We start from the raw sequence: 144,179 nt of genomic DNA on the forward strand, positions 1-144,179 counted from the left end.
GAGTAAAAGCAGAAAAAGAAAAGAGCAAGAATGTTCTGTGGAATCAACATTAAAAGACTAAAATGTGCCGTCTACCCGCAACCTTTAAGTAAGTGCTCTTTTGTTTTCACGCTGGAGGAACTGCCGGTGAGCCGGCGCAGAAGTATTCTCTGTTTCCGCGCTTGATACCAGCAAGAGGAGGAGGAGGGGAGGGAGACATTTGCTGGGCTGTGATGTGGTGTTAATAAGGGGATCAGAGGGGTGAGATGGCAGGCATGAAATGGGACATGGTGCCGGCGAGCAGTGCGAATTGTCCAGGAGAAAGTGAGATTTCACAGGGATTACTGAGGCACAGCAGCTGGGGTGTGCTGTTCACCCGCCGGCTTCCAGGGAAGACCCACAAACCCCTTCTTATGTTCGTATCACGGGCAGATTAGCAGCCGGCTATGTGTGTGTGAAGAGAGAGGGGGGTCTGTGTCTGTTAGTGCAGCTCTCACTTTGGCCTGTCAACAGTAGCAGGGACGACAGGGGGGATCTGACTACTGCTACATGATTAATCATCAGGCTAATGTGAATTTAGTCATTGCTCAAACGACAGATTTTAAGTGTCATTAATTCTGACCTGTCCCCTGCCTCCCTTCTCGGCCGCATCCACTATTGTTAATACCACAACATTTCAGAGGCTACACCCATTCTTCGAAGACTCTACAGTCATCATAAGCAGGGATCAGTGTGTCATCAGTTGGGTATGTGCAATCATGTCCCAGTTCTGAGGTCACAGGGCCGAGCTCGCTGCATCTCAATAACAAGTGAAGGCTCAAGGATGTTAGTAGAAATGCAAAAGGAACTTTTAGCTTAGCTTTAAGCTGACTTTAAGGCTGATTAAGCTACCATTAATTTCACATCAAATGAGATCTTATCTGTAGGGGCAGTGGGTCACTTTAAGAAATGTGGAGGAAATAAATCGGAGGATTTAACTAAACGCTGAAGCAATTTCTCTTATCGCTCAGTCATTTCCTTTGGGGGAGAGGACGAAGGATTTGGAGAAGCTTGGAGAGTGAGATACATAAAATGTCCAGTACCCCAAAAACAAAACAAAAACATAAAAATACATCCTCCCATCACTTTAAAGTCCAGAAGAGTTGGCTTATTCATTTGGTAAAAGTTCCGCTCAGGTCTGGACCGAGAACCCTGAATCTTGTCCTTATGTGCTTTTTCTCTGTTTTTGTACACAGGTTTAGGGTCAGATTGCAACGCTTCCTTGCAACAGTTTCTCTTTGGATTTCACCATCATACAAAAATAAATAAAACAATTTCATTTTGGTGTTCAATTTTGTCACTTTGGCTCAACGGCTGTGATTGTTTGTTTGCATACACTGTACATAAATACTGCACGTCTTTGTGAGAGTGTCCCTTGGTCACAGAATGGCACAGCTCCTTTAGGAAGGAGGACTTTAAGACGCATTAGATGCATAGAAAGGCACTTACAGTCTACACATGGTGGTGTGCATAGGTAGACCAATTCATTTTGGCCTGAGTCTGAGGTGCAGAGGAGATATTGAGTTGAGGTGAATGGCTTTTGAATACTGCAAGTTGTGTGTGCACACAGACCTATTTGGTGATTGCCATTTAAACCAGTCATGTGGTCTTAGCTTGGGGAGTAGCGGTCAATGGTACGGGCTTCAGAGAGGGCCTGTGTTGGAGGGGGGAGGGGTTGGCCCAGGATGTCCATCTTGTCGTGGGAGAGGCCCAGGTGCTCCGAGGCCAGTTTGGACAGCGGGTAAAGGCTCTCCATGGCCTTTGCTTCGGCTAGTTGCTGGGCTTGGATGAGCTCATTAGCCTTCTCCAGCTTCAGCCCCAAATGCTCGGCTGCGTATTTAGTCAGAGGATAGATGCCCTCATTAAAGTCCAGCTTCATTTTTCCATCCGTTGTCAGGCCCCCTGCTGAGCCCCCGCTGCTGTGCATCTTCATGTGGCTGATGAGGTTGCGCTGCTGAGCAAACTTTCCCCCACACACCTGACATTCGTAGGGTTTCTCCCCGGAGTGGATGCGCATGTGCTCGGTGAGGCGATACTGGCGGGTGAAGCGCATGCCGCAGGAGTCGCAGGCAAAGGGTTTAAGGCCCAAGTGGCTCCGCATGTGGCGCGTCATGGTGCCGCGCTGCGTGAACTTCTTACCGCAGATGCTGCAGGGGTAAGGCCGGGTCAGCCAGTGGGTCTTCTCATGCTGCCTCAGAGTGGCGGGGTCTTTGTAGGACTTCTCGCAGGAGGAGCAGCGGTAGGGTCGGATCATCTCCACGATGCCACCTCCACTCAGACCCTGGCTGGACTTGGTCTCCAGGTGGGACAGACTGTTCAAACTGTTGCTGCTGTTCAGGCTCCCGTAACCGTTTGTGTTGCTGCTCAGGTTTTTGGTGCTGCTGTTATTGCTGTTTCCCATCTCCCCTCCAGAGTTGCCGTACAGCTCTTCCTCCGTGTGCGTCTCCACGTGTGCATTGAGCTGCTCCGAGCTCGGGAAACCTTTGTCACAGGGGATGCAGACGTACAGATTGTCTCCGAAGCTCTCCGGCTCATACGGCATGTGGAATCTCCCCATCGCTCCAGGAGGGGAGGGGCGGCCTTCGCTGCTGCCCGTCTCCTCTGTGCCGGACCCACTCTTGTCATCTGCTCCTTCACTGTCCTCCCCGGCCTTGTGGTGGTTGTGATGCTGGTCTCCATTTTCACCTCCCTCCTCCTCATCCTCTTCGTCCTCTTCATCTTCAGCTGGGTATGGCTCAGGTTTCACCCAGCGGTAGATGTTGCCCATGTCTCTGCCGGCCTCTGCACCTTCAGCTGGGTTGTCAGGGCTGGGAGGGCACAGGTAGCGATCTGTTCCCTGGGAGCCTGAGCGGTGCAGGTGGGGGAGGTGTGGGGCAAGAGGCTGGTTCAGATGGGGGAAAGGTGGAGGAGTGAGGGAGCTTGCCTGGTCAGTGGACTCCATTTTCTCTGAGGGGAAGGCCCTGCCATTCGTCCCGTGCATGGGACTGGTGCGTCCGCTCAGAGACCCGTCTCGCTCCTCATCGTTGTGGGTGTTTGCCAGATGAGAGGGTGTGTGCTGGGACTGGGAGTTGGGACTTTTCTTGGAGAGATCGAGGCCATAGTTGGGGGAGCAGTTCCTCTCTGGATGGGCTGTGCGGCTGAACTGGGCAGGCAGAGCCGGCTGCAGGGAGGGGAACACCTGAGAGCCCTGGTTGGAGGTGGGGGCATATAGCTCCCCAGCATGGATGGCTAGTCGATGGGGAACCAGCTCCTCTAGTGGTGGTGCCCTGGCTGCATGGCTGTGGCAGGACTGAATGACAGGAGTAGAAACCCTATACCTGCCCCCGCCTAAGCCCAAACTAGCGGGCCCCATCTTTGGGTAAGGCAGAAAAGCAGGATTTGGGCGGGGAGGGTACTTGCCATTTCTTTTCAGCTTCTTTTTACATAAAGCCACCAAGTCAAGCAGCTGCAGGTAGCTGGCTGCTGCCAACACGGCCCCCAGATTGGGTTCAGCGGGAGAGGTGGGGTCTCCGTCGCTAAGGCGGCCCGTGTAGATGTAGTCCAGAATGACCCTGAAGACCCCTGGACTCACCATTTCGTGGTCGAGGTTGATGAGATTGTCATGGACCACCAAAGATTTCAAGTAGAGGCTGCTGGCAGCCAGAATGTTCTTGTGAGCTCTGAAGAGGGCGTTCTGCACCACGATGATGACATCACACAGGAAGCCCTTGGTTCGCTGGCTGTTGAGCTGCAGGAGGAGATCCCTAGCATGACTTGGAACGTCCATGGCATCCAGCATCGTCTTCAGTCCGCCACCTGGAACAACAGACATCCATTAAATGTCATGCAGCAATTACAATATCTATACATAAGAAAACAATGAATCTGTTATTTCCTGTGCCAAAAGAATTATTATTTATGCATTTTATAAAGCTTTGAAAAGTTTTACACATAAGCCCATGTTAAAATATATTTCAAATGTTTCATTGCAAATAAGAAATTAAAAGAACCTTGTAGTATTAATATGTAGACAAAAAAATACTTTGCATACAGACACATTAATGTGGTTTAATTTAGATGATCTAAAAATACAAGATTTTATTTTGAAACAAAGCCCTTAATTAAATTGAATTTTAATGCAAACTTTTTAAATTGTGTTTCCATGTTTGTTAATTCATTTGAAAGTCAAGCTTTAAATATTTACATGATCATGTTAAAGTCATAGTTTCCACTTGTACAGGGTGCAGAACTACGTATGGAAAGTGCACGTGAAGGCCTCTCAGTTAAAGTTAACTTTTGCAAAAGTTTGCAATTATCATTCACATCATTATCGGAAATCCACACATTCACTTCCTTTTTCAGTGCGCAAAACAAAAAGAGAGCAGAATTCAGAGAAATTCAAGAAAGCGCTTATATATATTCTGTAGCTGCTGGCCTGCTGATAAAGTATTCCAGAGGTGGTGTGCAGAATATTAAACAAAGCAAGGGATGAATGTTTCACAAGCATGATGAACAGCAGGTATAAACCTGCAGGGAAAGGACACATCCAAAAAAAGGTAGCTGCATCGGCTCCTCTTTCTGCCCAGTCATATAAGGAACAGGGAGCGCACTGGATGTAAATCAGCACAAAAAACGTATGCACACACGCTCACACAATCATGCACACTCAAATATCAACACTAATTGTTCCATCAAGCCTAAAATAAACAGCTGCAAGCATGAAACATCATGTATTGTTCACGCAGTGGCATCTGAGGATAGTTTACTTACGAGATTAAACGTCTCAAGTCGTCCCTGAGGGCTTAGACGCACTGATGGGAAACAAGCAACTAAATAAATATCATGTCATCTGTGTGATCACGGTCTTCCTGACACCAGCTCATTCACTTCTTGTTTATTTCATTCAGTGTTCACAGCCCGCATAAGAAAGGGGAAGTGTGAATCTATATTTACAACAAGAAAAAACTTGAATAATGTTTAACTGAGGAATTCTGGATAATTATAAATAAAATATCACACGTCTATTTCTGTCTCTTACAACATACTGCCGCTTCAACTGTGTCTTCTCCAAAAGAAAGGTCACCCCTGAGTGCAATTTGAGCGTTTTAATTTGGTGAATGCATGTTCAGCATCAGGCTGGGAAGTAACATCAGAAGGGAAAGTCATCATGATGAAGTAGGAAATGAAAAGTCAGAAGAGGTATGACATTGAGCGTGTGATCGTGCAGATAGCAGTCATCAATATGAAAGAAAAAAAAGGTTAAAATTCCAAAAATTATCCCAAAAAGTAATAATTTTATTTCAAAAGGTGCTTTCCTAATATTTACTCATATTACTCGTACGCTTAAGGGAAAACTATAAATATAAAGAGTTGTGTGTGGCAGGTTTAGGATGGTTAACGCTCCGTCAGGTTTCCCGTTGTCATCTACTGTTTCCACTCCTGGTTTCCGTCTGGCTTTGATTACTCAAAGCTCATATTTTACTATAAAGTCTCAACGTCGGTCACATCAAATGTGTTTAGAAATGAGGGGTTATATGAGGAATAGGCCCAAGAACTTTCCACAACTTGCTGAGCCTTTGCGTGAGCGGGTGTTCGGTTCACTGTTACTGGTAACTGCGCGGAGCAGGGTGACAAGTTGTGTACTCGCACACACACACACACACACACACACACACACACACACACAAGCAATGTACATTCTCGTCTGTATGCGGTCTACAGCGCCCAATTGTGCAACACAGGTCAAATGCATTAGAAGTCAGAAAATTAGGCTTTTTAAATCCGGATTCAGACGACAGGTTTAAAAGAAGAGCGTTAAAGACATTGAAATCAGATTTGAAAGCACTTTTGCACATTTCTAAAAATCTTTCATGATACAGGAGAAAAAGTTGACGCGTAAAACAACAATTTTGTGCACCTGCAATGTTCTGTGCAGACAATTCTCTACAAAGTATTTTTGTCTTGTGGTGACAACAGTCAGAGTGGCTGTGGGTTTCCCATCAACACAAAAAGGATCTCTTTTCTCTCACAGTCTAAATCGGCTTTTCGAGAAGCTGCTGTACCTCTTAAAATATCTGCGCTCACTGTTTGATGTCGCCTACCGACAAAAAGTGAAAGGCCACAGTAAAACATGTTCTATAACACTCTCGATCTTGATGGCGTGTGTTAGCTCACTGCATCCTGTTAGGAAGCCATCGACGATTGCAAAGATATTAAGTCAGAAAACAGCCTGCTACATAATGTTCTTGTAAACACAGGCAAAGCTTGCACTACACTTTGTGTTCTTTCTTTCTTACGTTAAACAAGCAAAATACATCATTTTCTAGGTTGCTCATACAGCACAGTGGCCTGAGGGAAGGATAATCGAGTTCCCCTGGCTGTTTTCATCTGAAAGCTTTCTTTCTAATGGCCCGTCACCATGCGGAGGAAATGAAGATGTTACAGATGTAATCAGTGGTGACTGCGACAAGTTATTTGCATTAGATTAATATTCATCGCTCTTGTGTTTTCTCTGTTTTGTCACTTAGGTGGTTTGGGGGTGACGCACGAGACCAAACTCCCTACCTCTACATGCAGCCTCAGTCACATAAACACTCCACACATCTGCTCAAAATGTTGTGTAGACATTTTCTTTCATCTCAATTTGCTGCCCATGCTCAGGTCGCCCTGTATATTTTAGAGCCTGTTTCACTTTGTCAACGTATAGGCTATCTTTAAATTATGAGGAAACACTCCAATACAGTCAGAATACATTTCCACTGTTTTATATTCAACTAATTTATTTTTGCACACGTTTGTGACTTAAAAGAGGAAAATGCACACTCAAGACGCCTCACTTGCAATAAATAACAAACTGTGTTTCACAATAAGCTTAGAAAAAAGCGCATCCTGTGGTGCAGATGGAGTATAGCAAGAGGTGAAAAGTTGGGTTTTAGTCAGCAGACATCATGGGGAGTCAGAGTCAGTTTCCTGTTTGACTGCTGTAATTGCGTATCTTGAAAAAAAAGATCACACACCTAGAAAATACTGCAGAGTAACAGCTTCTTAATCTTCAGTGAACTTGAACAGGATATCAGATAAAATAACATAATTATGATATAGTATTAATCAGCACTTACATTTATGTTTCAACAGTTTAAGTTGTCAATGTTTGGATCCCAATCATTTAATACTGTGCAGGATTTCCTGCAAATCATTTGTATTATTTTATTTGCATAACTTATTTACATTTTTGATGATTGATGGGCAATGCTTTTATTTGAAAATGTAATAAAAATATACTGCATTTAAGTCGTATTTGCATCTATCAGGGTTCAGCAAGGAGCAAGACTTTAAATGAATTGCTCATTTAACGTCACTTTCTTGTATCTGACTACTTAACGTCGCGTTTTGCATGCAAACATTAAACAGTCTGCTGACTTGGTGTTTCTCCTCTCTGTCTGTTTCTCTAATCTAGTTTTACTCTGCAGCTCTCCACAGATCGTACAGTAAACCGAATCACATCTATTTGAGCTGCAGCGCCTCATCCTTAAAAGTTTCACATCATCTCCGCAGCCCTAAATCACCCCCAGAAACACGCAGATTTCTACTTATTGTACATGAATGTGTATGAGACAGCTGTTTCTTCTTCTGGCCGGTCAACAGCACCGAGAAGCAGCTTTTTACATGGAGAGGCGATAACATGAAGAAAACCAGAAATTCATGCATTAAAAATATTTCTGAAATACTTTCTATTGTGTCAGTGTTCGCCTGAACTCAGTGCTGACATTGTAACACACACTAAACGGCCTGTTTTATATTGTCCAAACGGAACATTGTGATTTGCTGCTTCCTTCTAAAATTTATTACAGGATTATGAAGAAGCTCAGGTTCCCCTTTAACAGAGGTGGACCTTGCCTTTAACTTTTACAGGCAGCGTTAAATTATAACATCAAAACACTTCTTAAAAATAATAAAACGCGAAGCTGAGATCTTGAAAAAAATTATTTTGCAGAGTGAGAAATAGTTTTGTTTTATTTTGTAGTCCAACCGGAAATTTTAGATCGTTTTGCTTATTTTTGAAGCATGGTGTCTCGAAATCTGCTACTGATACTTTAAACAGATTATAGGATTTTTTTAACAAACTAATTTTCCCGCCTGTGCATAATTAATTTTTGTAATAAAAAGATTTAGTAGACTCGAATTAAATGCGGTAAATATGGCATATAAATATTCTACAGGAATTAAAACAAGGCAAAAGGAAGCACGATTTAAAATACGTACTATTAATTATTTAACGACTAAATTTAAAAGTATTTCCTTCCTGACAGCACAGCCTGTAGCTACGCTTTAAAGAATAAAAGCCTAAACATCATCCCTGCCCTGTCCTCGCGCAGCAGCGCCTCAGCTCTTACCTGCATGCCCGATGTCTTCTGCCATCCGATCTAAGTCTCCCTTAATGATCATCTCAGCAGCCTCCAGGAGTCATATCTGACGTTTCAGCTTTGAACTGCCAGCCTCCAAAAAACCATGCCAGTTTTCCGCGCGCGTCTGCCAGCTCTTTTTTTATGATTATTAATTGATATGAATTTCTTGTCGCTCCTTAGGTCCGTCCTCCCACCCACTTTCCTCCCTCTCTCCCTCTCTCTGTGTGTCTCTCTGCCCCTCCTCTCCCCCTCTTTCTCATCCCCTCCTATAAAAAAATACGTGCTTAGACCAGCATCAGTTTCCTCCTATTTTTTTCTAGTAATTTCCTTAGCTATTTTTGAGTCGGAGCAATAACGCGCACCGGGATGATAATGGAGCCTCTATGCGCCTTAAGTGTTTTAGCGCCCCGTGTGATGTCAGTCTATAATAAAACTAAAAGGTAACATCGAGGGCAGGAACTTTAAGTGACCCCGACTTGAACTTCTCAACACATCGTCTTAAAGAGACAGGCAGCTATTGTACACACACGTATATGTTGCTTATTTACGATCGGCTGCGTACTTAAGCTGTGGAGAGGAGTTTGTCGATGGAAAACTACTGGTTGTTAAAACCTTTTCTTTATGTCAACGACCTTTAAGAAATTAATTCCCCCAAAATCATCCCCTTCCATATTTAGTCCCTTTGGCCAAAATGTCATCAAATTTAATCATAACTCGTGTTTGCTTTTTTGAAGAGTTTGATTTAGAAGGTAAATTCATAAATGTTGGTATTATGAGATTGCTATTTTAAATGAATGCAATAAAACTGCTAAATAAATGTGTGTTACACCTCCCTAAATAACTCATGGAGCTTTAAAACCCCCCTGGCTTCACTTGAAAAGCAAAATTAGAGTAAGGTGTAAAGTATAGGGGGTTGGTAAAACGCAACACTGTAAACACCTCTCTCTCTCTCTCTGTCTCTGTCTCTGGTGAGACACCTGCTTTGACGTGGAAAAAATAAACCTTCACCCATCAGCCGCACATGCGGATGAAAGAGAACAGTTTACTCTTTCTCTGACTGTGTTGTAGGTAAATGAGCAGACGCCCTTTAAAGTGGCAGAACAAGAGCATAAGGCCGTATTTTGATGTTAAAATAACGCCCCCCCCTACTTAAAAAAGTGCGTGTAAATATTCTTATCATAGTAACATAGCATTATAATAATTTCCATTGTCTCCATGCAGTTACCAAACTCAATTTAAAGCTAATTATTAAGACATTTATTTTACGTTTATATCTTATTTTAAGCCCATAAGACTACATCTTAAGCTAAATATCATCTTAACAAGACCTCCTGAGACCTGAATGATTTAAACAAGCATATATGAAGATTCAAACCTGAAACACTAAAAATATCCAGTACAACCGACTGCACACCAGATGAGCTCGAGGCCGGACATGCCCATATGATCCAGATGCTGGAGCCCTGTCTGTACTGGAAGCTACATCAGGACCACGAGTTAGAACAAAATGACATTAAATACATTAAAACCTGGATTTTTAAACTCGTCATAATAGTCCAGGGAAAGCAGCTCACTGTGACACAGTGTATCATCACACGTCAGCTTTGATGCCCTCCGTGCCCGTCTGTCGTATCATAGTCTTACCTCGGACTCATGTCTGGTGCTCTGGCCGAATGTCTGCTCTCCTTTTCGGCATTCCCTCATCCGGACCTCCGCAGATTCCTCCAGATCCGACTCTCTCCAAACTTCTCTTCCGCGTATTTTCCCTGCCTGTTCTCTCCCGGTTTTCTCCCTCTTTCACTCTCTGCCATACACCGGATTTTCTCACGTGTTAACGAGACTATCTGACACTTCAGACTGTGTAAGGGTCCGGTCGGACCAAACCTGCCGGCGGAGACTTTACGCGCACAGCGACACCCAATGGCGCACTCAGTCCCACTGGACTTACTGTCATGGAGGACACGCAGCTGTGGATAGGGGGGACGCTGGGGGGTGAAAAGGTATGAAAGCTATGACCTCTAATTTGTGAGTATAATATATTAAAAAAACACAGTAAACTATAACCCATACAACCTATAAATCCGTCATACAGTATATTTATAAGGTGTTAATGCAGGAAATCTGGCTAATGATGGATTATGTCAGCATAAAAACACACTTGTGTGTCAATTTAGTCAAGGTAGGCTGATTTGTACTACTTCCTGTACCACCAGATAATTTACTCTAATAAAATGCTGCATATTTTGTTTGTGTTTTATATGTTTTGTGTGTAAAATGCTCATTTGAAAGTAATAAAAGGTAGAGTATTTGCACAATATTTTCCTGAGAAAATCTGCAGTAAAAGTGTAACTTAGTACAAAATGATGAAGTGAAATACAAGTACATGTAATGGTACTTTTAACCACTTAAAAAAGTCTATAAGTGTTGTATCCTGATAAATAGGACTATCTGTAAACTAATAGCACTCCAACCTGTCATATAAAAAGAAAAGATGCCCTTTGACACCATGTTTGCCTGTTCAGGGGTTATTTTGGTTGTAACTGTCACTAAAGGCTAAATAATCCACGTCTGAATAGTTGAAATAACTCATCTCCAGAGGTATGCTGAGCCAGTGTATTGCTGGCTTCAGCTTCTGTAAAATAGATACCTTTAAATGATTTCAGTACACTGTAGTGAGCAGGAGTCATTAACTTTGTACAAACATTAATACTAATGTATATTTAATCATGTATTTTGATGTCTTGTGTCAGAAAGGCCTGTCTCTTATTATTCCCTCCAGTGTTTCCACAGTCACCCTAAGGTGTTTGAAAGGCCGCAGATTGAAACTGATGAGAGTAATTATTTTACTATCACAGCCGTCGTTAACGGACAGCCGCTGTGATGCAGAGAAACACTTACCAGACTGAGGCCTGTTTGTGTCTGCTGCCATCACAACAGCAGCTGACAATCTCATAAAGCACGCGGGGTCTCTTCCTCTCAAAATGATCTGAGTCCAAGGTGCTGCCGTTTGACTGAGGTGATCCGAATCACCCCCGTGGTCCTGGTGGAGTGGAGGAAGGTATTGTCTCCCGCTTCCATGTTCCCTCGATGAACTGCTGATAACCTCGCAGACCTGTGCAGGAGAATGGATGTGTTGTATCAAGGATGTGACAGCGGGTTTCAATTCATGGTCCAAAATAGGTTTTTCCAGCTACGGGACCACGTCAGGTTTGTTCTACAAGACTGATTTCCTTCTGTTTAAATTAACACACATTTAAAACAGACTAACTAGTGCAGGTGGTGTTATTGTTGTTGTTGTTGTTACTGCTACAGTTTTGTGGGAATTTATCTTATTATAATCTTTATGTATCTTAATGGCTTGATGTATTTCACAATATCTCTTTGAAGATAACAAGGGCAATTTGAAAACAAAGAAATATATGATGTATATAATTGCATTCAAGACATCTGATGGGTTACACATATGCAGGATTTTGAAGTTGGTAGCTGATTACAGAACAACAATCCAACTAATCAGTGAAATATGTGATGTTTTCTGTTTAATTGGCTGCACTTAGATTAGCCTGTGCAGCAACATAGCTTTGCTTAGAGTCCAGGTTTAAGTAGTCATGTCACAGAGAGCTCAGACCTTTGCATAAAAAAGATGGGTTACAGCCAGGAGTTATAAAGAACTGACATATTGACATGTTATGTAATAGTAAAACCATGCGGCGCACAGCTAGAACAAAAAGCAAATAAAGGGGTTTTATATGCTAACAGCGGCCTGTAAAAAAAGTATGATTCTATAGAAACTAATGTTGGTTAATTTGTGTTTTCTTACATGTCTGTGGGTACAGCTGTTGTCTTCCCAGACACACTTTATCTCTCTAATCAATCAGCCCCCGGAGGCCTGCGCTGGACATTCAACTTCAGCCTGTCAAAACACAACTTAGCATACCGTAATCTGCAGCGCTGCAAACCTGAAACGCTGAACTTTTAATGAACTGAAAAAGCCTTCAAATTGCTGCTTGTAAGCAATGATTCAATTAAAGCTGCGAGAGCCCGAGCCACAAGCACAGTCCAGAGAGCCCATCCCAAAGACCATGCATGTCTACTTCCCCCAGAAGACCAACACTCAGTGAGGAGAGAGAGCTGGAGATAAGGCAGGCCGGTCAGCCAAATCCCTTCACAGTCTGCTGTCACCCTCTAAATCACACACCTTTCCCAGCCTTTCTCCAAATGCAGGTTTTTACATGCGACATATATCTTGCAGAAGCTTTGTGAGCTGGATATGGAAACACAATGAGGAGGCGAACTTTCTGAATGACTGCAGCCAACTTTTCAGACATCTGTGAGCGGATATGTTGCAGGGTCACAAAGTCTCTTGGGCCCAAAGCACCTCGTTTCAATTTAGCTTTGAGAGAAGAATTTTGCAATCACCTTATTATTGCTCACTCTCTGGCTGCCAGCACCGGGACAGAGCACGACTGGACAATAGACAGGACGGGCTAAAAGTGATCTTAACACCTCACAACAGACCATCAGAGTGCAATGTCCCACACTTTTCTCAACTACTCACACAAGACCTTTTGCTCTCTCGTATTTCTTTCATTCTAATCAATCATCCCTCTCTCCTCTCTTTCTTTCTCTCTGGACATGGCCACACATATCTCCAGATGCTTGCTGTGACCGCCCAACCAAACCAGACACGCCCCCCTCCAGCTTCAGATTCCCTTCACCACCAGAAATTGAATGCTCGGCTCAACATTTACACACAGACCTCTCTTAATTCATCCTAATGAGCACTTTTGCGACAGCTTTAGAGCATAGGCGTGCAAGGCATGTCATTTGAGCGAGCGGAGCTGTTGTGTGCGTTGGGTCGCTATTCTTGTTTGCCAATCTGCCTGTGATGGAAGATTATGGTGCCATGTTGAGAGCCAGATCAACAATACTTGATTTATAACACGCCTACTTGACTTTTAAAAACATTTTTACACAAAGGGAAAAGTGTAAATGCAAAATACAGTAGTTTCTGGTATTCAGTATGTTCATAGCATATTTCGTTTTTGCCCAATATTTTTGGCTAGGTTGCTTTCATCAGTAATCAGTTATCTACATTATGATAAACAGACAAATAATAATAATAAAAGGTATTAAAAGCATTCGCACAATATACAAAACAATAAACATACAGTTTTATTACTTTCTTGGCAAGAGTCAGGGTTACGAGAAGATTTATACCTCTCTCAGGTCTGTACAGTAAATACGAAGCTACAGCTAGCAGGCAGTTAGCTTAGATTAGCTTAAACACTAGAAACAGGAGGAAACAGTTAGCCTGCCCTTGTCCAGACTTCAGAATATCTGTCAACCAGCCTCAATTAAGCTCAGTAATTAGCACATTTTAGTGGGGCTTTGGACAAAATTAGACTAGCCGTTTCCCCCTGCTTCCTGTATGAAGCTAAACTAAGCTAATCACCTGTTGGCTCCAGCTTCGTTGTTAGCTTACAGAAACGAGAGTGGTGTCAATTTTCTCATCTTACTCGATAGAATGTGAAAAAGCGTGCTCCCAAAATGTCAAACCATTCTTTTAACCCCCCGAAATTTTCTTTGTCGTATGAAGAGAAAAGAAATTAAATAAACCTTTCATAGCTGAGGGATAAGGACTCGTTCTCTGGCAGGGCTGTGCACGGACATTTTCGGGGGCAGGGGCTCAAGAAACAAAAAGGGCATGTGTCCCGCCAACATGCACTCCCACCCTGATGTTGTCACACCGCCGCCATCCATAATCATACATTATATTGATAACATGGGAACATGTTTATATTCCACTGAACCACATTATTCCAGATTTGACATGTTTTCATGAAAGTAATGCAGTCAGTATTCAGTTGTTTCGACTGATTCAGTCTCGTTACATCAGTGGTGTCCTTGAGAAAGACAGTTTGGAGGGATGCAATTTAATGGCATTCAAACAAATCATACCTTTCCAGTATGTAGACTTTATAAATGTGGCATGGTTCAAGCTCTACAGATTGTATCACCCTGTCTACAACAGAAATTCACATCGACATCACACATACCATACCCACAAATTAATTGCATGTTTGTTGCCGTGCATGACGGAGAAAACGTCTTTCAATGAAAATTAGACTAGCTTGATTTCTAGCGAGTACAGACTACAGATAACGAGGAAATTACAGCCAAGTCCTTCCAAACATAAAAAGTAAGTGTTGTTTTGGTTGATTTCATAATTAAAACAGTGCCTACCTGGGTGATATCATTCACTGTAACCGAACTGGGGTGGGGCTGGAGTGATGAGGGCGTTTCACGACAAGTCAAGACACGTTGAAAAGTTAACTGAGTGAGACAAAATCACTCGGGAGGGGGTGGGTTGGGGAATGCGCAGTACTTCCTAAATCGATAAGGCATATTTTTTGTGGATACTACTGTACTTTACATTTCTGTCTTTATATTGGTTAGAATAAAAAAAATGTAAATTAAAAAGTAAATGAAGGACAATTATCTACTCTGGGGGCAGAAGGGCAGGGGCTCAAGCCCCCCTTTGGTCCTATCTGTGACTTGCCTGTTCTCTGGGCTAGGGTACATATCAAACTATAAGAAGCTGACAAACAATTTTAAACGGTCCTCCTAGAAGCTCCATTTTTATTGCACTTTAAGAAAAATGTGGAAATTAAGATTTAAGAAAGATAGATTAAAAAAACAGCTAGTGGACGGACTTGACACCAACTAGTCAAGACTTTTTGTTGTTGTCTCCATCATCTCCTGAGAGACGTTTCTTGCTTTAGTAGCTAAATGCTCTACTACGTTCAAAAAAGATAGCCTGCAACTTTGTCTGTTTACTTTTTAGTGCCGAGTGAGCAGCAAAACAAAAGAGATCCGGATTAGAGCACAGAAACAAGCAAGATAAGATAAACCAAAACAATGAGCTGAAAGATGCTAAAATGCTTCGTAACAGATGAGGGATGATTGTTACTTCCAGTGAGCCCTTTCAGATGCACGTTTTTTGTGCTCCATCGTAAATATGGGGGTTTATAGCTGCTTTAAATTTCTAGCACTTCATTGCATTGACTAAAAATTACCTCACAGCACATTTGAATATTTATTCTAAGAGGGTCAAGGTCAACCTAATTGACAACAAGGCCTTGTGAGCTTAGTACAAACTCTTGCACTACAGTGTTTATTAGAGTGTAAATGAGTGTGTCTTTGTGTGTGTATTTGTGTGAAGGCCAGTCCAGTGGCCGTCTGTGCAGCACATGGCTGTCCGATACATGGTCTCTGCTCCCTGGTCTCTCCTCATTAGCCTCACACAGTGCAGCCATTCCCCTCTCGCCCCCTCACCTCCCTCCCTCCCTCCTCCCCCCGTCTGTACCTTCCACTCACAGCGCACACAAGGGGAAGAGCGAACCTTTTGTTTTCTGTGTCCGACCTGCGTTCCAGCCCTCCTTCTCCTCCTCCTCCTCTCCGCCGACTAAATCTCTTTTCCGGCTTGATACTGCTGAAAACCATATGGTGTGTGACATCATCAGGGCAGGAAGCAGAGAGAGGGGAATGGTGGAGAGCTGGGGAGAGATTGGCTTGCCAGGTCTCTGTGCAGTGATGTCAGCAGAAAAGCACTCTGGGAGGCCCGTTGGGGGGTGAGAGCAGAGCAGGTTGGAAATTTTATCTTTTTTTAGTTGGATTTTACTCCCACCTGGATAATCAGGGGCTGAAGAAGGGCGAGTAGAGGGGCAGCGTGAACCATGAAGTTGATTTTTTAACATGACAGGTCATTACTTCCTGTGTCTAGTTTACGTTAGGTGCAGGTGCTGCTGCAGCACATTTCTCCAAAAAGGCTGATTTCCTGTTGAGTTCTTGTGATGCTAAAACCTTCTGCAGATCATTTAACTACTTCATCCTGGCAGTCCCAATCTGCTCACCAGGCTTTATGTCTGTCATAACCCTCCCTCCCCTCCTCCTTTTGTTCTCTGGGTGAACTCTCCAGCTTTGTTGTGCGATCCTGGTCTCCATACCATCACTAGAGACACATCCAGCTCTCTATCAGCACACACAGAGACACACATAAACACTCAGTTCTTCACTCACACAGTCAGCATCTTTCTCCTCCGCACACAAACACACATGCACTGAAATACCCTTACTGATTAATGGCAGAGCTGGGGAGGGTGCCAGGCAAGGAGAGGAGAGGACAAGGAGAGGAGAGGGAGAGGCTGCTGCAGCTGTGGTTTTGGAGTCGGTCTCTGCGCCCCCTTGCTGCCCCCTCTCTCCATCTCCTCTCTGGCTCCTCCAGGGACACACGCCTTGGCCAGGCCCCAGGAACCAGGGAGTCAGGACCAGGCTAAGGGGGAGAAAAAGGGGGGAACAAGAGAGGGAAGGAAGAATATCACAAAAGAAAGAGAAAAACAGAGCTGACCTAATGCGAAAGTATTGTCAGGCAGCACCTACATAAACAGGAGAGTGCATGAGATGTTCCTCAAAGGTTTTCACGGGCAAAGAAAAAGCATCAGATTTCCAAAAACACTTGAGCCTGTTTAAGTTTGTTTTACTATTTGATACGGGTGCTGTCATTTGGTTTTATGTTACAACAAAACCAGAACTCTATTTTCTCAGGGTTGGGAAAACACTACGTTTACTGAAGGAGCTTACATAAAGCTCGGGTGGGCAACTGATTTTAGAAGGGGTTTTTATTTCTTGTCAAACTCTCCTTACATACACACAACAATCGATAAATCAGATTCTCTCACAGGATGTTGCAGGATGCCTGTCGAAATTAATAAAATGATCAAAATGCTTACCTGCCATGCTACGTACTTACCTTCAAAAACTGCACTGATCAACCTGGGTGATTCTTCCACAAGCTAAAGCTAGCAAGCTAGTCGCACAAGGGTGGCATAGAAAGTAGTTGGAAACAGTTAATGTTGACAACACTGCGTTCCTCTCCCAAACTCTCTCACAAAGACTCATCCTGCAGCGACGCAGAGCTCGTCCATTTGTTGGGTGGGGGGACATTTTTCTGGTTGGATGCTTTTAAAATCTCTCATACTTTTGCTGGTTTCTCCGAAGTTGCATATCAAGTTTTATCACCGTTTCCAAGATAATAGCATTTTACGCAAGCACTGGCTCTGTTAAATAGGGGGTATTATGCTGTTTCACATTTTAGGACATATAATGTTACAATGTTGGATGTCCGTATTAAAAAGTGGGTGAAGTTTAAAATCTGTAGGTGAAAGTATGTTGGAGTAATCCCCAGGCTTCTCAGCTCAGTCTGCAGGCTGCTGCGAACGCCAGGTTTCACATAGTTTTTTCTCAGCAGGCTTCAGAGAGCTGGCCAATCAGAAGAAAGTGGGCTTGCAAGGGCGGGGTTTCTTAAAGGGACAGAGTTGACATATACCCCTTTCCCACTGAAATTAGAGCATTGTTTTTCAGACCCGGGAAGACACGCTAATTGTCCGATTGTCTTTTTTCCCATTGCCAGTGAAGTATACTCCTGTTGGTCTCTTTTCTGCTGCGTCACCATCTGATGTCACAAAGGTGCCGGAAACAGGGTTAGTAAACAATGTTACATTGGTTAAGTCGTTATTGTGTCTATTACTCATTCAGTCTGTGTATCAAACTCGGCTCCAACAAATTTGGAACAATGTTCGAGCGCTGCTCGGACGGAGACGGGCAGCATTTGTAGCTGAGATGACAAGGAGTCGCAGGAGTTACCGACGGAGCATAGCATTGTGCCGGAAAGGGGGCGGGGATTAGCGTGTCAACACAGGTTTTGTGTTCCCATCAATGCCGATCGGAGCCGAGGCGATAATTACCAGGGTCTACTGCAGAGTCCTTTGACCCGGGTCTGAATGCCGATTGTAACCTTTCCCACTAAGCAAAAAAGGCGTGTGTGCGCGGGTTTTTGTGGGAGTGGGAAAAGGGCTTGAGTCGTTTCAGGCAGAGGCTGAGCACCAGTGTGAGAAAAATTATGAGTTTTTTTAAACTGTAAATTATGCTAAGCTACTCCACAGGTATCACACAGTAAAATATGAATCTTATAATTAGCATAATGCCCCCCCTTTAAGTATTGTACAGGGGCTTTCCTCTCTCTTAATTTGGAAAGCATCACACTAAGGAGGCAACATTGAGGAATTTTCCCAACTGTTAATAAACTCGTGACTACACCAGTTTTACCAATTACGCCTTGAACTCACATAGTAGCAGATGACGCTTAATATCTGCTGCATTTACATGACTTCAGGAAGAAATAATACTCCACCTGCGGGCTGTGAGTTAACAAACGCAGGGTTGTTCTTATGCATGTGTTTGACATTTAACTGTTCGCATTTTACTTCAGCCCAAATGTGGACCTTCCTGGGACAGAGTACAAATGAGGAAAGGGGACCCAACAAATGTAAGAGAACTAATTACATGCCTAATCTTCCCACAATTCAACAGTTGTACCTCTAATTGCCAGCAGGTGTTAAAATCGCTTAGGCGACATCTTCCTTTGCCTGGAAGTGTGGATTTTTTTCGACATCTGCAGATCTAAGTTGTCTCTGCATGGCTGTCAATTTGTCATCATTTCAGCCACAAGTGGTCGGACGTAAATGGGAACCAGGTTCCGTGTTAAAGAAGGATTTGTCAGATTGATTGAAATCATTGCGACGTTGAAAGATATTCTGGTTGACTGTTGACACATTTGTAAAAATATTTTTGATTTGATGACATGTTTCGTTCAGACGTTTGCTTTGTAGTATGATGTTACACAGCCCCTTAATGTTTGGACTATATCAGTTCCCATTGCATCTCTTCTCTTTGGCATAACTGTGTTATTCATAATGGACAGCTTGAGCTGCTGTTTGTCCTGCAATATGAAATGTACTTTAAGTAAAGGCTAATCCGCAGTGAGTGTCCCTGGGGCCTACATTAAAGAGATTATACTTTTCAGGGTGTACAAAATGCGACGTCTAAAGATGATGGCCAGGGTCTTAAGAATTGTGATTATAAGTAGAGGTTTGTCCACTCCTGACCCTTCCACTGCAGAGGGTCTGAGACAGCCCTCTGTGCAGTTGATTGCAAATCATCAGAGCGCTGCAGTTGTACAGGTTATCAAAAAAAAAAAAACAGGAAGTCATTTTCTCAGAAGAGCAATAAAAAGAAACGGTCTGTGTTTCCTGTACCTTTAATCTGCAAAGACAAACTCTGGTAACTTTCCTCCACAATCCTGCGTTAGTCTCTGAAGGACATGAGGAATGATGAGGAGAAGAGAAACGGCAGAATTTACAGGGAAGCGTGTGGATGAACCACAGATAACAGGCAGTAGATGAACTCTACACGTGGCCGGCCTGCTTCTCTTTTGTAACCTTGTCAAAAGCACTTGTAATAAATTCAGCATTAATGTGCACAGAGGCGGAAAACGTACATGTAACAGGGGAGATTGTTCACTGTCGGGGAGGTTTCTACCGGGGGCTCATCCTCATTAAACCTGAGATAAGCTTATCATGCTAACTGTACTGGGTTAACTCTGACTCATCACACGCGGGATCTTTGGGTACGCATGTGCGTGCTTGAACCCAGAGCGTGATCAGCTCACCCCCGCTGCCCTGCGGTCCTGGGTGAGTGTGTATCTGAGGCCTCCTCTCTCTCTGCTCCCCCCCCCCACACACAACTCTCAGTGTTTTATGGGCTGTGTGCTGCGGTGCGGTGACCTCCCTCTCACCCCGGTGCCACCCAGCCGGTGCAGGATTCAGGCGCGCACGGCCCCTGCCAAAACCCCATAGCGCCACATCTGCAATCCATAAACGCCAGCCACTCTCGCTCTCCTGCTCCCTCGCCCACACCGCCTCTGACTCTCACACTCCTCCATTTCACTCTCTCTCTCTCTCTCCTTCTCTCTCTCACCCACTAACTTTTTTTTTATCATAAAATCCAAATTCTATGCATCCCCCTTTTTGCATTCCTCTGACTGCTTCCTCCCACTACTTCTGGTTTTATTCATGCCAAACATCAACTGGCTCTTCCCTTATCTCTCACTCCCTCACTGCCCCCTTCTCTCCTCCTTCCGTTTCTTTATCCACATCCAACGGAAAAATCTCTCACCCATTATATCTTCAGTGGGAGCCAGCTAAGTGTGGTGGCAGAGAACTGGGAACCACAAGACATTCCTGATCCAAACAGCACTAAGTCACCAGCGTTCACGTCCTCTGACGCTGCCAAACACACACTTCACTTATGGGCTGGACTCGGCTTTACCACGTCGCAGTTGTAGTCCCCAAACAGCTCGATGTTTATCTGTTTCAAATTGATAGTGTCAGGGAAAAATGCATCCACACTCAGAGCCATTTTTGTACATGTGTTACTTTAAGCATTCTCCATCGAGGGGGTATTGAATTCCCCCTCCCCTTGCCATGAACTATTGGCCAGCAGAGCACAAAACACCCCTCCCCTCGGCTTTAACAAGATGTGTTCAACACATCACTGTAACTGTGCCCTTGCCTTTACACATGCAACAAAAAAAAAACAGGAAAGTAGGAAATAAATTGAGTGTTACCACAAAACTGTCCAGAGCTCCCAGCTTGCCCCCCATGGGCAATAAAGACATTAGTCTTTCTCAATTGTATTATCTTTCTTCTTCAGCTCTTTCCACTGTAATCATATAAAAATGCACAGAGTGAACTTTTGCTCCCCTCCATTTCTTGGATCATGTTCTCCTCTCCATCCCAAAGTCTTCACCTTCTGCTTTCCCAGACATATTGGCATGCCTCTGTGCTGCAGTCCCAACACAGCCCAAGGATGAATCATGTAGCTGCAAGCATGCAAGAGCTCACTTTTATGATAAATATTGCAATTCATAAATCTGTGCATTCCTAAGAAAGGAGGAAAACTGTGGAGCATTTCAGCTTCAGTTCGAAAGCAACAGAGAGGTCGTGTGTGTTGAATAGAGCTGAGAAGGAGGCTTCAGGTGAGGGTAAGATCACCGTGGAGACAATTTTAAGAAGCACACAACTTGTAAATTATATCAATGTATAACATGGAAGTGTAGATAGCAAGAGTGAGTGAGGAGAACAATTGTTGTTAAAGCTGTTCTCTGCTCTCTCACCCTCACTCTGATTCTTTGATGCCATGTAGCTTAAAATAGCTAAAATGGGTCAAGCAGCGTTGCACTGTGTGTTGTTTCACAGTGAATGAAATTCAACACAAGACTGTTGATTAATTATGTCTCTGCAGCCTGATTTCTGTACAGAGCAGTGAGGCATGTTTGTGATAAAAGATTATATAAATAAACGAACCTGACAGCTGCGATTTGTCAAAATCTAAAAGGCCATAAGTCATTTATTTAGAAATTATGGGGAAGAACTTTTAGTAAAAAGAGCAACTTGGGAGTTATTTTTCCATGATTTCAAATCGTTTATGTCCAAGAGATTGTTTATACAAGGATTTTGTGTCTTTTTAATGTGGCTGCAGCTTAAAAGACACAGACTTCAAAGAGCTGCCAGCGTAACGTGCTCGCTACACGACTGATGTGAAAGCTCTTATTGTTTGTTTGTTGCTATAGAAAAATACCCCATTATTAGTGTAAACCAAAAGCACTCAACACATCTACGGTCATTTGTGCAATGATAATTACTCATATAGTAGAGTTGATGAACAAAGTAGAGAGGAACACTTATTCATCACTGCCATCTAGTGGCCGAAACAGACTCTGCAGGCTTTCATATTTCACTGAGTAAAATGGAAAGCATGACTCAACTAAACAGGAGATACTTTGGATCTAAATACTTTTAATTAATAAGTATTACACTTTTTTGAAAATGTAATGTGACCACACTGATGTAAAGTTTGTCCTGTGTCTCTCTCGCATTGTCCTGTCGTCCCTCCACTACTCCATGTCCAAGTCGTCCATCTCCACGGTGCACTCGTTCTTGACCCAGGGTAGCGGTAAGGGCACATAGGGGTCATACGTCCACCGAGGGAACGCTCTCTTGTACAAATTCATCAGCACGGTGTCTTGAGAGCGCAGCTGGTTATCAAACACACACTTCATGTGACCGTGTGTCCCTGAAAAATGAGATAAGGCAGTCAGACTCACAGGAGAAAACAGCTGACAATAGTGATAGTTAAAGGGATGCGATCAATTTTCTATTATGCTGATGTCTTTTTGAATCACGTTGGTAAAGTTTGTTTAAAATTGTAAACACATTTTAATTTAATAATTTTTCAGAGCCTCTCCTTCCTCCTGAAACCAACAAGCCGTTTTGCCATTCAAAGGTCAGAGCTTAGCCACGATTGGCTGACAGTATTTGCAGTGACCGCGTAGCCCCCGTGCGATCCCGTAGTGGAGCGGCCACACAGCACTGTCACTCCAAAGTTGTAGCAAACATGGCTGCTCTAGGATCGGTTATTCCGCCTTATAAGTACGAGCCAGAATCGCCAGGATGTATCGGAATGATAATTTGAAATCTTGACGACTTGACTACAATCTAGTGCAAGAAGGCAAGTTTCTACGTAGAAACCTGCAGCTGTTCTGAACGGCTCATTTCAGAGGCGACCTTTTTAAAAATGTAATTCTGGAAACACAGAATGATGCAGTTTTCACTTTTTCACTGTGAACAATAAACGCCCAAAAATGTGAAACCCATGCAACATATTAGAATATCAATCCTTTAATAATTTTTACCTAAAGCCTCTTTGATGTGGCCTCTGCGACCCCACTTTGTTCTCAGCTCCACTGGTTTGAACCACATGATGTCATCTGACACAGAAAGAAACACAAGAAGAGTAAACCATGAAGCCCGACGCCACAGAGAGGTTGAGCATTATGTCATGTTCTGTAGTTATAGTGGAAAAAAGTCCGCTCACCCCTGTTAAAGAACATGTAACGGACAACCGCAGAGCGCCGGTTGATTTTGAACGGGTGTCCGCTCAGCACTATCCTCTTCAGCACGACACGCTGAGGGTCACAACTGAGCAGGCTGCCTGTAGCAACCAGGTCCTGGATGCCTAGAGAGAGACAGTGTGATAGAAGAACACAAGCTCAAACACCAGAACAGAATCAGCATACGTGGATTATTAAATAAAACAATTACACAACAGAATGGATCAAAAGTCAAACATAAAGGCAACCAGTCACCCACCATCGTTCCTCTGTTTGAAGAGCAGGACTCCTGCAGGGGAGAAGGTGATGGGAGCGTACACCGACACCACGGTGGGGGCATCTGGCCTGAGGAAGCGCTCCATCTTGTGCTTGTCAGCTGGAGAAGAACCGAGCCAAGTTCAACACTCAATAATTCATTTATTGCTGCACATCCAGCCGCCAAAATTGGCTACAGACCGCTTGCTTCTACAATCAATCTGCTGATAGGATTGATGAGGAGCAACAGCAAATCCATATCGCTGTCATACGAGAAATAATTACTTCTGTATACGGAAAAAGTCCTATAATCAGAAAATCTAGTAAGGCAGTGATCTCACCACCTTCCTGTACGCTGCCTCTTTGAATTATGTTTATCCTGCCCGGTTCTTGGGGATTTGGTGTCTTATCAAAGCAGACTTATGACATCGCCCCAGAAAAACAGGCTTTTCCACAATAGGTACTTGGTCATGCAGTGGCAATGGTTTGTTGTTGCTAATTTGCCGATTGAAAACGAAACCAGTTAGTTCACTAGTTAAACAGAAATGAAACTGTTATTTATGCCTATGTGAGTGAGCCCAAAATAAGTAGTTCCCAGTTCGTGCAGATGGTCTGAGTTTTACCTGAGGTGTGCTGAGAGAAGATGGGAGACGCCCTGAACCTCCGAAACCCGCAGTGGAACACCAGCTCCTCTTTAGATTTGATGGGCTCTGTGTTGCTAGGGTGTCTCCTCACCAACAGGTGCATCACCGACATCTGCGCAGAGAGGAAACAATAAAGAGGCCAGAAAAGTCATTAACAATAATGATCTATTCTCATATGACTTTGTTTCATTTTAAGTGTGTCAAACTCCAGGATCCTACCTTCTGTTCGTGGGGCAACAGAGACACCAGCATGAGAGGTCGGCCTGACTGGACGCTCTCCATCACAGAGAACGGCACGTCGATGATGTGCAGCGTCACGTACCAGCCCACCTGAGGCAGAAAGGGGCAGCAGAGTCAGTAAAGCTTCATATATATGATCAAAAAAACATACATCGCCGTTTCTTTTGTTTGTTTACCATGGCTCCCTCTTCCTCAGCTGCAGCCTCAGCCAGTATGCGGTGGCGAGTGCGTTCAAAGCTCTGGAACTGGAAGATGCGCGAGTAGTTGAGAGGGAGGTTCTCCATGGGGTCCCAGGGAGAGGAGCGGAAACTTTTTAGGCCTCTGTAGCGCTGAAATCTGGACACAAAGGACAGAAACGGAATTAAAGGAGTATAAAGACTATATCTCACAATATATGACTCCTTAAAACCTAAATTCTATATTTCTTCTTTGTTCTACATAAAGAGGGAGAACAGACCTGATTCTAGTCGCCATGTCGAGGGGCGTGTCCACCTCATCAGGAAACATTTCATTGGCTCGGGCCTCGCGGTAGCGTTTCAGGCCTTCTTCTTCTGCAGCTTCATCCATGTGCTCATCATAGCGCTGGTCTGCTCCTGTTCGCTCTGTGGAGCACACCTCTTCCTCCTCCTCCTCCTCCTCATCCTCCTCCTCCACTTCTTCTTCAGAGCCTGATCCTGCATCCTGAGCAGAAACGATATTGTAAAGTTTGCTCCAACATACTCTCTTCCTGTTTCCTGTCTTTGCAGACATTTTTGACCAAACAGCATTTCAGAAAAGATAGCCTGGTCACAAAATGAAGCCAAAAGAGGAAAGAAAGTTTGAGTTAACCAAACCAGCCTCCATACCAAAGTATTTGCTTTGGACAACAGGTGGAAAAATTTAAAAGAAATCCATCCCCAGGAACCCTGTGTGACAGGGCTTTGATGTTCATAATTTGGTGACCCTTTACCAGCAATGCGAGTGGCTTCCACTGTTCCAACTACGAGTTAGTACAGCACATATTTCAAGGAGGAGTTCATCTTCGCAATACTGTCCCAGTTATACTAAAATACATAAAAGAAATACATCTCTAATACAAAGCAACTTTATAATCATACTAATTCATCAAGGCAGCTTCTTGCCTTCCCATTTCCTGAATAGCAGCCTCAATATTAACCAAACACAGACGCACACGTGGGGAACAAGTGCACTCAAAGAGATTCCAAGTAAAGACACTGTAAATGTATTAAAGAGTAAAAGATTAATCCTTCTTATCGGCACCAAATCCACCTTATCTAAAGTTGACAGTTTCTCACTCTCCATTGACGACACCCCTGTTTCCCCCTCCCCTCAGGTTAAGAGTCTGGGTGTCATCCTCGACAGTACTCTATCTTTCCAATCACACATCAATAACGTCACCCGGTCCACTTACTTTCACTTACGTAATATCAACCGTCTCCGCCCCTCCCTCACTCCCCACACCTCTGCTATTCTTGTCCACAGCCTCGTCACCTCCCGCCTTGACTACTGCAACTCCCTTCTCTTCGGCCTCCCCCAGAAAGCCCTCCATAAACTTCAGGTTGTCCAGAACTCTGCCGCCCGGATCATCACCAGAACACCTTCTTCCCACCACATCACCCCCATCCTACAGCAACTCCACTGGCTCCCAATCAACCAACGGATCACCTACAAAATCCTTCTGTATACTTTCAAATCTATTCACAACCTCGCCCCTCCTTACCTCTCCGACCTCCTGCACATTGCCACTCCATCCCGCACCCTCCGGTCTTCCTCCTCCATCCACCTCACCGTACCCCCTGCCCGCCTCAGCACCATGGGGGCTAGAGCTTTCAGCCGCTCTGCTCCCCAGCTCTGGAATTCCCTCCCACCCGACCTCCGAAACTGCACCACCCTCCCGATCTTTAAATCAAATCTCAAAACCCATCTGTTCCGCCTCAACTACTCTCCCCAACTCTAAGCACTGTCCCTCACCCACTCCTAATGTATTTTATCTGGTCTGTTTTACCCTTGTTGGTGTTTTTACTCCCGTTTGTGTTTTTTGTACAGCGACCTTGAGTGTCCTGAAAGGCGCTTATAAATAAAATGTATTATTATTATTAAGAGCAGCTCCGGTCATGTTTTAAGACATAAAATGTTCTGCTTGAAATAATAAATTGTGTCTGATGTATTTTTTCTGCAAAATTTGTTTAATTACCTTGTAGAAAATCCTCCCAAGGCATCTCCTCCTTCTCATGAAAAATTCCTGAATCTGCATAGGCCCCTTTTTGCACTACTGGTGCTTAGCTGTTTAATGTGTCATTTGTTGTATTTATTATATGATGTAAGTGACCTTGAGTGCCATGAAAGGCACCTTTAAATAAAAAGTATTATTATTATCATTATTATTATTATTACTATTACAGCCGAAAACAAACCACGTCTCTGCCATCGTTTAGTGGCAACTTGTGGAAACTTAGCTAGCTTGAAATGTAGCAATTAGTAGTAGTAACGTTAACGTTAGTAGTCAGTAGTGAGTTTGTGAAAATTACGACGACGGTTACAGCTGGCTCGCGCATCGCCGAAGCGGTTGCCATAGGTTACACATAGTGATATGCATAGCGTCACCCCGTGACTGCTTACGTTGTCCCCGATACGTCTTGTAGCACATGAAGAACACCACATGGAGATGTTTACAAGTTTAAACACTTGCTTTTCTCTGGAGGGGGTCTTTAAAGCCAAACAAAAACTAGACTCGCCCAGCCACTATAACAACACTGTATTGAGAACTGTTGTGTAACATTATTCATGTCTGTGTGTGACGGGGAGTTTCCAGAATTTAAACTAAGGGAATCCCGGATTTGCATATATTTGAATTTTTTCCACTCACAGTGTGTTTACAAACGACTCACTCTCAGAGTGTCTGGAAATTCAACTTCCATGAACAATATTTCTTTATGAGGAATTGAATCATCACAGACAACATGCTCTACAGTCCTCCTTAAAATGGCAGATTACATTAAGAGGCAGACACATGGGGGGAAAGCGCCCAGCAGGGGGTTGATTCACAACCTTTCCAACATCCTCGCTGCAATAATAATAATCATTATCATTTGAAGCACCATTTTCCCTATTGTTACCCTGACATAAATACGTAATCCTGTGCGCGAACCCTGACATCAAACACATGCTAATAACAATCACTGATCGTAATGAACCCGTTGCATAAGGAAGAGTTTCCCCGACTTCTTTTCAAGCAGGGCTGGAAATAAATAAATGTTCAACCCCTCCCTCCGTCCAGACAGGAAGTTCTGTTCACAGGACAGGAAGACAGGAGGCTTCTCTCGGGACTCCAAACACTATTGTTGTGGTGAGCAGCCTGGCACTGCAGGCCAGAGGCAGACACTGAGAAAACAAACAGTGCCTCTCAGCGACGAGGTGCACCCACCGTGGGTCACGTATGCACTGATGCAACCCCGGAAACACAGACCCTTATTCTCCACAGATTACTGTCCTCAACATCCTGCGCAAGATCACAGTCCAGCAGTAGATAAAATATTCTTATTGTGTACCTGAGAGTTATTCTCTTCATCGTCACCATCCATGGCTTCATCCAACATGTCATCATTGTCATCGTCGTCCTCGCTGCTTTCTTCATCTATATCTCCGTTCTCCTCCTCGTCTTCATCAACAATCCACGTGGCCTGGTAGTCTGAGGTTCCTTTAGGGACCTTCATCACACGTTTGATCTTCCTGGCCTCTAAACAGCAGAGAGAAAAAAACAAAACAATTGGAGTCTCATCGTATTGTGGCAGGATTAATTTGGAGAGCCAAATTAAAAATAACAACTAATTATATGTCAATCAAGAAAGCCATTTTACTACACAAGACATTTCTGGTTTCCAGATATGACTTTAAAGTAATAATCGCAAAGATTTTCATTTAAATTTATGTCTGTTAAGTCACTATCTATGGCTGAATGAGGTCACACAATGGTGATTGAGCCTATGGCCCACTGATGGAGCCTTTGCATTTGCAGTAATACAGACTGGGTGTCGCCAGAGAGAACGAAACTGAGACCCTCGGGATTACAAATTTAAGCTGTGACAATTAATTGCAGGTGTGATCTGCGTGAGTTATCTGAAGGTGACATCATAGCTGCGCAGAACTTTTTCTCTGACTCAGTGGTTGTGTTTTTTTAACAAATCCAAAAGGACTTCCAGAACAAATCAAATCAGTAGTGACTGCTCTAACACAAGTTCTTCCCTCATACAGCTATAATGTGTAAATCCTGCTTCTGCACCTTCGGCTTCCAGCAGCTCCGTTTCCGTCGGCCACGTCTGCTCTCCGTCCATGGGGTCCACTTCGGCCTCTGTCTGCAGGTTCTCCCTGCAGGATGGGTCTGCTTTCATGAGCACCCTCACCGCAGCCTCGTCTTCACCTCCAACCTGTGGGAAACACAGATCACACGGGTAAATCTAGCCCGGTAACTACCACATGGATTTGTGATTTACTTTCAGTAATTGTATTGAGCCGTTTTTACCATCTCCCAGTCAGCAACTCTTGTCATTCGTTAAATTAAAGTATAACAATCTGACAGTTATTTGCTGATTTCATTGCTTGCTAAGGTAGTTTATTATAGAGGTAGTAAAGCTATAAATAAAGATAATGGTAAAACTATATTCTACCACTTTCTAAATGTTGATATATATATATATGCATAACACACATTTGTCATGTTATATAAGACTATAAAGACTATAAATAATAAACACGTTATAACAACTTTTGTTTCCGGGGAAGCATTTTTGGATTTTGAATTCAACAACAGTTGATCAATAAAATCACTCCGAGTCCACAAAAACGTACCAGCATGTCCACGTCTCCCCCCTTGCCAGGCTTTGCTGGTCTCGCTGCTGTTAAGTTGAGTGGAAGAGGGTCTGATGGAGCATCAATCTGACTGAGCTGAAAGTCTCCGTGTCCACTGATGTGCACCAGTCTGTCAACCTGCAGAGGACGTCCACGCACATACCCAGACACACAGAGGGTGCCCAGGCCGGTGGGTCCCCCGCCTGTTCCCTCAGCAGGCATGTTGGGCGTAAAAGTGACGTGCTGAGCTAAAAGATGGGATCGCCTGGATCGGAAACCGAGCTTTCTCTGTCTCTGAGTGCCCAGGTGTCTGAGAAGAAGAGTGGCATCCTGCTCTGAATCCAGAGGGAAGAGACGGGCGTCAGGGAAACGGATCTCTGTGATCTTTGACAGAGCTCTCCTGGACTCCACCCTCTTCTTCACGGGGAGATCAGACACACCCTGACACACCAGGGCTGCACGGGGTGACAGAAAGACAGAGGCTTATAAAATGTACACCACAAACAAGTTTTAAAAAATGATGTGTAAAATATTTTGAGTCCAAAAGCTCCAGCAGTGTGTTGAGGTTTACACTCACCGTGGCTGGGGAGACCCTGTGCAAAGAGGCAGGACAAACAGTGGTCTCCATAACTGTCCCAACCTTCAGTGGAGTCCAGTACGAACACAAGACTATCTGCAATCTTTGCCACATCCAGCAGGGAGTGCATGTCAGCTGTTTAAAGATATGCAAAGAAGCTTCAGAATGGGACAATGCTCATAACAAAGACAAGAGAAAAACAAGTACATTTAAGACATATAACATATTGTAATCAATTGTTACTTGGTTTAAATAGTTCTATAATGAGAGTCAAAGTTCTGAGTTATTTTTATTTCTTATATATAAAACTAATAAATACATTCATGTTCAAAAAGGTTTAGCCATAACTGAGGACTTCAGCCTATTCCAGTAAAAATTAACTGCATACAACTTGAGTTTTTTTGACCAACAATAGTCCTGTATCACTCGATCCTTACCCGTGCTGTGGCTTAAAAAGGTGAACCTTTGTTTAAAACGAGGAAGAAGCATCCCAAAACTGTCACTGATGCCACTGATGCACCGCTCCTGATGTACGACACCCCCAGCACCTTCCCCACGCAGCAGTTTGGTAACAGCACCAGCATCGACTGCAGCGTGGAGGGACAGCACAGCGACCAAATGAGGAGGACCGTCCCTGCTGCCGAGACGTCTCTTTTCGGTCAGCACCTAAAAAACACAAAACATGAGCCATGGAATCTCCGCAGAGCTGATTAGGAATTCAAAGACTGCTCTTCATCATATGACAGAATTACCATGTCTTTCTTATTCCTGCGGAGCTGGTTGGCTTTGTGCCTTCTGTCCATCTTCTTTTGCTCCTTCCTCTGTTTTTTGGTGAGGGCCGTCACTGACACTCTCCCTGAGAGAAAGGTCAACAAAATGATTAAAACTGTGTTGTGCAGGATCCAAACTCAAAGTCTCTTAGAGTCTTTAAAAACTATCAGGTAGTATTTGGACTGAGTGCAACACAAGTGGTAAATAATCTTCAACTCTTCACAGTATTATGAGACAGATTTTCAATATCTTTGCTGTCGCAGTTTCAGTGTAATCAAACAAAAGCTCTGCAAAATTGACTGCTCTCGATTTGTGAGGCTCATAATACTCATTTTTCTTAGATTTCATGAAGTTTTTATTCAAGAGATCAATTCTAAGGCCATACTTTGTCCTGTCATTGATACAATGGAATGCATTACAGCCTACAGTGTCTGCATTCCATTAAGTCTTTGACATTTTCATGAACTCAAATATCCAGACAAAAACACAATGAATCACGTGAAAAATTATCTCAGTGTTAAATCCTCACATCTTTGGAATAATAACAATAAAAATAGAACATTAGGCATTGATCATATTTATTTGACAAGATAACCTTGTACAATATCTGATCTTGTATCATTTTTATATATTTATTGCTACGATTTAACCCATTATACTGATATATTTCTATTTGTTTTATCATCAAAGAGTAATTATGTCCTTCCTAAACTCATGTCCATTAAACCATTAACATCCCTAAATGTATGTTTTATTTATTTATTGTTTTTTATCTATATAAATTTCTGTTTCGTGTCATTACCTCAAATGCTTCCATTTCATTGTTTTGTATATGACAAAAATCTTGAAATAGCTTCCTCTATACTTCTATTTACAGTGTGTAATTGAAACCTGAAATCTGACAGCATTTTCCGACAGCAAACTCGTTCAGATTAACATGGTATGACAACTGCTCTTTCTCTCCTGAGGCATCTGGGACCCGATTTGTTCCCAGTGCTTTAAATGGTATCGGTGCAACTCGAGAGATGTAGGCTACACCTCCAGTTAACCAACGCATATTACCAATTTATTTTTTTTACCAATTTCTTCGAGAGTGTAAAATCCCGCCACTGACATGTAATCAATTTTTATTCAACTCCTTAATTTGCCCGAAAACTCAACACGTGTGTGTGCAGAGCCGTCACTACAACCACAAGCTAACAAAGCACAGCTAACACAAGTTGTTGAGAAACGCTTTATAATTGAACACGGCTTACCTTTGTTTTCTCTCTCAATTTCACCTTTCGTCCGGTGCTTGCCATGTTTGTGGCCTTTATTTTTCTGTTTATATATGCCGGGTCTGTGGCCTTGTTGTTTTTCCCCATTCGCAGCCATTTTCACCATGTGGGAAAGACGAGCGATTAACTTCCGTACTCGGAATGACGTCACAGGGGAGGCGTGTCTTCAAACTTTTCGGAGAGTTTCTTTTTCAAAATAAAAGCCGAGGTTTTCCGCACCAATTCAATATTTGCATGACTTAATGCTGTATATTGATTTACACGAGCTACATTAGATTACCATTACCGACAAAATAGTCTGCCAAAACTTTGAAAGATATACATTCACAGAAAACATATGAAAACCACATGAAAAGTGTATTATACATAACCTCCTTCATCATCCTCTGATATTTAATTCAATTTTCATCACTCTAATGATTCATCCTCTTTCCAGTACTTCAGTTCTAGAGTTAAGCTATAAAGAGTAGGAGGAGCAGATGTAGAGATATAAGCAAGAGAATAGAATTTGGGATGCAATAAACTAGATTAAAATTAAGCTTACAGCTCCTACAATTTTTCATTAAGAGAACAGGTTCCTGCCATCCTTTATTTACATGGCCTTCAAGATAAGAAGGCCATATAAGAATAAAGTTACTGTGCGTGGCAGTTACCTAAACTATAGACTGCATTTCTGCTCAACGTTTGATGACACATTTTCTGTTGGTCCACTATAAATTTAAATTAAATAATGACTGCTCATTGGTTTTCATTATCACCATTGTAATAATCAATTTTAACATACGAGGTAAATTTTCTTTGTTTTTATTTTTCAAATTTTGTTTACTTTAAACATTTGTATCCATTTCTTGTTTCGTAATTAAAGCCTTATATGGACAAACTGTAAGGTTCTAGGATCTCCTCTCGTCTTGGACTGGCTCAAATTGTGCAACTCATGCAGATCCAGTCACATGTAACACCCTCTGAAGAGGAAGCATGTCGAAGAGTGACACAGCCTCCCCCTAATGTGGTCCAAAAGCCCTCTCAGAGCCAACTTAAGTAAAACTTTTCCACTTGTTGGCTTTGCAAAAGGCAGTTTGTAATATAGACTGAGTTTTTACAGATTGTATTGGTCAGAGAAAGAGAGTTTTAACTCAGATGAGAGGCTACAGGGGTTTCCTCTGTACACTGTTACATCATCTTAAGAAAAAAAAACCACTAACTGTAGATAATGCATTAGTAAACAATGGCTGACTATCCTTTGCTGCCTGAAGGGAGAAATGCATACTGTTGGTCTGCTGATAAAGGATTCTTCAAGTATGATGTAAGTATGAAACCAGTCACTACTGGAAATGCAATGCATGAGGGAGCTGGATTTGATGCTGCTTAGTAACACTAATTTCTCAGAAATTACATTTTAAAAATGTCTCTACCTTAAAATCACTTATGCCATGCGGTTTAAGATCATTGTATTGTGTCTCTCCTTTCCTCAGGACAAGTACAGTGGAAGACCTTAAGTTGCACTCTTTGGACTTCAGCATCCAGAGGACCCCCTGGGTTCCATTAAAGCTTCTCAGTAGCAAACACAAGGATGCTAGGATATATTAATTCCTTGATGTGGTAAATCAAAATACAGCCTGTCTTATGAATGTGTGTATGTGTTTTGAATTTTGTTGTTAAAGGGGCTGGGTAGGATGACAGCAATATATGCTAAATAATGTACAAAAACTTATGTCAACTGCAAAGCTCATTCACTAGCAGTGAATATGCATTTTGATAAATTTTTCATGTTCATAAAGGCTTTAAATAGAAATGTGTGTCACTTTTATCACAACGTAAACAAACTCACTTGGCCTATAAGATATCTGATATACTAGTTTACCCAAACATTTAAAATCAAATGTACTCTTCAGTAAAGCATTCTCCATTGAAAGTTCACGTTTTTTTTAGCCTATATAGCCTACACATTGTCTGCTTTAGTCAATTAAAGCTGCTATGAGGATCTTTCTGTTTATGTTGATTTGGCGCTCCCTGTGGACAAAGCCATACCTCTTATCTCTTTGCTGATTTTGTCCTGTACATGCTTAAGTCGTGGTTTTCAACAAAAAATCTCATCCTTTCTTTAACAGTCATACATATCGCTCACTTTAAATGTTTATCCTAAAGAATGTAAACAAAGGCAGCGTGCACTTAATCGCTTTGTGTGACACCCACCCCGCCAGCGGTTTAAAAATAACTTTAAAGAAATAATCAATGTTATCGCTGATGGTCTGGTTTGCTCTTGTAGGTCATATAGAGTAATCAGAATCAATTTCAGTCTTTTTCATAACCAGTGAAAAACTCCTCACAGGAGCTTTAAGTAAAAAACAAAAAATGTCCCTGCCAAAAAAACCCGAGGGTAGCATACACTAAGCCACAACTGAATAAAAATGTTTTGTATTATTTCAGTATATAATCTCAAATATATATATTATAGCTTGAGTGTTTTTTAATGATGTCTCCGCCTCTGGATGTTTTTGGGTCAGGGAGAGTTTACTGCAGTTACAGCAGGCAGGGCGGAACTGCTGTGTGTCGAAGGAAGACGGACAGTCAGGGAGAGTCACAGCCCAACTAAAACAGCGGAGTTGTTAACATGTTATTGTTCTAGGCTAAATCCCCAGTTTTCTTAAGGCATTGTGGATACTCTAGCTGCTTGTTTTCTGAGTGTTTCGGAGGTGTTTAAACTTCCCTCACATTCTCCCCAACGTATTTCTACAAGGGAGGCGGCGGTGGAGCGCTCGGCGGCCATCTTTGGACCTGCCTGGGAGTGGGATACGACTATTCTGGCACCCCAGATACTTCGAGGGTGGGGATTTTAACCTATAATAATTCACAAATCGGTACGGTATAATCGACTGACAGCGCTAGGAACCACGAGGATTTATCGTACGAAATAAAGGCGCCGGGGATGAAACAGGAAGAATACTTTTATAATCCCAAATTGTTTTGAATTACACGACATTCTCAACAGTGCTGAAACCTGGCCTGTCAGGAGAGGGTGAGTTTCAGCTAACTGGCTAAGCTAACTTAGCAAACATCACAGAGGGTAGCGTGCTAATTTAGCAATTTCTGGCAAATGACTCTCAAAGTTGATTTAAGTCCGCAACATTCGTGTAGTTATACAACTGTCCGCGTAGTTAAATCTCTGTAAATGTTGCTTTTATTGTTTGTTCTCATGACACGTAACTTAGCTTAGCTCACGTTAAGTTTGGTGTGGAGCTAACATTACAGTTGGCTAGCTGGGAGCTTCTGAAACCTCACGCGCACGCCTAAGATTGTTGTAGGATTTTACCATTTCAGACTCTGTTAGCTTGACCTTCTTGTGTGACAGCTGAAACAGTTTTGGGAAAGTGACAACTTTCAGAAAATCCCACAAAGTGCTTTCTCTAATCCCACTTGTGTTGCAACTCCACTGAGGTGTTACCTAAGTTAGCCACAGGTAACATGGCATATAACGCAGCAGTCTAGGCTGGGCTGCTAGTTTACCCCAGAAATGATAGTTAACTTTCTAATGTTAAAGCACCAGTGAGGAGTTTTGCTGGTTATGAAACAGACTGAAATTAATTCTGATGTCTCTTTATGACCTACAAAAGCAAACCAGACCATCAGCGACAAGATTGATTATTTCTATATAGTTATTTTTAATGCCTGAAACCACTGGTGGGGGATAGGTGTCAGATGAAGCAATTAACTGCACACTGCCTTTGATTAAAAATTTCAGGCCAATAATTTTAAGTGAGTGATACATATGACTGTCAAAGAAAACAGGAGGAGATTTTTTGTTGAAAACCACCACTTAAGCATGTACAGGACAAATTCAGCAAAGAGATAAGAGGTGTGACGTTGTCCACAGGGGATGCCAAAATCAACACAAACCAAAGTTCTTCACAGTAGCTTTAAAAGGGATTTTTTTAAACCCAAAAAACAATAACATCACTGTATTTACAAGTGTATACCTAGTTCTCCACCTGTTTATGTGAGCTGTCAAACTCTGATTTTATTTAGTATAATGTAGGCCTACACATAAACATAATGTTTAATTGGTCATTGTTTTTTGTTCTTTGACATGGGTGGTGAAGGTAAAGAAGACGTGTTTAACACTGTGAAAAACAAACTGCAGAGCCAAACTGTGATTGTGTATTTTCGTTTTAAGAAATCAAAAAAATAACTATCCATAATTACTTATAACTTTAAAATGTATACTTGTTTCCAAAAAGGGATGTCTTTTGTTATGATAGATTATGATATGAAATATCTTTCACTGTTTCTGAATGCATGCCAGTGCTGTTAAGTCAAGACAGACAGATAATCACTAGTCAAAATGCTCAGCAGGGCCCCTTCCTACCTCCCTATAGCTGTGCGAACAGGAAATGCTGAGAAATGCAGCGCAGTGAGGACATACATTGGGAATTCCAGCCCTCCAGCTTTTGTTGTCCTGTCCTGCTGCATTCTTGTGCATGTGTGAGTCTGTGTTGGTTTGAACGAGAGGGTGTTTTATGAAGGTATCAGTTATCATCACTCACTTTGTGATCACGTGTCCTCAGTTGAAAATGCCATCATGAGATATGACAACAAGGCTCATTCATGAGCAACAATGTAGTAACGAACAATGGCAATAAAGAGGCACAGTCCCACATGGTAATGAGGCTTTATTTCAGGGCCGTGGTTGCATCTGTGTGGAAGAGTGAGTTGTTCAGTGTTGTTGTGAGACAAAAGATGTCTGCTTGGACTGGGGGCCGTTTCTCCCAGGCTGGGAAAGAAGTCTTGTGACTCTAGCGTCAGCTCTGCATCTGTTTGCAGCTGATCATCTGAGCCGCATGGACTCAGTAAACTTTCCTTCAGTCATCTTTTACAGTCTACATCTGTACTACAGCAGTTAAGCTGTATAACAAACTTTTTAATAGGCAGCAACGGTTTGAAGCTTACGCTTAACAGTGATCTGACAGAGTGAGCTCACTTGAACTTTAAAAAAACAAACAAAAAACCTGTTGATATCTTGTCATGCAGATAGTTTAGCTTTAACATGGTGAGCTTTGAGATAAGGTTAATCCACACACCCTGTCAGTAGTCAGAGGAAAACAGTTCAAAACTGTTGCCAATGGGGTTAATGGATTATCCTGAGTACAGGACTTTTGTCATTTGTCATGCCATTTTTAATAGGTGATTTAGCACCACAGACAAATGATTTATGTGCATTGCATTTGGGTGTTGCTGCTGGATATCCCAAAACTAGGCCAAGTAGAACCATAACTAGCAGCATGAATTGGCTGGACACCATTATAGATTCTTAGAAATAGTTTTTTGAAGGGGGTATTTTGGTGGACCAACTCTTTAATTGTTTGTTAGAAGGTTTTATGGACAATGTTGGTATGGTATGAGATGTGTGTTTACCGAGTACAGGTTTAACAAGTAGTCCTATCACTGGAATGCTTTGTTTCAGTCCAGGCATCTGTCTCACGAGTTGTTACCTCCCTGTCTTTGTTCGAGCTGGAGATTGTCAGCTGCGCCGTTCTTTGTATCCTTCTCACATCTGTCCGACTACATACCAGTCACTGAAGGTGTGAGGGGAGGTTGTCAGGACACAGCCTACTGGTTTCCTCACTGTAGTTGCTGTTACTATGGAAACAAGAGACGTATCTCTTGTTACTGCAGGATTTCCTGCTGGCCTTTCTCCATATTTGTACCTGATATCATGGTTCAATTAATGGTTTACGTAGCTTTGCTAGTGCAGACAGCTGTTTCACTAACATGTTGTTTCACATTGTCTCTTACTGTAACCTATAGCATTATTAATAATGAAGTACAAGATTACCAAATTTAAGGAAGAATATTATCCAAAGCCATGCATAATAATCTCTTAAACACTCATGGAGAACATAGTACTTCTCAGCTCTCCATTCAGTATCAAAATGTAATCTAATTTAGATTGGAAACACTTGATTACATTAGGCTGTATCACTCTGCTGCTCTTTTGTTCTTCAGTCAACTCATTCTTGTTTTTCCTTGTGCCTTTTAGCTGTGAACACATATGAGACCACAGTCCTGCAGATGAGCCATCGGTGGGGGCTGTCAAGTCGCTGTCGCAGACCCAGATAGTTCCTGGCGGCAGCGGCATTGCCCCCCACTCCCCATTATGCCCAACAGCAGTCGGGCGGGGAGCCTGAAGGACCCCGACGTTGCCGAGCTCTTCTTCAAGGAGGACCCCGAGAAGCTCTTCGCAGATCTACGTGAGATCGGACATGGCAGCTTTGGTGCTGTATATTTTGTGAGTATTTTGCAATAGAAGGCTATGGTCCAGGCCATGATCATGTTCAGACATCAGAGCCTTATTTTTTGTATGTATCAGTGAGGCTTGAAGACACAAAGGGACATATAGGGGTTTGGATATCATTTAAAGGGCTGTCAGAGCTGGAAAGTTAAGTCTAACTATGTTTAGCAAATACTTTCAAGCATACATTTCTGGTGTAGCGCTGTGTATCATGTTTTATAGTGGGAAATAAAGTGAGTCAGAAGGTCAGTGTCATAGAAAAGCATTGCTCCATGAAAAACAAAGGCATTTAGATCCTTTGAAACGTCTGAGAATATTTCTTATAACAGAAATTACAGATTCTTATTCAGCAAGAAAACTGTTAACAGTGTGATTAAATTATTGTTATATTCGTGGTGCTGTATTTTCAATTCCTATTATGTGTAAACTACAGTGTTATTTTTTGTCAGGCAGTCAGTGGAATCCATTGCTTATGTCAGTCAGCTTACAGAGAATTCCCAATTTGATGTTATTATGTAATGCGACTTTGCTCCAACAGTGAGTCTACATAGTCTGAATTCTCATGAGGATCATGTAGTTGAGTCTCTAATGCAGATTGTGATGTCATAATCGTTGAGCTACAGGGTCACTTACAGTGATTGGTGATTTAATCGCTTCGCTTAAATAATACTGATAAAATAAATTATTATAGGTACTTGAAAATATTAGTCACTCAATTTAAACTTAAATCATTGTAAAAGTTAGAAAGTGAAGATGACAATCATACTAATGTGTACTGTGCTTTTTTATTAGGCACGGGATGTGCGGACAAATGAGGTGGTGGCCATCAAGAAGATGTCTTACAGTGGAAAGCAGTCCACTGAGGTATTTTACCTTTCACTAACTGAACTCAGCCAAGCTAGCAGGCAACTGTTACCACGTTTACCCATAAATGTTTAGTTTGTTCTGATTTTATTTTTTACTATTTTCACAGAAATGGCAAGACATAATCAAGGAGGTGAAATTCCTGCAGAGAATACAACATCCAAACAGCATAGAGTACAAAGGATGTTACCTGCGAGAGCACACGGCCTGGGTAAGCTCCACATGAGAATATAGATGATGAATCTGTACAGCTAATATGCACTGATTGATAAAGAAAGGGGGAAAATAGAATGAACACAAACCCATCTTTATGTCATTGCAGTTGGTAATGGAGTATTGTCTAGGCTCTGCGTCAGATTTGTTAGAAGGTGAGTTCTTTAGATCTTTTAATCATTGCATGAATGCAGCTAACTACAAGCATGTAGTGTCTTTGTGTCATGCTCTCTTGATTTACATCGCTGCTGGTGAATGTATCCCCTCCAGTTCACAAGAAACCTCTGCAAGAAGTTGAAATAGCTGCAATTACCCACGGTGCTCTTCAAGGCTTGGCTTATCTTCACTCCCACAACATGATTCACCGGTGAGTGTTTCAAGTGTTTGGGAGCATGCTGGGTACAGAGTGCTTCTGCTCTCAGGCATTTTGTCTTCTGTGTGGCGCAGTAATCATTTCCTCTTCTGTGTTTGACAGAGATATCAAGGCAGGAAACGTCTTGCTGACGGAGCCGGGGCAGGTGAAACTGGCAGATTTTGGTTCTGCCTCTATTGCCTGTCCTGCCAACTCCTTTGTTGGGACCCCATACTGGTACGCAATAAAGTCTGTTTATTAAACAGAGCATTTTATGTTAAATTTCCATTCATATATTTTAATTGAGCCGGATATTTTTGTGTTTTTAGGATGGCCCCAGAAGTAATTTTAGCTATGGATGAGGGTCAGTATGACGGGAAGGTGGACATTTGGTCTTTGGGAATAACCTGCATTGAATTAGGTAATGCAACTTGCATCTATTTTCACACCCTTTTACAGTCATAACAAGCATTCATTTTGCGTCACTCAGTCAATCAATATCCTGTTATGTTGCTCTTTCTTCCTCTCATAATTTCATTTTCCTTCCTATAACCCACAACTTGGTGTGTAGCTGAGAGGAAGCCTCCACTGTTCAACATGAATGCAATGAGTGCCTTATACCACATAGCACAGAATGAAAGCCCCATGCTGCAGTCTAGTGAATGGTGAGATTACAAGTTAAATTATAAGAATTCATATTTGTTCTTTTTAACAAACTGAGTTTATAAAATAACAACAATTCTATCGTTTTATTTATAGGACGGATTATTTCCGAAATTTTGTAGATTCTTGCCTTCAGAAATTTCCCCAGGATAGGCCCAACTCTGAGGAGCTCTTAAAGGTAAGAATAAGAAAAATGCCTTTGCTTCGTGGTTTGCTTAAATCACAATTCAGGATTTTATTGAGAGAGGTCTTTTCTGCGTCTGTCCTCCAGCATGCATTTGTCCAACGTGAGCGGCCAGAATCAGTTCTAATAGACCTGATAAGTCGGACCAAGGACGCAGTGCGGGAGCTGGACAATCTGCAGTATCGCAAGATGAAGAAGATCTTGTTTCAGGAAGCCCACAACGGACCCACAACAGAGGCACAGGACGAAGAGGAGGTCTGTCATGTGACCGTTTCATCCACACTTACTTGCATCTCTCTCTTAATTAATTTGTCATCTCCAGGTTTTTTTATTGTATTATGTCACCCTATGTTATCTTACACCATTGTTAATCTCACCATGTGTGTAATTTCTCAGGAGCCAGAACACAGTGTGGGTCGGACGGGTACAGTGAACAGCGTGGGGAGCAACCAGTCTATACCCAGTATGTCAATCAGTGCCAGTTCGCAGAGCAGTTCAGTCAACAGTCTAACAGACGCAGGAGATGACAAGAGTGAGGCGGATATGGAGGGAGACCACACAGTCATGTCAAACAGCTCTGTGATACACCTGAAACCGGTAAGATGTTCAAGTTCCAGTCTAGAGTGTGGCCAGGTCCTTGTTATGTTGTGTTGCCTCTTTAGTAGTAATTACATGACAAATATTTTTCATTAATATTTCCTGCTTACTGCTTTGTATAACCTATTCCCCTTTGTTTCTTACCTTTCAGGAGGAGGAGACATACAACGAAGAGGCAGAGCCCAACACCAGGCCAACTGAGCCACAGTCCCCACCTGCACACACTCCACGGCCAAAACGAAACCGCGAGCACTTTGCTACTATACGCACAGCCTCAGTGGTAATAACACAGTTATCTTGTTTAGTTGTATCTGCAGACCAAGAAAGAAGATGGCTGAATGAAAACTAAAATGCTTGTAAACCTGAGGCACATTTTCCGCATTTATGGGTGGCAATAATTCTTTGACATATTGTCTGCATGATCATAGAACGCTTTTGCTTTAGGGCTCAAAAGTAGCAACTTGGTATGCAATGAAAAGCAGAGCCATGTTTCAGCTTAAAACATTAACATACTTAGACATGCCTAAGATAAAGTAATTGTCTATATTCCTGTCAAATTCCTCACTTTTGTATAATACATATATAATCCTCTCATATTTATTCTTCTCTGAAAAACTTCTTTTTACCAGCAGCAATAAAATGACAATCTGTGTCTTGTGTTTTCCAGCTCACTCGGCAGATTAAGGAGCATGAGCAGGATTCCGAGTTAAGGGAGCAGATATTGGGCTACAAGCGCATGAGGCGGCAGCACCAAAAACAGCTGATGGCTCTGGAAAACAAGCTGAAGGCTGAGATGGATGAGCACAGGCTCCGTCTGGACAAGGAGCTGGAGAACCAGAGGAATAGCTTTACCCAGGAAATGGAGAAACTGATAAAGAAGCACCAGGCGTCCATGGAGAAAGATGTATGTTTTTTATCTCATTTATGTGTTTACTTAATATTTACAAAACACTGTTTTTTTTACCCAGAGCAAACTGACTCTGATGTGCATTTTTCCCATAGGCAAAAACTTTTAGCAATGATGAAAAGAAGTTCCAACAACATATTCAGAGTCAGCAGAAGAAAGAGCTTAATAGCTTCCTGGAATCCCAGAAACGGGAGTACAAACTACGCAAGGAGCAACTCAAAGAGGTAGGGGCGGTCTCCAAAACCTCTCACTTTACTTACTGTATGTACTACCAAGTCTATTCTTTTAGTGACCTGCAATCTTTTTCTGTTTCAGGAATTGAATGAAAACCAGTCGACACCCAAGAAAGAAAAGCAGGAGTGGTTGTCCAAGCAGAAGGAGAACTTCCAGCACTTCCAAGCAGAGGAAGAAGCCAACTTACAGCGCAGACAGAGGCAGTATCTGGACCTGGAGTGCCGCAGGTTTAAACGGAGGATCTTGATTGCTCGCCATAATATTGAGCAGGACTTAGTGCGTGAGGTCAGCACACTTCTTCATCTCCTACTTTGTGCTGCTCTGCCTCAAATGTTACAAATAGGACTTAATTAATTAACAAACAATAATTGAGTCATCTTTGCTGCCCGACAATCTCATCACCCTGTTTGTTTGTGTCACCATGTGCGCATAATTAGGAGCTAAACAAGCGTCAGACCCAGAAGGACTTGGAACACGCCATGCTTCTCCGGCACCATGAGTCCATGCAGGAACTGGAGTTCCGCCAGCTCAACACCATCCAAAAAACGAGGGCTGAGCTGATCCGCCTGCAGCACCAGACGGAGCTCACCAACCAGCAGGAGTACAACAAGAGGAGGGAGAGGGAACTTCGGCGCAAGCACGTTATGGAGGTTCGCCAGCAACCCAAGAGCCTCAAGGTGAGAACCAATGCATTTAATATACAGTAGATACTCTCATTTAATGCTAAATGACTAATAATTTAATGCTGCTTTAGGTAATTCTACGGTCCGTCTAGAATGCAAATCACTATTTGCATCAGAATTTAGAGTAAAAAGACAGCACACTTACTAGCATACAGGTTTTGGCTCCCCTGTTGTTAAACAAACAGTTAAAATACACATGCAATAGAAGCTGAACCATGTGTCTTATTCTTGTGTATGTAAGGAATGAGAAGCTTTAAATGTTTCACTTCAATACAGTCCAAAGAGCTACAGATCAAGAAGCAGTTCCAGGACACATGTAAGATCCAGACCCGGCAGTACAAAGCACTGAGGAATCATCTGTTGGAGACCACACCAAAGTCAGAGCACAAGGCTGTCCTGAAACGGCTGAAGCAGGAGCAGCACCGTAAACTCGCCATCCTGGCAGAGCAGTATGACCACTCCATCAATGAGATGCTTTCCACTCAGGCGGTGAGTCTGGCAATTGCAGCGATGTTGGATGTTATAGGTGTGAAGTCACCATGAATGCGCCTTCAGAGAATGTGTCTAAATTAGCCGTAGTTGTATTATAATTATTTGATCCTGATCTTCTCTCTGTCCTCAGCTACGTCTGGATGAGACTCAGGAGGCTCAGTGCCAAGGGCTACGAATGCAGCTACAGCAGGAGCTGGAGCTTCTCAACGCCTACCAGAGCAAGATCAAGATGCAGACGGATGCGCAGCACGAGCGTGAGAGGAAGGACCTGGAGCAGAGGGTGTCACTCCGAAGGGCCCTGCTGGAACAGAAGGTTTGCCTCTATAAAATATTCTCATGTGTTAGGATTTCCGCCTACAATTATCAGTAAGATCTGAATTTGTGGGGAATTTTCAAACTAAAAGCCCAGCAAACAGGTTGAAGCACATATTTTAACATTCTTATTTACAAACTCTTCTGTTCTTCTGTAGATCGAGGAGGAGATGCTGTCCTTACAGAACGAACGTTTGGAGCGAATCCGGAGCCTGCTGGAACGTCAAGCCCGAGAAGTCGAGGCTTTTGACTCGGAGAGTATGCGCCTTGGCTTCAGCAATATGGTGCTATCAAACATCTCTCCAGAGGGGCTCAGCAATAGCTTTCCCGGGGCTCCAGGAAACTGGAGTCACCATCAGCAACAGCACCCACCTGGGAGCTCTCAAGGGCCACACTGGGGCAGCGGCGGATCAGGCGCAGGGTCAAGCCACCAAGGCAGCCATCACCACTATCACTCCAGTCCCGGTGGGGCACCTATGCAGCAAGGCTGGGGGCAGAGCATGCAGGGAGGTGGGGCTCCATCACCGTGGGGCCATCCATCAGCATCAGCCCTGGTGTCCCGCAGCAGTGGAGGTGTACAAAACAGCCCCCAGGGGATGGGGAGGACACCCTCAGGAGGGCGCAGCGAGCAGGCCATGAGCAGGAGTACCAGTGTCACCTCTCAAATATCTAACGGGTCACACCTCTCCTACACATAGATCTCCTGTCGGCCATGGAGCTTGAGCAGGGAGATGTAAAATGCAACGAACACAGCAGGACAGAGTCTTGGCTGAGCTCTGCTGCACTGTCTCTCCCTGCCACCCCGTGTACAGATGTGGATGTGTGATGGAATAAATGTTGCTCAGGTCAAAAGGGCTGGAAGAGACGCAGCCCGTCCTCACGGCAGTTTATCGGCACACATACAGATCCTTAAATTTATGTTACATTAGCAATTTGAGTGTCAACACATAATACTCCCTTTTGTTTTTATTTACAGCTCTCTCCTATGGAATTTTAAAACTATATGTTTAGTGCTATTCACAGCCATTGCTCTCATTTTGCACAAGAAACACTGTTAAAATGCCTTTGACATGTGTTCACTATGTCCTTTAGCAATGTGGTATCAAACAATCACAGTACAATGATTTTATTTAGCCCCCCTCTTTCACTCTGCTGATTCATCTTCAGTTTTACACTGGCCGATGGTTAAAAGTGCAGCGGACCTAACTAAAGATGCTTTGCTGTTGTGATACCAGCCTGCTGTAATGGTCATAGTGACAAACGAGACGCCTCTTTTTATTCAGTAGTTTAATTTCAACTTATTTTCTGGGCATCAGCCAAAATGAGACTTTACAAATTCAGAGCCAAATATACTAATCTTAACTGTGTAAGGCTTATGCTACAACACTACTACAGTGCCTTTTAACCTTTGGTTATAGAAATCGGTCTCAGATGTTTATAGTTTTAATATTTTAGGTTTCATCTGATTATAGTCAGTGCCAGTGTTTGTTTAGTTCAGTCTATTCTGTGATTGTACTTTCAGAGGACCCAAAAACTTTTCTCAGATTATTATATTTACTGTGTTTGCAGTAAAGTAGGTTTATGTCTTATAAACAGTGAGAAATAGACAATTACTTGTGTACATGAGTAACTATATTTTTAGGGTCTTTAAAGGGTTGGTACTCTTGGGGTGAACTTGGGAACCCCTGTGTTACAGAGAATGTTATTCAACACATTCACAGGAGGAATTGTGAGGAGAAAAAAAGGAGACTTGTTTGCCTTCAAAAACAATCTTAGTATTGATCTGTTGATTTTTATTAGTGCCTTTTTAAAACTGCTGCCTTTTTAAAAGCACTTTATACAGCTAAATATGTGTAAGTTTAATATTTGACTTCTTCTCGCAAAACACCTGTTGGATGAGTGTTTTGTCGGTACGTATGTAGTTAAGTTGAGGAGTCAAACTAACTGTGCTGTGACTTTTTTTTAGGAGCAATTTCCCCAAGTACAGTCAAGATCTAGTGTATGTAAACATACAGAATGTGAGTGAAAGCTTAATCAGTCATTGAATAGAGGATGTGAGGATGCTGCATGTTTTGGCTTCCACAGCACAAACTGAGTCAACTGAAAAATATCCAATATGTGCAGACAGATAGCTTAACTTAATTGTCATGACCATGACAGCAGGCTTGGCACTACTAAAATAACTACAACACAGTTCAAAATGTTGGGGCCCAGTTAACACTAAGAAAAATTACAAGGTGCTAAGTTAGATGTGTAACAAAATCTCAACAGGACCCAAGAACAAGGGTGACTGAATTAAGCACATGCTTGCATGATGAAATTGTAGCATACATATAAATGTAAAATTGATTCAACACACACACTATTAACAGAGCCAAATACAAAATAATGTGGCAAAAAGCACTTAGATGTTCCTTTGATAGCCCTAGCAGCTCCTCTAATAATATCTGTTTTCTGTTCAATTGTATTTTTTTTTGTTTGAAATATCTTCGGGGAAGTCGGCGGTGCCCTTTTAACCTTTTAACAGCTTCTCTGGTCAAGTCAGGCTTTGCATTTCCACAGAGAATCTGAAACGCTTTGTTTAAAAGGCCTTCATGGATAATACTCCCCTGAATCACAAAGCTGGAGTTAAATGTTCATATGTGTATATTTTATTAAAGAAAACATTTAAAGACTAAAATCACATTTTAGGAAAGTAATTTCTAAAACTAACTTTATTTAACTGGCAGACCACACTGATATTAGCGAAACCTTTCACTTTATCAGTGAAGGTGCTGTTGAGTTGTCTGGACATAGCTCGTTGGAAGATATTCTTGGTTTTGTGCACACAGACAGAATGCCTCATTTGCATGTATTTGCTGTCATCTTCTTTAAATGCCAATTATTTATTCAGGCAGCCATCTCTGAGCAGCATCACTGCAGAGTTCGTTCTCCCATCACTGCACATGTTTGACTTTCTGTCCCGATTTCACCCTTTATTAAGAGCCACCTTTTCACACGTTGGCTCTCTCTGAATGTTATACTGTGATATATTCCTATCATATCCGAGGACACAAAAATGCTGGGGTATTTTACTTAAATAGGAGGGATTTTAATTTTCCACATGTATGTATCCTACCTAGAGTTCAGCATTATATCAAATTACATGGTTTGGCCCCAAAACTCTTTAATTTCCTTAATGCCAAGTGATTAGTTCAAGCTACTGTTACACAGCAGGTTATCGTCATCATTTCTTGTCTGATTTGTTTAATATTTGGTAAAGAAAGGGGAATGTATTTATCATGATAGGACCTTAAGTCAAAAGCCAACGCCAAGTTTGAATGTTAGGCCAATCAAACCTCACATACATGCCAACCTTTAAGTTTGTGTGCACAATTCTTGTTAACTTTAATGTCAATGTTGTGTGTGTGAGGGAGTCTGGAAATTGTTGTCAATCATTGTCAGTCCCTTGACCCTTCAACCAACCTGGGTTTTATTTTGTTTATTTTACTTTTATTACTTTGATGTCAAAATTTGTCCTACTGACTGAAAGCATATGGGAAACTGAAAGAAAATTGGCAACAGAAAATGGTGTTCCTCTCTATGGTCAAACACTGTGCCATACCTGAGTTGCCAAGCCCAGATACCACTGCATTGTTTCATCAACCCCTGTCATGGGGCCTGACGGCGTGAAATGTATGGCTTATAAAAACAAGTTGGTTCTGGTCTAGTGGCCAAAGTTTAAAAGGCTTGTAAAGATGACGTGGTGACAGGCAAATTATGAAAAGAGATTGCATTTCTTTGAAGATGTCAGTATTCTTCTTTGGCACATTACCACTACAACTCATAACCTGTATTAAACTGTATAGATGGTGGAAGTTGTTATTGAATGTCAGAGAGATTATGAAGATACTACATAAAAGATGGAAAAGTACTAAAAGTGGATTTAAATTGTGTAAAAAGATTCATAAAACAGAATAAGAATAGGATCAAATTTACTATTTTGTTTGTATTATATTTACCATTGTGTTGGCAGAGGGATATTGAACAGAAATCAGCTGTAATAAAGTAATTTTAGTATAATTTGCCTTGTGTTGTTCTTTTTTTTTCAGTTCCTCTCCTGTGCAAGTATAGGTTGCCAGAGTATGGCATTGCATGAGAGTATTGTGCTATACATGAAAGAATATTGATGCTACTTCCATTAGATTGCAGAAAAGGCCTGACAGGACCTCTGAATGTCCGAGGACCACAGCTTGGGAGCCAATCAATCAAACTGGTCACAGAAGCGGAAGTACGAGCAACGTGATATGTGACGAGCACTGTAAACAAAAGTGAATTTTAGCTAGCCAGCCTGGATAAGGAATGCCATCTTAACAGTCTTTAAATTGAGTAAGTACAGTGATATAACACGAATCTGCACTTATTTACTTACCTTTCCGTTGGCTCCGTAAACAATATGGGTAACGTTAGCTGTTAATGTTATATGAGAAATATAATAACACGATAAAGTTGCTCCAGTCTGTTCCTTTCGTGTAACTTAAACATATTCATTTTCATGTATTTATAGCTTAAAACTCAATTAGCCAATGTTGAAATTGAAACGTAATGATATTCTTAATAAGCTACACAAACAAATGGCTGTAAATCAGGTAGCGAGGTTAGCTTAGGGTTACTTTTAGCTCGAGTTTAGCTAGTGAGCTAGTTAGCCTACTAGCTGTTATCTATGTAAAGCTAATGTAAATGCGTACACACTCCCAGGAGAGAACGTTTATGAGATGTTGTGAAAGAAAAAACCATTAAGTAGAGTTAACGTCGACGTCAAGCAATATTACGTTAGCTTATCTTCCGTAAGCCTACCGTTTAACTTTACTTGTAACGGCGAAATAAGAGACTAAAATATGAGCGTAGCCACATAATAGCCAACACAATGTTTTCAATGCAGTTCTTTTCTTGGTAGTGTTGTCCAGACATCAAGTTTTTTATATTAAAGCCAGACTTAGTGAATATCATCATTATACATTTTATATGAACAATTTACACAACAACAACATACTACTTTATGTTATAAACTTCAATAAAATGTATTTTTTTCGGTGTTTTTTTTGTGTAATTCTAAATATCTAAAAACCACTTATTAATTTACATGACTTACTGTGGATTTGATATAGGCTACAAAGGGTGGGTCAGCATGAATAAAAGGTATTGAGCAAGTAATTTCGTAAGCAAGATACTAACTTTGTTTATTGATTTGCTATTTAAGTGCATACAAAAAATGATATCTTCGGTATTTCGTTTTTTTTTCTTCATGCATATACAAAACTTTAGTGTATAGATGTATTGGAAATCATGCCATGGAAAATATTCACTTTAATTAAGACACTTTTTTGTCATAGACCCAGCCTAACTCGGCATGAAAACTTAAAAACAACAACCATAGATATTAAAGTGATATAAACAGTGCAACTGCTATTAGTAAATGTCTGGCAGCAGACATTTCTATCCTCCCCTCGGCCGTTCCAAAAAAACAAAAGTAGAAGGCGAGTACTTTGCATGGTCACAGTATACATGGCATCATATTACTTATTCCTTTTGTGTGTCTGGTGTCCTCGCAGATCTCCAGGATGTTGTGTGAAGTCCTGCTGTCATCACTATGGTTCCTGTTTGTTATCTTCTGGGTCGAGACGATAAGTGTTTGGCTGTTTCTGTCCATGTTTTATCAGGACAGAGCGTTTTACCACTGGGGAGATGGGTAAGAGTTGTGTTTCTATGGTTAACTTTTTAATATACGTGTTCTTTTTGTAATATTTTTTTGTCATGGGGAAGTAGAGGAAGAAAACAAAAGTGAAATGACGAAAGTTAGACCGGGAGTGTAGCCTGCGATCAGTGCGTCGAGGACTATAGCCTCTGTACATGTGGCAACCAACTGAGCTAAACTAACTCCCAAAGCATCACATGTTTTAATGGAACCATTCTTTTTATGTTACAGGGTATTTGCAGATGATCCCGGGCAGATGATTTACATGTTGAGTCGGTGAGAACTGCTTTAACCCTGATTAATTGAGTTTAGAACAATTTGAAATATAAACTATGTGTGTTTGTGTGGAAGCTTTAATCTCTTTTCTGTCTCTCCCTTTCTCTCCCTCGCTCTTTCTCTCCACAGAGTCGATACTCATATGCAGACGGAGATGCAGACCTGAGACGGGAAAAGATCCGAACTTGACTGAAAGGACTCACCAGAGGGCTGTTGCAGTTATGTGACAGAGGAACACATAATGAAAAGCAGTAGCTTTTTCACTTTTGCACTGACTGCCTGGCACGCTCTTGTGCTCAGTCCTTGTTAACGTAGGAAAATGTAGACCAACTGTAAAATTATAGGTGGTGGAAAGTTACAGCGTACGTGAAGGCCGCAACTAAGACATGGAGGGAATGTTTGATGTGTATCACAGCCACCACTGTAACATTTATTTTTTCACTTTAAGATGTGGAGGAAGCAGAAGGAACGTAGCAGAACATGCATAGCTCAGAAAAGATAAAGTCAGTGCATCTTCCTTTCTTGAGCTTCCTTTTTGGACCCATACTGAGATAGTATTTTGATTATTCTGGTGTTCTATGCAACTACAGTTGTTTCTGTCTGCAGCAATATTTGTGTTTTAATTATCAGATGGCAGTCAATCTATTATGGGCTAGGTAAATGAATGGTTTTAACAATAAGCAGATGTTTCAGTGTATGTTTGATGCCACAACCTTTAACAATGAGCTAATTGTGAATATTGGAGAGGTTGACTTGGGTTTATATAAAACTCGTAACACAACATATAGATGATTAAGAGTTCATCATTTGATCTGAGAATTTATATTTGTAACACTAACAACCCTCACCTAATGTAGAAGAGACCACAGGTACAACAGTATTTGAGCTTTTAGGGTCATTAAAATACTCTATCTTCCTCCACTTGCTGTAAATTTCCTAGAGCTTTTATCTACATCTAGTTTCCGTCATTGGCTGATGGATTTATTGCTGATTGCAGATTGTATTATTACATAAATGAAAATCCATGCCTAGCTTATATTATATCTGAAACATCAGTATGGTAACTGCAAAAGCGCCACCTACTGATGAAGATAGGAGTCAAGACTGAAAGGCTTGGATGTGGACCTTGTGTCAGACAGGAGCAATAAAGAATTTTTGTGCTTATGGAAGAGTTTTCCCCATGGTAGGAATCCTCTCTCAAAACAATATGTCTATGCTTAATCCAGTAAATAAAAGAAAAATGGACTAATACTGTAAAATAAAATTTCTATATATTTGGAAGCCTGTGAGATTCTTGATCTGAGAGACATTTTTGTATTGGTTTCTGTCAATTAAATGATTTGCTTTTGAACAAAACCAGCATATAGTTTTTGTTTTCGTTTGTGGCTGAAATAAAGAATATGAATATTACTTTTTATTAGCATGCTAAATGTAAGTTCTTTCTTAAAGATCCTGCGAGGAACTCTTGGTTTCTGTTGATTTTGGTGACCCCTGTGGACAAAGCTCTACCTCTTATGTCTTTGCTGATTTTGTCCTGTACATGCGTAGAGGGGCCATATCTTTTAAATTGATATTCTCATATTTTGCCTGGGTTTCAGTGAAAACTGCATAATAACGTGTTTTTTCAGAATTAAATTTTTACAAAGGTACACCCCCGTGGGATCACATGTGTGGGGGAGGGGTTATGAGGACACTCTAAATACTGTCAGCCAATCGTGGCTAAAGTCTAACCTTTGAATGGCAAAATGGCTTGTTCGTTTCAGGAGGAAGGCAAGGCTCCGAAAAAATAATTAATTAAAATATGTAAACAATTTTTAAAATGAAACAAACATTAACTTGAGTCAAAAACACATTAGAATTAAAAAAAATTGATTGCATAGCTAAAATATGTCCCCTTTCAGTGGTGGTTTTCAACAAAAATCTCATTGTGCTTTCTTTAACAGTCATATGGATCACTCACAATTCTGCCCTGAAAATTGTAAACAAAAGCAGTGTGCAAGTAATCGCTTCAACTGACACCTATCCCCTGCCAGCAGTTTAACGCATTAAAAATAAGTTTACAAAAATAATCAATCTTGTCACACATGGTCTGGTTTTTAAGCCCCTTTCCGCCACTTGGATGAAAAAAAAAGCATCCCATAAGTTTTTATATTGGGATATCACAATATTTTGACTTAGTATCTAAATATTTCGACTTAGTATCTTAATATTTCGACTTAGCATCTAAATATTTCGACTAAGTATCTAAATATTTTGACTCAGTGTCTCATTATTTTGACTCATCATCTCAATATTTTGACTTAGTATCTCAATATTTTGACTCATTATCTCAATATTTTGACTTCATATCTCAATATTTCGACTTATTATCACAGTATTTCGACGTAGTATCTCAATTTTGACTTAGCTTCTCAATATTTTCAAAATAATGAGATAAGTCAAAATACTGAGATAATAAGTCGAAATATTGAGAAAGTATCTCAGTATAATGACTTACGGGACGTTTTTTTTATTCCATCAAAGTGGTGGCAAGGGCTTCCATAGGTTTGCTTTTGTAGGTCATATAGAGTAATCAGAATTAATTTCAGTCTATTTCATAACTAGCGGAAAACTCCTAACAGCAGCTTTAATATACCACACTGAAACTGAAACCGCACCCACCAGGGCAGCAGGGGGCGCTCACGAAAAAGCAAATACTCTTTATAGATTTGAACCTTGACGCTCCTTCGGGGATATTATTTTGTCCTGCCGGTTAAAATAATACAGATAACATTGTAATTGAAGTTAGACTTTATAGTTAAATGTTGTCTAACTTGGGACACGTGTTTTGTTTGTAAACCTTCGCATTTGTGTCGGTTATTTGTGCAAACATCGAACTCTGTTGTCGGTTGTGAGCAGTTTGTCAAAAACATGGCTCCAACGATTCAGACACAAGCTCAACGAGAAGACGGCCACAGGTAAAGCGCTCACGAGTTCTGTTTCCTTGCAGGTTGTATGCTTAGGACAAATACAATAACCGACATGTTAAAGAGTTAATATTGAAGCGGCTAAGAGTCGTAAACATTAGTCAATTATGTTGCCTTGTCAGTTGTGTACAATGCTAGTTACAGAAATAAGCATGCCTTACTGCTATGATGCTAACCTGCTTGCTATTGCGTATATTAAATGCTAACGCTAATTACCCATTAACTAAATAAGGAAGTTTAATTTATCCATTCAGTCATTGATGTTGAAATTGTTAATGGTAGCTAAACGTTGTGTAAGCTAGGGAAAGTTAGCCTGTCTGAATGCTAATAGAGATGTAGTTGGTATTCTTTCACAGCTGTATGTTGTTATATTTAATTGTACAGTTAACACAATTAAAATCGTAGTTTAAACTTATTTGTGGAAATATCTTACCACTTTTACAATGCTTTCAAAACATGAATCAGAGAATGAGAGGTTTTTAGAGACCTGAAGTATTTTCCAAGGTAAACTGTATGTTGCATAATACACATGATGACGATGATGATGATGATGATGGTGGTGGCGATGATGATAATGATAACGATAAACAACAGTAAACAAATACAAAACAAAAATAGAATTACAAAAAAGTCCCACCTCAATTGAGAACAAATGCTGCTAAAGCTGTATACATAGACATATTAAAATAAATACCAGTATACACATGCCTGAACACATGAATGGTCATATAGTTATTGTACAATAATATGGCAGACAATGTCTTTATAGCACAGACAGTAGGCATTTAACACAATTAGACAGTTGACATCCAGGGAAAATGCATGAAAATCTCTGAAGGAAAAAGTGCAAAGGCTTCCACAGTCTCCAGAATTTGTCTGATTTATGATTGAGGTCAAGAGTCAGTTTCTGTGCTGTGATCTGTGATGTCCACATGTTGACTGCTGGGTCCTGCGGTGCAGACCATTGCAGCAAGATACACTTTTTTGCCCAAAAATACAGGGATTGTTAACAAAGTTTTAATGTCTGCATCATAAAAATCTTTAGTAGTGCAGTTCAACAGGTAACGAGGAAGACATTGTAAATTGTTTACCGGTGACCTGCTAGACCACTGAATGAACCTCTTTCCAGAATGCTTGGATGCGATAACTTACTGTTTTTTAATAAGTTTGGCGTTACACCTTTTTCTATTTTCAGTGTTGAATTCAGGAAATACATGATTGTCACACTGTGATTGCCAATAAAAACATTGTAAACATCCAGCTATTATCCAAGCTTAACGTGAGGGAATGTCAAAATGTATATGTATGAATGTAAATGTCAAAAATATCATAGTCTAGTATTACTTTTTGTGAGGTTGTAAAAAATCTGACAAATGTCTCCTTTCTCTTACAGTAGGCAGTCCTCACACAGAACTGTTCCAGAGAGGTAAGTACATTCAGCACACCTGTTGTGTGTGTCTTTGAAAAGTAGTTGTAATAATAGTAAGATATGCCAAAGTGTCTTGCTAACCCAAACACTGTATTTCCTCTTGTTCCCATGACAGGTCAGGGGTGGTCTGTAGGGTGAAGTACTGCAACAGCCTGCCTGACATCCCATTTGACCCCAAATTCATCACATATCCATTTGATCAGCACAGGTAATCATCCAGCCTCTCAATCTATGAAGTTCACATGGATGAAAATAAGGCAAAGCTTGATATTAGTTTTTTCTGTTTGGCAGGTTTGTACAGTATAAAGCCACTTCTTTAGAGAAGCAGCACAAGCATGAGCTCCTCACTGAGCCAGACCTCGGAGTCACCATCGACCTGATCAACCCAGACACCTACCGCATAGACCCCAGTAGTAAGTATTCAGTTTTTGTTGCATGTCACATCCTATGATTCATTTCTTAAGAGCCCCATGTATTCAAATGTCCGTGTAGACTGAACCATCCTTTTTTAATTGTCAGTACTGTTGGATCCCGCTGATGAAAAACTGTTGGAAGAGGACATCCAGGCTCCATCCAGTTCCAAGAGGTAAATCTGCTTGATATAGAGCTTTTTTTTGTTACAGATTCATGTGGAAAACTTTTTTCTTAACATTTCCTCTTTGCTTATTAGGTCACAGCAGCATGCCAAAGTGGTCCCGTGGATGAGAAAGACAGAATATATTTCCACAGAGTTTAACAGATATGGTGTTTCCAACGAGAAAGTGGAAGTCAAGTAAGTTCACAAAATGTTTTGCTTTCAAATACCCAATTAGTAAAAATGTGTATGATATTGTGTGTGTGTAACCAAGACGTGATTTGTGTGTAGGATTGGTGTATCTGTCAAACAGCAGTTCACAGAAGAAGAAATCTACAAGGACAGAGACAGCCAGATCTCTGCTATTGAGAAGACATTTGAGGATGCACAGAAGTCGGTGAGATTTGGCTACGCTTCCCATATCTTTGATGTTTTCTATCCTTTGTGCTTCAAGCAGCCTAAAGAGTTAAATGGTCAGTATTATGAACAGATGTATTTGGAAGAATCTCTTGGTTTGCAACTCTGGTTTGGGGGTATTGTAGGAACATCTTTGCGAAATTGGGATTAATAAAGCCGCTTTCCCACTGGTCAAAAAACACTCAGCTTTTTTTGCTTAATGGGAAAGGTGAAATGACTCTGCAGTAGACCCGGGTAAGTATCGCCTAGGCTCTGATCGGTATTGATGACACGCTAATCTCCGCCCCCTTTCCGGCACGATGCTATGCTCCATCGGTAACTTTTGCGACTCCTTGTCATCTCGGCTACAAATTCCGCCCATCTTCGTCGAAGCAGCGCTCGAACATCGTTCCAAATTTGTCGCGCTAACCACCGTAACATCTTCACTGTTTACTCACCCTGTTTCGGGCGCGTGTGTAACGCCAGACGGTGACGCAACAGAAAAGAGACCGAAAGGTCCCACTGGCAATGGGAAAAGAGACAATCGGCATCTATAAGGGGGTCTTCCCGGGTCTGAAAAACCTGCGTCAACGTGCTAATTTCGGTGGGAAAGGGGTATAAGAGAGAACATCTTCCTTCTCTTCAGCTAATGCTGCGGAGCTGCAGTAGAAGCCTGATCTAGTCAGCTGTGAAATTTAAACACTAACCTAATATGAAAATTCTTGGTAAATGTGCATGGTTAGGTTATTGAAAAATGAGTCATGGTCTCTAAACATGTTTTGTTTCTCTCCAGATTACGCAGCACTACAGTAAACCCAGAGTTACTCCTGTGGAGGTACTTCCTGTGTTCCCTGACTTCAAGGTAAAAAATACCTCCTGTAAATGATCTTAATTTCAGTTTAAGGGGCTTTACCTGACAACCTGGCACTTTTTACATTTACATTTACATTATGAATTTATATTATGCTTTCTCTTTCCCCAGATGTGGATCAACCCATGTGCTCAAGTCATCTTTGACTCTGATCCTGCACCCAAAGACATATCAGGACCAGCAGGAGTGGAAATGATGTCACAGGCCATGATCCGGTATTTACATATTTGCGGTGGAGATGTGTTTTCAACACTTAACATGTTTGCACAACTGCTTATTTACATTTAATGTCTCTTCACTACAGAGGTATGATGGATGAGGAAGGAAACCAGTTTGTGGCCTACTTCCTGCCTAATGAAGACACAATCCGCAAGCGCAAGAGAGACTGTGATGAGGGAATGGATTATATGCCTGAGGATCTGTGAGTAAAAATATTACATCAGAAAGATCAGAGGTCCCTTTTTCAGCATTTAAGAATCCCTTTCTTTGCTTGTTTTAAGTTGTACACCAGGAGCTAATATGTATTTTATTTTCTGTGTTTCAGGTATGATTACAAGATTGCCAGAGAGTACAACTGGAACGTCAAGAACAAAGCCAGCAAGGGTTATGAGGAGAACTACTTCTTTATCTTCAGAGATGGAGATGGTGTTTACTACAATGAGCTTGAGACAAGGCAAGTCATTAATCACAGAAGGGTTTCTTTTGTTGTATCTCAACAAAACTGCAACTGGTTTGTTTTGATCAGTCTTAAATGTATATTGTTATGTTTTCGAACGTTTGGTGTGAATTGATCGTGCATATAGCAAACAGCAACGCCATGATATATCGGGCTTTCATGGGAACCTTTTAGGCTTCATACTCTGACAGCCTTTTCTTCTGTCCTGCAGAGTGCGTCTGAGCAAGAGGAGAGCCAAGGCTGGAGCGCAGTCCACCACAAACGCTGTGCTGGTGTGTAAGCACAGAGATATGAACGAGAAGGAACTCGAAGCCCAGGTGAGTGAACTTGTTACTTTTCTCTTTTTCTTGATGTGTCGCAGAACATTTTTTATACTTCCATTTCTTTTGTTGTACTTTTGGACAGAACTTTGTTTAGAAGGAGAACTTCAGATTAAGATTAATGACATCATTTTATTTAACTAAAGGGTGCTTTGAAGTTCAGAAGTTTAGGAAATCATGTTTCAACCTATAAGATGAGACACTCAGACAGTGTTAGTGCTCTGATGACTGATTCACTTTCATTGTGATTTGCAGGAAGCGCGTAAGGCTCAGCTGGAGAACCATGAGCCGGAGGACGAAGAGGAGGACATGGATAAGGACATGCAGGACTCTGGTCAGTTTTTTGTTACTGTAATCTGCTTTGCCTAATTTATCACCAATTTGGTACCTGCTTCACTAAAATCTGCAACATCCGCATTAACAACAGGTCTTAATCAGTTTCTTTTTCTTTCTGTCAATATTTGTATTGTTACCTGAAGGCGATGACAAAGACAAGGGCAGTGGCAGCGATGCTGAGAACTCGGGTAGTGAATCCGAGAGGGAAGAAGAAGAACGGGAACAGAGGGCAGAAGAAGAAGAAGAGGATCAGGACAGAGGGAAGCGGAGAAGGAAAGAGAGCAACAGCGGAAGCGAGAGCGGTGAGGAGAGGACCAGGGAAATGCGAGACGAGGAAGAGATCTTCGGCAGCGACGACGACAGCGACGACGACAATGACAACGACGACAATGACAACGAGCCCAAGAACTCAGCGAGGAGCAGTGGGGGCGAGGGGAGCGGAAGCGAGGATGAAGGAGGGAACAGAGGAGGCAGCAGGAGTCGCAGCGCGTCTCCAGCACGCAGCGACCGCAGCAGCGATCACTCAGAGAGGAATCAGAGTGGAAGTGGGAGCGACAGGGGCTCGGATTCCAGCGATGCCAGTGACAGTGAATAAGGTCTGTGGCCCGGACGAGGTGACAACCATCTATCTCATCTGTAAGTTCAAACATGAAAGTGTTACCCTGTCACTGATCCTGATATTATCTCAGTCTGGGGCTGTAGTTTCTCGATGATTGCAAATGAAATATGTGTGTGATTCTCATTGTATTGGAATGTCGGATATCTTTCTTCAACCCAGTTTTTTATTTGTAGATTAAAAATGAGCACCCGTAGCTTTGTGTTCTGTTTTTGTCTGTCACATATTCGGTTTAGGATCATGTAAAAATGTCTTCGTCCTCTCAGCGTTGTAATACAGCTTTGAACCTGATAATAAAAAGGTGACTTTTTGTAAGAAATTCAGTGGTCAGAAGTTGTAATTTTTCATTTTTTAATGGAGTGTTTAACCATTAAGGAATCCCAAGTAAGTTTACAAATAGCTGGGACATTACAGGACTGTCTGTGCTCCTTTTGAAAATGTGTTTTATTTATGCTCAGTTGAAACTTTACTTGTAAAAACAGGGGACGGTTCAAGTCTAAAATGACTACTTTCAATACAAAACTGATTAACAACTTAAAATGTGATTTTACACAGTATATCATGTATTCGCCATAACTGCACAACAATAGAAAATCACAATTTTACATCAACGTTTCACAGAGAGAATAATGAAAGAATCACAAATGAATATTTAGCGGAAAAATTCTAGCTGTTTCTTCAGCCATTCCTCCGTCAAGTCATCAGCGTTTCTTGTTTCAAAGACCTCAAAGTAAAGCAGAGTTTCATTATCACAATCTGATCAACAATATAAAAGGTTCAGTGTTAAGGTCCTCAATACTCAGGCCAGTTGTTAAAGTGCAGGGAATGAGAATTAAAACAAATGTCACATCTAAAAGTATCTAAGTAGCGTGTGGTGTAGATTCAATCATTGTCTGGTTTTTAGTGTGCTGATTGACAGCTACATCCTAAACAGATAAAAATACTTAAGATGAGTGTCTTTAAATGTATCACATTTACCATTAAAGGCATGCTCTTTAACAAAAATAGATACATATGCTTTAAAAAAAAGTGTCCTATTATTACATTATATACCTACCTCAAGGTCTTTCTTCAACATTGCACTGGAGTAACAAAATTCTACAGGTCATATTTTTGTTTAGATAATTACCTTCGTGAGCTCTGCAGCTTGGACCAGCTGATTCTTGCTGCCTGCATACATCATCTGTTGCTCTGGCTTACATCCTGTTTAAATGACAATGACATTTTTTCCCAAGGGAGCATTTAATTGGCAAATCAAATATACCTCAACAAATCTATTATATCAGAATCAACTTTATTGGCCAGGAGTGTACACATGCAAGGAATTTGACTCTGGTTTAACCTCAAGTTCCGATGCTATCTTCATTTTAAAAAAGGCTGTTAGGTTAATCTGTTAAATTAAACAAAAGTTTACCCTGAAGAGAACAATTAATTTTGAATTTCAAGATACTTACCCATTGGGCTGCAGAATATGAAACACAGAGGGTAAGACACCCTTCCATCAGCATGGACATATTTGTAGCTGTAGGCAATGAATGTGCCCTTCTGTCAAGGAAGTTCAACTTTTATAAGAGTTGAGACATTCTGTTATTTTAGCTTTTTACCACACTAGAAGAGGAAGTTTTAAGAATTTGAAGATTTTACAACAGTCATTAGACATTCAGAGAGGATATCTGGGTTGCCGCTCTGGAAGTTCCTCTCTCAGATCATCCAGTGAGATGTCCTAAAATGTGGAGGCAAAAGAATTGTGTGTAAGTTACTTCAAATGCACTGTGACCCCCCCTCAAAAAACAAAACAAAATTGTACTTGCCTCATATTCATCCTCAAGGATAACCATCTGTTTCTTCATGTCGATTTTCACTAAGAAATGCAAAACGTAATTTAGGATGTTGGTTCTTTTTTCATATTTGTTGATGCACTCATCATGACTTTGTGTCAATAATGTGTCACTATCCCTTAAATCTTCAGTATGTAATACTTACTGAGAATGGCAGCATTGTTGGTCTCTTTTCGAAATCTAAACTTTTTCAGTTTATCTTTCAGACTTTGATCCACCTCGCAGACGACCAGAGTGCTTGACTGCAAAATGGCACGTATGGAAAAAGAAAAATCACTCAAACTTTGTCACTCGAAGAAATGTGAGAAATATGTCAAGATGCTTCTTGGCTTCTGATAAACTACATCAAAGTGTTTTACAGACCAGAAATAGAAACAAAGAGAGACGGTAGCAGACATCTGCTCGCTCCGTGCAGACATTGAGGTCTCTATCCAGCTTGCATGGATGCATTAAACATTCATGGCACTATTCTGACATATTGAGGGCAGGAAATGTTTTTGCCGCAACATGCAAGAATGTAGTTTCCTGTGTGATAGAGCGCGGGGGATGGTAGACTTGTGTCGCAATGGTAAAGTAAGAAATATATATACATGTATATATATATATATATGAATGACAGTCCATCTAATCCAGTCAATTTCAACAGAATGGCAAAATCTTTCAAGCAATTGCATCAGCTTTACCTACCATTCTCAAAGGATCCTTTCCTCCCTTCCTGTCTGATGGTTGACACTGCTGGGCTGAAACGGTTTGGCTGACAGCTACTCTCAGACTGTCAAGATCCTCCTTTAGATGGCAAGGGGAGGGGCAGTTGCACAACTTAAGCATGCATCAGTTGAGCTTCCTGTTTTGAAAAAACACAATATGACTCCTGTGAGCAAGCTCAGCACGGTGTTATATGAAACAGTCTGACCATCAAGAATAAAATATCCATAATGAACCTATGAATTTTAGTATGAAAGAGGAGATTGTGTACTTTCGTTTTATGCTGTTTGACTTTGAACAATTTTTTCTTACCTTATGCTGACAGTCACCGTGACTAAAAGGATTAGAGTAACTTTCACTTCCCGTACAGGAAAGGACATCAAACAAAAACTTGCTGAAAGGTGCAAGTTACAATACCTTAAACGACTAATATAAAACGTACATTTAAATTGACAATTTGCTTTTTCTTTTACTTGTAAATAAAAAAAGATACATGCAATATAATGAAGGCTAAATTAGCATCAAAAGTAAAATATCTCCATAAAAGGGTTCTTGTCACAGTGTCACATTACAACATTATTGTTCTGCAGCGGTATAACTTCATAAATACTTCATATATATATATATATATATACATATATATGTTCACAATCCAAATGCATCTTGCACTTTGTTGTGTTTTGTTTTATTTCTCTGCATGTTTAACACTGAAAATGTCTCCACTTCAGTAACATTCCACACACTGCATGACTGAAACTGGAGGGACAGGTTTGTTCTCCTGGTGATGATGTCACATAAAATTCAATTAAGGTAAATACCTGCTGTGACAACTGACCAATTAAACAGTTGTTTTCTATCCTGTATTTTTGTTGATATGTCTTCAAAAATATCCTAATTTTAGATATTCTGTCGTCTATGATTTAAAATGATCTCTTGTCCTAAAATTACCCGTTGTTCACTCTTCTACTAAACACTCAGTTGTTTACTGTTAATGTTTATAATCCATTAAGAATGTAAGCAATTAGTCAAGTGGTTTGCTTTAATTATAGAGTCTGTGGTCCCTGAGTAAAAATATAAAGCAAGACATTTAAATGTATTTAGCTCACAGAAAATGAGAATTTTCTTCTTTATAAAAATGGTAAATTGCTGGGATAAATTAAAAATCTTAAGGTTTGGGATTGTAACACAAGAACGTGTGCACTCCTCATATTTGCACTATTGTCTGTTGCAGGCTTTTGATACTAGTTTAATATTTAATGTTGAATGTAGGCTTGTACATATTAGTTTAATTTTTAATATTTAGCGTTTAAATGAACAAAGAGAAGCAAAGTTAACCCGAAGTCAAGTTCCTTGTATGTGTGCATACCTGACCAATAAAGCTGATTCTGATTCTGACATGCAACTTGAGGACATGGGACCAAGCAGTGGAGATTTTTAGGCTGGGTTGATATAGACTGATAGATTGTCTTCATCAGAAAAACGATCATCACACGATTTAAAATTTAAAATTTAAAAAATAAACTTTTGGGACAGGCCTACATTATTCAATAATGGGTAATAAGCCAATTAACTCACCATAAACCTAATTTAAATGTTTTTTCGTTATTATTGTTTTATTAATTTTTCAGCATTTAAGCATACCCATAGTTCTTACATTTTCACAAAAGTACGTTTACTTCTCAGGGTGGGAGCATAGACTGTATAAATAAAGTGGGAGCCGATTTAAGTTTCCAGGCTGTGGGCGGAACAAAACACTACGTATCGTCCAGACGTATGACGCTGCACCTACGTCTTACGTCACTCAAAATCGAAGTAGATTTCTCCAGGCGTACTCTCTTTATTTTCTGCATTGCAATAAACATTTTGTACATACATTCTTTAAGATGGTATGCTTAAAACCACGGGAGCGTGCCGCCGTAAAGGAATATCCTTAAGGAATACAACGTATGGGATCGAAATCTACGCTTCTTAAGCTAAGCTTACGTTATTGCATCTATTAGCAAAACTTGCTAGCTAAGAAGCTATTGCTAGCACTTAGCTATCCCTACCCTACCGTCGAGCTAGCTATGCATTAGCACTTTAGCCTAGCCCGCTACCCAGTGACAACTGACAAAGGTAAACAAGAAACCTTTTGACTTTGTTTATTGTACAGCGCCACTCACATAACTTTATGTAGTTATTTAGCTACGACCTGCTGTCGTTAAAAACAGTTTTTTAACCTCCTTGTTAGCACCGCTAAGATTGAAGTACGAAAGAGAAAAAAAGGGCAGCAACAGCGTCAACGAAAAACAATACAAATCCCGAGTCCCTCACCACCGAATACCGTTAGGCCAACCAAGCTAGTGATGGAGGAAAATAAGCTTTATGCAGTACTATTTCACGCAAACTCACTGTAAGGCAATTGTGTTGAAAAGGGTTCAATGTTTCGAAGCATTTTATCCGGTAAAAAGTGGCGACATCTGTTGGACAAACCCTTGATATTGCATTTGTGTAGATGGATTAAATCTAAAACCATGATGAAATAGTCATTCGATATGTGTTTTTTCTGCTTTCGTTGTTGCCAGTTTGTTCGATTAAAGCTTGTATGTAGTACGAGCACTTTTTAACAGTGTGTCGCCTGACAGCAACGAAACTGAGACTGACTGACAAGAACATCCTGTATTCAAAACCACCGCTTCATCTCTGTGATGGGGCCTCGTCTGATGTGGTCACGTGATTCTTGGCGTTTTAAATCGATGCATTGAGCATCTTGATGTGAAACTTTTTATTTGAACTCTTTATTTTTGGTTGCTGGTTGTCTGCATCGAGCGTAACATTGCTGCATCACGATAACGCTGGCTAATAGCTATGCTAAGCGGTATATTAAGGGTTATGTTTGTATGTTTTAACTTACCTAATCCTGCAGTTTGTTCTGAAGAACCACACGCTTATGTGTATTCTTTAATCTAAACCATAGCTCATAATGTAACAGGTGGGACCAGTGGCAGTGTATGCAGTGAACAGTTTTTGGCACGTAACCTTGCTCTTGTTTGTTAGTGGTTGTGTTTGGGTTCTACTTTGCCACACTAGTGGATAACAAGTGTATTATAATTAGCTGTTGCTAATACAGGGCAGCCACTTTTGTGTTATGCATTATTCCGATCGTTACTGACCCGAACGGTTGTCTTTTGTGAATGACTTGCTCCTTTATCATTATGATATGACTAAAGCAGTGTGAGCATGATTGACAGGAGGTCCTGACAGAAGTTCTATGAATTGAAAAAGCTTATTAGTCAAGGCTGACCTTAAATAACCCCTTTACAGTTACTGTTATCACTGAGATTTTCAGAAATGTATTTAATGGGTTTTCTCATCCCTCACTTTGTAGTCAATTTTGTAACTATGGAAAAGTAACAAACCTAAAACCATTTGTATTCACATCCCTTATCACTGCCTTTGATTGCTTATCATTAAAAAAATGTTTTAGTCCTGTTTGTGCTACAATCTCAGTTTCCATAGTATCATATGTGTCTTCACTATCATTTAAGTTTGACCCTTACTGAAACCTTTGAGCAGTCTGTATCATAAAAGACAAAAGAGACTTGTTGTGTCTTTGCGATTGAAAAATATGTGTGTACAAATGCAAACAACACCCTCTAAAATCACACTGAGATTCCCTTGTTAAAATATTAAAGCATGGTTGGGGTCAAAGTGAAAGCAGTAAGACTAGAAAAGTTCTAGAAATTTGGTATAGATATTTACTGTGATAAACAAAATGGGTAAATACCACTTCTAAAACTGATGTACAAAAAGGATTAACTGTAATCTGAGATTTCTCTCTGTGTCTTGTTTTTATTAATAGGGCACGGATGATGTGATCCTGAACATGCCAGAGTGAAAAAAAAGTTTTACTGCTTGGGTCATTACAGTTGTCACTTTCTCAGCCTCACTTCACAAGACATCATCCCAGTAACTCTTACCGCACGCCCGTCTGCAGTTCCTTCTGCACCTGAACCATGTGAGGGCCCCTCGGTCCAGTCTGAGGGGATCCCAGGACTGTTGCAAATACGACCCCGCTGTGCGGGGTGGGACTGATCCTGTCTGTGTCTGAGAGAGCAGTCTTTGCAGTACATCCTCCCCCTCCACACATTCCCGCTCTCCTTAACCAGGAGACACGCCATGATGTTCCGAGACCAGGTAGGTATCCTGACAGATTGGTTCAAGGGCTGGAATGAGTGTGAACAGACGGTGGCACTGTTGTCCCTCCTGAAGAGGGTGTCCCGCACCCAGGCTCGCTTCTTACACATCTGCCTTGAACACTGGCTGGCAGACTGCACAGAGATCCACATCCTGGAAGCTGAGGCCAACAATGCAGGTATCTTGAGTGTTCATATATATGTTCTTAAAAATCTCTGATTTCAAACACTTGTATATCTTCCTTATCAGAGTATGGAAGGAGCATATGTAACCAGTAACAAAAAAATGAATCCATGGAAATATTTTCTGCTTGTCTACTCTCATTAGCAATTGTCAGCCAGTGGCATCAGGAGCCAAAGGAGAAGGTTGTGTCCTTGCTGCTGTCCCATCTGCCTCTGCTGCAGCCCCGCAATAGCGAGGCCAAATGTGAGTACATGAAGCTGCTGCAGAAGGTGTTGAGTCACACTATTGAAAGTAGCCTGTTTGTGGAAGAAAGCAGGCAGCTGCTGTCCTACGCACTCATCCACCCTGCCACCACACTGGATGACCGCACCTCTCTGGCCATGTGGCTTAACCACCTGGAGGAGCACCTATCTAGTGGCTATGCACCCCGGGCCCCATCTAGCCCCTACCACCCGCGTCAGGGCTCAGATGAATGGCCTAGCTCTGCTGAGGCTCTGGACCCCGGCCATGCCTGGCACGATAAGTCCCCTTCATCCAGCACGTCTCCAGCAGGCCAGAACGGACACATGCCCTTCCCAGGCGGGATGTCCTCGCCCATCAACAGCAATAACACCGGTAATCTTAGTCATTCTCCTCAAAAAGAAAGGGGTTATATGTCAGTTTTAGATACATGCCCAATATAGCCCAGATTATTTGATTTTGGTAAAGATATTGTTCACATTTATTTCTGTTCTAGGAATTCCCTAAAAAATTCTGATCGTCATATATCACTTGTTTTCCTTTCCAGGTCTGGGTGGGCAGCTGCAGCCCAGCCCTCTGAAGAAGGCCATGTCTGTTATTCCTTCCAGTCCCCAGGCTTGTGGCTCTGAGTGGATTAGCCAGGATGATGCAGGGGGTCGTCAGAATTTCATTCCAACAGATCACGCACCCCTTTCACCCCAGAGCAGCGTAGCGTCCTCAGGCAGTGAGCAGACAGAAGATCAGGGCTCCAGCCGCAACACGTTCCAGGAGGACGGCAGCGGCATGAAAGGTCAGAGTTCATAACCGTACTGAGCCGAGGGCTCTCACGGCATTTGGCTCCGGTAAAAGGCGCGCACAGCCAATAGCTGTGGTAATATCAGCCAGGATGTAACTTAACTGTTTGTTTGCTTTAGATGTTCCTGCTTGGTTGAAGAGTCTCCGCCTTCATAAATATGCATCACTCTTCTCCCAGATGACCTATGAGGAGATGATGATTCTCACAGAGCAGCACCTGGAGTCGCAGGTTTTTAAGCCTTTTTTTTTTTTACATACACTGGGGCTGGCCTTTGATTATTCCACCCTCCTTATCATTTGTGCACATTACTGTCCCCAAACCTGATGATACATCAACTCTCAATGAGGCATGAAATTAAGCAACACACCCTACAGTTACATTGAGCCAGTCACACATACAAATGGTGCGATTTGGTGTCAGCCCCCTTGGCTTTAATGAAACAAATGGTGATTAGCTTTGTTATTTAGTAACTGTATAAATTGCTTGTTGTTCCAACAAGAAATAACTGTCCTTTGTCTCGTGCAATATGGTAACTTTCCACCCCTCCTTTCTCTCAGAATGTCACTAAAGGAGCACGGCATAAGATCGCCTTGAGTATCCAGAAACTGCGAGAGAGGCAGTGTGTGCTCAAGTCTTTAGAAAAGGTAATCCAGATAATGATAATGTTGTTCTTCTCTTGCTAAAAAGGAGACAACAGTGATTTGTTTTGATTAATTTTTACTTGTACTGATGAAAAATGTTATTGAGTATGGACTTAATTATTATGTGGTACTTATTTTAGTTCCATGGAGATATACCCATTATGCTTTATATGCACAAACAAAGCAGAGCTGGGAACGATTCTGTGTCTGTCTCAGATATATTTTAATAGACCTACAGCTTCCTCTGTAATCACAACATCATTCTTAAAGCCAAGCCAACCTCTGAAAAGCTTTCTGTATATGACACAAATGTTGTCCGTTCCTCGCAGGATATCTTGGAAGGGGGAAACCTGCGTAATGCCCTTCAAGAACTGCAACAGATCATCATCACCCCTATCAAGGCCTACAGCCCCCCCAGTGCGCCACAGACTGCCCAGGACGCAGCCAGCGCCTCGGACGCAGCCACATCTCCTTCGGAAGCCTCCAAAACAGGAGCAGACAAAGAGCCAGGCTCAGAGGGCTTCCAGACCCACAATCCACCTCCCTGTGATGGAGACTCCTCGGCCACACCCATCTCAGACGGCGATATTGCTGGACAGTTCACTCGTGTTATGGGTAAAGGTACGAGCAAGATGTTTTTTCTAGATTGTAATTGATTACATGTAGATTCATGATTTGTCCTAAAGAAAGTGTTCTTAAAACGTGTCTTTAGTCACCGTGCTCAGGTGATTAAATTGTTGGAAGAGTGTTAATGACTTGTGCTTGTTCATTGAGTTAGTGCCCTGCAGTAGGGATGGGCCTCTATACCGGTTTCACAGTGTCACGGGTGTCACGTTCTGCCACGGCATGGATTTACAATACCGTCAGTACCGGGATAAACACACACGTTTTGTTTTAGTGCAACTCTTCCGCAGAGCACACAGACATGACGCACTGCATGCAGAGTGTGTCACTTGCACGTGAACATATACATACAATGTCAGCGGGATGATTGAGTCAGACGTGCAGTTACGCGAGTCGGCTTTTCAGTGAATGTGTCCCCATTACTAGTAGAACTTCTGGTGCTGTGGCCACATGAACGGACCGTGTTTACTTTTAGTGGCTTCACCTGCTGCACACACACGGCATGAGGTTGTGCATTTGGCGACAGGAAGTAGACAGATGCATGAGTTTCCAAAAGTTACCGTCACGGGGCTGGTCATGCTGATTAAACATACATTTGAACACCATTAGAAACGGTAGATGCTAAGTAACCCAGTTGCAGCCCATAGGTCTATTTGTAGCCGCTGAACCAAGTGTGGTAAAAGAAGGATTTTTGTTTTGTAAAATAGAAAATAGACTTTAAAGTCGCAAATAATATTAAGTTTAATTGTTAATTGTTTATATGTACATGATAGGGATGCACGATATTGGATTTTTTGCCGATATCCGATATGCCGATATTTTACAACTCATTTAGCAGATTACCGATACCGATATTTTTTTCCCACACACCTAATTGCAGAGATTATCAACTCTCTTCTGTATTGGACTTAGCGTACAGTATAATGGTGATACTCTTATCACATTTGTTACAACGGTCGGGGTGACGGGTCTTGAGATGGTTAATCAAGTTTGTGGTGTTGAAAGACTTTGCCTTGGCTCCTCCTCGCATCACCGAAGCTGAGCAGTCATTGCAAAAAGCAGTTTTGCTATCTATTTCGGACACTTTGAAAAACTTCCACACCACGGACATTTTGGCTTCTAACTCTCTCACACTGCAGGTAGACACACGTGACGTCATCACGCTGCGACGCACCGGGGACATTGCGCCGAGGTCGGGCATTTAATCAAGTATGCAGCAGCCCATTATTTTATCGGTTAATTATATCTGGGGATATTGGCGTGTTGGCCGATATCCGATAGTTCATTTTTTTAAGCCAATATTGGCCGATACCGATAACGTGCCGATAATATCGTGAATCCCTAGTACATGAAACACATTGATGTGTTCCCTTACATTGGCAATACAGCAAAAAGAGCTAGAATCAGGTTTTGAGTAGAGTACCTTTTCATTTTGTAATACCGCAACATAATACCGATACCGGCAAAAGGAAAAGGAGTATTAATAGATATACATTTTAGGTCACATCGCCCACCCCTACCTTGCTGTTCAATTCTTATTCTCAGTGCAGTGACAGCCAGCTGTGGGTGAAAACGATGAATTCTTACCACAGGTGTGCCTCTGATAGGATGACGTTTTGTTTATTGCACCTTTCTCTTGAAACTGTGTTTCACTAACTCAACCTGACATGTTTCACACCCCCACAACATCCTATGTACACCTTGTCAGCTGGGTGTTTTGGTGTAGGTCTTTTTGGCTTTTTACCCTTTCAACTATGGACGTGTTCCTAAGAAGTTGTTAACACACACATAAGATACAAACAACAGGCAAACAAAATACTGTAATAATGCTATCAAGGCATTTTCCTTCCTTGTCAGTATTAAACATAGATACGTCACAATTTATCCACATAGATCCAGTGGTGCTCATATAAACCCCGGTATTTTGTTTTTGTTCCAGTGTGCACCCAGCTGCTTGTGTCCAGGCCAGACGAGGAGAACATCAGCTGTTACCTTCAACTCATTGAGAAGTGTCTGACACACGAGGTAAGAGGCCGAAGATTATTTGTATGCATGTATTTGTGCATTGTTCTAAATGCACCTATATGGTAGTCTCACAGCACATTCCATTATAAGTATTGAATAAAGAAAATGCAATGTAGAGAATTTTCATGAATTCTCATTAATACAGAATCTGTAGTTTTTCCCTTTTTAAAAATTTACAATAAAAGTTGCCTCTTCCTTTAAAATAATCACATATTCCAGGTGCGTCTGCTGAACGCCTCTTCATGCTCTTTGAAAGTCTGATGCCTTTTTTCTTCTGCTGTCTCCTCCTCTGTGTCAGGCTTTCACAGAAACTCACAAGAAAAGGCTGGTCTCCTGGAAGCAGCAGGTCCTCAAACTGCTCCGCCTGTTCCCTCGGAAAGCGATGCTGGACATGCCTGTGTATCGACAGAAAGGGTGAGACTCTGCTGGCCTTTTACCTTTGATCAGCCTCTCTAGCAGGGGAGATGTCACAACAGCTGAACGTTACTCTCCCCTGCTCCCCTCCCTACTGACTAACATTTATTTTGATCCTTTTTATCTTCCCTTTGTCTCTTTCACTCCTCCTTACTCAATCGAATAACTACCTTTTCTTACCAAGTAGCTTCATGCAGAACTCAAATGATGGTTTTTTTGTTTTTACTCCAGCTGGACCTATGGGTCCAACTCCCTCCCCACAGCAGGCTCTGTGAGTGGAGGTGTAGCGCGGCGGGGCCAAAGGCAGTTCCAGATGACTCCCCGTGGACTCCCAGCTGGGCGCATGGGTCTTCTGAGTCCTGGAGGAATTGGGGGAGCGTCTCCACGTCACACACTCACCAGTCCTGCACTGGCAGGACAGGGTAGACAGGTCAGTACTGCAGACATCGGATGACAGATGTTATGTTGTCCTCTTTTTGGTTATTTTTAATAGGGATGCACGATATTATCGGCATGTAATCAGTATCTGCAGATTATGGCTTGAAAATGACATCACCACTGGCAGATATAGAAAATAGAAAAAGCTTGACGTAATGCTACGACATTAGCTCGGCATGAGTGTGCGCGCGCACTGCGTGCACCATGCCCTTTCTCTCAAGTGTGAAGAAGGGTGCAAGATGAGAGTACAAGAGTACAAGAGTAGGCATGATATCAATTCCACTACAGGGGAGACTTCTGTTCTCTGCAGTTAGGTGGAGAAAAAAAGTATTTGCTTTATATATCGAAATTGGTAATCGGCAAAAAGGGTTGAAAAATTGGATATCGGCAAAAAAATCCAATATCGTGCGTCCCTAATTTTTAAGATTTGAGTTGGAGGCATTTTTGTCCCAAAAGCTGACAACACACACCTCCGAGTAGTGGTTTAGGACAGTTGAACCCCACTTCCTGTTTGCAGCCTTGAGTTTATTTAGCACAAGTTTGTGGTGTCCTGACTTTTTCTTTAACGTCTCTATCTATTATATCTGACAGTATTGACCAGCATGATGACATGCCCAAGGAGTCATAATAACATTTAGTAAACATTTTGTTCTAAATTGAAAACAAGTGAAAAACAGCAGACTTTGTCAGTTTAATCAGCACACACAGGACAGTAAAAGAGGTTAGACATCACATTTTGATATGAATCGATTTATTATCATAGCTTGAAGAGTTTGTGTTTAATGAACAGGCGGAAAGATAAGCAAACCGTGCCACCCTCCCAGGATGAGTGGCGTTTACATAATGAGAACTTGTGTTTTCCTCTGTAGAGCCTGTGGTTTGCCAACCCTGGGGGCAGTAACAGCATGCCAAGTCAGAGTCGCAGCTCCGTGCAGCGGACCCACTCACTCCCTGTACACACGTCCCCACAAACCATGCTCATGTTCCAGCAGCAAGGTAATGTATGAGGTCAAGCCTCTTTTATTCTTTATTAACATGATTGTATGCATTTTAATATACTTTGCCAAAATGTAACTACAGCTGTCAGTCTTGCCTCCCATGTTTGCATTCTACCACACAAGTGTTTCCTACATGTTACCCTTTCATTCTGTAAGTAACATTCATTTTTCAAATGTAACTAAGATGTTAATGAAATAGATATTTTCAAGTGACAGGTTTGACTCTGTTTTAGGCTTTGCCAGCAACAAAAGCTACACAATTTAAAAAAATACAATCAAAATAGATGGAGGCCATTTTTGGACAGATGCCAGAACAGAGAGCTGCTCTCCCTCTGCGCCAAGGACAATATAACAAGACAGCTTAGCAGCATGTTGCAGTAAACAAGCTGTCACCCCTTACGATACACATCACCTTTTGGTTGCCTTCTCTTATGTGCCAGATGCCACACACGAGCATAGCAAATTCATCTGATCCTGGTCCTGTCATTTTTTAACAGTGTCATAATCATTAGACATTTACATAATAGAGCACTCTGTGTGGAAGCCAAAAGTTTATCACTTCAGCAGATGTATAAGCCCATCAATGTTGAAGTTTCAGGGCTCACAGCTTTAGCTGCTTAGTGCTGTAACAACATCCAGAAACATGGATAATACTGTATTTCTATAGTCTGTAGTTCAGAACAGAAGACTTAGTGTATATTAATGTATTGTATTTTAAAAGAAACAGCTGCTTAAATGTTGAAGTGTTTTATGTCAAACTAAGACTTTGACTGAAGTTCAAGTGGTAACCTCGAAGATCCGTTTCGTTCTCTTTGGCAGCACCTATGGCGATAAACGGTCATTGCGGGAGCACACTTCCCAGATATCCAGACAGTGTTGCATGTGTGACGTCCACGGTTGGCTCCGGTTGTAACTCTTGATTTTCCTCGCTGACGGTCGCTCTCCTTTTCAGACTGTTTGCCTTCATCTGAGCATCAAATTTGTTTCTTTTTCTTTGGATTTTCACTTATTTTTGAAGTTGTATCTGTAGTCATCGATCTTTTCTTTGTTTGTTCAGCCATAGTAGATTACTGTTTACTCGCAACACTTGCAGAGAGCGGAAAAGCAGCCGCTTAGCTCCACCTTCCCTCTCTGGCAGACCAACCACTGCTGGCTGATGGAAAACGCGTCACTAACTGGGCGCCACTTGAGATTTTTTTATGCGACAGTCGCACCAGACACCCAGCCTGTAATACTGCAAATGCAAAGGCTTTCATCAGTGGGCCATAGGCTCAATCACCATTGTGTTACCTCATTCGGCGATAGATAGTGACTTAACAGACATTTATTTAAATGTAAATCTTCCACATTATTACCTTCATCGAGCCTATGATTCCAACTATAATAAATCTGAAAATGCTCGTATAGTCTGTCACAATCTTCACTTAGAATGAAAAAAAGGTGTGTAACTGCAGCTAGTGTTGCTTTAGTCTCTGTGCTGAGGTGATTAAAGCGCTGGAACAGTATTAATGAATTATTGAGCTTGTTCATTCACTAAGTGCTGTTCAAATCTTATTCTTAATGCAGTGACAGCCAGCGGTGAAAACAATGATGGATTCTAACCATAGGTGTGCCTCTGATAGGATGACGTTTGGTTATAGCACCATTCTCCTGAAACTGTGTTTCACTTACTCGACCTGACGTGTCTCACACCCCCTCAACATGTTATGCACACCTTGTCAGCGAGGTGTTTGTTGGGTATATGTATTTTTGGCCTTTTGTGACTTTATACTTTATACTTGCATTTGGCAGTACAGCTGCAGACAGGAACCGATGGGTGTGACATGCAACACAGGAGATGTCACCCCTTCCATTTAGCAATCAGGAGGCCCCGTTTTGTTAAAACTGAAATAATTCTAGGTTCTAGGTAGGTTTAAGATAAGAGAACTATGTCACATTTTCTATGTAAGTTCAGTTCATAGCAAATCAAAGAATAAAAAATGAATACATCAGGAAGGAGGACATAAAATAAACTGAAAGTAGGCAAGAAACTAGAATTCACTTCTTCTGTACTATCTTCTTTCTTCTGTATTCTAAAAAGATGTATCCCTTAACAACTAGAAAACATCCAACACAGTTTAACGCAGCATTCTTCTGGGTATTTAAAACTTAACTATTGTGGCTGAGTATGAAGATCAGCCAAGGGTCAAACGTATCACCTGGCTGGCCATCACCGGCCTGAGGTACCATTTTCAAGCTTGCTAACACCCTGTCCTTTTCTTATACCAGTATTATTATGTCTTGTGAATGCATCCACTTGAGACGGATTGCAGTTTTACACCCCACATCACGACACGCCTAAAGTGCGTCTTGAGTGACCACTTGTGATCACATTCTGGTTTGTGAGAAATTACACTGTAAGCTCAGGCTCATGTAGAACACTAAATGCACCCATGATTTTATCCACACTACTGGGGGAGGGATCTGTTACCTTACCTTGTGTTGAGACAGACTTCATTTACATCAGATGGCATCATGTCACATAATGCAAATGTATTTGGCACTATCGCTTGAGTTTGATCGTTTTGGCACTTTATTATGCATCAAAATTTGCCTCAGGGGGCTTTACAGTCTATACAGCATCAACACACTCCATCATTTATAATATAATAACATTCACAACTGTATCATGAAACTGTTTTTGTACAGCTATTGTCATTTGGTTTGTAAAAGTTGACTCAGAAGTAACTAAAAGGGCCAGTTCGCAGATTTTCATCCTCAGTCCTATCATGCTATCATGGAAAGCTAATGCCATTATGGTAGGAAAGAAATGCAATTTGGCTCTGTGCCTTTGGAGGACGCTTTCCGCTTCTCCAACGGGCCCTGGAAAACCTCCACCGGACTGCGTAAAACACGTCACCTGGTGGAGGCCAGGGAGCTCGCTAAACTACACCTCCTCAATCTAGGACGCCTGCCTCCGATGTCATGTCTCGTTCAGAATCGTCAGGTTTGAAATATAGACTGCAGACCTGAAGATGTTTTAGACGATCCACCTGTATATTCTTGTCGAATTTCAGATTCTGTACCGCTCTGAGCCGTTGCCTGCAGCGAAAACGGTAGTATTTCACTCCAGCGTCTCTCGCTGGGCCGTTCCTTTCAGAGGGAGGGGCGCAATGCACGCTGGGTGTTGTAGGACTATAGAATGGGCAAAACCACAAGCTGTTTGTACAACTTCCTCCACAGCTATGGCGCCAATTTCAAATATCATTGCTTCTATCGTTTACAGAGAACACCAGCTTTGACTGACAGTGGCTTTTTCAAGGGACGAATTGCTCCTATAAAACTATAATATATATTCACAACAGACAATCTGTATAACAACTCTGTTGGTTGGTTAAAATAATAAGGTTAAACTTCATACTGTAAACCAGCTGGACAAACTAAGTACAACAGTTTTTTGTTGTTGTTTTTGCAGCATGTCTTCCCTATTGGCTTAAATTGGTCCTTACTAGCAGCATTTTCAACATATTAAAGCTTTTTTTGTATGACTATAATAAAATAATCACATAAAATAATTATTTAAACATTAAAAATTTTGTTTTGAACTAGCTTATTTTCCAACTGATGCAATACATTGTTATTTGTATGGTCTGACACTGTTTCTTCTCACTTCCACAGAATGCCAAGTTCCAGGCGCCGACCTGGAGATCAACCCCACGCTGGAGTCACTGTGCCTCAGTATGACAGAGCATGCCTTAGGGGGTAAGTGTCCTCAGCAGCCCTGTCATAAACAGGTACTGGCTGTCAAACCTCACACAGCATCCACCAAGAGAACAACACCTCATTATGTATTATAGCTGTGCAATGAGAGCAAGGACTTTTATGAACAGTTTGTTTCAGTCAGGAAAGCACTGCATACTAATGAGCTCACACACACCTTACTCTGTGCAAACAGAGAAGAAAGAGTCAGTTAATGCTTATCATTCATATTTCATTAGTTATATTTGTTTATTAATATTTAATAACATCTAAATAATACAGTAGGGAGCTTCATCTTGTGGAGAAGAGAGTGAATTCAACGGTGTGCCTGAATGACAAGATTTGCATCATTATGTCAAACAAGTTTAAGGCTCAGTAGCTCTGTGTTATTTAACTGTGTCCCCAGTATTCTGTGATTATTATTCCATATGGCTTATATGTAATTTAGGGAATGTTATCTCTTTTCCTTTCTTTGACAAAGATGGATTAGGTTACTGTGTCTGTTCGTACAGTCTAAACAAAACAAAAAAAAGTAAACTCCCGCACTAGACCTTCATCAGGCAAACAAACAAACGAAGGTCTAGTTCCGAAACGTTGCAAATAAATATTAATTCTGCAAGTTAGACAGTGTGCCGGAGTTTAATTTGTTTAGTTTGACCTGTTCCTCTCCTACGCACCTGTGGGGAAAGGATGTGCAGGCATTTTTCAACATTGTTGCACAGTCTGAAAGTACTTTAAACAGCGAGTTTAGCCCTGTTTGGATCATTTTCTATCTCAAATAGTATACAAACACAAACTTTCCAACGCACTGAAACTAAAAGAGATTTTATAATTCCAACGCTTAAAGAAGTTTAATCATTTACATTTCATTTTTAACAGTTAATTCACATCAAAATGACCTCACTTGTGTTTACACATACCGTCAAGGCAGATGAATGTTCTCCAAATCAACAGTTAGAATATTGTTACAAGACTTTACTCCAGCGAGTTGTATTTTCCCAACTTTATGGAAGGAGCTGCTACAAATCCGGATAATTATCCAATAAATATAGGATATGCTTATTTCAGTTGCAGAGGTATGAAAAGAATGCAGTGAATCTCAGAATGTATTAACACATAAAAAGCATCAATAACTTGTTCTGCTCTGGGAACGGAGAAAAAGGAACTACCCCTTTTAAGGAGGAAATGTGAATGCTGCAGTGTGTTTTATTCTTGTAAATGTCTCAAGTACATATTTTTTCTGATCTCCTCCTCAGATGGAACAGACCGAACATCGACAATATGAAAAGAAGCAAAGGAGAAACACACTTCAGTTGAGGCCTGTTAAGTTCCTCGTCACCCAGCACAAAGATATACGTATGCTTAAGAAAACCAGGCAAAGCAGTCACTACAAAATGACAAAAAAACTGTGTATATGTTCTCTAATATTTTTGTACTTTATTATATACAACTAAGTTTATTAAAAATGGAATACAGATGATTATTATATTGCAGGACAGAGGAAACAAAAAAAGCAAACTGCTCCATGTCACCTGCAGGACTGTGACATGTGTGCAGAGGCTCAGTTTGCCGTGGTCTGAGAGAAAAACGGTGGATTGGTGCTGTCTTAAAGGGTTCTGCCCTATGAGTTACTCTTCTTTTCCTCCTGCCTTGGAGCAAGGCTTCCTCCCACAACACACTGACGGTCACAGCCCCTGCACCACAGTGTGTAGATTCAGAAAATTTCCAGCCATAAGTAAGGCACTTTTATTAAATTATCTTTGATATTAGCCATTAAACTGTAATTGGCCCTGGGATAAGCTCTCCGAGGTTCCACTTGGAGACAGCTGTTGATACACAGAAACACTTCCTAGCCACTCAAATTGTTCTGCTAGAGAGGGCTTGTGTTGGTTAAAAACTTAGACGGCTCTCCTCTGTTCGTTTTATCCTCTCCAGAGAGCATTTTTTGTGGCTGAGGAGGATTGAGGAAAAGCTTGTAATCCAACCATACCCTTTGTCTCGGATGTTTTCCCAGAACACATAATCAAAGTAGAAGCGACTGTCCTCCTCCAAACTTCTACAAAGCCAAAGAGAAGGGTTGTGCGATTGTTAATTTGAGATGGATATTTGTAGTGAAATGCAACAGAATGGTATGATTTTTTTTTTTTTTTTTAAAAGAACAGCAGTTCGAAGAATTTATGCCAGCTGCAATTTGTCTGTTATTTTATGCCCTACTACATAAATGATGATGAATCTCATTTTGTGCCGAGGAATCCCCAGAGGGGTGAATAAGGGCTGGTGGGGTTTGTACTGTGCGAAAGCTGATTTGATACTGGATTGATAAAAGTGAGGAGGGGTGAGTGTTTTCAATTTACACTCTAATGCTGGTTGAGAAAACTAAATGAAACCCATCTCAGCCCTCTAGCCCCCTCATGATTGGCTCTGGAATATGAAGCTTGATCCTGTAATAAATGATCCGGAGCGCAGTGCCTCGCCCTCGCAGTGCCCTTTTCCTCAAACGGCCAACGTGACGATTTGATGAATCATAACTTTTCAAGGTGCTTGACGATGTCCATATTTTTCTGTTTGTGTCTCAATGTGTTTCAGTCTCAGAACCCTAACATTATCACGTGGTATCAGTGTTGAATCAAAAACTGTCTTATACAGCCTCTGTCTTTGAATGTGGCAGAGCGGAGGTGCATGTATGTGAAATATGGTCTTAACTTTTGGATCACTTTTGGTTGCATCATAAGGCAGGGATAACCATTCACATTTTATTTCAGCAGAGCCATAGGAGGTCTGTCTAGTAAAGATGGTTATTTACAGATATCTTTTCCAATTGTATTTTTTACTCTCCCTTGATATTGATAACTTATGCTTATTTTCTATAATCGCATGTTTTTGCCACACTAATACAGCACTGTTGTAGATAGAGGACATGGTGGTTGATGGTGCCCAGGGTCACCAACAGCTAGAGAGAAGCTGAAATCTTGCAACTAATGTTGTATGTTTATATCGCCTAAATGTCACTGTTTACATCTCTCTGGGATAATGCCCAAATCATGTTATGTGATGTCCTGAACAATCCATTGTCTCACTATGTAACACATTAAAGAACTGACGCCTTCTCGCACATGAGCTGGCTGGGTAGAGCCTGAAAACAAAAGCCTTCTACCCCCCGTGGATAGCTGTATGAGGCATGTAACGCCTGCTTTTCTAGTCATGCGGTGACAAGAGAGAATAGCTTTCCTGGCCTTGTGATTGAACCGTTAGCTGTCATGTCCTGATAAACTGTTCATGTGGTGCCTGAAACGCACAGCTCCAGCATCCTCAATACGTCGAATTAACGGTCTTGAGTAGTATTCTAGTCATGGTTTTCTTCAGAGCAGGCTCTTGGATAGAACTGACTTACTAAAAGCATCACACTCTCAAAGGACTTCTGTGAGTTAACAATGCTGACAACTTTAAGACTTGGCTATCTTATTTTTAACTATTCACTATACTGTATATCATTTGTGTTATGTTACAAATGGCTCAGATTATCCTTTTCATAGCCTCTGTAGCTTTGGACAGCCTACAGATTACTGCAAATAGACACAGAGGTACAGAGCAGCAGATTTCTGCAAGTGTCTATGCATAATGAAGAGGCAGCAGAGGGTGACAATGCTTATCTGAGCCACAAATCATGTGATTATGAGTAAACTGAACACTAATAACAGGCCAAGGAATATGTTTACTCCATGTTTACATTCCAGTGATGCATGAAATAGGTTGGGGAAATGCACTTCATAAGTTCAGCCTGGTGTATTTTCACATACAAGCATCCACTAGGAGGTACAGAGCCTGTGTCAAACGGAGACTTCTACCAAGTGGTCTCGAGATCATGTCAATGTCCCTGCCAGGCTTTATTATTAAATCAATGCAGCCAGCTGTAGGCTACATTGAATATATTTGTCTTGTACAATTTATATTTAATTCTGATGACTCCCCAGACATTTTCTAATATTTTATGAACCTTTTGCATCCCATGCTTACTCTCTACTTTTTTACTGTCACTCATATGTGTGAATGGTCTGAAGTGTGCAGCATTCGTCGGATCATTGACAGTCCCAATAAAAGAGGTTCAGTTCTTTTGCAACTTCACTTGTGGTTTGTGTTTTTGTCTCTTTACTTTTGTTACACAATAAACGCTGCTTTTTATCAGCTGCTGGCTATTTTTATTTCTCGCATTTTCCATGTTCAAGACCTTTTTTTTGCAGAGTCCACTTATTATAGTTTTGAAATTTTCATTTTTATTTAGTGTTTCATTTTGGTTTTTGATTTCAGTTTAGTTGTAGTTAGTTTTACGGGTTCATAAGAAGTTTTATTTTATTTTGAAGACTTTACTAGTTTTAGTTTCGTTTTGATTTAGTTTTTCAGGTATTAAGAGGAAATCCTTGATTTAAAGAAGCTGAAAATGGTAGGATGAAAGAATGCATGACATCAAATATGATTTTCATTAGGCCTCTTTATTAGGCCAGTGTCTCTCGAGAAGTCAAACAGAGCAGGACAAAGTGGTAGCTATAGCAACCACTGTGTGAATCGAGGGGAAAACTAAACAGCTTTTACCTGCAGTTATATTTAGTTTTAGTTCGTGTTGCATTGTTCATTGTAGGTTTTATTTCGTTTTTTTGTAATTGTAGTTTTTATTTTTATTTAAGTTAACAAAAATATTTTTTCATAGCTAGTTTATTTTTTACTTTTCGTTAATAACCCTGGTGCAGACGTTACCGAAGAAATTACTCCCAATTACTTTTTTACTTCCGGGTTGCACGCGATTTGAGCAGTTCATTTATCAAGCTAATGTGAGCTAGCCGCCTTTTTGTTTACCGTCATTAGTTTATCTAAGAAGAAACAGAGGTTTTTTCGTCTGGAAACTCGACAACAACTGCTTGGGTATGTTTACACATTTTGTTATGGTTGAGAAAGCTAGATATAAGCTGTCATAAATACAATTTAATCGTTCCTCCTGCAGTAAATAGTGGTCAAGTTAGCAGATAGCTAGCTGCCCTGCTAACTTAGCCTACCGACCATAAACAGCTGCTTGCTAACGATTTTAGCTCCGCAGCTAAGGTTAATGTTGTCGCTTTCAATGTTTCACTATTATGGGGTGATTGATTTGTCGATTTGCCTTGAGAAAGTGATATCTTTTAAGTATTCAGCTAATGCTAACTAACGTTAGCTTAAACTGTTGTGGGGAAAAAGTTAGAATGTTTGTTTTTTTTGATCGACAGTTCCCTTTCTCACGATAATAGTTGACGTGATCTGACAGAGGACAGAGCCCTATCCCTGATACTGAGCTTTATGGCTTCTTTCAGTGCGAAAAGAGACTGTTTAGTTGACACATCAACTGGGTCAAAATACAGAAAACTTGAGCAGTTCTGCGCTTTAGTTATCTGTCAACTTATTGTTGTTTTAAATCACTGTCAAGTAGTTAAACTACTGATGTGTGTGACATCTTCTCATCTTATCAAGACTCAAAATATATAAAATTTTATAGATCAGCAACAGAAACAGCCTCAAGAATGGCCGTTAAGTATAATAAACTAGCGCCGAAACGAAAAGTTATTCAGCCAATCAACAGAATATTTATATAGGCCTTCATACATTTTAAAGACTATTATTTAAGTCATTTGTTAAAGCAAAATGTAACTTTATTTTTTGTATCATTTTTAAAACTGGCAAATGTTAGGTTTTGGATGTGCCATTTTAAAAACTATTTTCTGAACCTAAAGATTCATGTATTAATCTGAGAAAATCAACACATTAAACTATAAAGAAAATACTTGTAAGTAACAGTTTAAAATCAACCCTGCTCTAAAACTGCTTAGCAAAAACTGAACATTATGAAGCATCTTCATGAAGATTAAACCTTGGTTTTGTAGATTGCATCAGTTGTAGATAAGTTTAACCACTGCTAACTGAGTGTATATCACTAGTAATATGAGAATATGTTATGATGAAACGTTTATTGAAAGCTCTAAGCAGAACTCTTTTGTTTTGCAGGCCATTTTAACACTCTGTGGTCACAATGCATGGACAGTGATCATGTCATCTCAACCGAGGGGTGTGGATGGGAAAGTTCCTGCCAGAAGCTAACTGCAATCACAAGTCATCCCTTGGCAACTCCCTGGAGTGGCCAAACTCTCGCCGGTTCACCACATAATCCATCATGTCATTACCAAAGGAGTCAGGGAGCAGAGGGAAAGATCGAGAAAGGGGGGCCCGGCCCAAGGTCAGACAGAGCCGGTCAGAGGAGAGAAGAGATGCAGGCAGCGGACGGAAAGGAGGAAAGGGGAAGAAAAAAGGCCTTGCCTCCCATGAACCAGTATCTGAGAGGCCTGTCAGTGATGGTTTTGAGTATGGTGAGCTGTTGAGTGACCTTGAGGCCAGGGATCAATCTTCCTCCTCTCCTTTGAGGGAGAGCTGGAGATGGCAGGGTTTGGAAGTTGCCGCTTCATTACTTGGACAAGAACGGGTATCAGCAAGGCCAGGACCTGTTAGTTCTGCTACAGACTCACCTGCAACCAGTGAAGGTGAGGGCAGAGGGTCAAGCGCCAGTCGCACTCTCCGCCAAAAAATCCAGGATGCCATGGGGCAATGTTTCCCTATAAAATCACACAGTGCGACAGCACCCGCACCACCTCCACAAGCTCTTTCATCATCAACTGTCTGTGCATCCTCCAGGCGTAAAATCCATCTGAGTGAGTTGATGTTGGACGACTGCCCTTTCCCTGTAGGATCAGAGCTGGCTCAGAAGTGGTATCTCATTAAGCAACACACAGCCCCCATTACCCAGCCCCCCATGCTTGATTCTGCAGTAGTGTGCAGTGCCCCTACTGCAGCCATGGCTACTGTGGTGGAGGATGTAGATGACAGGTTGCGAGAGCGCAGGCGCATCAGCATTGAACAAGGAGTTGAACCCCCACCCAATGCAGAGATCCACACATTCGAGGTGACGGCCCAGATTAACCCTCTCTACAAGCACGGCCCTAAGCTGGCCCACGGGATGAATGAGTTAGCCGGGGCAGACAGAGCTTCCGCCCATCAGCAACAGCAGCTTCTTCTCCAAAGACAGCAGCAGCACCAGCTCCTGCTACAGAGCTGTTTGGACACTCTAGATGAGGTGGTGGCCACAGCCTCCGCCTCCGCATCTGCCTCAGCCTCAGCCTCTGCCTCCGCCTCCGCCTCCGCCTCTGCCTCTGTCCAAACCTGTGACACAATTCCCGACGCTCTGGTTGACCCAGAGGTAACAGCGACCAGCATGCCCTCCAGAGCCATACTTCCGCAGGCTGAGCATCAAAAGTCTCACGATGGCTACCGCATTCACACCCAGATCGATTACATTCACTGTTTAGTTCCAGACCTGCTGCAGATCACCAACCTCCCATGTTACTGGGGGGTCATGGACCGCTACGAGGCAGAGACCCTGCTGGAGGGAAAACCAGAAGGCACCTTCCTCCTGCGTGACTCCGCCCAGGAAGACTACCTCTTCTCCGTTAGCTTCCGCCGCTATGGCCGCTCACTCCATGCCCGCATCGAACAGTGGAACCACAACTTTAGCTTCGACGTGCACGACCCCAGTGTCTTCCACGCTCCCACTGTTACAGGATTGCTGGAGCACTACAAGGACCCAAACTCCTGTATGTTCTTCGAGCCCCTGCTGTCAAACCCCATCCATCGCACACAGCCTTTCACCCTGCAACACATCTGCAGAGCGGCCATAAGCAGCTGCACCACCTACGACGGCATTAACATGCTTCCCATTCCAAATGCTTTGAAAAAGCACCTGAAAGAATACCACTATAAGCAGAGAGTACGCGTACGGCGAATGGACACCTGGTGGGAATGAAGAACAACAAAGACATATAGACTAAAAAAAACTACTACATACAAACACTCCCTGACATGAACGCAGTTCTTGTTCCTCACTCTTATCTGGCTGACACTAACCTACACTGCACTGTACTTATTTATTTAATTCCTGCTGTACCTGTCTTAACAATTGTATTACATTACACTGATGAGACACTATGTAATCTCACTGACCTTGTACACAAAAGTTCTTTAAGCTCAAATTAAACAAACTTATTTAGATCTTTTTGTGTTCAGAGAATCACCCTCACACATCAACTGTGTTCTCGAGTGTGACTAAATCAGCTTAATTATCTGACGATGGGGGAAAGAGTCCCAGTGTGAATCGAGATGATTATAATAGAGTTGTTCATCAGTCACGTGCTGAGAAGGTGGAACACATACTGACAATGTTTTTTGTCTTGTTACTGAGGTGTGGAAGTGCGGCACGTCTGCAGTATTAATCATTGTTTCCCGCATTGAGCCAGGGCTGATTACAAAGGGTGAGAGGTTGGTGCAGATGCTACCTATTTGTATTAAAAAAGCTGAAGGCTTGCACCAGAATAGATACTGAATTTGTCACACAAAGTCATGATTACACGCTCACCTAAGATTTCAGCGTTGCGGTAAAAATGAATGTCTAGTGCTCAGATTCTACATCATTCGGCTGCTTTGTTTTCACCTTTCATTCATCTGTGGTTTCCCCTCTGAGATTAACATGCACGCAGGCAGTGCCAGCGGTCTTCATTAGTTTTGATGTAAAGGATCAAATGTGGCCCTTATGAGCTTGTCAGCAGCAGGTGAAGCAGCTGTATTACCAGAATGCAAATGATGAAGTCTAAACATTTCTGGACCTCATTTTGCTCAAAAATCTGACTGTTGTGTCCAGTTCTAAATTTAGTGCCTCTCAGTGAGGAGGTTTGGTTTGGCTTTTTAGTGTCTAATTGTGGTGTAAAGACCCACGTCCTTAAAGGAAAAATTAATGTTGTTGAGCTTCCTGCTGTGCATATTTTAAAGAGGTTGGGTGTCTACGCACTAATCGATTCAAGCGGTTCAATGACAAAATTACCATGGTGAATAACGATGATGACTCTTAATTAGCAAAAAGAATGAGAGGAGAGGGAGTGTGTTTTGAGCATTTTTCAGGAGCTTGATATTAAGTGAGTCATTGAGACAAAAATCTGCAAACTCTGAATATCTCTGCAAAAAGGAGTCAGTCCTCGGCTAACATGTGAAGGAACTGGATTTTAGGCTTTGCTGAGTAAAGTGTCAAAAGCTTCAGTGGTTAAATCAACAAACATGAGAAAAGTATATAAAACTGAGACCAGGGACCGAAATAATTTTATTCCTCATCTGTCACTGTAGCAACTCACTGAATGTTTCTACAATACCCTGAAATTGTTAAGCTTTAGAAATGTTCAAACTTGAAGAAATGTGAAAGATATCGCATAACCTTAATTCCTGACTTAAGAGTTGCCTTATAAAAATGTTTATTTATAAGATGGCGGCAACTTCAATAGCCAGTGTTTACACTGTATTTGTCAGTGGCAGGTACTACACCCACGTTAAAATGTACTTTAATATAGAAGGTATTTAAAGTGTCGACATTGTGAATGGGGCAGATGGGGAAGGACTCTTTCTTTGAAATGGCATGTTTGAATGTCCTCATAAAACAAATTAATGTGCCCCAAGATTCTCAAAACAACACAAAGAGTAAAAAGCATTTAATGCTAAACAGACTTGAATTCACCCTGACATCTCAGACTCAGACAGACTGCCTTTGTGCTGGAGTCGCTTATTGCAGTGTGAACAGCATTTTGTATTAATGAAACCACACAAGAGAGACCACACTGCTAATTGTTGTATGCACTAAGTAATAATTGCAAAAGACAACCGTTCCAGTGTTAATGGGAAAGCATGGCGAATGGATCCCAGATCATCCTCTGAACCACTCTGTGATGCTGTTGTCTCCTTGAGATGGGCGATTTGATATGCAGGAGGCAAATCATCCATGACAAGCGCTCATCCGCTAATGAAGCTGCTGTAATTTAAACAGCAGTTCCAAGGCAGCATTAAAGTCTGCATCCAGAACACAAAGTCAGGACCTTTGACCTTTGTGTACTTCATTAAGCCACTATAAAAACCTGAAGTATAATATGAGATTTACTGTGTTGAAGGACATTTGACCTGTGATGCATACACAAGTATGCTACACTATGAACACCACACAAGCAATTTCAGCCTCCTGACAGCTCAAGGCGTTTGTATTTCCCAGAAGAGCACAATGCTCTGCAATCTGCTAACTCTGCCAGGAGAGATCCCATGATGAATGTGTTTTTTAACACTTTAGTTTACAGGTCCCATAGTATTCCAATTATTTCCTGTTTTGTATCTGTTATTCAGAGGAAGGTATAATTTGGTACTAATTGGTTCAACCGGTGCACATTGATCAATAATTAACAATGAATTGCTTGTGCAACCTAGGCCTTAGAGCTCAGCGTGTCATGTGAACAGGCAGAAATATGGAGTTTCCCTACAGGCAAGCGTGCATTTTAACATACAATATATGTGCTCCTTTATAAATTAAGTTTAAATTATGCAGCTTCCTGTTAATCATCAACTGCTTATAGAGTCAACACAACTACCTCAACTGTCTTTCAGGTAGTCTACCTTTTCCCTTTACTTATTACTAAGGGCTGTTATAGTGGTATATGGACTAATAATAACACTTTTCTAGTCTTATGACACATCTACACGTCACATTCACCCTTTCAAACTCACATTCATACACTGATGGCAAAGGCCTAAGTGCCAATATCCAATCAGATCTATGCCCATTCACACCCGATGGCTAGTCACTGGGAACAATTTAGGGTTCAGTGTCTTGCTTCGACATGTGACTATAGCAGTCAGGGATCGACTCTACCACTGAGCCACAGCCGCCCCTGTTACAAAGTTATTTCCACTGAATTATGGGAGATTACAGACTTGTAAAATAAGGTCCAGCTCAGTATACAACTAAAGTGGAATAGACCTCTACTACAGGGTGCAAATCTACAAGCCAAATCTTCTGAGACTTATGTCAAAATATGGTTGTCTCTAACTGAAGCGTCATCTCATCTTTGCAAGTAATATGTACGTCTAAATTGAAATTATTTCACGTACTAAACTTGTTTTTTAAACCATAAACACTTGTTTTGTACAAATATATGCTGAGACTGAAATAACATCATAACCATATACACATAAACACATTACAACAAACTGTGATCACAAGGAAGAAATTTGTACTGGAGTTGGATCTGCTTTTTTCTACTTGTTAAGAACGATCAGGATTCGGTCCAAAATTTACAGTGTTCTTTCTTGAGCCATGCTACACCCTTTTACAAAATGTCATAATCCTGCTGATAAACATAAGGCAATGTAAACATGACCTCCTTATGGAAAGTAATTACAAAGCTCATTAATTATTTACATATTAGATATTTATTTATTGTAATAAAAACAGCCCAAACAGATTAAATTCATGTTATACAGTGTTTCAGTGCGAAAATGCTGTATTACATCAGGCACAGCAGGTGGCTGTAAAGAGCTTCAGTGCGTATTCCTCTGGCGGCTCTCAGGCCTGTGTGTTCTCTGTGTGTGGTGTGCTGAGATGGTGGGACTGAGTGAGGCTGCTGCAGCTGGCAGCACCGTGGCACTCATCATGCAGGTATTACTGGTCCTGGGGGAAAAAAAAAGAGGACTTTTCTCTGCCTGGATCAGCGGGCCCAGGGGGAGAGCATGCTCAAGCAAAGCAGAAAGCTGATTGGCTACACATACTTAGTGTGTTTGTGTCTGTTTGGACCTCTTTTTCCCTTCCATCCATTGAGGGAAGAGATTTTCCTCAGAGCCTAATCTCTACAGTTGAGCGTCATGGGGGTGGAGAATAAGCTTGGAACACCTGGGGACAATTACTTTACAAATAATCTGCCGGTCATAATCTAACAAATGCCCCCAAAAAGAGCTTGACTCGGCACAGACTTGGCTTATGTTGAGCCTTAAACATGAATGCTGCCCGAGTCTTTTTGTATGCCCGTGCTTTTGACTGCTGTAAGCAGAGCTACTGTATATAGACAGTGAACTCAACTAGCATGAGACGCTGTATGTATCTAGGCCATTAATTCAGGGGAGAGCGTATCAAACTGATTTCAAATTCTTGCAAGATGCATACAACTAGACATGATTCTTCTTATCTACCCCGAGAGGAGGAATACATCCCTGTGACAGAGGAAACACTGCAGCACAGAGAGGAGGAGTTATTTCTGGTCAGTAAATGAATCCAGCTGAATTTCAACCTTGAACATGAATGGGAACATTCTTGCCTATTTCGAGTCACCCCTTTTCAAACGGAGCATTTCTTGTCAAAAGCAAGTAAGTAATTCCTGACTTATTAAAGTTTCAATTCATAAAAGTCTTACTATTCACCCCCAGGAGGTACATTGTCACACTGTGACACGCGTGCGTTTGATGTTTGTTTCCCTGGAAGCAAACCTTTGACAACACAATATTTCCTTCCCCTCATGTTAAAAATCCAAATGCACTGCAGTTCTGGCAGGCATGTAGGGACTCATACGAGGCCTTGGCCAGAGAAAAACATCAGTATTCTAATTTGCAGCTGCTTGTTTTCTTCCTGCACAATCTCTCACTGCCGCTGTTTTTCACTCTCCTCCACTGACAGGTTGTTGATGGAATAATGGGGGTGTTGGGCATGCTACAGCTAAGCCAATGGATACAACACAGATTGATGGGATTGCAGTGTAAATTACACACAGCAGCCTATATCCTAGGCTTTGGCCCATGAAGTCATTAACCAACAGCCTGGAAATAATTCAGGGATATAACCCGCACAGATGATGATGTTTGGTTATATATGAAGCTTTGCAAATTAACAGATCCTGTAATTTGATGTCAAAATGCAGTAGTAATGTGTATCATAATGTGTTTGTACATAATCTGTCTGTAATGGAGCTACAGATAACACAGATATAATTATAGATAACCATTGTTGGTTTTGAGAAGAATTAATTATGAGCCTTCACAATGACTGCTATAAAGGTCCTTGCATCATTGATAAAAAGGTAGGGGAAAATGTATAATTGCATGAATGATGAATTAAATCGCATAACTCTTGCTCACTGTGACTAATTATGCTGTTGCACAACGGTTCCATTGATCAGTGTGTTACATTGAAAATTACAAATGAGAGAGAAATGTGCGGACCTTGCCAGCTAGTTATTGTAAGACTCATTCCTCACAATGGGCACCTTTTGGACGCGGTGATATTTCCAGACATTCATTTTCCATCATTTTAACATTTTCTCACTGAGTGGACGCATTTAATTTGCAGGGAAACATGCTCGTGGAGCTTAGGCGCCTGAATGATTTGGTCTATAAGCAAAAGGAAAAACACTAACCATAACTCAAATGCTGCTTCATTCAACCATGATAAACGCAGATGTTACTAAGAATAAGGGAGGATTTACTGTAGTGTAGAGTAGTTTGAATTTGGTGGTTGGAAGTAACAAATGGTCCAATTTCACAAAAACAATCAATGTAGCTACAATAACTTATTAAAACTGGTTGATTACTCACTTTATTAATTATCTTTTTTTAAAAATAGCTGAAGTGGTGCACGGTACAAGATGAACGAGATTGCCACTTCCGGCTGCCGTCCTTGTTTGGCAAAACAGGACAAAAACAGTCTTTATTATTCATTGAAGGGAATAGGTGTCTTTAAATGTCCTCCAAAAAATGGAAGGTGTCATAAAACAGAGGTATTAAACTTTAAAGTGATGACTCACTCCAAAAAATAGTAAGGCTGTAATGCTGCATTCATGTGCTACAAGGATAGTTCGCTACAAGGATAGTTCGCTTCCAACAGCGGTTTGTTGAATAACTTTTACATTGCTAGCCATTAACCTTATTTTTGTTATAATTTATTTATATTTATATCTAGGCTACTCTTTATAAACAGCCATTAATGGTTAAAACATTATGCCACATAAAAAATTATGAAGGAGCAAAACATTTATATGCAAATCGGGTAGCAACATTTTATGAATTCACTGTAAGAGTTGATCATTATGGAAGCCTGTTTCTGCCACTTGGATGTAAAAAAAAATCCTTTCATTATTTTGAGAAACTTTCTCAATATTTCAACTTAGTATCTCCATATTTTGACTTAGTATCTCAATATTTGACTTTGTTTTTGAGATACTAAGTCAAAATTGTGGGATACTAAATCAAAATATTGAGATAAGTCATTATTTTTGAGATACTAAGTCAAAATATTGAGATTATAAGTCAAAATATTCCGATAAGTCAAACTATTGAGACACAAAGTCATTATTTTGAGATACCTAAATTTTCCCAGTTGAAACTAATTTTTCCGATTGTCCTGACAGTTCGTGAATGGAGCATCCCACTTGGACAGTACAGTATATTCTCTCCTTTTTGACACCCCCGCCCCAAGGACACGTGAAGCAACAACAAACACAACCGACCACCTGTTGCTAGCCAAAAGCAGTACAAGGTTGCTAACTTACCTGCTAGCGCTCACACACGAGCTAACTTTGGAGGCGCAGAAGTTTGGACCAGGTAAATGACAGAGGATAGAAGATATTTTCCTCTGGTTTGGGTAAAAGCTGCAACGTTTGTTCATCCCTGAGGTATAATTGACTGGATTGTCGGATAAATGGCACACTTTTATGGCGGCTATGCGCTATTAAGAATAAAGGGAGACTACACTAATGCCTCTCAGAGCTGCAGAGCACATAATGGACAATTGATATAATGAGACACTAAAGAAGGTGTGCTATATGAAGAGATGAACTGAAGCCCACGCAGTTCATCCTGAACCCCTGGGCTATATCTGTGAACAACTAAGGACAAAGTAAGTATTTCTCTTTAAATTGTAACTTGCATTGCTTTCTGCACTGAACATTAGCTTAAAAGTACTGCATGCTGCTTTTAAGGTCTTGTTTTCTCTTGCATGTGTGGTTGTTATTTTGCAGGCTTGGTTTGCTTCGTTGAACAGCTTTATAGTTTTGGTTATTGATTGTTGAGCAAGGCCACATCTTGGATTGTGCTTTAGCTTGCTGGATTGTTGTTTGCATTTAGTTTTATTTGTTGATATTGTATGATCCTTCTCTGTGTGTGCCTGCAAGCTAGTTGTTTGAACTTAGTTTCTGTGTGATTAGCTTTTCTTTTACTAGGCTTGTATAAAATAGGATAATAAAATGTGCAAAATCAAGCTCTCTTATCATATTCAAAGCTGCTCTGCCATCAATATATACACACAAGACTATTCACATGAGGTTATGTTATTAATAGCCACTTCTCTCATTTTAAAAACCACTAGATCACTGTTAATGGTGACGGCTGGATGAAATACACATTTAAACGTTAACAGTGCTTTTAAATGTAGATTTCCTGCTTCTTCAGAGCCTGACGTGGCTTTAGGCATAGTTATTATTACTTCAAAGTAGGCTTTATTCTGTGACGCACGTCATTATGAGTGATGCATGTCAGAAAAGGGAGGGTCTAACCATGCACTTTATGCCTCAAAGCAAAAAGTTGCACAGTCTTTTAACTGTATTGCAGCCTGACTGCTGACATGTCTTTCATGTCCAGTTGATTTTCTTTCCGTGATTGATGTGTTTGTTCATCACACATATCATTAGATGGCATGCATTTTTTTCATCACACCTCCTTGTCCAAGTTGATATATTTCCGAAGCTGACTCAAAAACACTAGAACATCCCAGCATGGCGAGTAAACCGATTTAAGAGACCAATTTGCAGCCTGCTTCCAATTTGACTGAAGTGGGAAAGACTACAGACGCACTCACACAGTATGGCTCAGTAAACTCTGTAGCTGGACAGCAGATGGTCCTACTGATAAGGGATTTACTTTGTAGAATTTCAGACTTCTTCTTCTTCACTGAAACGGTTCAATATGTGTTAGCAAACTACAACACTAAATGTGACAACATAAATATGTTGATCAGAGAATTTCCAATTAATTATCCTGGGCACAGCAGGTGTGAAATGCTCTCTAATTATTTCTACAATGAAAACTGGCAAAGGACTCTGGCATTGTGTCTGAAATATCTCATTTACTGTTGCTTACATGCTGAACACTCAATAGTTTATTGTGGGCAGTAACTTGAAATGTGTGACACCTATACATTAACATACTTTTTTATTCTATAACTATAAAGCTTGGCATTGATTGATTTTAATCACAAAGTGGTTTCTGTGCCATGGGAACTACTTGTTTCATTTCATTGTTGGACTTTACTGTGCAAGTATGTAGTGCATAAACGCCACACAGTGAACTTTGACACTAAAATTAAATGGCAGACAGTAAATATAAGAAACGGGCAAGGATGAGGAAGCACTTGGCTAAGTAGTTAAAGCAGGAATCTCATGCTACTATCGTGGTAAGATGTCCTCTCAATGTCACAGTTACCTTATTGTAATACATTTTGACATTTGACCTCACCTATGAATACATTTGTGTTCTACTAACCTCCACAGAAGTTATCATAGATTCTTTAAGAAAACTTTTATAACTGAGGACATCTGGACAGAAAAAGAGCAACATATACGTTCATAGATAATATGATTTATATAATAAAAATGAATTCTTTACCTGCTCAAGTGTCAGAGTCTCTTGTGCACGCTGGCTCACTGTTGTCTTACTGATACACTCGTATCTAACACAGGCATCATTAATGTTATACACAACTCCTGTGCTTTTCCGACAATGACAAATTGAAGTGTGTGCTTTAAAAGACGCCTAATGTAAGTTTAAAGTCATCCCGTTGCTGTAGAGTAAAGTCTGAGCGGCTCATCAATCAAAGGCCCTGCACGCCCTCACAGGTGTTTTTAATTACCGCGGCTGATTAGACCTCTGGTCAGGGGGAAGTTCAGTGGAGCCAAGATGGGAGGTGTCTCATGTGTCAACACTTTGTGGACTAGTAACAACCATGGTGGTGAAACTTTATAGTATTGTTAGTGTAGTTTATTGGGAGCTTAAATTTTTTTGAAGAAAATCATAATTAAGAAAGCGGAAGATGCCTGTCAATCATAGTCTGGATACGCCCACACAGACCTGGGGAGTAGTCTACAGTAAAGGATTTAAAGTGAAAGTGTTGAATGCTGTAAAAAATAGTCCTTCATATCTTTGGTAAAACTAAAAAGCAGGTATCAAGGGTTAGCCATTAAGCTTTAGTTTACAAAAAATTCTTAGAATTATGTTTAGAATTTAATACAACACAAGCGACAATCAAAACAGGAGGGAACGAAGTCAATAAGAGCCAATAAACAGCTTCAGGTGCGATTTATTTTTAATCAACATCAACAACATCAACAAGGTCAATATAGTCATCATCATCATCATGAATATCCTAATCAACATCAACAACATCCTCAATATCACTGTCATCAATAGCTTCAATATGATTAAGGTCAGAGGTGTTCATAAACAGCTGGGTCTTCAGCTTCTTCTTAAAGGTGAAAGGGACTCTGCGGACCGAATGGAGTTTGGTAGCTCGTTCCACCACCTGGGGACTACTGAGGAGAAGAGTCTAGTTAGCGACTTAGGGCCCTGTTGTCATGGCAGTACCAGGCTCCTTTCACTGGCAGAGCGTAGTGGGCGGGAGGGAGTGTACACCTGGATGAGGGCGTTCAGGTAGGCAGGAGCCGTTTCTGTTGCTGTTCTGTAAGCGAGCAACAGGGTTTTGAATTTGATTTGAATCATCTACAGAGGTCTGAATGTGCATGCAGGGAGGCCTGCCAGCAGGGAGTTCCAGTAATCAATGTGTGATATCACGAGAGCCTGTACCAGCAGCTGTGCTGCATGCTCTGACAGGTAGGGTCTGATCTTCCTGATGTTGTACAGGGCAAATCGACATGACCGAGCAATCGAGGCCGTGTGAACCTTAAGGGTTAGCTGCTCAATAATGACACCCAGGTTCTGGGCAGACTTAGCGGGTAAGAGCTCAGTTTGTCCAAGCTGGATATTGATCTGTGGGTGCATAGAGGGACTGGCTGGGATGATGCTAAACTTTTTTTTTAGTATGATCAATAAAACAATATTTACAGGGAAAAACTAAACTGTGAAAGTAAATAATTATTTTGTGTTGTATTGGCTGCATGTCTGGATTACATTACACTAAAAATGGTGCAAAATGAAAGCTACAAACATAAATACAATAAAAATAGTCAGTGCAGATGTAATACATAACACCACACGTGCATGTGTGTGTGGAAAGTGTGGCTACATGAAGACTGCAGCATATTCATGACAGAACCAGAAAACGTTTACAGGCCCATAAAACATAAGAAGACTTTGATACGTCCCTCTGAGAAGACGGACTGTTTCACAGAGAGGAGCTCAGAAGGAGACGGGGTTTAGCGTCAGTTTTTTGTTAATCTTTGAATTACAAATAGATCAATAATATGGGACATTAGAGTGCACGCAGGCTTGTGGGGTAGCAGCATATCATTTCCTGTGAATGTGCCCAGGCAGAGCCCTGCTGTGATTTATAGGTTAGTCGTATTTGCATTCTGTGCAATATTTAATAAGAAGCTGGTGGAGTCCACAGGATTCTGTTAATTTAATCAATTTGATCATTTCTAGTCAGAGTCTGTCAGCCATGTTTTAACCAAACTGCACACTTTTGATGATTGACTGACGCCTGCAAAAATGGCAGCGAAATCCAAACGGAGTTGGGAGCTGTTGAATTTAAGAAGAGTTTCTGAGGGGAGCTGTAAAAGTGTTTATTATTATTTAAAAAATGTGCATGTGTAGTGAAGGGTCAGGGCATCCTGGATAACATTTGGACAGAATAAAGCACACAAAGCTTCAGTGCTCTTATTCTTACCTGCATTAGACAACACCAAAGTGTGTTATGTGAAGCACAACATTGAGGGCGGCAGAGCTGCGACATCTTTGCAACGTCTTTATGGTATGGTTTCACTACACGTTGACAGCAAGTGTAAACTTTAGAGGGTTTTTCAGTACTTAAAAAAATATTAGCTTGCAGATAAAACTTTCACAGAAGTTTGAATGTCTTTACTGCCTTGTTTTTATTGGCTCCTGTGCCTCCAAATCAAAACTTTAAGACTGTGGCTATGGCTTGGCAAAAGCTGCATAATGGCTTGTTAAATGAGCAGGAACTTTGGGCAGGAAATTGTTGGCCATTAGGTAGTATCATAATGGCAACCTTTTACTGAATTAAGTATGCTAACTACTTTGAATGCTGAGCATATGCAGAAGAACACAATATGAAATGATGTTGTTCCCAAAATGTAGAACAAAAACAACCATAATAGAACAATTTAAGACAAAAGTGAAGCTTTGTCTTTGAGGAAGCTGAATTTCAAGCAAGAATACAACACTTGCATACGAATGAAATGGATAAACATGTACCCCGTAATAACTTAATGGCACCATATCTTCAGTTTCCATATAAGATTGTGCTCAGCTTTACAATGGAAGATAGCTAATGATTTGTTTGTAAGGGGGCCGCAGCTGCAGTGCGGCCCCTTCTTGGCATAAAATAATTTTGGGTACTTCACATTAGGCATTTCACATGCCAAGAGGGGCGGAGGGAAAGATAAATCCTACAGTAATGGCACAGAGAAGGTGTGGCAAAGCAAAGAAAGGAATATTTGATTACTTTTATGACCTGGCATGATGACAAGTTTAAGGAGAGACACTGCATCCAAGCCAGCTGCCAATCTCTCGCTCCTGTGGTCGGACAGGAGCGGTGGCGACAAATGTTCCAGGCTCAAAGTCTGCTTTTTGTTTTACCAGTGAGGCGAACAAAGAGGAGAATTGTGCAATTATACTTGGCTATTATGTTTTTTCACTTGCTGTGGTGTTGCATAGCTGCCACCGCTCTGCCTTTCATCTTCACCTGTTCAGAAAATAGTCCCCGCTGCTGCAGAGTTATGGTACTATGGGAACAGCCTATTTGTCAAAGTGATCAATGATACCAATGTGAATATTTTCTATAGATTATTTCCCTCAGCAGCAGGAGACGCCACAGTGTACTTTATGTTTCTGTGTGTGCTCTGGCTTTTATGTTATCTGACAGGCTCTTTTTTAAGCATGTAGAAAATCAAATGGATCTCATGACTTTGGCCTCGCATTAGTCAGATTATCATCTGGATCATGAGCAAACTACACGCTGCCCTGAAGCATTTTAACATCTCCACTCTGTGAGATCACTTAAAGGATACTACTATCTACATGGAGAGTCTATTTCTTATCTAGTTTAACGTATGTTTCAAGCGATAACTTGAATCCTGTTCAATCTGTATGAGAGATTACATCATGTGCAGTAAAAACCAGCTGTTTATAGAAGGTGTTTGGTTGCATGTAATGCTTTTAACTAGGCGTTCGTGTGCGCATGATGGCTGCTTCGCGTTCCCTGCATCTGTTTGGAGCGTCATCTGTGCACGTGCTCAAAGATTAACACTATGCATACGCAAGATTAGAGATAGACCGATATGGTTTTTTCAGGGCCGATACCGATTATTAGTAGTCAAGGAGGCCGATAACCGATATTTGGAGCCAATATTCATTTGCAGTAAAAGTGAAAATATTGGCGTCAAAATTGTGAGCACTCTGCATGCACAGCTTTCACTGCTGATTGGCTGTTACCCGTGCCATGGCTCTGCGTGTAACCAATCAGTGCTGTGGGTGGGACAATGCTGGAGACAGAGTGGTGACTGCAGACAGAGAGGCGCGGCTGCATCAGAAACAAAATAACCCAGTTTTAAATTGATCTCTTATCGGTCTTCGGATTAAAAAAAACAAACATATATATATTAAAAACAAATTATAAAAAAAAAAAAAGGCCGATGCCGATATGCGTCAAAATGCTGAATATCGCTGCGATAATCGGCCCGGCAGATAATCGGTCTATCCCTACGCAAGATGCAGTATGCACAGGAACGGTAGGGGCAGTGTAGGGGGTAGAATAGGGGCAGAGGGGATGTGACCAGGTCAGCACAGCAGCAGGGACAACAAGAGCTGAAGACAAGCTGATAAACCAAGTCCCGATGTGTCATTGCCGCTGCACAGGGACAAACATGCCTGTCAAAATAGCTGGTGACAGATCAGTTCCATTGTAGAAGACGACGCGGAAACCTGCAAAAATAAATGGAAACAAGTCCGGGACCATTACGTCTGTGCATGGAGGAACATGTGGTGCAGAACACGCAAAAGCTCATCTCAGAATTACTAACCTCCTTGATTGTCACCATGTCTGTTGTTTACACCCCGCTCATACAGTAGTTGCATACAGCCTGAGTGCATAGACAAATATGTGAATAATTATGTTCATGACGCAGCCGGGTTGTGTACGCAAACGCAAGGTTAAGCAGCGAGTATATCTCCGGCCGAGTCCCATAGTGCACCTGTAGCCTGTAGCCATTCTGTGTCTGCAGAACCAAAGGGATTACTTCTGCCAAATGTTATCATCAATATCTCATCCCCTGTGTCCAGACTGAGAGGTTTCACTGTTCAAGGAGAATCAGGCTTTCATTTAAGAACTGCAACTCGTCCCTAGAAACTGCTCACAGTAAATCCAAGTGTGAGGGATCCACTCCTTCATTTCAGTAAACACATTCTCTGCAGTAGTCGTGAAAAAGTACATCCTTCTGGCTCAGTTATGAGTGAGAACTATTCAGCCTGGGCTCTCAGTGACCTGACAGTGTAGCTGAAGGGTAGTCAATCACTTCCTTTTCCCAAGTCGTATCAACAAGAGAACAGTGACAGCCCGTGTCCTGTTAGTGTCTAAGGCTCCAGTGTGATGTAAAAGCACAATAGATGAAGATGCTTTGTTCTTTGAAGTGTCACAAATTTGCTTCTAAATTGGAAATTGAACAAAATGAGTTTGCAATTTTAAATTATTGAAATCAAAGGCGAGATTGGCAGTTCACCAAGTATTTTTTATTTTTTTTATCTCCACCCGGACGTAATTGTGCACGTCCTAAGAAACGAACAGGCAACAAAGAGGACGAGCATCATACCGAGTCGGAGATAACTAGCAACAGACACAATTTCAAAAGCACCGGAAAGCCTCCTCTTTCCCTCGAGTCTCAGGGGGCCAAATTCTGCCTTCTTGTTGGTTTGCAAATAACAAGCATGTTGTTGAGGAAAACTTGAAATGTAGAAAACCTAAAACTAGACTTTAAAATGTCAAATAGAATCGTGGCGCAACTACTTGTTAAATAATAAACTCCTGCATTCAGTGTAAGAGTTCTCTCTATCATTATTTCCCTTTTAAAAACAAGGACAAAACTGTGTCTAAGGATTTTTCCTGCTGGCACTCAGCCGTACCCAAAAGAAGGACGTCATGCTTAGTTAATATTTATTTTGTGGTCAAAGAAGTGAGTCATGAGTTTTATAAATGAAAGGTAGTTGTAGTGGAAATGAAACGATGGATCCTGTACTTCTAAATGTCCACAAAGAGATATGATTTCAAACACACGCCCATCTGAGAACTCCTTTTACCTGCTGAGAGAACTGAAAATACATTTGCATTTATATCCAAACCATCATGAAAGGCAGAATCACACACACTGTACATCACACGCCGTTTGTTGATCGTCCTGCCCTCCCAGTCAGGAATTAAAGCAGAGTCAGCACTTTGTTTGTCTCAACACAAACAGCTGCAAAGACACGAGGAGCTGGATCTGTTTTTCTCATGTTTGACAAGGAGGCCAGAAGACCTGCATTCGTGTTGTCGAATAACACTGATTGAATATAGAGCGAGTCTTATTGATCCAACTCTTTCAATCCCAGTGCTGATACCTGGACTTTGGGACTCGGCCGATAGTGAGAACCGCTCTGATAGCAGTGTGTGGAAGGGGCTGGGATCCCTACTACGCAAAACAAGGCCTTACTTAAAGTTATGGAATGGTTATGAAAGGGATTGAAATTAATACTGATGCCTCCATATGAGCTACAAAAGCAATTAAGACCATCAGTGACAAGACTGATTGTATCTTTATAGTTCTTTTTAAGGCCTGTAACCACTGCCGGGAGGAGGTGTCAGACAAGTGACATCAAAAAACACTACTTACACATGTACAGGAAAAGATCAGCAAAGAGATAAGGGGTACGGCTTTTGTCCACAGGGGGCGCCAAAATCAACACAAACCAAAAGTTCCTTTCCAAAAGATTTTCATTTAAAAAAATGTCTGTTAAGTCACTATCTATCGCCGAGTGAGGTAACACAATGGTTGCCGTTGCATTTTGCAGTATATAGAATAATTATGGACTGGGTATCTGTGGCGACATTCGTGGAAAAAATCACAAGCAGCACCCAGTTAGTGATGCGCTTTCCATCACCTTGCAGTGGTTGGTCTGCCAGAGAGGGTAGGCGGAGCTAAGCTGCTGCTTTTCCGGTCTCTGCAAATGTTGCGAGTAAAAAGTAATCTACTATGGCTGAACAAACAAAGAAAAGATGGATGACTACAGATACAACTTCAACAATAAGTGAAAATCCAAAGAAAAAGAAACAAATTGGACGCTCAGATGAAGGCAAACAGTCTAAAAAGGAAAGCGACCGTCAGCGAGGAAGACCAAGAGTTACAGCTGTAACAAAGGGACGGTAGACGTCTGGTTATGTGGGACGTGTGCGCCCGCAATTCCTTTTTAACGCCATAGGTTCTGCCAAATATAACGAAACTGAGAACTTCTAGATTATCGCTTTAAGTATAACATATAAATATATAGATACATCACTGTATTGTTATTTTTTATTAAAATGATAAATTATGCACCGGCAACTTCATCAAAACATCTGTGAACCTTTTCAATGTAGCTGCTAATTCACAAATGAATATTTTAGTAAAATAATTTAAAAAACATGCATTATGGTTAAATCACAAACTAGTGGAAACAAACTTGTATAATCAAATATGGTGTGTTAATGGTAAAAGTAGTCGGTGCACATTGACGTAAACCGTCCATCCATTATCTATACCGCTTATCCTGTTAGGGCTGACGGGGGCTGGAGCCGATCCCAGCTGTAATTGGGCGAGAGGCGGGATACAGGCGGGACTGATCGCCAGTCAATCACAGGGCTGACACATAGAAACATACAAACTCACACTCACATCTACGGGCAATTTAGAGTCACCAATGAACCTATCGAGCATGTCTTTGGACTGTGGGAGGAAGCTGAAGGAAACCATGCATACACGGGGAGAACTCCACACAGAAAGGCCCCCTAAGTCTAAACGAGGATTCAAACCACGAACCTCCTGGCTTAGAATTCAATTGAATAGATTTTTTACGACGATTGGCCCCATTGTCACCAATACCTGATCCAGTTATTGAGGTCCGTACCAGACACATATATGTTATCAGTATTGGGTTTGTCCGTCCCCAATTGAAGGGCAAAAATACAGATTCACTTAAACATGAAAGTACTTCTTCTTACTGTGTTGGCCTTGCAATTTTATTGTTGTTTTCATTTAAAAGAAGATGTCATACATCTGATTATGTTTGTTCAGACGTCACCGAGTTGAAAGCAAAGAATAGAGCTGGTTGTGTGGACGTTTGGGAGGTGCAGCCGTGCGGTGCGTTGGTGTGCTGATTGGGGTAAACTTTGTATATGAAAGATAGGCAGACATGTCTGAAACAAAATAGGCAATAAAGAGTTTCCTCTAATGTAATACATTACAGGGGGACACGGTTCATTGCACCATCAATCAAAGATGGTTTATTTGTGTGATATTTTCATACATTTTCCGTACAGCGACGTGACACCTGAAAAATATGCTTAATAATATTGTGACATTGATTTCATTGGTTTCTTTACCCACTCCTGCTCAACTCATTTGACAGCACCAACAGAAACTAACAGCTGATGGACACCTCGCTCAGACTTATTGGACTTCTGCCTGTGTGTGTGTGTGAGAGAGAGAGAGAGAGAGGTTTTTGTTCACTTTGGTGTATCAAAGCTGAAGACCAGTTGTTGGCTGAATTAAACAAGTCATGAGGTATTATGTTGGATAACGGAGCCAACGTTTGTTCTTTGATCTGGGTTCATGAGACTAGAGTGACAGATAACGCGGTCGTCTATTGCGAAAAGAGAAGCAGACCTTCCTGCACGATTCACAGAACTTGGACTGAGATTAAAGAGTTTGGTGAAAGCATCATTATTGTATCCTCATTAGTAATACAGTACAGTATTTTTGTTTTGCATCTACAAATATGATAACGTCCTTGAGCTATATAGGGCTGACTATACGTATGTGTGATTCAGTGTGTTTCAATAATAGCATACAATTAGCTTGTCTGGGGTCCTGCTGAGTTAGTCTATACAAAGTGTCATTATTTAGATGAATCTGTCCAGACACTAAAACAATCCAATTAAAGCTGCAGAGCTGCACAGTCATGTGTACAGTCAGCAGCCACTTTATAAGGTACGATTATACAATCATAATTAAGGCTGCACAATTATGGCCAAACTGATAATCACAAGATCACGATTAGATTATTTATTAAACTAAGGGACAACATTTTTTTAAAGCACTTCCAATTTAAATAAACAGAGCAACGCTTTCTTGCTTAAAGTGAGGTTCTTTACCTGAATTTGGGGCATCTTCTAAAGCCAAAATGCAAGGCAAATTGCATGAGTGATTTCAGTCTGTCTTTGGGTGTTGGGTGGATAGGGTGTCGTGCTGTACAGCGTCGCTGTTGTAGATGTCTGACTTGATGCTCACATGTCACACTGAACCAAGAAATAAGACGCAATATGCAAGGACTCAAACACTCAAAGTCTGTTTAATCAAAAATGTTCGATACACAGGAGGTCAAAAAACAGGCAGGCAAAGGTATCCAAAACGTCAGGCAAAGAGGCAGGTCCAAAAGCACAAGAAACTGGTCAAAAAACACTATAGAGCAACCAATCCGCAAATGCTGGAACGCTGACACAAGGCACAGAAGAGAGGGAACACTGAGATTATAACTCTTAGGGAGTGAAGACAACGAGACACAGGTGGAGCGCATTAGGGTAATCAAGGAGGCGGGAAACAGAAGGGCAGGAAGTCAACAGACCTGAAACAGAGACAAGGGTTGGTATAAAAATAAAACAGGAAGTACATGACGAGAAACATGAGGGAAGAAAGAAAAGTAACTTAACAAAACAGGAGATGTGACAGGACAAGGACGGGGAGTAGCGACGTTATTCCTCTCGGCCTTCACACACTCATCATACTGCACCTTGTGTTTTTTTCATGTGGCTGAACGCACGTTTCTTGCACTCTGTGAGTATTATTTTTTCTTGCTTAACATCACTTGCCCTAAACCTGAAATGCCTCCAAACGACCGATAACGAGACGTTTCAGGGGACCATTGTTTTGGTTAATGAGTTAGTGATTTGCTCTCTCCCTGTTTGAGCATAACAACAAGCAGCGTTCAAAAGGTGACTGAGCATTAGTAGCCTCCATGACACGTTGGCACAAACAACACTTCAAAATCGCAATAAGTATATTTTGAGCTCGTAATGAAAAACAACATTCACGAGGACAGCCACATATTCTCCTCCGGTTGTCAACAGCTGCTGTAACTACGACAACCACAGACGCATCCGACTGAAAGTCTCCAGTTAACGTGGTCACTCGTTGAACCGAAACACCGGTCTCTGTTGTTTACTCTTCCACTCTAAACTGCTGCTGCAAGGTAGGCGCTAATGACATGATGTGCCATCTCCCCTAAAAATCTAATATAACCCTTGTTTTTATGAAGCCTATAGCGTTTTTTTTTTTTTTTTTAACATTGTCGAATATATTTAAATAATATTAAAGTTTATAATTGATATCATAGTTAAAAGTGGAATCTTGATGGGTTACATTATATAGAAACACTTACTACTTAACCACTTACTATGACATCAGAAGATTTAACAGTTGTGTAATGGGTAGTGGTTGATGAGCTGTCCGTTATCAAAAAATAACAGACCGTATAATGAACCATCCAACACAGCTACTTAAAAGGAGTCCTTTGAAAGGAATATATTGACAACCTACAGCCAATCAGAATCAAGTATTCACCCAGACCATGATATACTATATTCTATATGGTCATACAGTTGGATACCGGATTATATTAGACTGTGTGGGTGTACCTAATAAAATGGCCACTGACTGTATATGTCACAGTAGCAGCCTTTCACTTCGCATCTTTTGAATACTGCTTAGCACATCTTTAACTTGTGACTCAAACAGAGGAGTATCTCACAGTCGGTACTATACTGTTTCAGTTTAAGCTCCGAACTACAGAGAATTCCGGGGGCAGGGTGTTTGCAGATAAAAGGTAACATTTAATGGGATAGTGGCAGTGTGACTCAATATTTAGCTGCCTCTGGGCGGGTTCGGTGCTTATCTCTGACCTGTTTTGTGTGGAATTTGCATGTTGTAGTGTCCAAACAACACTGCTATCTGGGGGATTGGATGAAAGTGCTGTATAGATGTGATCGTGTGAATAATTATCTGTTGTGTTTCAGCTACCTGGTGGACTTATTGTCTCTTACAGGGTGTCTACCTTTTCTTTTCCATACACTAGTTTTTCCTTAAAGTGGAAATAATTAAGCAAGAAGGGAAGTTTAATATGACATGACACTTCAGTCTTGCTCACCTTGTTACAGTTTCACACCAGTTAAGCGACGTATTCTGTCATGTTATGGTATATTTGCAGAATTGTCACACTTTTTTTTATCCAGCAATTCTACTTTAACAGAAGCCAAGCAATTATTTCCTTAAGAGTCTATTGCAGCGGATGGTCTGTTGACTTATATTGTTAATGACAGACAGGACATGTTTCCTATCATAATTGGAAAAAAATAACGAAAGCTGCAGCAAGGAGAAAATAAATCAATAGAAAGAAACTTAATTGCCAACTATTTTGATTCTTAATTAATCCTTTCAGTCATTTTTCAAGCAAAGATGTCAAACATTTGCTGCTTCCAGCTTCTTAAATGTAAGAAATTGCTGCTTTTCTTTGTCATTCATGATGGAAAAATGAAGAGTCTTCTGATTATGGACTGTTAGTGGGATAAAAGAAGACATTTGAGGATGTCACTCTGGACTTTGGTAAATTGTAATTGGCAATTTTCACATTTTTTTGACATTAAATGGACAAAACAGTTGATTGGGAAATAATCAAAATCTTGTATCTATATCAAAAAATTGTGCTGCATACACGTTTAACCTGTTTCAGGTTTCAAGGTCCAATAAGGGGTTTGAGTAATGACTTAATTTTTCAAGGAACATCCGCTCAGGGTCCCGGGGGGCTGGAGCCTATCCCAGCTGTCATTGGACGAGAGGCAGGGTACACCCTGAGCTCGTCGCCAGTCAATCACAGGGCTGACATGTAGAGATAGACAACCTTTCACGCTCACATTCACACCTATTTTAGAGTCACCAATTTACCTGACGAGCATGTGTTTGGACTGTGGGAGGAAGCCGGAGTCCCGAGGTTCGAACTAGGAACCTTCTAGCTGTGAGGCGACATCAAGGACCATATTGAAAAAGGGAAATCTTTATGTTGTAGCACCGCTGCTAACAAAGCTCAAACTTTGTGTCACATTTAAAACACTGTTGTATTAGTATGGTGTCGCAGTACCCCAACTTGCCCTCATGTGACGACAATTGGAAGAGTTACAATCTGATTAAATCTAGTGAAAAACTTTCTGATGCGTGAACCAGCCACTCAGTTTATCTGATAAGATTACATTTTAACGCAGCACTTTCATTCCTGTAGCTGCGAGCTTTCGATTTGCATCAGCCTTTGAAATTCATCCTTTAATAACAAATTTCAATTTCATTCAGGACAAGGAAATATATGCGGTTGCTGTGTTATTCCACTTTGCTGAGATGCTGTGGAAAATGCATTGTGCTATGGATGAACTACATAAAAAAAATGCATATTTGAGTTTGAATGAATAGAATCATTTCAGAGAGAAGGAATAGGAAACCAATCTAACACCACAAACAGTCGACAGTTTCCTTTGACAAAGGTTTGTACCTTTCAGGCAGTACATCAACTGTTACGATCGCCAGTGACAGTCTCATTAAAACGGAGCTTTAATTAATGTTGCTCATTGTTTATTACACGTGTCAAGATGTGCATGAGTGCAACCCCTGCGCATTCCCACGCTGTTAACATGACAATACGCCCCGACGGCTATCTGTAGTTATGATCTAGAAATAAAGATGCCGTTTAATTCATCACGAGGGGTAGGGTTGAACTTAGAAGATGTCTCGGGGACCGATTTTCCCCGTCGCGGAAATCCTGACACAGCGCCTGCAGGTCTGGTCACTTTCATTATAATAGACAGCAGAGAAGATTTCCTGCTGCAGTCACCAGGCAGCTGCAATCAGGAGCGCCGCTCTCTCACGCTCCCGCACAGTAATTAGAAACAGACAGGATGGAGGGAAGCACTCGCAGTTAACCTTCACATCCCCTTGTTTTATTACAAGTTAATTTCCACATCCTATTTTTGGTAATCCTCCTGCACGACATATGTCTTACTTCATGCAATTACCCTGATGTGGTCAGGCTCCTGCTTCAGATGTATTTCACATCACATGTTCGTGTTATTTCTGGTGTTCTTACAATAATTACATCTCTAACATCACAGGTTTGACCTTGTGAACTTTTTATAATGATACTCATTCCACTTCTGGTTATCAAAAAAGACTTTTCAATTGCAATTCAGGATCATGCAAGGTCTCCTCATCCACACCACGGCTAATTTTGTATGCCAACGGGGACGCTTGGCTTGCCGCCCTCGCCGCGTGCACAGAGGGAATCCCAAATTCCCATCGTAAAAAGCACAGGAAGCTGTGACCTCTTTTGAAAGACTATGAATCATCCTGTTATCTCCATCTCTTCAGCAGCAGGGACTCTCATTCCGACGTATCACTGTCGAGTCAAGGCTCGCTAAATGAAGTGGCACGGCAGTCGTAATGACATTGCGATGGCATTCTCGGTCGGTCTCAGATATGCAAACAGTATTATGCACCAAACTGGAGAGGAAGTTGATGCAGGAGGGCGCTTAAGTCGTACAAAAGGTAGGATGATAGAGAGATCTGTTCAGTAATACTCTTTTCAGCCGTGCAGTCCCAGGCTGGGGTAATGAAGCGCAGACAGTCATTAGCATGCCCTATGTGTGTCTAGTCAAATTACCTCTTGGCCTCGCCGCTGCGACTCAAAACAACCAGCCCTTCAAGTCAGCTGATTAAATGCAGCAAATCCCCGCTTTGGCTTATTTTCTCCTAATTGGTGGTGAAACATCAAGCCAAGTTCACACTAAAAATATCACTCCCGGGATTCCCATTAAAGTGCTCGATATTCAACCTCACCAGGGATCCTTTGCATCCGGAAACTCTTGGAGTAAAAAAGGAAATTCTGAAAGACAGTCGCAAGTATAGAAGGTAAACTGATTTTATGGCAGAGCAACAGCTCACTTACATTCATCTGAGTTAGCATATCCTCACTGCAGCCTCATGCAGGGATTTGACTGTTTCACTTTGATCGGTTTTACTCTTTCTGGCATGCACATTGGGTCTGTGTCTGTCCCCAACAGTCCTCCGGATACAATACGATTTACACCACTGCATGCCTCCGAATTCGCCGAATTGAGTTACAGGCAAAAATGAAAGTGAATGGTTGAAACCTTTGCTTTTTTAGTTGTCTAATTATTCAGGTACATAGAGGCCAAATGATTGATAAATGGTGGAATTTGTTCTCCCTTTTCTCATCTGTTTGCAGGACCAGAGTGAGTTGCAAAGGTCACTTCCCTACCTCAGACAGACATAATGGATATGTCACTTTCGTCCATGTTTGTTTTGGACAGAACCAGGATTTTTACAACTGTCGCCCCAGACTTGGTCCTGCATCGTCTAGCGTGAAATAATATTCCAGTGCCTTTCTCTAATATTTTATTGTTTAAGCTTGGAGTAGTTGCAGTAGGGTCCCTATTTTTTGCCTGCCTTACAAAAGTGCAGAATTGAAAAACAGCATGGAAGAACAAATACATGTTCAGAAATGTGTCACCAACAAGCCATTCACAGGCATAAATGATTGTGTTCATGCATGCGCCCAGGGGAAGGACACTGTAAATCACAGGCAGTGTTCACATGTGGCAAAATGCCAAATTGAATTCCTCTGGAAAAAAACAGGTTGGAGCTGGCCCTCTGCCAAAACACTAAGTTAATCTTGCTTATGCCAAATTACTGTGTTATCCTAGCTGGATTTGATATGGCTTATGCTGTGTAACGATGGCTAATAATGGCTGTTATAGATGTATTAGAAGATTCTGGATTAAGAGGACGTTGAGTAATGTACTGTAGAATCTACAATACCATCTAATGTGTGCTAGGCCCTCTCTCCTTCCCCTGCAGAAGATAGGTTAGGTAAGATTTTGACTGTTAATGACTCTGACATTTCCAAATGTCTTGTAAAATGGGGCACATTGGCTCTCTTTGAAAGGGGAGATGGGACACCTGGTGGTCCGGAGCTGGCCAGGGGCCCAAGAGATGGAGAAAAAGGCCAACCTTTTAAAAAGAAATGAGATTAGGTCATTCATCCTTGTCTCAGCATTTCCATTGTGCTGTTTTTCTGCAGAGAAGAGATGAGATCACGGCAATCTGAGGGCCTCTCGCACAAAACCTCTAGAAGCTCTAGAGTCAGGTTTCTTCGTGCCAATCGACAACATAGAGCACAAAATTATAGACGCTTATAATCAGAGAAGACAGTTTCTCATGGTGTGCGGCTCTTTCCTGGTATGGATTTGGTCCAGAAATCTCCGACAGTGCAAGGTCAGGTTTTGTCAGTTAGCATATTGATTCTGTCAAGTCATTGTGTGCAGGAAAATATCTTGATAGTCTTTCCTTTGAGTCCTCTGTCAGAATTAAATGCAGGATGTTGCCTTGCATACAGCTATCTTATCTTGCATTCTGCGGGGCTGTTGTCATCTCAGAAGTAAATGCATTAATTCATGTAGTTTAGAGTGCTTAGAAAATGCGCATTGTCTATTGAAGTGATAATAAATTCTTCATAAAGCTCAGGACTCGTCCCCACCATCCTGCAGAACATTTTGTGTTCTTTCTGACTTAAAATTCATATTCCTTAGCTTTGATCAGCTCGCTGTCAGTGGGAAATAACTCATGATGGCATCCTGCTAATCCCTCAGAATCAGTGTTTGCAGTTATTAGTATTCTCTACAAGTATTATAGATTCATAGTATTTAAATTCATTACTACACAGTCAAATAAAGCCCCTGACACCAGCACAGAACTGGACTAAGGATTTATGATTCTTTTTTTTAGTCCTGGTTTGCATTTAAATCCTGCACCTGTCACTTGGTGTCTCCTGGAATAATTATCACCTGACTAAATATCCCACAGGCTCTCTGAAATCAGTGATAAACTCATTCTTTGGGAGACTTAAAGGTAAGGTGCAACATTTCGGCATTCAAATGTCAAATATATTTTTGTTTGTTTTACATAAATGTTTAAAACCAGTGAAATCCAGTGTCAAGGATCACACAACACTGGATCATATGTAAAAATAAATGTGTATGAACGTTTGCCAACTGTTTACATCAGCTAATGCTATTTAGGGCTAATGGATTTAAATGAAATTACATAAAAAAATAGGAATGCATAATATTGGAATATTAGCAACATCTTATATGACGACATTTCATTATGGCCCATTGCCTGTGGCAACACCAATATATGCACATATTTTGTTCCACCTGAATGCAGTGATCGTCACTGTAAATGTGAGGAGGGATCGCCAGCATTTTAAGTGCTAGACTTGCAGGAAATATTCAGTGTAGTTAATTGAATTAGGTCATCTGATTAGTCAACGGGCTCTATCGGGTGAGCATAGGGCAGTGCTATTCATTTCAAGCCGATGCTGATATTTAATAATTAGAATAATGATTGTATAGCCTTAATTGGCGGACACCAGTGACATGCTAATATTAACACGTATCCCTGGTGAATAAAAAAATCAAGAATTTTGGGGGAAGATTTACAATGATTTTCACATCATCATTTTTACATCATTGCACTTGTTGCTGATTAAAAGCATGTTGCCTATAATGATTATGAATAAGTCGATGTGCTACATTATAAAACATGTTTATTATGAAAACTTTGTTTAGTATACAGTGTTAAGAACAATCAAAATGTCCCCATATTTAAACTAGTAATGTGGCCTTTTTTCCTGAATTGCATTGAGAAGGGAATGTTTTGTAAATACTCTACAGAAATAGTCCAAGCTACTGTTTTTGACGAATTCAAGTTGCAAACAAGAAAACAGATTTGATTCCCAAACTTTGTACTTCTAAAGAAGCCAAACAGCTGCAGGGAGTCAGAGCCCTGGTCTACATCGGTGAGTCAGAGCATTAGAGCCTCCAGTCTTGAACCTCATGTCATTCCCATTTAATATTTTCATTAAAGTGATTACACACAGAACCCTTTATAAAACTCATGTCATTGTTATAGCAAATTTAACTCTCCGCCCCCAGGAAATTAACTGGGTGATGTTAACCTTTGGTGTGATAAAGATAAATCCCCAGCTCAGAAGATTCTTCACAAGGACACCAACATTCTGAAATACAATAAATAGATATTTAATGCTTGTGCTAAAAATAATTTGCAGTTAGGCCTCTGCTGAGACCATCCACTGACTAGACATTAGGTTTTGACATCAACCTGACTAAGGTTTTGACGTTGACCCCAAGTTGGGTTTTGACGTCAACTAGACGGGGTTTTGACGTAAACCTGACCTTGGGTTTTGACGTCAAATAGATGTTGGGGTTTTGACATCAAATAGATGTTGGGTTTTGACATTACCCAGACGTTGGAATTTGGAGTCAACCAGAGATTGGGTTTTGATGTCAACCAAAAGTTGGGTTTTGAAGACAACCAGACGTTGGGTTTTGACGTCCACTAGATGTTGGGTTATAACGTCAGATAGACATTGGATTTTGACGTCGAATAGACTTTGGGTTTTGATGCCAACCAGACGTTGTGTTCTGACATCGACTAAATGTTGGGTTATGACGTCGAATAGACGTTGGGTTGTGATGCCAACCAGACGTTGTGTTCTGACATCAACTAAATGTTGGGTTATGACGTCGAATAGACGTTGGGTTGTGATGGCAACCAGACGTTGGGTTCTGACATCAACTAAATGTTGGGTTATGACGTCAAATAGACGTTGGGTTGTGATGCCAACCAGACGTTGGGTTCTGACATAAACTAAATGTTGTGTTTTGACATCAAATAGACAGGTTTTTGACGTCAACCAGATGTTGGATTTTGCCGTCAACCTCATATCAGGTTTTAATGACAACAAGAAAAGACGTTGGTTTTTGACGTGAAGTAAATGTAAGGTTTTGATGATGTTTTGATGTAAACTAGATATTGGAATTTGACATCAACTAGACCTTGGGTTTTGACATCAACCCCACGAAAAAGGGACATAAAGTAGATACTTCAATCTAGACAGCAAAAAACAGATTTCACTGACAAAACTCTGAATCTGATTGGACAGACCTCTTTCGCTTTAACATCAAACTTTTACATCACGTCTGCTGCTATGCCGACAGCTTCTCTTTAGCTGGAAGATCAAATGCTGTGTTCTGAATTGGGATCAGTCCAGTCAGCAAGAAAGTTCTGAGACAGCGTGAAAGTCTGTAATATGATCTGTATAATCACCACTTTGCTCAGGTCTTGGAGTATGATCACAGTAGCTTCTGCCTCAATCTCCTGCTTGTGTTGTGCGATGTTGTGAAGGTGTCATTTCACCTGGCAGAGGAATTATATTCTTTGACTTACAGTGTTTGTGTGCTTCCATCCTGACATTACACAACATTATTATGAAATTGTCAACATTAAGTGGTTGCATTTCCTGTGCAAAAAGTGTTTTTACTTAATAAGAGAATGTTTTAAGTTTTCCATAAGTTATAGTTGGTCATTAAAAAGCAATAGCCACACAGAATCTAATTAATAATAGGAGAAAAATTGTAAGTATTCCTGTGGGAGGCAATTTTCTTCTCTTCATGCTATTTATGGTTAAAAAGGCAGAAATCGCCAACATAAAGCAGCTTGGTGACTTACATGTTGCCAGTCCACATGCTGTCCTTATTTGCAGCAAGCACTTCAAAACCAGAAGTATGTGACCTACAAGCAGCACTTTGGTGACCTAATTAAACGTTCTGTGCCTTTTAGTTTAGAGTCACAACAAAGTTTGAAAGAAATAATTACAGCATTTACTGTGGCTTTGACATGACGGCTCCAGAACAACAAAGCAGTGCAGCGCTGGACGCTAATGGGCTGTAAGTGAATTCATGCTAAAGAATGGCCTTTGGCTTCTGCAGTAACAAAAATTATTCAAAGTAGCAGGTTTATTATTTAAATAATGCTGCACCTCTAATCATCACTTAAAATGTCTTTGTAGCTTTGCCTCTGAACGTTGTGCAGGAACAAGTATTATCAATTCTTCTTCATAAACGTAGGAAGCTCATTACTGAGGATGTCAACGCCACAATTTTTTTCAAACACATGAATCCATTTCACCATAATTGCTGTTGAATTATTAGCAGTGTAGACATTAGCAAATGAAAGTATGAATATCCATTAACTATCCGCACGGGCCGAGTCCTGTGCGGAAAGCCAGCTGACAGGCTGATTTAGATAAATGCATGCATGCATGAGAAATTCTACTTTTAATTGTGCATTTGTGTGAGTGGCAAATAATTAAATAGTTACATCTATTAAACACTGAATGTACAGGTGGCAATGAAATATAATTGTGGATTGCATTTTTTTTTAATGTATGATGACTACATGCGATAATAATAATAATAATTCCTCTTTAATAATTTATTTTTGTACCAAAGTGCACACAATTACTTTAAATCCAGCCCTGCACCTACCACATTCAGATTCCCCAGGCTATGCAGATATATGGTGAAAAAGTGTCTCCTGTCTACTGTAAAATAAGCATATTCTGTCAGTCTTCTCATTACTTCATCCTGCTATAACACCTGCTATGGATAAAGAGCCAATAAAAGAATGATAGCTTTTTGGCAGCTGCATCTGCAGAGCCTGATAAGCTTAGTCTAGGTGGTGTTAGTGAATCAAGACCCTTGACTATCTCCACAAGCCCTGTTGCGGTGGCCGGCTCCTAGATGTGGGCCTGGATAAGCTCCAGCCCGCACATCATTTACAGCTTTCAGGAGGGGATAACCGAAAGGATAAAGAAAGAAAATCAGTTATGATACATGTTCTACGGGTCACCACACCTCCCCTCTCCATTCAGGCGCTTTGTATCCTGCTGTGAAATGTGGCATGCAGTCAGAGTCTCTGGGCTCTGCGGCTGCAACATGCCCTCTGGCAGGTGTGATGATAGTACAGTGTAAGACGGGATTTTCAGAGACCTCAGATGCTAGTTTGTTGACAACATGACAACATGGGGATTGTGCAAGGGGAGTTGAGCAGAGACAGCCTTGGGCTCGATATGACTAACCAGCTTGTGTTTGTGGCTCAGTCTGGAGCGTGAAATCTGTGTAGGTATAAAATTCTGAGTGATGCTAAATTTGACCCAGAACTTTGCATCTTTTCAAAGTGCATGGCATTAAAAAGACATCAAATCTTACTTTTGTTTCATTGTTTTTTTGTTGTTTACTGCAATAACAGCCTCTGTTGTAAATTACATTCATTTACTTAATTAAAAATCTTAATCGTTTTTGTTCAGTGCCAATACTTAATTTCAGTAATTGCTACTCTCTTGTAAAACGCAGCTGTGCGAGTGTTTAAGGGCGAGGTTGCGGTTTGGTTAAAGATGGAAAAAGTAAACACATCTCATCTTTTCCTTTTTTTTGAAAATTCAGTATGTACCATGGTTTATGGCATCTACACATCTATAACAGTGGTTCCCCTTTTAAAATCTGCCAAGTACCCCCAAGAAAAGCCACCATAAGTGTGTGGTTAAACAACATTAACAATGAAACATAAACTTGAAAGTAATTGTGTTTGTTATACGAGTCAGTTTATTGAAGTTATATTAAAAACATGAATATTTCAATCAGGAACGGCTTCATTAAGAGTGAACCGTTATTTCTTTACAAGTCAAAGCTTAATCTTAAATGCAACCAGACAAGTTCTTGAAGATGTTTCACCTCTCGTCTGAAAGGCTTCCTTCTCTCTTGATTACACATCTGTTAGCATACTAATGACCTGCAGAGGCTCGTACATGCATTTAAAGCTCCGTCCACCAGTCGGTTTAGAACCAAAGAAGCCTTTCAGATGAGGGGTGAAACTTCTTCAAGGACTCGGTTGCCTTTTGGAATAAGCTTAGAATAACCATGACCTGAATGACTGAGAACCTTCACAGACATGTTTATTTACAAGTTTGGAAAGATGAGAAAGCTGCAATGCGCTTGGACCATATTGTGATGTCTTCATGTACTCGAAGGGGTAGGCCGCCAGCAGGATAGGATACCCCCGATGGAGTCTAGAAGCGTGGTGTGGAAGAAAGGATGCAGGATGAGCTGAGGAGCTGGACTTGGATTGGAGGGGACTCGGGTGGAGGAGGGACACAATAGAACTGAATCGACAAACTGACAGCGAAGAGAGGAAAACCGATTTAGGATTTGACAGCAACAGGATGATTGGTCGACAGAAGTCGAGGCTCAATCTGGTTGGTTTTTATACTAAGAATAACGTTAACGCCCATAATCAGCTGATCACCAGAGCAGGAAGGACAGAGAGGGGGAGAGAATGTGACATGAATGAATGATGCCTTAATGAATGAATGAATGAGAATGAAACCGTCTTCCTGCTTGAACTTACACTGAGCTACATTAGATTGATTTTATTACAACTATTTATAATATAGCATTAAATATAGAGGTCAAATACTTCTGGTTTTGAAGCGATTGCCATCAGTGCAAATAAGAGCAGCATGTGGACTGGCTACATGTAAGTCACCAAGCTACTTTAAGTTGCATGCACTGCTGCCTTTTTAACTATAAATACCATTAAGAGAAGAGAATTGGCTCCCACAGGAATACTTAACTTGATTCTGTGTGCCTATTGCTTATTAATGACCAACTATAACAATTGGAAAACTTTAAACATTCTCTTATTACAGATACAATCTCGAAAATTAATTTTTGTGCTCCACTGGCGATAATCACTCATTATGAGAGCACTTATCCCAATTTAACCAGACGTCTACGGCTGGCTCCCTTTGTCATGGTTCTAACTCTTAATTTTCCTCGCTTTTGTTTGGCTTCTTCTGAGTGTCCAATTTGTTTCTTTTTCTTTGGATTTTCACTTATTTTTGAAGTTGTATCTGTAGTCATCGATCTTTTCTTTGTTTGTTCAGCCATAGTAGATTACTGTTTACTCGTAACACTTGCAGAGAGCGGAAAAGCAGCTGCTTAGCTCCGCCTCCCCTCTCTGGCAGACCAACCACTGCTGGGTGATGGAAAACGCGTCACTAACTGGGCGCTGCTTGTGATTTATTTTCATGAGAGTTTCACCAGACACCCAGTCTGTTATACTGCAAATGCAAAGGCTTTCATCAGTGGGCCATAGGCTCAATCACCATTGTGGTACCTCATTCGGCGATAGACAGAGACTTAACAGACATTTATTTCAATGAAAAAGTTTGACATTATTACTTTAAGGAATTATGCACGGCTGATATTTTTTAAATGGTACCCCCTGTAGTTCACCAAAGTACCCCCAGTTGAGAAACACTGATCTAGAGTAACACCATGTAACAGTTTAATGAAACCAATTAAAAATAACTTTTTCTCACACTCACTCTCACACAAGATTTACTAAATATGTCCTTGCTTCCTGTTTGTGTTTATGTTACTCTTTGCAGTTTCTTTCTCTGAGATTACAGTGGAAAATTAGCATTTAGCTCGAACTTTGCATGGGTAATGTTGATCAGTATGCAGTGTCCTTGTGAAAGTATCATAATAAAGCTCAAATTTAAACCATGTATGCAACTTTAATTACAAGAGCCCATCATTTATTCAAGATGAACCAGGGGCAAAAAAGCACTCATCACAGTGTGTGAGAACAGCCACTGAATTCTTATTTCACTGTGGCCTCCAGGACACACCTGACATTTGAAAAGGTTGAGCTGTATGTGACACCTCGGAACAAGTTAAGAGAAAGACCTGAAAGTCAAACACAGGCTTTTCTTCACACTTTGAAAACGAAAAAACAGATAAATCTTTGTTCCATTTTTATGTGTTGTTTCCATCACTCCACACAGCTTAAAGCAAGCTTTATCTGCTATCTCTATTGAGATGTTGTTTGAAGTAGGTGCGAGATGGAAAAGTTTGTATCTCGTAGAAAAAAAATAAATCTGAGGCATGAGAGGAAATTGGAAAAAAAAACAACAGAGCAGCTCGGCTTCATATTGCAGCTATTTCAGGCAGAAGTACACAGGTAAGGTTATCAGTTCACTGGTCATATTGCTGCTATGAATTTGGTTTCCTTTTGTACAGGCATATTGGGGTTTTTTTTAGAAATCAATGAATTTTTGATGGAGTTGCTCCATTTATTGTTGGCAAAGAGCTGAATAACAATGACATTACCTGGCATAAACGGCCACATTTACAGAGATCAAAATGTGCACAAACTCAGGGTGCAGTTCTCCACAACTGTAATGCTGAGCACTGTGTGTGTGTGTGTGTGTGTATGTGTTTGTGTGTGCAGAGGCGTGGGCGTGTGCATTTGTGTACTAATGGGAAGCTAAATCACGGCGCCTTGTCTTCATCACTGCCCTGTGAATTACCTAGATGTATTTTTTGGAGCTGCTTTATGAGACTGCTTGGCTCCACTGTCTGCTGCAATCTCTGCCTCTATAACTCCCCTGTAGACATTGCAGGTAAACATTTGGCACATGTGTTTATTTATTTCTCCCTTTTCAGAGGTGTGCTTTGTTGACAAAACTGCTCGAGCATCTGCTCTAAAGAAGAACAGAGCCTGACTGTTAAAGACTTAACAGATGTTATTAGTGTTTCATCACAAAGGCAGGAATGAATATTCATCTGCATATTTTTACAGTTATTAATAAATTACGGCAGCAGTCACCATCAGCGATGCTTCCAGTAATGAGGCTAAATTTGAACAGCCTTGTTTTGTGAAACTGAATGTGGATATAATGATTGCTCTGAACGCTGGCAAAGATGACCATTTGTTTTGTGTCTTGGCTGCAAAAAGTAAAGCGCAAACAGAAAAGAAGAGCATATTTCATGAATCAGTCTCAAAGTTAATAATTGAATTGTTTTAATTTTGTGGTCGGCATCCTCTGCACACACACATCCTGAGTGAATTATCAGGTGTGTCACCTGGTCTAATGGAAACGAGTTCTGTGCTTGTTTTTAGTTGAACCTTTGTTGCTTTCCTCCGTGAAGCAGGTTTTCACTGTGAAACATTAATGAGCTCTTGTAAGGTGGCTAGACATGAGGAAAATGCATCCAGAAATAGCTTCTGTGAAAGATGCTAATCAAGCTAATATGACTGCAGTTGCATAAAGATGATGGCGTAGATCATGTAACAGGGTCTCTGCAATTAAAGTTGTTAGGCTAGGTTAAAGTATCTTCTGATACAAGAGTGGGAAATGGATATGTTAACACACAATGGGGTGCTCTGCTGTACCTACGTACCTGAACCTAAGTGCTCTCCGGCTGTGCTTCGATGACCTGAGGCTGGGCTAATGTTGTTGACTCGTTGAAGCAGCGAATAGGTAACGGTTATCGGGTTTCCATCCTCCTGCCATCACCTCTGGTGTTAGGCTGTCTGAAAAAGCTGTCCAAGGGTTTTTTATTTTTGACAATTATTTTCCTCCGTCATGTCACACAGGAAGTATCTGTGTAACTGACTGGCTAGCTAGCTAGTGTTGCTAATTTATTTTAGCTTGTCATAGAAAGCATGAAGTGTTGGTCATGACAATAACACGCAATAACACTTATAACAGATCTGCTGTAGTGTGTTTAAGGTTCAACCAATATATGTTGCTTGTGAGCTTTCCAACCATATTTCTATGTTATAAATCTATATCTATGTTATCATATTTCTTCTACACGAAAAGCTAGCTACTTTTAACTTCTCTTTAATGTCCGCTTCATCCATAGGAAATATAGGTTTACTCCCTTTAGCCTCAAAAACAATTAAATTTAACTCTCAGATATTTTTTTTAAATGCTAAACTGCTTTAAGCTAACAGCCACATGCAGCCTGTGACAACATGTAAGAATCATTTTAATGGGTACACGAGCCAGGAAGGTTGGAACCGCTGATAATTGATTTGATTTGGATTTATTGATTGAATTAGGACAGTGCATCAACCTTTCAGCACTACGCTTCAAAGTAAATATGCTGAAATTAGCACAATAGCTAAAGAAGCTAGCTAAGAAGGTTGGATCCACTCATGCAGAGTATAGAGCCTTGTACGACCTGCTACGTGAAGTACTACCCACACCATATCTGCATTTCAAATCAGGTCTCTCTCAGCCATTTACTTTGACATATCACTAGCATCATTAACAAAGAGCTAGTATCCCATTATTGTTTTAATTATTTGCATTATTTCACCTTTTCTCACGTAAAAAGCAGCATTATAACCCATCATTCATGTACATTCTTTCTGTTATTATCTGAACCCCCCTGCTGCATTTAATGTCCTCATTGCAAATCACGTTGAGCTGCATTTGTTGTAAAAAAGCTGCCTTACAAATCAATTTTATTATAACTATTATTGTTGGAAAATGAATATTAGTTGGAGTAAAAATTAAATTACATTCACGCTGACTTGTTTGGAGTGGGCATGCTCTTAACGGCTTAATAAAAGCTGCTTGTTGTTGCATTTTAATTTTAATTGTTTGGCTGGATTGATTAAAAAAACAACAAGAATAGACTGTCTGAGATAATACAGACAAAGTGGAGGATATTTTTAAGGTATATTCAGTGAGGCACAATCTATTACAGATAGATGTTATTTATAAGTGAAACTTGAACATCTATTTGAAAATGTGCTCTTCCCCCTGTGGTGATTCGTAATGCATTAGGTGTTGATCTAAACCAATTTTAAAGCTTAATTATCTTGTCAGCAGTAACACTGAGAATGAATGTGAGTGCGCATGAAGTGATGCAATCATTCATACAGCTCAGCAACACCTGACAACGATAACCTCGCTCTGCTCAGCCCGTCTTTTTCTATTTCTGAAGAGGAGAATAACACGTCACACTGCGTTCGTCTGTTAATACAATCGCGTCTGATCAGGACAGATTGGAAGAACTCATTTTGCCATGCTTGATAAACATGTAAATACATGCAAATTTCTGAAGCGCCGCTGTTACACTTAAGATTTTCAGTCCACATTTGCTCTGCAGTAATGGATTTTGACCCTGGCGACTCAGCGGGTGAATGAGGGAGCCTCTGTAAGGAGTCCTGTTGCAGATCTGATGAAACCAGAGACGGGGGCGAGGGGAGGGGTAAGACGAGCTTCTTTGATCTCCATCTACTTGAATGAGCGCTGGCATAAATTGCCGCATCCACTATCAGCAGTGAAAATCAAATGAGATCTACAAAGCGTGGGGCCTAGTTCAGCTGATGTGCTCTAACTATTGGCAGGGTCCAGTGAGATATCATTAACGTGGCTGTAGTGGGGAGGGACAGATAAGGCCGACAGACGCGCTGCTGAAATGAGATAGCTGATTGTTTATGTCCCTCTGATACTTTGTCCTTTTATTATGTCTTTTTCAACTCGCTCTCTCTGCAGGGTGACAATGGGAGGTGAACATGGCATGTAGATATTTCACAGGGAATAAGTGGCAGATAACAAATAACATTAACAAACAGGCGGAGTGCTTTGTAGGTCAGCAAGTTTGGCAGTGAGTTTAACTACATCTCTGTCAAACTATCTCTTGAAACCTCTCCGTACACTTTCAAGATTGTTGGCTGACACACTCAGTAGCCTGCAGCGAGTGTTCACAGCTACAGATGTATTATTTTCAGAGCAAACAGAGATTTTCCTGTGAGAAATCCACAATGTGGGCTGCCAAGAAAACATTTTTTTGTTGTTTTTTGTACGAAAAGACGCAGCACAATCAATCTGAGCCATCGCCTTTCCCTGATGATGAGATCACAATCCCTCTCGCTGAAATTTGGTCTGGGATTTTCCGCCTACCCATGTATACTGCACATCAATAAGACAATGTTGTGAGCTCCAAGTATTTATCCAGTGCAAACTTTACCATTGTGAGGGAGTAATGCGCTTTTTCAAGGAAAAATGTCTCTAGACGTCTTAAACATTCAAGGAATCTGCTGAAGATTAAACCGGTGACGCATGTTCATTGTACTTAAAGTCCTTCGAGGTGAAGCTTGAATGCGAGAACCACAAAATGACATAAACAAGCACTTGCCTCAAGGGTCTCAGAGCCCCTGAAGTACGTGGCCAAAGTAGATGATTGGTGGCCCGAATATAAACTTGTGTAAAAAAGGAAACCGAAAAGTCAATTTAACACAACTCCACACAGCCTTCCTTATCTGTGACACCTACATAATTAAAAAGACATTGGCAGAATGAAAATATTTTTTCATCATCTATTTTAATGGAAAACTTAAGTTCTGGGGCGCCCGCTCTACCAACTGAGCTAAGCCAGCGCCCCAAATACAGAGGCTACAGTTCTCGATGCACTGATTGCAGGTTCGACTCCCAGTCTGCCGGTCATTTAGTGCACATCATCCTCCCCTCTCTACTCCCTACATTTCCTGTCTTTCTCCAGCTGTCCTGTCGAATAGGCAAAAAAAGTTATTCGTAAACATATGGCTCATGTATTTTCTGTCACTGTTCGCAGTCACTTAAGGCACCAGTACAAAAAAACGTGAGGCTAATGCTAATTTACAGAATTACATTGACAGAATTATCAACTGGCTGCACACCGTCCGAGGCCTGTCAAGCTTTCAGAACCAAAAGAAATGCAGTTACGGTGTGTATATGAAATCTGCAAGTCCGACGGCAGATATCCTCAAAGTTTAGAGTGGGGTGTCATATTTCTCGCTTTTTTCCGAAGCCAAAAACTCCGTTGTTTGCTCCAAGGTAAGACGCTAACTAACTTGGCTAGGTTAGCATGTTAGCAAACAAAGACGGTTAATTAAAAATGAATCCAGATCCAGTGTATGGATCAAGCCCACGATATGCGAGTGGAATAGTTTAGTTTTGCTAGCAGTGGGCTAAAATATATTGGATCATGAAAGTTATAGGGAGTCATAACTAAACATTAGCTTTAAATAAAACAATATATTGACTTACCCTGCTGTGTGGGAACAGTGTTGTTCCTGTATATGATTGATACGAACATGAATTGTCAAGACGTGGGGGGCCTGACGCTTGCATTGGGACCTGTGAGCTTTTGTCTTGATTTTTATGTCCTCTCCGCTGACAAATTATGTTCTGAATGTAGCTTTCAAAAGCATATTGTTTTCCTTTCTGTCGACATCTTTCAATAGCTGAAAACGCCATAATATTTACATGCTGGTGTGAAAGCTTGACAAGCGTAGCAACAGTAACCAAGGGGGGCAGGAGTTAGCGAAGAGTCAGTTGGTTGACGTCTGGACCAGGCAAATAAGAGAGATAAGACTTTGTGTCCACAGCGGTTCATCTTTATATTTGCTGGCCACAAAGTAACTTTTTGCCATTGGGCCATGGATAATGGAGATTCCTGTAGAATAAAAAAAGAAACACAGTCGCATTGAAATCAATGTCCTACATAGAAAATACTGTTAAATAAAAGAATGAGTTGTTTTCATTATGTCCTGTTTGGTAGAGCATAATAGAGCTTTATAATTTAACTGGAGCCACTGCTGACCTGATGTTTTTTTAAACGACTCAGCATCCCTTCACCTCATCACAACAGCCTCTGCTTGGTTTTATCAATGTGAGTGGGTTCCTGATGTGGCTTAAACAACATTTCAGCAACAAATGGACGCTGCCTGCGCTCTGCTTGCCTGTGTCTGGCCCTGCATTGAAATTCAAGTCCTGTAAAAAGACACAAACACAGAGAGGAAAGATAACAAGCTCCTGCGTAATCTCCCCCAAATGTGTGTGCGGCAGGTGTTTCCTGTAATAAAAAAGATGAGGACAACAGAGCAAGATCAAAGCACATTGCTTCATGAATTCTACCGTGTCATCTTGTATTCAGCGGGAAACGACCTAAAAGCTATTTGGAAAATACAAATAAGGATGTGTTTGTAATTTGATCCTCGATGGGTCATGGGTTTTATTTTAGGTTTGGGCTGATGGCATGCGGCGGGTAAAACAGCATCTGGAAACATTTAGAGAAAAGTTACTCTGCAGGAGTCACGCTTGCCTTTAAGAAAGGTCAGCGGATAAATAAATGAGATGTTAACAGAAGTGGCTTTAAATCGTTTCTATCAGGAGACACAGGGCCACCAAGGAGACAAAATTGAGTGCGTTGTTTTCAGTGGGTGACACCTTAATCTGCAGCAGCCACAAATCTTCTATTCTGGGAGGGAACGGAGGGCTCTTTTCACTCCGCTTTTCTTCCTCGCTGTTCACCACGAGGTGTTTCAGAGTGTCTCTCCTGTCTAGACTGGATGTAACATCTTTTGATCAGAAGAAAAAAGGGGGAAAAGACAGGATACCAACATCCCTGTGACCCATTTAAATCCTGAATTAATTTCACAAAGACCGGGGAGAATTTCAGGCTCATAACACAAAAGTTAAAACAAGAAAGTGATGAGTTTTTTTTGAAGCACTTAAGGGTTGAACTTTGTTGTAATGTTGTTAAAATAGAATAATCCAAGGCCTTTGACTCAAATTTGTTTGGTGACATCATTTAACCCAAGAAAAATTAGCTTCTTACTCCGAGGCTGTGCCGCTCGGCATCAAAAAAGTTTTAATCTCAGAGGAAAAATATCAGACGGTGACTTTTATTTAGAAAGTACAACATCATCCCACGGAAATGCAGCTTTAAACACTGCTTCTGTAATGAGAAATAGATTTGATTCACACAAAAGAACATCCTCCATGTTGAGAGGAAATACACCAACAAACACAATCAAAGCAGTTCCTCTTTGCATTGCACAATCTGCATCCTGAACACAAACAGTTGTTTTACTGCTGCAGATGGCTTTAAAATGCAGGTCGTATCTCTGCAGACAACTTCTGAAACAGGAGGCCATATGATCCTGTCTGCTCTGATTACCTGCTGCACTGTTAAGCGATTACTTTGGCTAACAAGTCAAGTAAAGAGAGGAGTGTAAAGTCTCAACACAGCTCTGAAATCAGCACAGCTGTCTGTTCTTACACCTCGTCCCGCTCGTATCAACGCTTCTTTGCACATTGTTTATGAAGCCGTAAACCGTTTTGCTTGCTGTGTGTCTGCCTCTTGTCTTTTGGCTGTGTGAGATTGTTTGTTTGTGCAAGCAGTGTGTTACAGCGACCGGCCATGGCATCAAAGGATTAAATACCCATTGTTGATTATATATCTGTCCGTTTCTGGAAGGTCTGTTGACTGTTTTCATTTTGCAAAGCGTGCAGGAGACAACTGACACAGAAGAATAACAGGTTTAAATTTGTTCTTTATGCACATTTAACCTTTCGTGTACGGCGCATAGAATTAACAGGGCCGTTGTTTTCAGTGTCGGCGAACAAGCATGAATGAACTAAGGGATATATTTTTCGTATTCAGACAATAATAGAAGAGAAATTGCTGATTGAAGTTGCTTTAAGAGTCCAATCACAGCTGACTCCTGGCTCAGCTGGAAACCCATTCAGGTGCTGAATAAATTTCAATTCAATAATCATCTATTAAAAAGGGAACAAAAGGTACGACGGTGCAAAGAAAACGTGGCCTCATCAATGAGACTAAATGTAGTTTTAATAAACATTTGACTTGTGCTATTTTGTAATCGTGTGAACTAATATGCTGGACTCCTATTTCCACCTTTTCTTATTTAAGCATTTCCTACACTAGAACATCGTATAATGAGTAGACGTGTTATTCTATTTTTACTGCAGTTTGTTTCTGGGAAATACCCCAAAACATCGGCTCTAAAGCGTTTTTTTACAATAACAATAATGTGTACTGCCTTCTTCTGCCAAGTACTGCATGACCAGCCCCAAATATTTATGGTAGGAAAAAGCCTGTTTAAAGGGGTCTGATGCTAAATAATTCATTAGTTTGCTGGCTTCAGGCAACTGTTGGCTAATTTTTCCTTGCAAAACCTCAGGAGGGTTTAAAACAAGCATTACAATATTCTTCCTAATAACAGCTGTATTTTTTAGTCACTGAATTCACTTTGTTTTTCACTTTGATTTTCATCTTCCCCAAGGTAAAACATGAAAAGGAAGTGATTGTAGATTTTGTCACTTTTTTTGTCAAATTTTCTTAAAGAAAAATAAATTCAGGTACCCCCTGCCGTTCTCCAAAGTACTGCTAGGGGTATTAGAGCCCCAATTTTAAGTAAGTAAGTAATTAAAGTTTATTTATATAGTGCTTTTCACGGACATAGGTCACAAAGTGCTTTACATTGACATCACATACAGAGATATAATGCATGACAGATACGATGGCTATCTAAGCCACCCAGATAAAAGCGTACAATGTCTAAAACATTGCCAGATACAACAAATAATAAAATACATAGTAAATTAAAGATGTTATATCGAAGACCTCAGTTTCGTTCTCTTTGGCGACACCTTTGGGGATAAACGGTAATTGAAGGAGTACACTTTGTCCCTTTGTTACGGCTGTAACTCTTGATTTTCCTCGCTTTCCTTTTTAGACTGTTTGCCTTCATCCGAGCGTCCAATTTGTTTCTTTTTCTTTGTATTTTCACTTATTTTTGAAGTTGTATCTGTAGTCATCGACCTTTTCTTTGTTTGTTCAGCCATTGTAGATTACGGTTTACTCGCAGCACTTGCAGAGACCGGACAAGCAGCCGCTTAGCTCCGCCTACCCTCTCTGGCAGATCCTCCTTTTTTAAATAGTAAGACCCTTTTTGTGTAATTGATTTGATCGGGCGCCATTGCTCCAGGGGATTATGTTTCAGCCATTGCAGCTGTATCTTGGCTACAGTGGAGGCCGTCTACTGGACTGATTCCAACAATTTTCATTCCTATGAGTCATTTCAACACCCAAATGTGTAAAAATAGGGCCCAGGTGTAAAAATACCGAACTTCTCCTTTAAGATGAGGCGTAATAGAGGCGTGAACTGGCTGTGTAAAGGGGAGACATACTTCCCATACATTGGCCACAATACACAAGGCAATTCCATTAGTGATAAATGGTTCTTGTTGGGAGAGTGGCGGTGTTTTGGTACAGTGATGGACTTCGAGTTTATCTGAAGCATTTCGAGCAGTTTATGTCATTTTCAGCCTGAAATAACACATTGCGCTCAGTTGAACTGAAATGATGCCAGCAATTCTTAACTGTACACATCGCACCGAGTGTCATCGTATCTAGCATATTTCTTAAAGACCTGAAATGATGACTCTTTTTCATTGTGAACTCTTTCTATGACCTCTCGGTTGCAGGCTAGCACCTTCAGCGCGTCAAAGGAAAGTCATTCAAAGCCTTTCAAGAAGCAGTAAACAAGCAACTCATAAAAGTGAGCGTTTGTAATGTGTTTGATTTCTCCCAAAGATGAAAGACTTCTGTTTCCATTCATGTACAATGAATAGTGCCTGCCCCTCCGCTGCGCTCCGTTCCATTATAACACACACACATATATAAACACAGCGGCTGCTTTTCGGAGAAATTAACACCCAGGCTTGATTTGATAAATGCTTCTGTGCGGCATAAAGCATCTGAATCTCCTCATCTGTGGGAACTATCCTGAAAAGGGCGAACTAAGGTGACAGCTTAGCCAGCTTGTTTACCAGGCAGATGGAAATTCTGTTTTCTATTTATGCCGGGCATGACACACCAACCCCTCCGAGCAACTTAGAGAGTGGGAGAGGGAGGGGGCAGAGGAGACACAGTTGTTTGACAGTGATTATTCCGTCTTAAGTAGAGGGGTGTTAGCATTAAAACTGTTTCACTGCAGCTGTTTAGGCCCCCTTCTCTCCCCAGACTAGACTGCCCTTAGTTATGAGGGGAAGTCCTGACACGCACAGAATCCCTTTTGACAAATTGAGGCCACTGGGAAATAAAATTGCAGTGGTGGGTACAGAGCTATGACACAGTGCTGCGAACCGAGTGCCTGGACTGTTAACAGTTTTTGCGACCGCACTCTGAAGTCCACTTTAGTCTCCGTTCAGCGTATCCCTTCTCCCCACTTCATCCCTGCCCCATACCCCGCCCCCTCCAGGCTCTGGATTAGGATCGTTGTGAGTCAAGAAGCTCCTCCAGACCTGCCAGATTTTTTTTCCCCCCTCACAAATTGACATCAGGACCCTGCCAGGCTATGTGAGATCCAGTCTGCCAACTTTTAACTGATACCCGGCTCTGTGGTAATCGGCCTTGACAGCTCATTGTGAATCAGGCGAAACTTGCATTTGAAATCATGCGCCTGTACAGTAATTACAGCCGGTACAGCCAGCGTGTGACACATGTGCCTCATGGGTAACAGGGTAACACAGTGAGAAGACCGTCCTTCAGTTTTTAGAAAGCTGATTAAGACCCTGGAGGTGCTGGAGAGCATCTGCCTCGCGCAAGTCTCCTTGAGCAAGAAAATTAAAGTGTGACCCTGCGGCCTGGCCTCACCGTGAAGCAAAAAGGACGACTTTAAAGTTCCAATAAAGGCAAAATAAAAGGTTCATTTTTTATCACTTTTATCATTAATTTGGCATTTGTTGTCACTTTTATACCAGTACCTGGCTTAACACTAAAAAAAGTCATTGTGTGGGTTTCCATAATGATATTTTAGAGTTTGTCGTCACCTGGGAAACAAAGAAATAATAACGATGAGTCAACCTGCACTTAGGGTCGTCTACTCGGGCTGTCATGGTAACCGCATGACCGCAATACCGGTTATGTGACGCCATCCGCGGGTTGGACCCAGTGGTAGTCATTACAGCTATTTTTTTTTTTTAATATAGACCCAGTGATGTTGCTAGGCGTCTCTCATTAAAATCTAAAAGGACACAGTACACTCGATATCCATGCGTCCCACGGCACCTCATCTTTCTATAGAAGGAAACATTGTGAACAACAAAGTTGTTTTAAAAATCACAGTAATCAGCAAAAGAAACCTGGCTGTCAGAGCACCTCTGTTTCAACCCTCTGCGCATATAAATGGCGCAGACAAGCCATTGTGCACTCTCGAAATGCTAGTTTAGCCGCTACGACAACAACTAGCCACAGATATCATTCCAACAAATAAGGACACAAACTTAGTAATGATAATAAAGTCGTGTTTCCACCACTCATGCTGTGTTCACTCATGTTAATGATGTCTTACCGTCTGGGGGACGCGTTGTAATGAAAAAACAATACTCCGGCAGCAGGCTGAGGCGGCAGTTAACCGCCAAACCGTGAGGGGGCGCTAGTGTTTCACCGTGGTTAGAAAAATTCAGTGCCGTCACAGCCCTATCATCTACTAGTTTTCTGTCAATTGAAACGCTCCCACGTTTATATGTCCATCCACCTTGACTCTAAATTCTGCCAGTTACCTTCTGGGGCGCTGGTGCAACAAGCTAGGTAGCGCGTTAGCCAACCATTCTTGCTAACGTCTTTCCTGCCACTCTTCCCACTGACTTGGAGTTACAGTTGTTCCCCCCACCCACATGATGACAGTCAAAAATGTGACCATCAAATATTTGAATTAGACATAGTATCACAGTGTTTAGGTACTTGTCAGCAAACAGCAAGGGAAAACGAGAGTAATTTGCTGTCATTTAACAAGCTAGCAGTTGCGTTTTTCGTGGCTCACCTCCTAGCCGTTTCATGTTCATTTAAAAGTAATGTAGCCATGTATAAAGTGTCATATTCCTCCTGCAACTCCCATTAATGGAGGTGGCATACTTATTTTTTTTCATTATACAGCTGTGATAATAAATTAGAAGCAGGTGGAGCGACAGTGGGCGGTACAGCAGAAATAATGGGGGGGTTGTTGCAGCTCAATGTAATAGCTTAGTAAAAATGAATATTAGAATCTCAGCTTGATGCAACATTCACATTGGTCTCTGCTATCTACACAATTACACAGGATTAACATTTTCATCAAGAATTTCATACTGTGTGGGTGGGAGCTGGTTACATGTGGCTCCTGTGTGCGCTGCAATGACATGGCTGGTCCTTTAGCTATAAGTGGAAGGTTATAAAGGGGAAACTGGTGTGCACATGCTGTACAGATTCACAGTGATAGCCTGTGGGGCCTGACAGTACGGTGTTGCCTCGAGTCGGGTGAAAAGTTGTGATGGTTCTGGGGCGCGACAGCTGGGAATAAAAAAAAAATGAAAAGGAAAAAGAGAGGGATGTTGATGATAAAAGAAGCAGGGTGGTGGAGAGCTTTGGCTGGGGGCAGAAGAGTCGTCTTTCAGGGGATTTGACACTTTGCACCCACATCTGCTTATACAGACCTTCATCCCACTGCTGGTGAGGGAAAAAATCATCTAACTCAATAACAAAGCCTTTTTGTTTCCCTTCCCTGAACGTGATTTCTGCTTGTAAGAATGAGGCTTACTTCATGAAGCATCACAGGTTGAAAAGGCTGCATTGCCATTGACGGAAAATACATGCGTCCATGTCTGTCACATTGAAAGCATGAAGGACCACTGTGAAATCCCTCTTTTCAGAAATGGACAGCGACAATTTTCCAGTAAATTATTATTTAAAAGCTGCGCCGTGCTCCTGCTCCTCCTTTATGAGCAGTGTTTTGTTATAAGCAGGGTTTTATTGGTAGTAATGGTGGTGCTGGTGATCTAACAGCTGCTGTAGGCCAAGATTATTTTATAGTGTTATGCATTTGTGTCAAATTGCATTTAAGGCCTGTTATATTGATTTTGTGTGGCGCTTAAGATCACTGGCAGATGGCCAATAGCTCATAAATCTCTCTCATCCTGAGACAAACGCTGTGTCTGTGTGTGTTTACTCCAATATTTGTCATTTATATATATTGAGGGGTGGTTCGGATGCGATTATAGCCCAGATCAATAACACAGGAAGTGACATCAAATGGTGACACGGTCATATGCCTACACTTCATCTGAATGTACACATATTAACCAGAAATGCTTCTAAGCAAACATGATAGTAGCATGTTGGCATGAATCGTGCATAATCATACAACGCAACAAGGCAATTAACGGAGAGTTTTTGACGTCATGCTCAGGGTGGGAAGTAAAGTAATATTCCTCTGTTCATAAAAACAGGGAATCTGACAAATTATTTTACCTACTTTCAGATTGATCTGCAACTGAAATGACAATGGATAGTGAAAATCGGAGGGACGTCTGGCCATATTTGACGGTAAGACAACATGTTTAGTGACCCATTAGCCTCTCTAAGAAAACAGCCTACACCACTTTTTAGCTAACATTACCTTTTGATAGCGTTAAAAGATAGCAAGGTCCTCAATAAAGTCTTAAATGTAAAACAGCAGTATGACTTATTCCTACTGATAACAGTATTTGAGTTGACTTTTGAATAATCTCTGCTCATGGATAGCGAATAAGGAAGCTGTGCATCAGTACAATCTCAATATGCTTTGCTCAGCAGGTGTCATATAAAGTGGTCAAAGTGACCACAATAGTAACAAAAAGCTGTTTAAATCCTAAATGGACGGTAATTATTAAGCACTTTTCTAGTCCTCTGACAACTCAAAAGGCGCTACAGGCCACATTCACCCTTTGACTCACGCATTCACACACTGATGGCTGGGGCTGCTATTCAAAGTGCCAATCTCCAACCAGCATCTAACCAGTCTTCATTCATTCAGGAGCAGTTAAGAGTTCAGTGGCGTGCCCAAGGACACTTTCACATGTAGACTGGAGCAGCCGGGGATCGAACCGCCAACCTTCCGATTGAAAGACGACCGACTCACAGCCGCACTGGATAATAATCATAATAAACATTAATTAGTAGGCTTTAAGAGAAAACATCCTTTTAGCTGTATGGTGGTGCAGAATAAGACATTAATAAGTGCTTTAAAATCACTAATAAAGAGCCAATATTCTATCAATTAACATTTACCTTTAAAGTAATAATCTTGAAGATTTTCATGTTAATAAATGTCTGTTAAGTCACTCTCTATCACCGAATGAGGTAACACAATGATGATTAAGCCTATGGCCCACTGATGAAAGCCTTTGCATTTGCAGTATTACAGATTGGGTGTCTGTGGTAACATTCATGAAAAAAATCACAAGCGGCGCCCAGTTAGTGACATGTCTTCCATCAGCCAGCAGTGGTTTATCTCCCGGAGAGGGTAGGCGGAGCTAAGCGGCTGTTTTTCCGGGCTCTGCAAGTGTTGCGAGTAAACAGTAATCTACTATGGCTGACCAAACAAAGAAAAGATCGATGACTACAGATACAACTTCAAAAATAAGTGAAAATCCAAAGAAAAAGAAACAAATTTGACGCTCAGATGAAGGCAAACAGTCTAAAAATAAAAGCGACCGTCAAGAAAAATCAAGAGTTACAACCGGAGCCAACCGTGGACGTCACACATGTAACACTGTCTGGATATCTGGCATGTGTGCTCCCGCAATTATCACGTATTGACATAGGTGCCGCCAAAGAGAACAAAACTGAAATCTTCAAGATTACTACATTAATATAAAGTGGTGAAGAAAGTGTTGTGGACAGAAGTTAACAAGCTGTCGCCAGCCTTTGCAAAGAAATATGTCAAGGAGAAGTCTGTAAACCTGAACCTTTTTTTTTTACCAAAATTAATTCCCTTTTTGAAAAACCTCCCTGCTGCAAACCTGCTTTTACAGAAGCCAGTTATCCTCTCAATATTTGTTGCTTAAATTCCACTTTAAGGTATTTATTATTCACAGTACAAGAAGTCATGAATGAAAAATCTTTTTGTAATCATAAGCTCGGGAAGGAATGCAACATGAGGTTAACCACACACCACATTCACATCCAAACTGTCGAGGTCGGACAAAAGTGTTAATATAATATGTTATAAGTAATCTGTTAGATGGAGCGGCTGCTGACTGCGATTACCCAAAACATCTGTGCTTTCACTGTCGGCAAAAATGCGGTCAGCACTACTGAACAGCTGTAATGGAGACATCCCTGCAGAACTAAAGCATAACACACTTGTTTACAACACAAAACAAGATTACTACAACCTTAATGATTTCTAATCTTTTTCCCTGGAATGCAAAACAACAAAAACTCTCTCTAGAAACGACCCAAACACCTGCTCTGATATACAGCTGCTCTGTGATCTATAACAGAGCTAAGAGCGAGCCAAAGGCTTTGTAAGATGTTGTTAAGCCTTAAAAGCAAACAAAAAACAGCTCTATTATACTGTAGTATTTAGCATCATTCTAGGATCGCCGCCTCTTCAGATATGTAATATGAAAGTATTTATTATTCATGAAGAAAGCAGTGTAGCACAAAGCTTCTCTCCAATAACAGCAACTAGTGCTCAATCCAGAGAGCAGTGCTCTTTAACAGCTGCTTACCTTTCTTCTTATAATAACAAACCTGTAAACATGAATGTACAATGCCCGATCCACTTATGTCACATGGCAACATCACATTACTGTTTAGAACCGCCAGCATGTTTCTAACCTATTTCCAGCCAGAAAACATAGGCTAGTGCATTTGTGAGAGTCTTCCTTTGCGTGGGCAGTGATCTGAACGAAACACTTGAGGGAATACTTCACTGTCATAAGACGGCGCACAGGTTTACCCTCCTCACCACGCTGCCTCTGCTGATATCAGCTCTGAGAGATGTTGACAGCGATGTGGATTACATACAGAAGGAGGAGAATGAGCAGAGGCTGCTCAGGTGTACCGAAACTCAAGTCAGGCTAGAAAATATAATATAGAAAATATTATATAGAAATGTTCAAAGCTACTTAATTTACTGTATATCTGAATACATATATCTGAGGGATTAACATTGCTTCCCAAGCTAGACTTTTACCTTTTGACCCCACATTACCATTTGCAACTAATTCTACCAAAAAGTCAGATTAAACATAATTTGGTGTAGCAGAGGTTGTTGTTTAAGACCAGCTCCAGTCATGTTTTAAGACATAAAATGCTTGAAATTATAAATTGTGTCTGATTTATTTTTTTTACATTTAGTTACCTTGTAAAAATCCTCCCAAGGCATCTCCTCCTTCTCCCTCATTAAAAATTACCTTGTCTTTCATAGGCTTGTACATATCTGTTTAATATTTAATGTTTAAGTGTACAAAGAGAGAAAAGTTAAACTGGAGTCAAATTCCTTGTATGTGTACATACCTGGCCAATAAAGCTGATTCTGATTGTGTTTCTGAAATTCACAAACGTTCATCACTTATCACCATCACTTAGTGGCAACTTGTTGAAACTTAGCTAGCTTGAAATGTAGTAGTTCATAGTAGTAACGTTAGTATGTGGTGAGTTTGCAAACGTTACGATGACGATGATAAAGATATGCATAACGTCACTGCGTCCATTAACGGGATTGGCTCCTTAGGTTTGTGACATCACAAACCTGCAAATCTGAAAACGTGTTGTTCAGCCTGTCCTTGGTACACTGCAGTTTAAAAGCAGACAGGCCCAGCCATTGAGATGACTGCTTATGTTGTCCCTGATATGTCTTGTAGCACATGAAGAACCCCACATGGAGATGTTTACAAGGTTAAACACTGGATTTTAACTGGAGGGGGTCTATAACAATCTTACATCCCCTCAGACGTATCTTGCGACCCCTGGTTTGGATCAAAACCCTTTAAGATTCAGATTATCCAGTATCAGAATATAATGAGAAATGCATTCATTTGACATCATCAATTGATTGTTTTGTCCATTCAACAGTATCAACTGAAATATGTCAGTAAATATTAATTTACTTTAATATAAAACAAGGAAAGGTAGCAAATCCTCACATTTGAGTAAGAATGGCACGTTTGTCTGATAATAACAATTAACTAAAATATTTTCTTAATTTCTTGTTAATCATTTTAAGGACTAAACAAATACCATCAGTCAGTATTTTAACATTTTTATGCACATCTACTGTGTAATGACCATTTTTCCCCTTGCAGTAAAAAGTCATCTTAAGGCTGTATTTTACTGACAGGGTAAATTCTAGGTGGTCCAGACAGAAAAAAAAAAACACAGACAGACAGTTTCCCTCAATCATTTCAGGCCAACATTTAATTTAGTGAATTCAAAATGGCTGCGAGTGAAGCGGGACTCCGAGTAAGCAGGATTCTCTCAGGACATCCTTATCATCTATTCTTTCATTCGTCCAAGGCGAGGTTTTGAAACCCTGAAATTCATGGGGATTAATGTCTGCTGTGATAACCGACCGGATGTGCTTTTGGACTTGAAGCCGCAATCCACAGGACCGCTGAACCGTGACGCCCCTGCAAACTATTTCATTTATTTTTTAAGGGATGAAATAAAAGGAAATAACTAAATAAAAAAAAGATAAATGGAAGGACAAGAATGATAAAAAAAAAAGAACATTTGGTGTAATTTAAAATGTTGCTCATGTAGGTGAAGTAAAAATTGGGAAACCTTATCCTCTCTGCGAAAGCTGAGGCACTTGATTCTTCAAAGAGGGGGTCAGGCCGCCCTCATCACCACGAGGTGGGTTTCATTAAGTTGTCATCTTCGGCTGCTGCAACGTGCCGCTTGTGAGGCGTCGCTCTCCAGGGTGCTGAAATCCTTCACATTGGCTGACTGTTCACTCGAGCCTGCAGTGAAAATCCACCTTATGTGTTTCTGTATTGCTACCACATGCTGGGCACTTGTTGGCTAATCAGTTAAGCTTGATTTATTGAGGATTGATCAGTGAGATTTCTTTGCTAAATGTAGAGCATGCTTCATGTTTACACGGACGTTTATCACACACAAACACTACGACAACAACACGACTGAAAGCTGGTAAAACGGGTGTGTGATCTCTCCCTGTATGTGTCATTCTATACCTTAATAAACATTTATGTTGCTTATATTTTACTGAATTAATAACCAGGCAGCCTTTTTTTGCATCATGCCTTTCAAAGTGCTTTACATTTAACCAATGAATTAATTAAGACAGCATTTAAACAGTTTTCAAAAGGAATTGAGTTCAAAAACTGATAAGATTAAAGAAATCTCATGATATATATAGTTACAGTGCAGTTCTAACAGAAGATGTCCCAATTCAATAAAGCAAATTATAGAGCAGTAGAGAATTTAATCCATCAAAGGCAGAAGGGTATTGCACATTTCCCCCCTAAATTTAGCTTTGAAAGAGGCTTTAATTGGAGCACGCTGAAGATCAGACAACTGAAACAAATTAGATTTCTAACCTATCAAAGTATCTACTCCATCACATTGGTAAAAATAAACACATTTTCACCATAAATACGACCATTGGTTTGTAACATCGCCACAACAATGTGAAAGCAATGAGAGCTTCTGCAGTCTGAATAGGGAAAATTGACAGATGGTACATTCTGATTGAAGGTCTCTTATCTTTAAGTTGTTTACAGTTTGTGTCAGCAGAAACCATTCAGTTCAGTTCAGATGAACTTTAAAAGAGAAAATACTCACAATGTTAAATATGTCTGCAGCTTATACGTCGAGGTCTTCGAAGGTGAAATACGGATACAATGATGCCTTCCAGATGCCAGCGATGATTGTCTGACCTCCTCATATAACTCACAGAGGTGACTGCTACAGCGATCCTGAGTGATGAATCAGATGCACTATGGTAAATGATGTCTAATGGTCTAAGGTTAGAGGAAGCATACATGATACCTCCATTAAGTGTGGGCAGCAGGATTACCTGAAGTGTTGAATAATGGAGGTAGGCCACCTTGACTGGCACAAAGTCCACCTCCGCTAACATCACAACCTTTTATCTTATAAAACATTAACCACAGGGCAAAAACAATATTTTATATATCAGATGAGCGTGACTGTTGTAAGCCGAGAACAAGACGCGACAGGATCCGACTGGGAAAACAGTTTATTCAGGTCAGGGTTGCGACTATGAATCAATATGCAGATTGTTATTGTGATTAATTGATTAGTCTATAAAAAAATTCAAAAAATGTAAATGAAAGTTTATAAAAAATTCCCATTGTGCTAATAGACGTCTTCAAATTGCTTCTTTAACAATCCAAATCTCCAGTCCAAGACTCTTTATTTACCCTCATTAATGATAACGAAAAGACGATCCTGATATTTAAAGTAGTAATCTCAAAGACCTCAGTTTCGTTCTCTTTGGCGGCTCCTATGGCGATAAATGGTTATTGCGGGAGCACACTTCCCAGATATCCAGACAGTGCTGCATGTGTGACGTCCACGGTTGGCTCCGGTTGTAACTCTTGTTTTTCCACGCTGACGGTCGCTTTCCTTTTCACACTGTTTGCCTTCATCTGAGCGTCCAATTTGTTTCTTTTTCTTTGGATTTTCACTTCTTTTGAAGTTGTATCTGTAGTCAGCAATCTTTTCTTTGTTTGTTCAGCCATAGTAGATTACTGTTTACTTGAAACACTTGCAGAGACCAGAAAAGCAGCCGCTTAGCTCCGCCTACCCTCTCTGGCAGACCAATCACTGCTGGGTGATGGAAAACGCGTCACTAACTGGGCGCTGCTTGTGATTTTTTTTTTTGTGAAAAGTCGCCACAGACACCCAGTCTGTAATACTGCAAATGCAAAGGCTTTCATCAGTGGGACATCGGCTCAATCACCATTGTGTTACCTCATTAGGCGATAGATAGAGACTTAACAGACATTTATTTACATGAAAATCTTAAAGATTATTACTTTAAGAAGCTTTCATCAAATATTTGACTTTCTTCTTCTTAAAAAATGACCATAAAAAGTCATATATGATCGTGAACAGCAACAACCAGTTTTGACTTAAACTATGGTTCAGTCCATTCATCTAAACTTTTTTCATTGTTTTCCATTATTTTTCCATTATGCATCGGTGCCGGATCCTCTGCAGTAAGTTTCCTTCATACTTGGCAGCCATAAGAAAAAGCAGCATATTCCACACAGAGAAAGAAAAGTAAACAGCCAGCACTGGAAGTGCAGATTTTGTGGCTCAGAGACAGCTAATGGAAATTTTTATGCTGCCATTGGACCCTTTACAGAGGAGGAATAAATTCTCAGCGTGTGAAAAAATACTGGTGAACTGATGATTGAAGCAATTAGTGCCATTTAATTTAATTGTCCACATATTCCCATTTAATTGCCCCGCTCATGCATGTCAATCTAGCAGGTCTAAGAAAAGGACTGTGTTTACAAACACTCGATGTCCCTGGAGCCTCGTAGAAATTGATGGTGGTGACACTGCAATGCATTTTCCATTATGAGAAATTAACCTCCAACTGAGAAAGATTATTTGGAAACAAACGTACCTTTTAAACATCACTCACAGTACAGTCTGGAAGGTATTTATGGTAACATGCGCTATTTACACACAGATATTCTTTTATCTCGCGTGGTTGTTGTGGACATAAATATCACCTTCCTTGGAGCGAAAAAGTAGCCTTTATTTGACTTTCACCCAGCCTGCAAATTACACCCCCTACTTTAAATAAAACTGTATTTCCCCTCATTTGTATCCCTTATTTGCACAGTGCAAAGTGCAGCCATTAAAATCTAACCTGTCACATGTAGGGTTTTCACACCCAAGAACGCTTCACTGTGCTCTCCACTGCACAAGAAATACAGCACAGCTCGTAAGGCAGCTTTTGGCAATGAGCACAGGCTTATTTTCGAGGCTCCACAGGGGCTATAACTGTGATAATACCACAGTGACATCATTTGATAAACTAAACGGCATCATTATAACAACTCTGTGTTTTTGTTTGTGGGATCTCCTCGGCGGTGCACACAAACAAAGAAGACAGCGTTGCGGCAAAGCGTTGAGGTTTGTCTGCACTAATCACGCTGCCAAGGCTGCTGATTACATCCACAATAATCAATGTGACATCCTTAATAGAAAACAGAGAGAATGAAAGATGAAAATTCACACCGTCTGAGAGGGATTTTCACCCATAACACACTCACCGACCACATGATGAGATGAGAGATTTGTCTTGTCAGGGCCTACAATTACATTTTTAAGCAGCAGTAAATCAGGTGTGTCCATGTTTGTGGTTGCCGCTACCTATTGGAAAGAGATCAGGATGAAATATTGGTATTGCTTCTCTGGGCTGAGAAGATGCTTGTTTCAGCATGTTGTGCATGTCACCCTTTCCCACCGCAGCCCCAATTAATGCTGCCCTGACAAATCTCCCAGAGAGCGGGACTCATATTTTCAAGCGCTTGAAGGGCGTTCGCTCACCCTGGCCCTCACACTGACCCGGCTCCGGCTCACATTTACAACCTTTTCACATCGCTGGACACGTCTAACCCTCTCTGTATTCACAGACTGACCGCAGGATGTCATATATCTCCACACGGCACTCCATCTGTCACACGTTTACCCATCAAATATATTATAACACTTGGGTTGAATAAAAACAATAAATGTGTCTTGTAAAGCACGAGTTACCAACAATTAACTGCTCAAACAGAGTGATGTGCAATCTTTATGTTGATGTTTCCTGAAAGAAATGTGTAATTTGGAAAGATAATAGATTTAATGTTGATGACAGTGCTCGGTGCAATTGGTCATTTTCAATGAATGAAGTCCAGCTAGCTGCCTTCAACTGCCTTTGTCCAAAGCGACGTACATCTGAGAGTTAATGCAACACAAGCAACGATCAAGACAGGAGGAAACAAAGTCAGTAAGAGCCATCAAACGGCTTCAAGTGCGATCGGACGCTGGTGCAGACAGGCAGTGCACAGGGTGTCAATCATCATCAACAAGGTCAATATCATTAAGTGCAGAGGTGTTCCTGAGAGAGCTGGGTCTTTAGCTTCTTCTTAAAAGTGGAAAGGGACTCTGCGGACCGAATGGAGTTTGGTAACTCGTTCTACCACCTGGGGAGAGAGTCTAGTTAGCGACTTAGGGCCCTGTTGTGATGGGAGCCCAGCTGAGAATGTTATGTGCAATGTTTTTTCATAGCAGGAGAAAGTTATCTGAAAACATTTTCTGAAAGTTGCACATTTCAGGAAGGTTTTATAAATCATGTTCTGATAGTTCAGGCCGTTACTAACATCCTGAATAGATCCTCAGAATGTTGCAGTGAGCATGTTCTACCTTTGTTTTTATGTAACATTGAGCAAATGCTTTATAAAAGGCGTTCTGACATCCAAGGTCTCAATAACATCCTGACAGTATCTTCAGAATGTTGCATGTGTGTCTTAGTTTTTTAATGATCCATCCTTAAAGCGTTCTTTGAATATTAGATTAAAACGTTGTCTTTCAAATGTAATTAGACCTTGTAGGTAATGTTAGCCAATGTTATGGGAGCGTTCCCTACTAGCTGGGAGCACCAGGCGCCTTTCATTGGCAGAGTAGTAGCAGTAGTGGGCGGGAGGGAGTGTAGACCTGGGTGAGGGCGTTCAGGTAGGCAGGAGCCGTTTCTGTTACTGTTTTGTAAGTGAGCGGGGTTTATTCTATACATCACATATCAGCTAAACATGCAAAACTTGGAAACATTTTCTTCAAGCTATTACACAATTCAACCTTTTTAGAGTAATACAATGTATTTAAGTAAGTATCAAATAAACAAATATATTATGTTTTCTCTGTATCTGGCTTTAGGTGGAACTGTTCTTTCTTTAGTTTTTCTTATTTTTTTGGCCTTTGTCTTTTTATTTATTTGATTGGAAAGTGAAGAGTGACAGGAAATATGGGGAGGAGAGAGTGGAGGTGACATGCATCAAAGGGCTGCGAGTCGGAGGCGAACACACTGACAATGACTCTGCCTCTGTACGTGGGGCGCCTGCTCCGTCAGCTGAGCTGAACCAGCAGAGCTGCTCTTTGTACAGCTGCTAATAACATCTGACATCCAAATCAAATCTATATGAGGATTATTATACCTCTTTACCTTCACCTTATAATCAAGTAATTATATACTTACTAATGTAACATGCAGATCACTTATATACCTTAAATAATCACAGATTACTGCTAGGGATGCACGATATTATCGGCACATTATCGGTATCGGCCGATATTGGCTTAAAAATGAAATGATATCGGCCAACACGGCGATATCCGCCGATATAATTAACCGATAAAATAATGGGCTGCATACTTGATTAAATGCCCGACCTCGGCGCAATGTCCCCGGTGCGAAGAAGACTGGCGCGGCGCAGCGTGATGATGTCACGTGTGAGAGTTAGAAGCCAAAATGTCCGTGGTGTGGACGTGTTTCAAAGTGTCCGAAATAGATAGCAAAACTGCTATTTGCAATGACTGCTCAGCTTCGGTGATGCGAGGAGGAGCCAAGGCAAAGTCTTTTAACTCCAAACTTGATTAACCATCTCAAGACCCGTCAACCCGACCGTTGTAACAAATGTCACAAGAGTATCACCATTATACTGTACGCTAATTCCAATACAGAAGAGCGTTGATGATCTCTGCAATTAGGTGTGCGGGAAAAAAATATCGGTAATTAGCTAAATGAGTTGTAAAATATCGGCATATCGGATATCGGCAAAAATTCCAATATCGTGCATCCCTAATTACTGCTTTTATAAACTCTTGACCTAGACAGTCTTTGCCGATTGGATTGTTCAATACTCCATCAATGAATAGATTTGTACAGTGTTGCCTTGCACTGACTTTTCACTTGAAATAGATGTAAAAATTAATCTCACAATATTAATGTGCTTCAGTCAGAAAATCACAAACAAGCCAGCGAGTTGCTTTATCTGAAGACTGGTTAAAGTGGCTGTTGTTGAACTGGTTTGTAAAAAGGGGGCTATTACAAACAGTGGACAAAGCATACATAATATTATTACTATTATTCTCCACTCCCTCTGTGTCGAATATATGTATATTTTTACAAACAAACGTTAACATCCAGATTTATCCTCTAAAAAAGCCCACGGACCTAAAAATACGGCTGTGTGTCTCCTCTCATTTCCTGTATTTTGACAGTTACTACAGAGTTTTTCACTGCTCACTCTGTTCACATGAGTGCACCTGAAGTGGGGGCGTAAAAGTGAACGTTATAAAGCCTCTGACCCGTAATGATGAGCTGGCCATGTGAGCCGGTTTTGATGTTCTAATCTTGTCTTTACTTCAGAGGTTGCCTCCGCTGGTGATATTTGTCACGTTAACCTTCTGGCGTGCAGAAAACTCAATGCAAAAATGATTGTTCTTCAAGGACGAGGTCAAATAAAGCAGAACTTTACTGAACTTGAAGCAAGTGTTTGCACGCTGTGTCATCCGTATCGAACTGGAGCCCACGTTCAAAATGACACGTCTCATATCCGCAACTGTCCAGTCTGTCAGAATGACTCATTCACACACATCAGACGAGTAATTCACTCCACGTTTGTGCCTCAAAAGACTTTAAATAGATCTAGTAAATATAACGTCACCACACGTCTGATGAAGCTGTCGGTAGCATGTTGTTATTGTGCAACAAGCTGCTCAATTATGTGTTCAAGACGAGCTGCGTGTTAGAAAATACCAAATGGCAGTTGTGTATAATTTGAGTTGAAATGAAGTCATGAAGAAAAACAGATTTCAAGCCGTCAAAAAATAAACTTTCAAGCGGGGAAAGTGATGAGAAAACGCCACATTGATCGCCAGATAATCTTCTTTCTTCCAGCTTTGAATGAAGATGAATTAATCCTTTTCAGGCCAGACTTTAACCAGCACATAAAATATGCCTGAGAGGAGACAGACTATGAAAGAATATAAGTGAAGTATTTCAGGAAGCCAACACTGTCTGATGTCGTGCTGCCCAAGTGAATATATCTTTGTCCCATTTAATTCACTGCTGATGCATGTCAGCGCCAGTCTGGGACTTAAAAGCATCATTTGAATTACATTTAGTGATCCCCCATCACATCTCGGAAAGGTCAGAAAGGGAACAAAAAGGTTTCTAAAATATTACACCCCGGCTGCTTTAGAACGCCTTATCTCCGAGTCTCTTCAGTCCTATAGAATAAAATGTGAATTAAATTACAGTTACATTATAACCTCCACTTTCACAGAGTAATTGAGACTCAGACTGCGCTGTGAAAGAGATCAGATACATCTCTGCAGTTAAACTGTGTTGTAACCTTTGCAGTGACCGATCAGTGAGGAATTAATAGAGGAATGTCATGACCTGAATGTAGGCCGCTGCAGGGCGGGACAGGGTGAAAACACGAGCTTAAACCTGACAACCAAACCCCAGTTTCCTCCTGAAAATGCTGCTGCTGCACGCAAATGAAAACACCGAGGCTGCCAACCACACTCTTAAACTTTCAAGGTGATACCTGATTCTTTGTATCAGCAGGAAACTGTTGCCAAGGGAACAGAATTACTTGACTGTTGATAAAGAATGTCAGGCAATCAAGAGGGAGCTGGAGGCGCTGAAGCACACTGTGATAGGGCGGCACCTCCACCTCCTCCTCCTCTCTGAAGGAGGATGTGGGAAACCTGACAGTCCGTCAGCTCTCCTGTGGATGTGGTCAGATTCACTGTGATCAGCGTGGCACGTCTGTTGTCGTCTAAATGTCTCAATCTGAGCACGACTGCCGCGGCAGCGGCGATGTAAAGCAAAGGCATTCATAATGACAGTCATTACCTGGCAAAAATAGACCTGGGAAGGTCACCTGCAAGGCAGAGGCAGTTTTACAGAGAGAGGCGGCTAACAAATGTCAGTGTGCCGTTCTCTGAAGACTTCAGCTGGATACTCAGTTAAACCAAAGATCTATAGCTTGACATTTTCTTTTTCCCTTTTCTGCTGCATGCTTTCAGGGGAGCGCTGTCAAACCTGCACACACCAGCCCCCTGTCTTTATGTAACAGACCTGATGGGATGCTGCTTGCTTCAAGTAGAAACTCTCACATCCACTCAGCGGTCAAGTGAACGAAATCCACCTGGAAATATTTTGTAACAAGCTCTGTGATTTAGAGACAGATTCATACTGCATATATACTGGCCTCCTGGTGCTGGATATTTGTGTGGACACAGAAACATGCATAATGTATACTGGTTCCCACATATAAACTGGTATTTATAGAAGAAGAATGTGCAGGGAGAATAAACGCACGTTGTGCTCAAGCCGTGCGTGCACAGGGTATTCTAATGCTCGCTGCAGGTAATGATGTGCAGATGAAGTGTAATGTGAGAGATGTAATCTCATGGCTTGTTGAGGTTGTTTGCCAATTTCACTAATGATATCATGAGTTGTGCAGTCCTCACAGAGATCTATGGGAGTTGCTGAAAGATGCTTTTTTAAACATTATTAGTAATTATTTATGAGTTCCTTTCATCTTTTACATTTGCACATCACCTCCCTTTGTAAATGATCTTATAGTTGGATTCTCAGTAGTGAAGCACTGGTTCAATAATAATACATTAATCATACGTTATATTTCAAATTATTAATACCTGATTGAGGTATAAGTATTGATGATTAATGAAGGGTACAGGCAGTACTGTGTGTACTGTCAGTAATAAAGCACTTCTTTGCCGTTCTTGACATGTGAAAGGTCTCAGATGTGGTGAAGCGTGCAAAAGGATCGATATGCAAACATGTGATTGGGGGCGTTTCTACATCCGTATATTGGTTATTGTGGAGGTAGGACCCACACCGGGGTCATAAACCTGTTCATGCATATTTGTGGGTTTAAGTCGTGAATCTTCAGAGTGTAATGCACCTCGCGCCTTTGCCTGGTTACTGTTTTTATGACAACCAAATTAAAGGTCATACATGAACTATGTACAAACTCGCATATTTGAGAGCTCTGGCATTAAAATGATAAAGGTCACATCACAACATTCAGTCTAAACTACGTGTGATTTATATTATAATTTAAATTTTGATGCACGTGTCCTACAATTAATTGAGTCATTTTATATTTAGAGACGTCCCATCTGAAATCCTTTCCTTTAGCTGTGACAGGTGCATCCATATTAAACAAGCGTTACCTTTTGTTCCTGTGTAACTTTGTATTCAGATAATGAGCTGCAGAACTTAAATAATGTATGTTTAAAAGATTAAATGTGACTCAAAGACTGGCCTCCAAAAGGTTAGAAAGAAATGAACCACTACTCATACATGTGCATACAATTATTTCAAGTTCGAAGTAATGATGCATTTATATGTGCTTTTTTGAAAGAGAGTCCATTACATGGATCAAAAAGCCAAAGAGGTTATAATGAATAAATTGGATTAAGCATCATTACTCAATAACTGTGATGAAATATAATTTTTTTGTCTTTTTCAAACGTTTAATTCGAGGGTTTGAAAAGTGATGGAAGCAGAGAGCACGGCTCGCTCCGCACTCATCTGAATCACGCTCAGTTCATAAAACTGTAAGCAGCAAATTGGAAGCAATTATGCTCCACTTAGCACAGAATCACCTCTCTGAAGACTCTCACAAGCTAAAATGTTTATATAACATCCGAAGACGGAACATTTCATTTTCATATTTGTTTATTTAATTGAAATTACCATTTGAAGCGATAGCGTTATGTTCAATGAATACCTCCTGCTCTCATCTGACAGTGTTCAGATGACATGAAAGCAATAGTTAAGGTAATACTGAAGAGGGAAAAAAGGCAACTCCTTTTGGCTCCTCTCTGCATGAAATTCATTGACAGTGTGATGTGCAGCCATGTTTCGAAGATTCTTGGCAGGATTGACACTGAAAAAACCACGTGCAACAAAAGAGAGTGCCAATTTACCGCTGCATCAGAATCCTCTGAATTAATAACCTCGACTAAATTACGGTTGCTCAGATTTGGATTCACACAGAGCTTAGTTTGGATCATCCAAATGGAGGTTCATAACTTTTACAACTACACAGGTATTAAGTGACTGGAACTAATAAGAGCTCTTATGTCTAATAGGGGATGTTTTGACGGATTAAGCGTCACATTTGATCCTGTCTTTGTCGACTTATTAAGCAGTTGTCTGTGCTGCACTCTTTTAGGTATATAAAGAGTATTTAGAGCAATATTACACTTTCCATTTATATACCTGTAAAGTCTTCCTTTCAGTCAGTCAACATAATGACCTTCACAACATACACTACATATACAACGTGTGCAGACACAGAAGATCACAAACTAAATCCAAGCCTTTAAAGTCCTCCGCTTGTCTGCGAAAGCTTTCCACAAGACTGTTTTCGAGCCGTGCTGCAGAGACTCCACTCAGCCCGGAGAGCATTAACATAAGGCCTGGCCTTGCAGTTGGTAGTTCATCCAGAAGGCTGTGGATGGGGTTGAGTTCAGGGTCAAGTTTGTCCACATCTAACTCAGACCACTGCTACTTTATCGACCTTACTTTACTCACGGGGGCAGAGGCCTAGTCAGTTGTGTAACAGATGAAAAATATATTTATATAAATTCACGCCCACAAGTTTAAATCAAGACCTGAGATCAGACCATGAGGGAGAAATTAGAAATACAAATTATTTCGCAGAACTTTAAACATCTAATTCAGCTAATATCATTAAACCTAATAATCAGCATAGAGTTTTATTCTTGTGAACGCCTACAACACAGCCTTTGAATAATAAATTCATATAAGGGGGCATCACTGATCCATCAACGTCGAGAAGAACGCCCAGCCTAAATAAGGGACCATGGACATGTTCAGTTTTTTTGCACTGAACATCAGTTTAAAGGACAATTATAGTTCATGATCAAGTCTGCCAAAAACGTTACAGCTAAAGGTGATTTAAGTTGATGTTGCTACATGGGACAATTGACCCCTTGGTTACTGTTGCTACGCCTGTCAAGCTCTCACACCGGCATGTAAATATTATACCGTTCTCAACAGTGAGAGATGTTCCAAGGGAATTAATATCAAATTTCTGGAAAAATAGTTCCGAAATATCAGAGAGAAGTTGACAGAAAGGACGACAATACACATTTGAAAGCTACATCCGGAGTATATTTTGTCAGCGGAGCGTTGAGAATGAACTTACAGTTAACCGTCTTTCTTTGCTAACACGCTAACCTAGCCAAGTTAGTTAGGGTCTTACCTTGGAGCAAATTAAGGAGTTTTTGTTGATCTAAACTGCGAATGCGGTCATCCACAATTTATAATATCTACCCCATGTCCGACATCTCTCCTCTTGAGTTTTTGGCTTTGGAAAGCTACATAAGACACCCCCTCTAAGCTTTGAGGATATCTGCTGTCGGACTTGCAGATTCCATATGCACACCGTTACGGCATCTGAAAGCTTGACAGGCCTCCCGTGCCTAGTTACGGTTGCTAAAGTAGGATTGGACATTCAAGGGCGGGGCTTAGCAAAGGGTCAGTTGCACAGGTAAGCTCCTTTGAGGGGAGGTAAGGCTTTAAGGTTGCACCTTTTTTATAAGTGACTAAGCTTATGTGGTTTGTCACACATCAAGGTCATTGCCACAGTAAACCAATTTGGTCTTGAATAGCATTGTGACCTAGAGCATCAGACTTTCCTTTGATCGAAACAAAACGAATGTCTTGAATGATTGTGCTGGAAGAAAGTTTTTCACCCACCCATAAAGTGCGTCGTTCATTTTATTGTATCGCCACCCAAGATCATGTTTCCACTTACAGCATATGAATAAGCAGATGTTTTTAGCAACATGTTTTTTGTTTCATTTTCCTTGGCTCATTTACGTCCTAAAAAGCTGCACTCATTAATCCTACTCTACATCCCTTTGTGTTTATTTGGCTACAATCATGTTTAACTGCCTTGACCCATTTTTTGACAGATGAAGTAAATACTGTATATTCAACTTACTTTCACCCAATATGTCTTCTTGGCTGCATCAGAAGCCATAAATAAGCGGTAGTTTTTCCTCTTTTGACACAGATGAAATACTTAGTTAAAAATGATTTCCCCATTTTTCCTCGTCAAGAAGAAGGAAAGAAAAGATGTTTTATCCCACCTTTACATCACTGAGTAACATTAACCATTTCTAATTATTCCATACTTAATCTCCTTGCCTTCATCTGGTGGCCTCACATAATAAACATTCATCTTTCCTACTCGTATGATTTTAAAAGAACAAGCTGTTAAAGCACCTGTTTCTAGCTTAACGTCGAAATATGCTCAGCTTAGCATCTGCTTAGCATCCCTCTCTGATTCTACAACAGAAAACTTTAAATTCTTTCAACACAAAACTTTCTGAGTTTCTGAGAAGAAGTCTTTGCCAAGAAGGTTAGAAATTCAAATGTGGCTAAGAAATCCTCACACTCAATTCAACCTTTATTACAAATCATATGTTTTATTAAGTATCTACTCTGGTGCAGAAACGAGGGCTCTCTGTAAGGGATTAGCACCTCTTATATCTGACAATATGTAA

At 41.0% G+C, this 144,179-nt stretch overlaps 7 protein-coding genes and 1 long non-coding RNA gene across 9 annotated transcripts; 5 read left to right on the forward strand and 3 right to left on the reverse strand.

Moving 5' to 3' along the window:
- Positions 1-766: 766 nt before the first annotated feature.
- Positions 767-8,519, reverse strand: hic1 (hypermethylated in cancer 1). Its single transcript, XM_069668686.1, has 2 exons — positions 8,391-8,519; positions 767-3,813 (listed from the first exon to the last, which is right to left on the reverse strand). The coding sequence occupies exons 1-2, from the start codon at positions 8,440-8,442 to the stop codon at positions 1,628-1,630; spliced, it is 2,238 nt and encodes a 745-aa protein (XP_069524787.1). The 5' UTR covers positions 8,443-8,519; the 3' UTR covers positions 767-1,627.
- Positions 8,520-21,952: 13,433 nt separating this feature from the next.
- On the reverse strand, positions 21,953-31,984 carry tsr1 (TSR1 ribosome maturation factor). The gene is made up of 15 exons (XM_069668684.1): positions 31,842-31,984; positions 30,567-30,670; positions 30,252-30,480; positions 29,815-29,949; positions 29,238-29,692; positions 28,672-28,816; positions 27,941-28,128; positions 24,850-25,073; positions 24,569-24,728; positions 24,372-24,482; positions 24,132-24,264; positions 23,513-23,629; positions 23,238-23,378; positions 23,056-23,130; positions 21,953-22,436 (listed from the first exon to the last, which is right to left on the reverse strand). The coding sequence occupies exons 1-15, from the start codon at positions 31,966-31,968 to the stop codon at positions 22,258-22,260; spliced, it is 2,523 nt and encodes an 840-aa protein (XP_069524785.1). The 5' UTR covers positions 31,969-31,984; the 3' UTR covers positions 21,953-22,257.
- A 2,434-nt stretch (positions 31,985-34,418) lies between these two features.
- On the forward strand, positions 34,419-47,711 carry taok1a (TAO kinase 1a). Of its 2 annotated transcripts, none has more exons than XM_069668681.1 (20): positions 34,419-34,878; positions 37,897-38,145; positions 38,941-39,012; positions 39,122-39,223; positions 39,335-39,380; positions 39,496-39,592; positions 39,701-39,814; positions 39,907-39,998; positions 40,149-40,242; positions 40,337-40,418; positions 40,512-40,679; positions 40,821-41,021; positions 41,173-41,301; positions 41,689-41,925; positions 42,024-42,152; positions 42,244-42,447; positions 42,600-42,839; positions 43,122-43,334; positions 43,468-43,650; positions 43,808-47,711. In XM_069668681.1, exons 2-20 carry the CDS (start codon positions 38,014-38,016, stop codon positions 44,345-44,347), a joined length of 3,075 nt encoding a protein of 1,024 aa, XP_069524782.1. In that variant the 5' UTR covers positions 34,419-34,878; positions 37,897-38,013; the 3' UTR covers positions 44,348-47,711. The 2 variants fall into 2 exon arrangements, with proteins under 2 accessions (XP_069524782.1, XP_069524783.1); XM_069668682.1 differs by having other exon boundaries at positions 34,419-34,686.
- Positions 47,712-47,928: 217 nt separating this feature from the next.
- On the forward strand, positions 47,929-51,039 carry LOC138597145 (uncharacterized). Its single transcript, XR_011308596.1, has 4 exons — positions 47,929-48,017; positions 49,241-49,377; positions 49,615-49,659; positions 49,789-51,039. It is a non-coding gene; the product is annotated as an uncharacterized lncRNA (long non-coding RNA).
- A 1,364-nt stretch (positions 51,040-52,403) lies between these two features.
- On the forward strand, positions 52,404-58,162 carry paf1 (PAF1 homolog, Paf1/RNA polymerase II complex component). Its single transcript, XM_069668691.1, has 14 exons — positions 52,404-52,616; positions 54,019-54,051; positions 54,170-54,262; positions 54,346-54,467; positions 54,574-54,640; positions 54,725-54,826; positions 54,920-55,025; positions 55,818-55,886; positions 56,007-56,110; positions 56,200-56,316; positions 56,440-56,568; positions 56,783-56,888; positions 57,147-57,225; positions 57,371-58,162. The coding sequence occupies exons 1-14, from the start codon at positions 52,570-52,572 to the stop codon at positions 57,820-57,822; spliced, it is 1,626 nt and encodes a 541-aa protein (XP_069524792.1). The 5' UTR covers positions 52,404-52,569; the 3' UTR covers positions 57,823-58,162.
- A 35-nt stretch (positions 58,163-58,197) lies between these two features.
- On the reverse strand, positions 58,198-60,441 carry gmfg (glia maturation factor, gamma). The gene is made up of 7 exons (XM_069668697.1): positions 60,369-60,441; positions 59,827-59,923; positions 59,655-59,704; positions 59,515-59,566; positions 59,298-59,378; positions 58,973-59,046; positions 58,198-58,567 (listed from the first exon to the last, which is right to left on the reverse strand). Exons 1-7 carry the CDS (start codon positions 60,369-60,371, stop codon positions 58,496-58,498), a joined length of 429 nt encoding a protein of 142 aa, XP_069524798.1. The 5' UTR covers positions 60,372-60,441; the 3' UTR covers positions 58,198-58,495.
- A 1,768-nt stretch (positions 60,442-62,209) lies between these two features.
- Positions 62,210-78,781, forward strand: LOC138597137 (protein Smaug homolog 2). Its single transcript, XM_069668687.1, has 13 exons — positions 62,210-62,501; positions 64,228-64,740; positions 64,890-65,360; positions 65,533-65,775; positions 65,900-66,009; positions 66,339-66,425; positions 66,752-67,043; positions 68,986-69,071; positions 69,370-69,485; positions 69,717-69,915; positions 70,793-70,919; positions 74,579-74,662; positions 75,916-78,781. The coding sequence occupies exons 2-13, from the start codon at positions 64,545-64,547 to the stop codon at positions 75,942-75,944; spliced, it is 2,040 nt and encodes a 679-aa protein (XP_069524788.1). The 5' UTR covers positions 62,210-62,501; positions 64,228-64,544; the 3' UTR covers positions 75,945-78,781.
- A 689-nt stretch (positions 78,782-79,470) lies between these two features.
- Positions 79,471-82,774, forward strand: socs9 (suppressor of cytokine signaling 9). Its single transcript, XM_069668689.1, has 2 exons — positions 79,471-79,573; positions 80,684-82,774. Exon 2 carries the CDS (start codon positions 80,850-80,852, stop codon positions 82,527-82,529), a length of 1,680 nt encoding a protein of 559 aa, XP_069524790.1. The 5' UTR covers positions 79,471-79,573; positions 80,684-80,849; the 3' UTR covers positions 82,530-82,774.
- Positions 82,775-144,179: the final 61,405 nt, after the last annotated feature.

This window comes from Semicossyphus pulcher, unplaced genomic scaffold (genome assembly GCF_022749685.1).
Source record: "Semicossyphus pulcher isolate SPU_LCO1_2020_fin unplaced genomic scaffold, fSemPul1.0.p SCAF_19, whole genome shotgun sequence".
Classification (NCBI taxonomy): domain Eukaryota; kingdom Metazoa; phylum Chordata; class Actinopteri; order Labriformes; family Labridae; genus Semicossyphus; species Semicossyphus pulcher.

Excerpts from the sequence above, each read along its gene's own strand:
- gmfg (XM_069668697.1), bottom strand. Across the intron at positions 59,705-59,826 it reads CAACAATGCTGCCATTCTCA|TGAAAATCGACATGAAGAAA; the intron begins GTAAGTATTACA and ends TGCATTTCTTAG. Across the intron at positions 59,047-59,297 it reads CATATTCTGCAGCCCAATGG|GATGTAAGCCAGAGCAACAG; the intron begins GTAAGTATCTTG and ends TCATTTAAACAG.
- taok1a (XM_069668681.1), top strand. The coding sequence starts at position 38,014 with ATGCCCAACAGCAGTCGGGCGGGGAGCCTGAAGGACCCCGACGTTGCC. Across the intron at positions 39,593-39,700 it reads TCCCACAACATGATTCACCG|AGATATCAAGGCAGGAAACG; the intron begins GTGAGTGTTTCA and ends TGTGTTTGACAG. Across the intron at positions 43,651-43,807 it reads GGGCCCTGCTGGAACAGAAG|ATCGAGGAGGAGATGCTGTC; the intron begins GTTTGCCTCTAT and ends GTTCTTCTGTAG.
- hic1 (XM_069668686.1), bottom strand. The coding sequence starts at position 8,442 with ATGATCATTAAGGGAGACTTAGATCGGATGGCAGAAGACATCGGGCAT. Across the intron at positions 3,814-8,390 it reads AGAAGACATCGGGCATGCAG|GTGGCGGACTGAAGACGATG; the intron begins GTAAGAGCTGAG and ends CTGTTGTTCCAG.
- socs9 (XM_069668689.1), top strand. The coding sequence starts at position 80,850 with ATGTCATTACCAAAGGAGTCAGGGAGCAGAGGGAAAGATCGAGAAAGG.
- tsr1 (XM_069668684.1), bottom strand. The coding sequence starts at position 31,968 with ATGGTGAAAATGGCTGCGAATGGGGAAAAACAACAAGGCCACAGACCC. Across the intron at positions 30,671-31,841 it reads AATTGAGAGAGAAAACAAAG|GGAGAGTGTCAGTGACGGCC; the intron begins GTAAGCCGTGTT and ends CCTTTCTCTCAG. Across the intron at positions 28,817-29,237 it reads GGGGAGACGTGGACATGCTG|GTTGGAGGTGAAGACGAGGC; the intron begins GTACGTTTTTGT and ends TGTTTCCCACAG.
- LOC138597137 (XM_069668687.1), top strand. The coding sequence starts at position 64,545 with ATGATGTTCCGAGACCAGGTAGGTATCCTGACAGATTGGTTCAAGGGC. Across the intron at positions 65,776-65,899 it reads GGACGGCAGCGGCATGAAAG|ATGTTCCTGCTTGGTTGAAG; the intron begins GTCAGAGTTCAT and ends TGTTTGCTTTAG. Across the intron at positions 69,072-69,369 it reads AGAAGTGTCTGACACACGAG|GCTTTCACAGAAACTCACAA; the intron begins GTAAGAGGCCGA and ends CCTCTGTGTCAG.
- paf1 (XM_069668691.1), top strand. The coding sequence starts at position 52,570 with ATGGCTCCAACGATTCAGACACAAGCTCAACGAGAAGACGGCCACAG. Across the intron at positions 54,468-54,573 it reads CTACCGCATAGACCCCAGTA|TACTGTTGGATCCCGCTGAT; the intron begins GTAAGTATTCAG and ends TTTAATTGTCAG. Across the intron at positions 56,317-56,439 it reads GATTATATGCCTGAGGATCT|GTATGATTACAAGATTGCCA; the intron begins GTGAGTAAAAAT and ends TCTGTGTTTCAG.